This window comes from Malaclemys terrapin, chromosome 4 (genome assembly GCF_027887155.1).
Source record: "Malaclemys terrapin pileata isolate rMalTer1 chromosome 4, rMalTer1.hap1, whole genome shotgun sequence".
Taxonomy (NCBI): Eukaryota; Metazoa; Chordata; order Testudines; family Emydidae; genus Malaclemys; species Malaclemys terrapin.
The window spans coordinates 35,519,413-35,650,774 of NC_071508.1; the positions used below are offsets into that span (position 1 = coordinate 35,519,413).

Consider the following 131,362-nt stretch of genomic DNA (forward strand, 5'->3'; position numbering starts at 1 on the left):
CTGAAGCCTCATTCCCATCCTCTGGCTATTCGCCGGCCTGGCAGCAAGGCGACTGGTGGGGAATGAGAGTGAGAGCAGCTGCTCCTGGGAAGGGAGGTGAATTCACCTCCATGAGCAGGAGGGAGCCAGCTTGTCCCCGGAGCAGCTCCAGCCCAGCTCTTTAGCAAGGCTAATGAATGACAAGCATTGCCTCAGCACAGACTTCTGTTCTTGGGAAGGGCAGCAGAGTCCTCTACGTGCCCTCTGCGAGCCTCTCCTGTCACCCGCGCCACCACCCAGAGTTGTTCCCGTCACTGGCAGCCTGGGAGGCCAAGGACTGAGGGGTGATGGCGACTGACCGGGCAGTTCTGAGGCACATGGGCGGGGGAAGCTCGTCCTGCTGCTGGCAGGACTGGACTCGCTCTAGAGAGAACAGGAGGATTCAGTCAGCAGGGGCTGCTGATCTGCCCCATTCACCAGGGCTGCCATCCTGCGGCTTCAGCCTCAGTGGCTGGGATGACTTGGGGAAAGGTCTCAAGCTCCCCACATCCCACTTCACTGCTGCCAGAATCCCTCCGCATCCCGCCCCGCTAGAGCCCCCTCCCTGCCCAACCTGGGTGGGGGTGGAGGAGAGGGGTCAGAGAACTTGAGCTGTGGATTGGAGGTGGAACAGCTGTCAGGGGCACTGGGTGAGAGGTGGCAGGAGCTCCCCCTACAAGGAGGTTGTTGGCACTGGAGGTCCCTTGAAAGGAAAACAAGCCTCCATTCAGGGGCTCAGGAGGGGGACTTCATCCCTCAGAGGTGCGCGGGTGCTGGGTGGAATTGCTGCTGGTCCCTTAATTCCCCCTGATTCCACGGGGGCGTCTGAGTCTCTGACAGGTCCTCGTTCCCTTGCAGGAGGAGGTCATCACAGCCAACATAATGAACCAACTTCACATCATCCGGCACTTGCATCAAGTGCCGGAGGCGCTGCAGGAATTCTGCCTCCAAGGCCACCAGCAACTCCTGCTCCCTCTAAATGGGGAGTGTAGTGAGACTGAGTGGCCTCCCTCCGAGCAGGAGAGCGAGGGCCCCTCTACACGCCCCTTGGAGGGCAGAGCCTATATCGCCCCAACCCCCTTGCCTGTTGGCTGGCCATCGGGGCCTCTGGTAGACTCTGTTGCAACTGAGCGGCCACCCTCCGAGCAGGAGAGCAAGGGCCCCCCTACACGCCCCTTGGAGGGCGGAGCCTATATCGCCCCGCCCCCCTCGCCATAAGGACCTGGGCATGGGGTCGGAAATATAAAAGGCCGGACCTTCACCACAGTTGGGGGACAGCCTGCAACAGAGGAGGACACTTGACCTGTTCTCGAGAGGCCCCTAATCCTAACCCCAGACATGGACGAGGACTGGCCCGGAGTACCCGCTGCGGTTTACCCCAAGGAGCCGCAAGAGGCCTAGAGGCCGCAGGTACCAAACCCCGGGGAGGCAGGAAGTAGCCCAGGGGCAGCCTGGAAACTGCTGGCTGCAGAGCCCAGCGCAGCTCAGTCGGCGTGTTGCGGCTGGATCCCCGCCGACGCAGGGGCAACCAATCCTGCCCCTGCCAGCGCCTTGGGCTGGGACGCGGGGGAGGAGGGTGGGACCGCGTCCCCCTGCCACCCCACCCCGGGTGGCTGACCCCCTACACAGTGCAAGGAGGCTCTAGCCCAGGACAGGAACTGTTTGTTGGCTGGCCACCGGGGCCCCGCCCAGGCTAGAGCCAACCCTGTCAAGTCTGTCTGTTTGCTGGCTGCCAGGGTTCCACCCAGGCCAAGGCCCACCCTTGAAGTCTGGTTGTTTGTGGGGTGCTTGGGCCCCGCCCAGGCCTGAGCCACCCTCGATACAGTGTGTTGAGGGGCTGACCACTTGAGCGACCTCAGCCCAGCAGCGCCGGCTCTACCATTTTTGCTGCCCCAAGCAAAAAAAAAAAAATACAACGCTCGGACTGCCAAAGTGAGCAAAAAGAAAACCAAAAAAACCCCCAACCACTTGGTCTGCTGCCACCCGAACTGCCGAAGCAGAAAAAAACCCAACAACAATGCTCGGACTGCCGCCGCCTGAACTGCTGAAGTGCAAAAAACAAAAAAGTCGCCCGGCCTGTGCTGCCCCAAGAATGGACGGAATGCCGTCCCAGGCATGTGCTTCCTCCGCTGGTGCCTGGAGCCAGCCCCGCAGCCCAGGCCACAGCCTGGTTGCGACAGCTGATCGCTGAGGTGGGGCGGCTGCTCCACCCCCATGCAAGAGGGCGCTAGAGTAGGCCAGAGCGGTTGCAGAGGCTGGTAGCCAATCAGAGAAGGGCCAACTGAGAGCCAATCAGGGCCGAGATTAGAGCCAGCCAATCAGGGCTAAACTAGGCCCTATATAAAGGCTGCCCAGGCAAGCAGCAGGCAGTATTCCCCAGACCTTGATGGGAGAAGGTCTGTCTTCAGAGCAGACCAGCATCTCCGAAAGAGCAGTGCTGGGCAGGCTCAAGGGAGCATACTACAGCTTTGGCCAAAGACCTGCCAGACTGCGGGCCCTGATAGAAAGGGCCTAGAGGGCCCAGAGGAGAAGTGGCCCAGGGACAGTTGGACAAGGGGAGAGCAGGGAGACTGCCACTAGAGGATCCCTGGGTTTGGTGGGCCTGGGTCCCCCCGTTCCCTCTTGTACTGCACCTGGCCACGTGGTGGCTGAGTCAAACTGCAACCGGGCCTTGAGACAAGGGGTTAGACTTTAGGGGTTTTGGTTGACCACTGAGGCATGTGCAAGGACTGTTGCTAACCTGCTTCCCCCCCTCCCTGCCGGAAGGAGATGAGGATGGATTAGGGGGCACTGCTAGAGGAAAGTGGCCTGAAGAAGGACACCATCAAGTGGACTAGGCAGATTGTGCCCCATGGAGAGATCAAAAGGGTTGAGAAAAGAGACTTCTATTGGAGGGCCTGGGTGGCTTGGCTTGCCGAGCAGTAGAGGGAGTTGTTCTGGCTGCTGTGGAGGTCGGCACCCAGACCAAACAAGAGATCCGGCACCGAGGGCGAGAGGCCAGGAAAACTGAACTGCTTCGCTTGTAGGTGACAGGGACACTAAAGGAGGGAGTGTCCCTCCTGGGAGGGGGCAGAGAGGCCCCACCCAGAAAAGGCACCCCCTGTGAGAGTAACAGGGGGGCCCCCAGCTTGTTGGGTCTGTGGGGAACCAGGGCACCTGAAGACAGAGTGCCCCTACAGGACTCCCAAGGCCCAGGCCAGCCCAGAAGGAAGGGCTAGGGCCCAAACAAGCAGGAGTAGGGATGTGGCAGGGGGAAGACCCAGAAAGTGCTTCCACTGCCACCAACAGGGACATTTAAAGAGGCACTGCCCCCCTGAGGCAGAAAGGGGGAGTGTCTGAGACAAAGGCTCAGTCAGAGACCAGCCACAGAGAAGAGGTGGTGAAGATGGAGGCCCCTAGAGAGAAAGGGGCTGGGGCAGAGTGGCCCCACTGAAATGAGGGAACCCACATAGGAGCCAGGAGGGCCCATGTGGGAACCCAAACAGAAGTAGGAACCCACGTAGGACCAGGGCATTCAACAGTGGGAACCCAGACCCTACAGCTGGGAAGCAGCTGGCTCCAGACTTTGGAAGGCCTGCGAGAGGAAAGGGATGCCCTGCAGGCCCCACTACGAAGGAAGCTGGGGTGATAGGGACCCTTTCCTCCCCTCCCCTGTGAGCATTTTTTAAGGGGGAGGGTTTGTGGTGGGACGGCTGCCCCACCCCCATGTGAGAGGGAACTAGAGTAGGCCAGAATGGCTGTGCAAGCCATCAGCCAATCAGGGAAGGGCCTACTGAGAGCCAATCAGGGCCGAGATTAGAGCCAGCCAATCAGGGCTAGGCTAGGCCCTATATAATGGCTGCCCAGGAGAGCAGCAGGTAGTCTGTCCCAGAATTTCATGGGGGAAGGTCTGTCTCCAGAGCAGGAGACCAGCATCTCGGGCTGGGTAGTACTGCATCTGGCGATCCGGTGGCCGAGACAAATTGTAACCGGCCCTTGAGACAAGGGGCTAGACTTTGGGGGTTGCAGTTGGCCACCGAGCAGGTGCAAGGACTGTTGCTAACCCCCGCCCCTGGAATGGGGTGAGGATGGACTAGTGGGCACTGCTGGAGGGGCAGTGGCCTGCAGGGCAGTGTCAAGCGGTGAGCAATGCGGCTCCAGATGCCAATGGAGGACAAGAGACGGATGGGACGCTGCCAGCAGAGGGCGTTCCCCATGGACTGAGCTAATTCCCAGAGCGACCAGCGGGAGGAGCCATGCTGGTGAGTCCCAACCCCGTCAAAACCGCCCAGCCCTATTGTGGGCCCACTGCTACCCTGCAGACTCTGGTCAGGACCAGACTGGGCCAGCTGGAGTGGTCTCCCTCTTATTGGGAGAGCGAGAAGGGGAAATGGAGCTCCCTGGCACTCACAGAAACTCTCTCCCCTCTCTGTGGAGCAGGGTTCTTCCCTCTGCCCCCCAAATTCCTTCATATGGGGCAGGACCTCTTTCCCTTGCACCCACTCCCCTCCGCCCTTTCCTTGGTCTACCCCCCCCTCATTCCCCCTGCGCCCAGGCAGAGCTCTCCCTGCCCCATATGGTGCAGAAAAGCTCTTGTGTCAGGGCCACAGCCCCACTGGAGCTCGGAAAGCTCCACTTTTGAGGAAGTGGGGGTCGGACAGAGGCTCAGGGCTAGCTTCACCTCCTGCCCTTTATTCTCCCCTTAGCCCTTCTATGGGGTCTCTGGGTGTGACAGGAATAGGAGCCTCCTTCCAGCTGTCTTTCAGGCCCTGGGATCTGGCACAGCCTCCCAGACGGGCGCTTCCTGTAGCTGACCCATGTCAGGGACCAGTGGGGACAGGTCACCTCATCCCAGCAATGCCGGCTCTCAAAGAGGCTTAGATGGAAGACCCCAGTCCCTCATGGAGGTAAGAGCCATTTACTTCTTGGGGCGTGTGTGTCTCTTGAGGGAGAAATGGCATCCCCGATGCATAGCCTGTCTGGGAGCTTTCCCTGTCCCTGGATCCCAGCCCTGGTACAGAGCCCTATTTCTCATCATGATATCCTCATTTTATTCTCAGAGGCTGTGTCCAGGATCCTGGAGACTGTTTTCTGCTGCAGGAGGTTTGAGCGGGGAGAGATCACTCACTGTCACGACCCAGGGATCTCCAACCCGGATCTGCAGGGTTCATGGGAGCAGCCACACTCCAACCCTCCACCTGGAAGCCTGCTGAAAATTGCTTACCTCGGACCCATGAAGTTCAGCCCCAGTTTGAGGCTCCACTCCTGAGGTCCTATTGGAGGAGTCCCAGGAAAGCTCACTGGCCCCTAGGCCCTGCGTAAGACAGCAGCAGGAACACGAAGCTGACTGAACACCAGGCCTGCTCCCGGTTCTGGACCGTGTGCTGCCTGGTTCTGCTGCCGCTCCCCTGGCTTGATTTCCTGGCATCTGAGTTGTGGTGGTGATCGCAAGTTTGTCTTTTGCTGCTGATCTTCCAGTATCCTGACCTGGCTGACTCTCCACTCCTGTCATGTGAGCATGGACTCTGGCTCTGACCAGTAGGTCTGGCTGTATCGCCCTACCCCAGCTGCTTTTCCTTGGGGAATCTCCCTAGAGCAGAGGAGAAATCTGTTCTTTTCTTAGGATCAGTCCCACCCTGGCCGCAGCTCGGCTAACTTGTTTACCTGGGGTCAGGCACCACTTTTGAAGCCCTTAGCGTGGGGGTGGAGGTGGGAGCAGAGGCTGAAGCTCCAGCAGTTTCCACCAAAACACCCCCCTGTCTTTCTATGGTCTGGCTAGGGCTCCCCATCCATCCTGGAGCTGAACACCAGATGGGAGCTGATGGATTGTCCTTGGTGGGCCATGTTCTTGTGTGTGATGAGAGGGCCAGGAGCAGATGCACCACGCCTGGCCAGGACTGGGCTAAGCAACCTGTAATGCTAAGTGAGTCAAACCATGGCCACAATACAGACCCCCCCCCCGGGCATCCATGGGGACTGAATCTGGGCCCTTCACTACGAAGAGCACAACTTGTTCCAACTTGAGTCACGACGCTGGTGACCCCTGCCAGCCCCTCTGAGGGGGGTCAGTATTATCACTGTTCGCTGGGGCATAGAGATAGAAAGCAACTGGCTGAAAGGTCACACACGACATCCCTGACAGAGGCAGGAAGGAAGCGTGGGACTGATACCAGTCCAGCTCCAACCACTAGACTCCACCCATTTCCAAAGTCAGAGAACCCAGGAGCTCTGACTCTGGTACTATGCCTTAAATAACAAGACCAACCTCCCTCCCACTCAGGAAGCCATAGAAGGGACCATCTGCTGAGCTCCCCTTGGCAATGCCGCTGTCAGAGACCATTGCTAATGGGTGCCAAGTGCCTGAGCAGGGAACTGCTTGAGAGCCTCCTAGAGACTCTCAGGTGTTTGACTGTGACCCTCAGGGAGCCGTGGCAAGAGACTCTCCGACTCTAACAAAGGGTTTCTGTTCTCCTAGACAGTCAGCCCGTGAGGCCAGTTTGCAGAATGTGGAAGAGCCCTTTGATGAGGCGTTGGAGGATTCACCATGAAGGTGGCAGCAGCGGCAGTGCCTGGGGTCCCCATGGGCCAAGCCTCAACTCCTGCCAATCCAGGCTAATCTCCTGCTGCTCTCAGTGGGTCTTGGCTTTAGCTGCTGGGCCTGTGAGCCTAGACCAGGGGTCTCAAACTCAAATGACCACGAGGGCTGCATGAGGACTAGTTCATTGGCCCGAGGGCCGCATCACTGACACCCCTCCCCTCGCTGGCCCTGGCCCCACAGGGGGCAGGGGCTCAGGGCAGGAGTTGAGGTACAGGGGGCTCAGGGCAGGGAGTTGGAGGGGTGAGGCAGGGACTGCTGGGTGCAGTAGGGGGCTCTGGGCAGGGCGTTGGGGTGTGGGGTGCAATAGGGGTGAGGGGTGCAGCAGGGGGCTCAAGGTAGGGAGTTAGGGTGCAGGAGGGAGTGTGGGGTGTGGTAGAGGGTTGGGGTTCAGACAGGGGGCTCAGGGCAGGAGGTTGGGGTGCAGAAAGGGTGTGGGATGTGGCAGGAGGCTGAGGGCAGGGAGTTGGGGTGCAGAAGGGGTGGGGGATGCAGAAGGGGGCTCAGGATAGGACATTAGGGTGCAGGAGGGGGTGTGGGGTGTGGTAGAGGGTTGGGGTTCAGACAGGGGGCTCAGAGCAGGAGGTTGGGGTGCAGAAAGGGTGTAGGATATGGCTGGAGGCTGAGGGCAGGGAGTTGGGGTGCAGCAAGGGGTTGAGGTGCAGGCAGGGGGCTCAGGGCAGGGAGTTGGAGGGGTGAGGTGCAGGCAGAGGGTTGGGGTTCAGGCAGGGGGCTGATGGCAGGGGTTTGGGGTGCAGGATGGCATTGGGCTGTGGCCTGGAGAAATAGCCCCACAGGCCGTGTGTTGGAGACCCCTGGCCTAGACAGAGCACTCAGGTATTTCCATCAGCCTGCTCAATGGCAAATGCAGCCACCCAAAGAAGTGAAGAAGAATGGAAGGGAAAGAGTAAAGCTGGACCATCCGCTGAGCTGCTGCACTCAAGTGAGCAGAGCCGGGGAGAGAAGAGGGAGAACTCGAAGGTGGCTGGCGGCAGTAGCGAGGAGAAGCAGTTTGGGAGCCAGCAGAGGAGAAATAAATAGTTAATAAGAAATGCTGCCGGCTTTCTCTTGTGTGGTGAAGGGTTGAAAAGGGGTCTCTTTACTATCAGGTTAAACTTTAAAATAGCTGTGTGTGATTGGGGGGGGGGGGGGGTCCTATAAAGGTAAGAGGTCACTCTAGGGGCTTGAAGTCCCAGATTGTGGGGCTATTGCCTCCTTCTACCAGCTGATCTCAACCCAGCAACTCCCTCAGGTGGTAGCAGTAGTGAGCGCTTGTCCTCCTTTTCTGGACTAGCCACCAGATAAAGGACACGATACATGCAGCCAAGGAAAGAGAGAGGCAGTGTTGCCTGTTAACATGGCTCTTGTGGGGGAGCACGGCAGGTTACTTTGGACTAGGTAGGAGCCACATGTCTCCAAACCTGCACCTCCCGAGGCTCCAGAGACTTCGCTCCCGATCCCAGAGCGTCCTCAGAGTCCTAAAGCGCCAGATGGAATCTGGCTTCTCCCCCCACCTCAGCAGTCCAGAAAAAGTTATTTGTAGACATGTTCTGTGTCCTCTCCTGCCACACTCCCCTGTTGGCGACTAATGCAGTCACAGAGTCCAGGCTCGGATATTAGGGAACACTATTTCACTAGGAGGGTGGTGAAGCACTGGAATGGGTTCCTTAGGGAGGTGGTGGAATCTCCATCCTTGGAGGTTTTTAAGGTCAGGCCTGAAAAAGCCCTGGCTGGGATGAGTTAGTTGGTGTTGGTCCTCCTGAGGTCTCTTCTAACCCTGATATTCTATGATGTCTCTGTCCCTCTTTTATACTCTCTTTCAGTTGCTAGAAAGATCGTTGCTGTGTCATGGGGGTCAGGCAAGCCCATTGGTCAGGCAGTACCCCACTGACTAAGTGCCCTCTCCAAGGAGTCTCCCAGAGAGTGGATTCTTCCTGATGGGCCATCAACACCTTTCTGACCCTCCTTTGTTTCTACTGTAAAGCTGGCTGTGGGCGTCTCCCAACCTCACAACATATTTCAGAAACTCACATAGAGCATAACTTCCCATACCATGACAGCACATCCAATCCAACAGGTTATTAATGTTCAACAGATCCAGACATTTTACATACCACCTCACAAGGCATGCATAATACAAAATATCTCATAATCATATCACAGTGGTGAATACTGTGTGCTACTGAGGGATACAGGGTTCCAGAGTGTCAGTGTATCATGGCCAATGGCAGTAAAAGCCCAAAGGAGATGCTCCCCTGGAACAGCCTTTGGTGACAGCAAGGTCCCCACTGAGAACTTCAGTGCAACTCTGTTACCCAGCTGTCCCACCCTAGCATCAGCTGCAACTCAGTGCTTTTTGAGTGGCTTCATGCTGGCTGCATGCCTAGAGCTAAATCTTTTCTTTCCCAGAAAGAGCCATTCCCATGTTTCTTTCGATTTCCACCCACGTCAGCCAGGAAACAAATCCAATGCAGAGTGGAGGGTGTCATGGCCGTGATGCACTCTGAGAAAACCCAACAGCATTCACAGCTGGCTGTGTAACTTTTCATTGTCTGATCATTGCCTCCCAGCCTGAGATCCAAAGTGAAGATGTGGGGTGTTGAGAAGTGGCTTGCCATTAGTAGGGTTCAGAGTTAGCACCACATTGAGGTGGACTGAGGCCAGCTTGCCCCTCTCTGATAGCTGTTGTGTGAGGCCCACTACAGACTCAGGCAGAAGTTAGTTTGTTCTGGAACAGCCTTCTAAGAGGAGCAGTGAGGGCAAAAAACCTAAGTGGCTTCTGACTGAGCTTGATAAGTTTATGGAGGGGATGGGATGACGAGACTGCCTACCATGGCATGTAGCCGATCTATAACTGCTAGCAGCAAAAATCTCCAACAGGCGGTGATGGTACACTAGATGGGGAGGGCTCTGAGTTACTATAGAGCAAAGAGCTCCAGGATACATAGCAGGGCTCATGTGGCAGTGAGTTCCAAAGAGAAAGGACCCATTCATAAGATCACATTATCTGAAGAAGCCACCCCAGAGACAGCTGCATCTCAGCGCTGGACGAGCCATCCCCATGTAGTGTTGCTGTGCTGCTGTTCCTCAGCTGTTCCACCCCAGAAGTGACTGCATCTCAGCCCCAGGTGAGCATTACCAGCAGTGGAAAGAGTTGAACATTTGCTAAGGGTTTTTGTTTTCAGTTCTAAGAAATACCTCATTTCTGAGAAGAGGCAGTTGGGATGTCATTTCTGGACGGAGAGACAATGGTAACATCCAGAAATTCACAAGGGGGTGTATCTCTGGCCAAACTGTCCCCCTCCTTTCCCCCCCCCCCACAAGGTTGGTCACAGTTCCTGGCACTTTCAGTGCTCTTTAAAGCACGTGCACTTCCAGACCCTGCTGCTCCGAAGAGCCCGTGGGGGGATCTGGGGAATGAAGATTCTCTGCACCCTCCAGTCTCTGTCACTTGCTTTTCCAGCCTGGCCCCACTGCTCCGGGCCCCTCTGTGCTCCCCTCCCACACACACACTGCCTCCCACCTCCTCGCACTACAATGTGAGAGCAGGGCCACCCCACCCACCTTCAAACCCCCGCCAGCTGGGCTGCTGGAAGGATAAGACACAGGGAGTTACGCTTTTGTTTCTCAGACAAAATTTTGCCTGCACGGAGAGAAGTGGAGATTTGGCCGGCTAAGAGCAGGGGGCGGAGGGGGGAGGGCATGTGGAGGGTTTTTGCCCCAATCTAGTCCATCCCCCCCAAGGAGCAGGATTGTCCCCCCTACTCTATCCCCCCCGCCAAGGGGCAGGATTGTCCCCTCTGCTCTATTCCCCCAGGTTGCAGGATTGTCCCCCGCAGTCTATCCCCCACCTATGGGGCAGGATCATCCCTGTTTGTTCCCCATGTTTCACCCTCCCTAACTGTGTTAGGGCATTGCCAAGTCACATGAGAAGTCTTGGCTCTCTGTGGGTGGAAATTCCCAGCAGCTAGGGGTGGGGGTGCGGGACAGGGGCAGTTCGGCCCTTGCCCTCTGTCCAGCAGAAAGATAGGCTCAGACAGCGGCTAATCTACCCCCAATGCTGGGTCTGGCTCATGGCGTGATTTGAAACACTGTCAAACTCTCACCAGTTCAACCAGCTAAAACCCGGGCAAACCCCTGGGCCTGTGGAATCCCCTAGAACAGTGGCTTGTCTTGCGTTAGCCGCGATCGGGACATTTACAGGCACAAGCTAATCTATGGAAGGAAAGCTGGCCCCTCAGATGTTCCTCCCCCCCCCCCACAAAAACGAGGGGTTCTATATATTTGCTTGCTGGTCTTTGGAGCCGCTTTTCCAGCCCTTGCCACTGAAGGGAGAAGCTGGAAAAGGGGCTCCAAAGACCAGCAAGCAAATATATCGAACCCTTCTTTTTTATTGGGGGGGTGAACATCTAGGGGGCTAGCTCTTTCTGTGGGTTAGTTTGTGCCTGTGATGCGCACTGCTTTGCTTATCACAGCGCAGCAATCCCATGCCTCTAGCAGCTGGGGATTGCAGGAAAACCCCAACTGCCCTGTGAATCTGGCAACTTTTCAGTGGATGAAATCCTGATAGATTATGTCCAAAGAGGGCTGTAGGGAGCGGGAAGGGACTCAGCGGGGGGAAAGGGGCTGAGCTGTCCCTGATCCCAGTTCCCCCAGGCGTTATTCCCTGCAGGGCGTCTCCCGATATTGGAAGACCCAACGCTACGACTTCTCCTCACCCATGAAGGTACCAGGTCACCCCTCCCTCCGCCTCTCTCTTTCCAGCCTGGATTTGGGGGGGTGGGGGGCTGGTTCTATTGACCCCAACCCCAGGTCCTCCTGACATTGGCCAATCACACTAGCCCAGAAGGGGGCACCACAACAGCTCCACCAAATGTCCTGATCGAAGACTCCTAGCAGCCAAGAGATAAGGGGACCTGCAGGAAGCCCTGCCAGAGAACCAGCCCCTCCACTGGGGTGGCAGCAACGTGGTCATGGCTGTGGGGTCGAGGTGCTGCCCTCTGGCTCTATTGAAATGTGGGGGGTTGGGGACCAGTACGGAGGTGATAGCGAGGAGCAGGTCCTGTACGAATGTGGGGAAGGTGGTGACTGTGGGGGGGCTCCAGTTCAGAGATGGGCCCATCCCATCCGCACCCCCAACCCCGTTCCCTCTCCCCACACAGATGGCTGAGGCGTTTGCAGTGATGAGACAGGAGTTAAACAGGAGAGCAGTAGAAGCCACCAGGAGGGAATATGACCAATTTGTGCAGGAGCTGGTGAGTGCAGAGGGGCTGTGGATTGGGAGTGAGGGGCACCAGCATCCCTGGGGGGAGTCAAGGCTGAGGTAGCAGGGGTCTGTGGATCGGGAGTGAGAGGGCTGCGGGTGTGTGAGGAGGCGGCGCCTCCTGTGGCTGGGTAACACTAGTGCTCGTCCCTAATGGCCGATCACTCCCCCATCCCAGCAGGACCGTGACCACCAGAGCATGAGCAGATGCCTGAGGGTGAAGCCTGCGGAAATGCAACGATGCCTGGAGGGGAAACGCCAGGAGTTGCTGGAGCGCTGCCGGGGGGAGCTGCGGGGCGAGGACCCCCAGAAACAGGTGGCCCTGGAGGAGCTGGACCAGGAGCTGGATAAGCAGATGGACGAGTTCCTGACAGCCTATGGGCAGCACTTTAAAGTGAAGAAGGCTGAGTGGTTGGGCCTGGCCATGGGTCGGGGGGGGTGGTTCCTGGCAGTGGTGGGTGCGGGTATTGGAGTAGGCATCAGGGTGAGTGTAGTTGTAGTGGGGCTGGAGGAAGCAGTGGCCATTGGGGTTCTGGCTGGGGGCTTTGGCCTGATGGGGGGGAGGGTTGGGCAGCTGGGTGGGCCCCAGTTTGTATGGTAGGTGGCCTCAAGCAAGACAGGCACCATCACCCTAGGTCAGGGGGATGAGCGGGAGAGCAGGGCAGGGTGTTCAGATCAGGAGCCCCTTCTGTGGAGGGACACACAGCAGGAAGGAACTATCACACCTCACTCGGGTAAAGGGTCTGTCCCAGCCCTCAGCACTGGGAACCTCTGTATGCAAGGGGATAGATAGGTAGATAGATATATAGATAGATGGGGCGTGTGGGGATAGATAGATAGATAGATAGATGGGGTGGATGGGGATAGATAGATAGATAGTGTTGGAGAATAACAGAGTTCTCACTTTTTGTTTGGGTACAGCAAGTCAGATACTTTATTTTCTCTAACAATTGCGAATAGGGAGAGAGCTAAACAGGTCTCTCTAGTGGTAAACAGTTACAGCAAATCTTTATACCTTTCATTACAGACAGTAATAAGCAACAGCTGCATTTTGTTTATACATAGGCCATCTTGATATCTTATTTTTCTCACTTGTTTTGACGCTAGTCTACATACAATATTTTCTACACATTATCTACACAAGGTCGCAACAACTTCTCACACAGTTCTTTCCCACTCGCCTCACACAATCCTCGCGTCTACAAATCTCACGTTATTAGGGTTACAGTTAGCCTGACTCTTGCAAACAAACTGTCATGCATTGCAATCCCCTTCCTGTCAGTTCTTTCTCTGCTTCCACAACCCCCCCTTTTGTACTAGTACAACAAATATTTTTAAATTTTTATTTGCATTAAGTTTTGGAATTTAGATTTTACATTGGATGCTTTAATCTTAGGGGTTCTGATTGGATGTAATGATAATGCATGATGAGCATGGACATGAAAGGTATTATTATTATTACGTTTTTTACAGTAATAATAACATACTTTTACACTAGCTAACAACAATACAAGCAATAACATTTTTATAGTGATAATATGATGGGGTTGTTGTACATTTTTAGTTATAAAACAATATATTATATTTAGTACATAAGGTGGACATTTTATAAGCTGTATGAAAGACATACTTTTTAACTTGATATATATTTTGAAGCATGTGAATTTGCTTTTGTACTTTAGAGATTTTTTGAACCTTTGGTAATAGTGAAAGCAAATTTTGAAATTGATTTGGCATTAAACTAGTTTAATTAAAGGGTATTTGGAACTTAAGGGCTATTTGCAAAACTTTATTTGCAGGCCAGTAGATAATATGATTGCTGCAGTGGTAATGAGATTAAAATGTATGTCGTGCAATGTGGTGGCATTAATATACAGACAGTTATTATTAGCTTGGAAAAGTAAATGTTTTGTTAGGGTAGTTTTTTGTTTTTTATTTTTTTAGCAAACGTAATTATGAACAGTGACAACTTTTTTTGGCTTTAGTTTACGTATACACTGAAGCTGTGGGGGTTTTAACGACCAAAATGTCCATTGACTTTCTAACTTTATTTAAACGTCAGGTGTAATTTTAGGAGCACTGACTAGAAATTGATTGGGCATACCAGGTAATTTAATTTTTTAGATGTTTTGGTGAATTACCCAATTCCACATGCATTTTTTTCATGGACCCGGCAGGATTCGGTATGTGGGAGCCCACACCCCCCTAACCGGTTCATATGCTTGGAAGGAGCACTGAGAACGTCCGCACTTTCACCCAGAAAGTCTCCAAGTATGTTTTTATGGCCACAGATCAGATGGTACTTCTGATGTGTCTGTAAGGGCAGTGGGCCAAGCCTGATGCTCAAGATCATTTTGAATGGCCATTAGCTGGTTATTTAGGAAATTCTGAATTTTTGAACTTGCTAGATTTTACTGCAATGCCTTTTTAGCCTTAGTGATATTTAATACATCACTTTTAGACTCCACACCCGAGACTCGTGGAGTCTCTTTGTTGCTTTCTTTTACCAATAGACAAATTGCTCCCACTGCGTATTAGAGGCTTTTGGCGAAGCCAGGGTTTTTCTGAGTCAGCCCATCGTGGGTCAGATCTCCTAAAAGATCCTCTAGTTACCGGGCTTGCATTAGAATAGTTCTGGTCACGAGCCAAAAGACTTCGCAGAGTACTCTGGGCGTCTTCTGGTAACTCTCAATTCGCACTGGTGTGTGTACACACACACACACACACACACACACACACCCCTCTATTTCCAAATACCACGATGCATCTGTACCTTATGTCCGGACTCAATACACTATGAGGCGGTAACAACCCCTCTTGAGGCGGTACCCCTCAGCACCGGTGCATACCTATGCATTTTTTATATGCATATGGGGGCAGCCAAACTAACAGGTCCCCAGAACCACATACAACTACCTTATTGGGGGCGGCAAAACAATTCCCCAGAACCGCTCTGCATCTGATCTTGCTGCACAGTCAATAAGTTCGGATGGCGTGAGCCCAACAGGGACAGACGGCTCCACAGACAGTCCTTCCTTGACACCCCAATAGAGATTTTAAAAGGTCTCTTACCTCTATTGTGGCGCCATGGGGTTAGAAGGGGAACGATCCGTAGCAGCTGCCGGTACCTCTGCGGGCGTTGCCATCCCGGACGAGCCCCCAAATTGTCGGAGAATAACAGAGTTCTCACTTTTTGTTTGGGTACAGCAAGTCAGATACTTTATTTTCTCTAACAATTGCATTGAGGGAAAGAGCTAAACAGGTCTCTCTACAGGTAAACAATTACAGCAAACCTTTATACCTTTCATTACAGACAATAACAAGCAACAGCTGCATTTTGTTTATACATAGGCCATTTTAATATCTTATTTTTCTCACTTGTTTTAACTCTAGTCTACATACAATATTTTCTATACATTTGTGACGTTATTGACATAAACTGGGACCTTATAGATCATTGTTGCAACCAAGGTCCTGTATTGGCACCCAAATCTTGTATAAAGGGGGTCAAATGGGGTGTCTAAGACAAGGTTATGGTTTACTGGTTATGATTATGCTGTCTATATGTGTGTACCAGTTTTGTAGTTGAAGTTATGAATATTGGCTCTATACTGTCTGTATGGCAAATTTATGCTATGCTTCTGGGTGACATCCCAGACAAGCTGAGATTAGCTCTGCCTAGCCTGCTTGATGGCCCATTAAGGACCATCAGCTATACAATGGGCTCATTGAGACAAGGTAAGTATGCCTTCAGACTCAGCAAAGTATCCAGGAACTTGCCCATGTGACTCCAGACTCCATTTTGCTGTAATTTTCCACAGTAAGCACAAAGAGGGGTTCTTACACCTGGAAAAGACTATATAAGGCGGATGCCTCATCTCCATCTTGTCTTCAATCCTGCTTCATACCTCTGGAGGAACTTTGCTACACTGAAGCTCTGAACAAAGGACTGAGGACCCATCCCAGTGGGGGGATGTATTCCAGAGACTTGATTTGAACCTGCAGTTTATTCCATCGCCGCTGCAAGCCTGAACCAAGAACTTTGCCATTACTATATGTAATTGATTTCATTTAACCAATTCTATCTCTCATCTCTATCTTTTCCCTTTTATGAATAAACCTTTAGATTTTAGATTCTAAAGGATTGGCAACAGCGTGATTTGTGGGCAAGATCTGATGTGTATATTGACCTGGGTCTGGGGCTTGGTCCTTTGGGATCAGGAGAACCTTTTTTCTTTTATTTGGGTATTGGTTTTCATAACCATTTGTCCCCATAACGAGTGGTACTGGTGGTGATACTGGGAAACTGGAGTGTCTAAGGAGATTGCTTGTGAGACTTGCGGTTAGCCAGGGGGTGAGACCAAAGTCCTCTTAGTCTGGCTGGTTTGGTTTGCCTTAGAGGTGGAAAAACCCCAGCCTTGGGCTGTAACTGCCCTGTTTGAGCAATTTGTCCTGAGTTGGCACTCTCAGTTGGGTTCCGCCACAACTGCATTGTCACAAGGGTGTATGGGGATAGATAGATAGAGAAGGGTGTGTGGGGATAGATAGATAGATAGATAGATAGATTAGATAGAGGTGGTGTATTGGGAAGAATGGGGAGAAGGTGAGTGTCCAAAAGGACACATAGGTTGATTGATTTACAGCGGGGTCACCGAGATCAGAATCCAGCCCTGACCCCTTCGACGTCAGTCAATAAATAACCCGGTCCTGGCTCCTGCGCCCCGAGCTACCCGCTGCATTTCTCAGTGACAAATTTAATTGGTTTTCATTTTCAACAAGTAGAAAAATTGATTTTCATATTTTGTGTTTGTTTTAAAGATTTTCTTCTCCCCTGATACAGTCTGTATGTGTAGAGGGGACAATTTTGGGTGATTCCCCTCATTTCCCCATGGATTTGAAAACAATACAAAGGGGTTAGGGAGGTCTGAAAGCACAAATCCCAGTCCGACAGTTTTCAGTTCATTCTCACCCCAGGTCCACCCGCCATTGGCCAATTACACTAGGGGGCCAGAAGGGGGCACCACAAAGGGGGCACCAGTGGGGCACCAGTGGGGGGGGTGACAGCAGCAAGCAGGGTCCTGGAGGAATTAGGAGAAGGTGGTGAGTGGGGGAAGGGGAGCTCCCAGTTCAGAGGGGATCCCATCCCCACCCCTACCCTTTTCCCTCTCCCACCACAGATGGCAGAGATGGCAGAGATGAGAGAGAAGGCAAACAGAGGAGCAGTAGAAGCTGCCAGGAGAGAATATGGACTATTTGTGAAGCAGCTGGTGAGTGCAGAGGGGCTGCGGGTCGGGAGTGAGGGGCACCCACAGGACTGACGGGGGGCAGGGCTGGGCTAGCAGGGGGCTGTAGGTTGGAGTTGAGGGGGCTACAGGTGTGTGAGGCAGAAGTTCCCCCTGTGGCTGGGTAATGCTAGTTCCCGTCCATCATGGACGATCTCGCCCCCCTCCCGGCAGGACCGTGGCCACCAGAGCGTGAGCATCTGTCTGAGGGTGAAGCCCCTGGAGATGAAGCGACGCCAGGAGGGGAAACACCAGGAGCTGCTGAAACGCTGTCAGGGGGAGCTGCAGGGCGAGGACCCCCAGAAACAGGCGGCCCTGGAGGAGCTGAAGCAGGAGCTGGACAAGCAGATGGACGAGTTCCTCTCGGCCTATGGGCAGCGCTTTAAAGTGAAAAAGGCCGAGTGGTTGGGCCTGTCCATTGGGCCATCGCCAGCTGCCACCGTGCGCCGGGCACAGGCTCGCCCCCACTGGCCCGTGCACCTGCCAATCAGCAAACGTCTCCGGCCCATTGGCTGCCCCTTCAGGAGGTGGGACGGGGGAAGCAAGGGATTCTGGGACTTGTAGTTTTATGTACCCAGTGGAGGTGAAGGGGGAGCTATGGCGCTTATGGGGAGGAGTCTAGTGGTTGGACCAGAGCCCTGGGGTAGCAGGGGGCTCCGTGGGCTATTTAAAGTGCCGGGGCTCCAGCTACCTCTGCTGCCTCGGTCCTCTAAATAGCCACGAGAGCCCCACAGCTTCCCCAGAGCTCCGGCAGCTATTTAAAGGGCCAGGGTGGTAGAAGCAGGGGGGCCCTGCCCATCTCCAGCCAGCCCCTGCCTGCAGCCAGCCCCGCACCCCCTGCCTGCAGCCAGCCCCTGCTGCAACCCCTGCCCGCACCAGCCCCGCACCCCCTGCCCTGCCTGCAGCCAGCCCCTGTCTCCAGCCAGGCCCGCACCCCCTGCCTGCAGCCAGCCCCTGCCCGCACCAGCCCTGCACCCCCTGCCTGCAGCCAGCCCCTGCCCGCACCAGCCCCGCACCCCCTGCCTGCAGCCAGCCCCTGCTGCACCCCCTGCCCGCACCAGCCCTGCACTCCCTGCCTGCAGCCAGCCCCTGTCTCCAGCCAGCCCCGCACCCCCTGCCTGCAGCCAGCCTCTGCTGCACCCCCTGCCCGCACCAGCCCTGCACCCCCTGCCTGCAGCCAGCCCCTGCTGCATTCCCTGCCCGCACCAGCCCCGCACCCCCTGCCTGCAGCCAACCCCTGCTGCACCCCCTGCCCGCACCAGCCCTGCACTCCCTGCCTGCAGCCAGCCCCTGTCTCCAGCCAGCCCCGCACCCCCTGCCTGCAGCCAGACTCTGCTGAACCCCCTGCCCGCACCAGCCCTGCACTCCCTGCCTGCAGCCAGCCCCTGTCTCCAGCCAGCCCCGCACCCCCTGCCTGCAGCCAGCCTCTGCTGCACCCCCTGCCCGCACCAGCCCCGCACCCCCCTACCCCCACCAGCCCGTCTCCAGCCAGCCCCTGCCTGCAGCCACCCCTGCTGCACCTCCTGCCCGCACCAGGCCCGCACCCCCTCCCTGCCTGCAGCCAGCCCCTGTCTCCAGCCAGCCCCGCACCCCCTGCCTGCAGCCAGCCTCTGCTGCACCCCCTGCCCGCACCAGCCCCGCACCCCCCTACCCCCACCAGCCCGTCTCCAGCCAGCCCCTGCCTGCAGCCACCCCTGCTGCACCTCCTGCCCGCACCAGGCCCGCACCCCCTACCCTGCCTGCAGCCAGCCCCTGTCTCCAGCCAGCCCCGCACCCCCTGCCTGCAGCCAGTCCCTGCTGCACCCCTTGCCCGCACCAGCCCTGCATCCCCTGTCTGCAGCCAGCCCCTGCTGCACCCCCTGCCCTGCCTCCAGCCCCGCACCCCCTGCCCCCACCAGCCCGTCTCCAGCCAGCCCCTGCTGCATCGCCTGCCCGCACCAGCCCAGCACCTGCTGCCCTGCCTGCAGCCAGCCCCTGTCTTCAGCCAGCCCCGCACTCCCTGCCTACAGCCAGCCCCTGCTGCACCCCCTGCCCTGCCTCCAGTCCCACACCCTCTGCCCCCACCAGCCTGTCTCCAGCCAGCCCCTGCCTGCAGCCAGCCCCTGCATACATTAATGGCAAAGTTCTTGGTTCAGGCTTGTAGCAGTGATAGAATAAACTGCAGGTTCAAATCAAGTCTCTGGAGTACATCCACAGCTGGGATGGGTTATTCAGTTCTTTGTATAGAGCTTCCTTTTATAGCAAAGTCCCTCCAGAAGTATGAAGCAGGATTGAAGACAAGATGGAGACGAGGCATCAGCCTTTTATAGTCTCTTGCCGTGTGGTCTTTGCTTTCTTTGTCCCAAGGACACTCTATCCAGCATGTGGCATAGAAAAACCTTAGAGTTCTGTCCATAGGCAGGTCCCTGCATGCCTTGCTGAGTCACAAGGTGTATCTACCTTCTCTCAATGGATCAATTGTATAGGTCATGGTCCTCAGTGGGCCATCAAGCAGGCTAGGCAGAACTAACACAAACTTGTCTGGGGTGTTCCCCGGAAGCATAGCACAAGTTCAAAATACAGACAGTATAGAGCCAATATTCATAACGTCAACTACAAAACTGATACACATATACGGATAGCATAATTATAATCAGCCAATCAGAACCTCTCCATAGACCCCTTCCACGACAACCTTTATACAATATTGGCTGCAAATATATAACAGTGGTCACAATGGTGATCTATACAGTTACAGATTATGTCAATAGCGTCACAGGAGGTGACACGGCATCAGTGAGACTGATATTGGAATACTGCATCCAGTTTTGGTGTCCTCCTTTGAAAAAGATGTTGTGAAATTGGAGCTGGGGCAGCAAAGAGTAGACTCATAGACTCATAGACTTTAAGGTCAGAAGGGACCATTATGATTATCTGGTCAGACCTCCCGCATAATGCAGGCCACAAAGCCGTCCCTACCCTTTCCCTTGACTCTGCTGTTGAAGTCTCCAAATCCTGTGGTTTAGAGACTTCAATTAGCAGAGAATCCTCCAGCTAGCGATCCCTGCCCCATGCTGCGGAGGAAGGCGAAAAACCTCCAGGGCCTCTGCCAATCTACCCTGGAGGAAAATTCTTTCCCGACCCCAAATATGGCGATCAGTAAAACCCCGAGCATGTAGGCAAGATTCTCCAAGAGCCACCAAATGTTCTGAGGGCTGGAGAAAAATGCCTTCTAGTGAGCGATTGAAAGAGCTCAACCTGTTTAGCTTATCAAAAGAAGATTGAAAGGTGACTTCATTGAAGTGTAGAAGTGCCTTAATGGAGAGAAAAGGGGGCGGCACGGCCGGAGGAGCCAAGAAGCGGGGGGCGCAGGGGCGGAACGGCACGGCCAGAGGAGCCATCCTTTGGGCTCTCTGGTGAGAACCCTCAGCCTCCCGTCCTCAGCCTCTACCCTGTCTGGCTGAGCAGAGGATTATTGACAGGGAGGAGACTCAGGTCCTTGTTCTCTTTTAAGACCAAGTAAATAAGTCATAAGAAGTCCTATGTTTGATGAATTTTGCTGCTTCTCTGCATTAATTGTCTCTGAGCAGCTCATGAGTCTCTCTAACATTGCAGTTCTTCTAAAATACTTGCTGAATAATTACTATGCACTGTTGTTGGTCTGGAACTCATCGGAGAGCACTTTATTCAGGAAATTCAAGATCCGATAGTTAGTTTGAAAATCAGAGCTCTTGGGTCCTATTCCCAACTCTGCCACTGACTGGCTGTGTGACCTAAGACAAGTCAATTCTCCTTTCTGAACCTTAGCTTCTCCGTCTTTCAAGTAGGGATAATAATGATCCGCTCCTACTTACCTCATGGTGGGTGCAGGATGGAGATCCATTGGAGAGTGTCACTAGGAGGAGTGCATAATATGAAGTGTCCTATCACATTTACTCAGATCAGATTGTGACATAATAGAATAGCTGACATAGTTTATTTTATTTGTATTTTTTTATTTTGAAATTGATAAGAGCAGCAACTACTTAGCTCAGACTGAAGCATCTTATCTAATTTTCGAGATCTAAGGGTCTCCTCTTGGTGTGCGAGGAGACAATTTAACACACTGTGACAAACAGGAGATGCTTTTGTTTTGCAACAAAATATTTTTGCAAAGAACTTTCATCCCACTTGTTATGAGTTCAAGGAACAAACTGGTTTAGTCTGAATGGGATTTTCTGACAGAAACGGTTTCAATGAAATTTCCCCATCATCTTGATTCCTGGGCTCTATCCCTGCCCAGGGGTGAAAGGAACTTAAAGGATTTACCATTACGCCGGAGTCCTGAGAGGGGGTGTGGCCTCAACTGGAAGAGGCAGGGCCTTTCAAGATTTAAAGGCCTGGGGCTCCAGCTATGGCTGGGAGCCCCAGGGCCTTTAAATCACCCCGGAGCTACCAGCTGCAGAGGCAGCTGGGAGCCCCGGGGCTCAGGGGCGAATTAAAGGGCCCAGGACTCCAGCCACCGTGGAGCTCTGGGCCCTTTAAATCACTGCGGGAGACTGGCTGCCAGAACTCCGGCAGCGCTTTAAAGGGCCCGGGGCTCCCCGCAGCAGCTGGAGCCCTGGGCCCTTTAAATCACCGCCGCGGAAGCCAGTCCAATCCAGCACGGCGTACTGGCTCTTGCCGCTATGCCGTACCGTACCATACTGGCTTACTTTCCCCTCTGCCGTGCTTCTGGGGGGTTTGTTGTCCATTAGAACAGGAGTCAGGACTGGTGGCTTCTCTTTCTGGCTCTGCCACCGCCTTGCTGTCTAGGCGCGGTGCTCGGTAGGGGCTGGGGCCGGGGGCGCGGGGCCGGGGGCTGGCGCGGTGCTGGGCTTGTGGTGCGGGCACTTGGCCAGGGGCCAGCGCGGTGCTCAGCCGGGGGGCCGGGGCCGGCGCGGTGCTGGGCCCGGGGCCGGGGCTGGTGCGGTGCTCTGCCGGGGGCCGGCGTGGTGCTGTGCCGGGGGTTGGACCGGGGGCCGGCGTGGTGCTGGGCTGGGGGCCGTGCCGGGGGCGTGGGGCCGGGGGCCGGTGCGGTGCTGGGCCGGCGGTGCGGGCACTTGGCCGGGGGCCGGCGCAGTGCTCAGCCGGGGGCCAGGCCGGGGCCGCGGGCACTTGGCCGGGGGCCAGCGCAGTGCTGGGCCAGGGGCTGGGCCAGGGGCCGGTGTGGTGCTCGGCCGGGGCCGGTGTGGTGCTCAGCCGGGGGCCGGGGCCAGCGCGGTGCTGGGCGGGGGCCAGCGCGGTGCTGGGCCGGGGGCCGGCGCGGTGCTCGGCTGGGGGCCGGCGCGGTGCTGGGCCAGGGGCCGGGCCGGGGGCCGGGGCCGGTGCCGGCGCGGTGCTGGGCGGGGGCCGGCGTGGTGCTGGGCCAGGGGCTGGGGACCAGGCCAGAGGCTGGTGCAGTGCTGGGCCGGGGGCCGGGCCAGGGGCCGGCACAGGCAGTTGGCCGGGGGCCGGCAGGGGCACTTGGCCGGGGGCCGGCGCGGTGCTCGGCCGGGGGCCGGGCCGCGGGCCTGCGTGGGCACTTGGCCGGGGGCTGGCACAGTGCTCGGCCGGGGGCGCGGGCACTTTGCCAGGGGCCGGCACCCCAGGGCCCGAGCCGGGCGGGAGACGCCGGGGCCAGAGCCTCTTGGCCTGGGTTGGCCAGCCACCGGAGTTAGCCGCTCGGCCAGGGGGGCCGGACTGAGCCGCGCTGCACCCCACCCCAGGCTACCTGCTGCCTCCCTGTTTCAGGCTTCCCGCAAACATTTGATTCACGGGAAGCAGGGGAGGGGGAGGAGCAGGGGGCAGAGCGTTCAGGGGAGGGGGCAGGGGGGCTGGACTGAGCCACGCTGCACCTCGCCCCAGCCTAACTGCTGCCTCCCTGTTTCTCCCAAACAAACTGGGAAGAAATAAGAAAATTAAATATGGGTCACCAGAGCCAGCTGTAAAAATAAATAAATCAAATCAAATAAATATTAATAAGGGGGATTTGACCTCCTCACTTGCTGTCAGGACAAACCTGCAGCTGAGACAGTCAGCCCTTCAAGGAGTCTGTTGTTGAGAGGCTTCTGGGGAGGCAGCATAGGAAGCCTGTGGGTAAGAACATTGATCTTAGCATTGAGAGATCTAATACTGCCGTGGAGATATTCTTCACATAAAGGCAGGAAATGTCTAATCAATAACTTGGGTTCAAACTGGTGAATGGAGAGGCTAGGAAAGAGCCTATCCTCCTACTTCCATCCTCCACCCTTTAATACATCCAAATAGAAAACATTTTCTCCAAGCATGATCAGCAGAGTGAAAATGAAAAAGATAGCGGGTGCTGGCAGAAACATAAACAAGATATTGCAATAGTTCAACTAGGGAAAACCCCAGGGCCTGTGTGGCTCCACTGTCTGCCATCAGAGTCCCTCACACTCAGGATTCCTTTGACTAATCTAGACTCCTCTAAACTTATTTCTACCTTGTCTGCAATTGTGTAAGGGAGTCTGAGCTGATCTCTTAAAGCCAAGGCGCTAGGAGAAGGTGTAAGTATGCATAAGGTCAGGTAAGGGAGGGCTACTGCACCTTTCTACACCCATCTGTTGCTTTTCTTGCTCAACTTCTTTTGTCTGGGCCCTTGGTTATACCCCATTAGATTCAGCTGGAGTCTCTCTGTCTCAGTGGGATTCACTGAGCCACATTCCGAAGTGAATTGGAGGGGATGTGGATTACATCTTGGTTAGTGGGTGTGAGGTGTAAGCTGGTTGGAACGACATGCTGAGGGGAAAGGAGGATGGGGGAAGCCTTGACTCTTTCAGTCTCACTTTGACTCCTCTGTGTGGTGTTGGTTGAGTCAGATTCTGTCATCAGCAATAGAAGTAGCCAGGTGTGTGACTGTGAGAACAATGGGGTAGTATATTTCTGCAGGGTGAGAGCCCCAACTCTCTCACAGTGGGGTTCAGAATCAAAGGCATGGAGTTACTTTCTGAGAAAGCCAGAGCAGTTTGCCAGCAGCAATGGTCTTCACTTACTTAAACTCGAGGGAACCAGAATGATAGCAAGGAACGAGCTTGTGAACTATTTCCCAGGCGTTTCCTTCTGTGTATTGAGGAATTCCCCCATCCCACTAGAAATGCACCTACAACCTACTCAGCCTGTTCTGTTCTTGGATGTCCACCCTTTGTGGAATACAGGGTAACCGCTATAACAGGGGCACATGGAAAGGAATCCAAAGGCTTTCAGTGCCTACAGTTCCACCACTCACTGCCAAAGTATTATGGGTAGCTGTACCCCTTAAACCATTTGGAGCGTGAAGCTTGTGCACACGCAACGGTTCACTTACTGAGTGGGGCATCTCCCTGGGAGCACATAACCCCAGTGCTCTGGGATCTGCACTGCTGCCCATTGGTCTCCAGGTGAAGTTTAAGGTGTTGCTTACAAGGGCTAAAGCTCTAAATGGGCTGGGACCAGACTACCTAGGGATCACCTCTCTCCCCCGTACCAGACTGCCACAGCTGCAGTCAGCAGGGGCGCCCAAGCTGGATCCCTCTTGTTATTAAAGAGAATAGATGGCTGGCAGAGCAGTCTCTAGAAGGGCACTGGGACTATGGAACTTGTTTTCCTCTTTGTCCAAAATAGCCTGAATTTGGTGACCTTCTGGGCATGTTGCTAAAGACACCTGTTTGACTGGGGTTTTGGAGAGGGCTGAGGGATGCTTCCTAGGTCGATGAAAGGGTGGGAAGGAGCTTTTGTAGATGGACGAGTTCCTTTTTTGAATTATTGTTGTTGCTGGGACTTTGTAGCATCAGTTTTAGGTTAGGGGCCTAGAACTTTGTAGAGGTGTGTCACAGATTCCTAGGATCGGTGCTATGCCCTGGATTTTACACAGGCTCCTGGGAGTAACCCTTAGGCTACACCTACGCTCAGGGCCGGCCCGACCGTATAGGCAAAGTAGGCGGTTGCCTAGGGCGCCAAATTAGACAGAAGTGATTTTTTTTTTACACAGTATAATTGTGTTAGGATTAATGAAAAGTAAAAAAAAAATCAATAAAAATAACTATTTTTATTTTTACATTGTTCATTTCAAATGCCAAGTAAATAACGGTAAAAGCTCATTCTAGACTTCTCATTTTTCTCTATATTGAATGTGGGGGGAGGCACCAAAGTCCTAGTTTGCCTGGCGCTGGTCCTGCCTGTGCTATGCACCAGTGTGGGCAGCATGTAGTGTATGTGTAGCTACATGATGCAGTGAAAAGCAATGGAGAGCTGCCAGAACCTTTCACTAACGTGTATATATAAACAGCAGTGTAGACTGGGCAGGCAGTAGTGTGAGTAGGGAGCAGTGTAGGGTAAGTACTCAGGCACATACCCCCACCCTTTAGGTGCATCTTTACTTACCTAAGCCATGCCTCTGATGAAACTGCTATTATACACGAACTAGAGGGGCTACATGAATATGTACATTACATGCTGCTTAAAGAAGCATGCAATGTAAATGCACCCTTAATGTGTCAGATACCCAAGTGCTCACACTTTTTACACAAGGGTAGGCCATCTGAGCTCCATCTTTGCTGTCTCCATACCTTGTCTATGCCTAAGTTTGAAGTGAGAGCCTCAGTGTGTCTGAGCCCAGATTTTGATATAGGCCCTGCCTGACCCCTCTTGTCTATGTTTTCCAGACTCAACCATGTTGTCTTCACGTGTTCAGCTGCCTCTCTTGCTAGGTGTTAATTTTTTGGTCTTTGGCATTTTCGTTGTCTCTGTAGGGTCTTCCATTCAGATGCATTGATTCCATTCCAGCTTCTAATGGCACATTGATACCAACCCAGACAGCTATATGTCCTGACTCAAACCCCTCATGCCTTCCTTCTGTTCCAGGAGGAGCATTTAACCCCTCTGTGTCCAATGGGTGATAAAAATACCCAGTCAGATGGGTCAATTGAAATGCATACTGTTCTTACAAGTATTACAGAAAATCCTACTTTCATCACAAGGTGTCTTTTTATTATTCAAATTGAAATAAATAAAATTATTTCTATTGTCTCTGAATTAAGAATCTCTTTAGAGATGCACACTGGTCTCAGTGAATGGAAATGCAGAGAATGGGGTATAAACAGATAGTCATTTTGCTGTCTGTTTTTGTCTCCTGTAGATTGGCAAATTGTGATCTCACAGCTGCTTGTTGTGGGGATCTCTCCTCTGTTCTTAGCACCAGACAGACCCTGACAGAGTTGGACCTGAGGAACAACAAACTGGAAGATTCAGGAATGAGGCTGCTGTGTGAGGGACTGAAACATCCAAACTGCAAACTGCAGAATCTAAGGTAAGTAATAGCTGATTCTTTAGTCTGTGCCTGTTAATGTTGTAGTGTTGAGTTAAGTTCTTTTAAACCAGAACACCGTATCCTACAGTGCGTGGATCCCAGCCCTGGACCCTCCCAACTTTGCTCCCAAGGCAAAGAACAGAGAGCCACTGATGTGTTCATTGGTTGCATTTTACTAGTTAAACAATTGAACAACGTTGTGAGCTCCACCTTTGGCTCCTGTTCAGGGTAAAGCAGCTGTGCAGCTGCCCTAAAGGTGCAGCCAACGAGCCTGCTGACACAGGGAAATCCTGGGTATGCAAAATAGGTATAGCCAGTTCTGTGCCACCTATGTCCCCATCCCAACTGGGGTGTGTGCAGAGGCATGGAGGGTGTATGTCAGGGGCAGGATAGGGTGGGGCAGAGTGCATTGAGCTCCACCAGAAGCTAGGCTGGCAAAGCAGCTGGGGTAACTTAGAGCACCTTGAGGTTCTTCCAAGTTATGCCAGAGACTGTTTGGGCCACTGCTTGGCCCTGAAACAGGAGGATAGAATGGGGGTTCAGAGCCAATTGCTTCACTTCCAGGTCTCCTTGTTGTCCTCATTGGTACCAAGTGTGAACTTGATACAGCTGAGGACAGAGTCTAGTGCACAGCATATTTTCCTGCTAGAAACATAATTACTTTATTCAGCCAAGCAATAATAATGACAGACACCTCACTTCTGAATGGGAGCTATCACTCCTGCTCTCTTAAAAGGTCTGGAGACTAAAGAAAATTAAACACTTTGTTCTTCCCAACTGGCTGTAAACAATGAATGTGAATAAATAACATCAGCATTAATGTGTTTTCCTCAAAGGGGCTGGGAAACAGGTTATTTCTGGCCAAAGTGTCACTGTAATGCTTCCCGGGGTACCCAAAGCTGGGAGGCACTTCGCTACAATCTGTTGGTAGCGTGAGATTCCCAAACTCCGCCAGTCACTAGCAACATAAACCCTCCCCTCTAGGCCTCACAGTCCTTCTGCAGATTAGTGATAGACACGCTCCAATCCCCAACCCCTCCAAGTATCCCCCGGGAGTGTTCAGCCCCTCACCTACTGGATACTCATGTATTTACAGGTATGCTATTCCCAAAAGAACAGTATACCTCAGATTACCAGTTTCACCTCAGGATCACCACTCTGCTCAAATCACACTTAGATTTGCTTATACTGAAAAGAATCATAGGACTGGAAGGAACCTCGAGAGGTCATCAACTCCAGTCCCTGCACTCATGGCAGGACCAAGCACTATCTAGACCATTCCTGACAGGTGTTTGTCTAACCTACCTTTAGAAATCTCCAGTGATGAGATTCCACAACCTCCGTAGGCAATTTATTCCAGTGCTTAACCACCCCGACAGTTAGGAAATTTTTCCTAATGTCCAACCTAAACCTCCATTGCTGCAATTTAAGCCCATTGCTTCTTGTCCTATCATCAAAGGTTAAGGAGAATAATTTTTCTTCCTCCTCCTTGTAACAATCTTTTAGATACTTGAAAACTGTTATCATGTCTCCTCTCAGTTTTCTCTTTTCCAGACTAAACAAACCCAATTCTTTCAATCTTCCCTCATAGGTCATATTTTCCAGACCCCTAATCATCCTTGTTGCTGTTCTCTGGACTTTCTCCAATTTGTTCACATCTTTCCTGAAATGTGGCACCCAGAACTGGACACAATACTCGATTTGAGGCCTAATCAGCGTGGAGTAGAGCAGAAGAATTACTTCTCGTGTCTTGCTTAAAACACTCCTATTAATACATCCCAGAATGATGTTTGCTTTTTTTGCAACAGCGTTACACTGTTGACTCATATTTAGCTTGTGGTCCACTATGATCCCTAAATCCCTTTCCGCAAGTACTCCTTCCTAGGCAGTCATTTCCCATTTTGTATGTGTGTAACAGATTGTTCCTTCCTAAGTGGAGTACATTGCATTTGTCCTTATTGAATTTCATACTATTTACCTCAGATCATTTCTCTAGTTTGTCCAGATCATTTTGAATTTTCATCCTATCCTCTAAGGCACTTGCTTGGTATCATCTGCAAACTTAATAAGTGTACTCACTATGGCATGACCTAAATCCTTGATGGAGACATTGAAAAGAACTGGACCCAGAATTGATCCCTGCAGAACCCCTCTCATTATGCCCTTCCAGCCTGACTGTGAACCATTGATAACTATTATTTGGGAGCAGTTTTCCAACCAGTTATGCATCCACCTTATAGTAACTCCATCTAGGTTGTATTTCCCTACTTTCTTAATGAGAAGGTCATGCAAGACTGTATCAAAAGCCTTACCAAAGTCTAAATATACCACATCTACCGCATCCCCTCTCCTATCCACAAGACTTGTTGCCCTGTCAAAGAAAGCTATCAGGTTGGTTTGACATGATTTGTTCATGACAAATCCACACTGATTATCACTTATCACCTTATTATCTTCTAGATATTTGCAAATTGATTCCTTAATTATTTGCTCCATTATCTTACCTGGTACAGAAGTTAAGCTGACTGGTCTGTAATTGCCTGGGTTTGCCTTGTTTCCCTTTTTATAGATAGGCACTATATGTGCTCTTTTCCAGTCTTCTAGAATCTCCCTTGTCTTCTATGACTTTTCAAAGATAATAGCTAATGGCTCAGATATTTCCTTAGTCAATTCCTTGAGTATTCTAGGATGCATTTCACCAGGTCCTGGTGACTTGAAGACATCTAACTTGTCCAAGTAACTTTTAACTTGTTCTTTCCCTATTTTAACATCTGAACCTACCCCATTTTCACTGGCATTCTCTATGGCAACCTTCTTGGTGAAAACCGAAACAAAGAAGTCATTAAGCACTTCTGCCATTTCCACATTTTCTGTTATTGTTTTTCCCTCTTCATGAGTAATGGGCCTACCCTCTCCTTGGTCTTCCTCTTGCTTCTAATCTATTTGTAGAATGTTTTCTTGTTACCCTTTATGTCTCTAACTACTTTGATCTCATTTTGTGCCTTGGCCGTGTTATTTGTTTATATTCCTTCTTTGTAATTTGACCTTGTTTCCACTTTTTGTAGGACTCTTTTTTGATTTTTAGATCATTTGAGATCTCCTGGTTAAACCAGGGTGGTCTCTTGCCATACTTCCTGTCCTTTTTATACAGTGGGAGAATTTGCTCTTGTGCCCTTAATAATGTCTTTCTGAAAAACTGCCAGCTGTCTTCTATTTTTTCCCCTTAGACTTGCTTCCCATGAGATCTTACCTACCAACTCCCTGAGTTTGCTAAAGTCTGCCTTCCTGAAATCCATTGTCTTTATTTTGCTGTTTTCCCTCCTACCATTCCTTAGAATCATGAACTCATTATTTCATGATCGCTTTCACCCAAGCTACCTTCCACTTCCAAATTCTCAACCAGTTCCTCCTTATTTGTCAAAATTAAGTCTAGAACAGCCTCTCTCCTAGTAGTTTTCTCCATCTTCTGGAACAAAAAATTGTCTCCAATACATTCCAAGGATTTACTGGATAATCTGTGCCCTGCGGTGTTATTTTCCCAAAAGATGTCTGGGTAGTTGAAATCCCCCATTACCACCAAGTCCTGTGCTTTGGATGTTTTTGTTAGTTGTTTGAAAAACTCCTCATCCACTTCTTCTTCCTGGTTAGGTGGTCTGTAGAAAACCCCCTACTGTGACATCACCTTTATTTTTTTACCCCTTTTATCCTTATCCAGAGTGTTTCAACAAATCTGTCTTCTATTTCCATCTCAACCTCAGTCCAAGTGTATACATGCTTAATATATAAGGCAACACCTCCCTTTCCCCCCTTCCTATCCTTCCTCAGCAAGCTGTACCCTTCTATACCAATATTCCAATCATGCGTATTGTCCCACCAGGTCTCTGTGATACCAGCTATGTCATAGTTGTGGTCATTGATCAGCACTATGAGTTCTTCCTGCTTATTCCCCATGCTTCTGACATTAGTATACAGACTTTAAGATATTAATTTGATTCCCCCCCATCCAGTTCTGTCTTGTTTCTTGTTGATCCTTGCTATTACAGCCCATGCTCTCCCCAATTTCTGACCCTTCTCCCAAGTCTGCGTGTGTTTGACTTACCTGTAGGCTTTGGTCTCCTGCCCCCTTCAAACCTAATTTAAAGCCCTCCTCACTAGGTTAGCTGGTCTTCCCCTTCCTCAATAGGTGGACCCCATCTCTGCTTAGCAGTCCTTCTTCCTGGAACATCATCCCGTGGTCAAGGAAGCCAAAACTCTCCTGATGACACCATCTTAGCAGCCATGCATTCACCTTCAGGATGCATCTGTCTGCCCAGACCCCTACCCTTGACTGGAAGGATCAAAGAGAACACCACCTGCGCCCCGACCTCCTTCATCCAGAGCCCTGTAGTCACTTTTGATCTGCTGAGGGTCATACCTCGCAGTATCATTAGTGCCCACATGGATGAGTAGCATGGGGTTGTAGACAGAGGGCCGGATGATCCTTGACAATTCCTCCGTAACGTCTCAGATATGGGCCCCTGGAAGGAAGGGTCAGGGTAACAGATGGGTGCCTCCGTCCCCCTCAGAAGAGAGTCTCCAACCACCACTACTCTAAGTTTCCTCCTGGGAGTGGTGGCTGAAGACCTTCCAGCCTTGGGGGTACACGGCTTCTCCTCCTTCACCTTAGCAGGCGCTTCCTCATCTCTAATTGCCAGAGCAGCATAACGGTTCTCCATCAACATAGGGGGTGGGGTGGGTGTCATGGTGGAGCACTGCCTTCTACCAGAAGTAACCAGCTTCCAGTGTCGTCCCTCTGACAGAGTCATATCCTCCTCCCCCAGCGGTGTGCCAGGAGTCCTCTGTAGCTGGATAACTTCCCCTGCCTTTGACATCTCCACATCAATACTCTCGAGGAATTCCTAATGTGTATGGATGCTCCTCAACCTAGCCACCTCCTCCTGTAGCTCTCCCACCTGCTTCCTGAGAGATTCCTCCAGCAGGCACCTTTTGCACCAGATGGTCCCCTCAGCCTGGTTTTGTGTGAGTGGGAAATGCAGGCCACAGTCTCTGCAAAACCACACCAGGATCTGGGTAGAGGCATCCATAGTCAGGTTCTCTGTCTGGCTACAGGTGCAAGTGGAGGAGATAGGAGCAGTATTGGCACAGGTGATACGGCCCTTCCTAACCATAGTCACTGCCTCAAGACTTCCTCCTACAAATCCCCTTTCAAACTCCCCTGTTTGCGGTCCCCTGGTCATTTTTAGCCTCTGGCTTTTAAGGCCTTCTCTGCTAGGTCAGTCCTATCCTCTTGTTAATCACACAGGGGGAAGGTGATCACTAGCCTGATTGAGGCTGATCAAGGGTGATCAAGGCAACAAGGCTCAAACAGTCCCCAGACACACAATCCCAACTGACCCAATAACTGAAATAAACCTGAAAGAGAAAAAAAGACACAAACAAACAGTCAAGCCAACTCAAACTCACTCACCCCAAGGTTTGTACTCACACCTTGTTTGATTAGGCAGAGGGATTGCCTTCTCATTCTCCCCCTCTCAAACTCTCCTGTTTGCAGTCTCCTGTTCGCTAGCTCCCCCTGATAATAAGATACTTTATCAAACAGGAGAGTATCTCATGCAAAGTTTTCCCCCCAGTCATTAACAATCAGGCTGGTTATAACCCTCCGTTCATAAAACAGGCAGCTGGCAGCTAGGTAAAAGATACTGGGTGTCTCTCTGCATTCCCCTGATAAAGCAGACTAATTAAGTTGACCTAGGTTATGTCAATGTACAGCCACTGCAGTGATTGAATCTGTTTTACATGTCCAAAACAGGCTCCTTGTGTCGGTGGTGTGCGTGCTCACTAGGAGCACTTGCACCAATTTAACTGCCATTGGGGGATGGTTTCTGAAAGGCAGCAACAGCTGATGTAGGCAACAGTGTCTACACTGACACTGCATTGACCTAACTACATCACCTTAAGTGCTACACCTCTTGTGGAGGTGAAGTTAAGTCGGTGTAGTGGGCGAGTTGCACTGGTGGGAGCTACATTTTAGTGTAGATGATTACAGAGTTTGGTTGACATAAAATGCATGACGTTGACCTAACTGTGTAGTGTAGACCAGCCCTAATTCTTTGATCTTCATCACAAAGAGGACACCCTCCAGCTGTATGCTCCTTCTTGGAGATTTTGTGATCTCTTGTCAATTTCACAATCTTGATTAGCTGGTGGCTCTATATGCAGATAGACTTACATTGTAAGACACACAATACACAATGGACAGCCAGGCAGAGATAAGCATCTCCTACCCACTGCTGGATAAAACCTGTTCATCACCTTCAGGTGACCTGTCATAATTTACATAGCTTTAGAACATAGTTCTCACTATAGATACATAACTCCTTAAACATCATTTGTACATGCATCTCACCATGATTAGGACAACCAATGTGTTACTGGCTGTTGGTAGAGTCCTTACATACTGCCCTTTTGGTGCACAATTATGTAGACATCAGATCCAAGGGATCCCTTGCAAACCACTGTGCACCTCTTATGCCCTCAGCCAGTTGGCACCAAGAGATGTCTGGGTCACAGTCATACTGATAACACAGCTCAGCCAGCAAGTGTCACTGAGAGCGGGTTGTGGGCTGGCCCCCACCTACTTTCCCTGGCTCTCAGGATCCTGCTACCCAGCCTTCTCTCCCTACTGCCTGCAGCCTGCTGCTCACCCTCACACACATTGGCCATCTCTATGTCAGCCATATTCACTGTCCTCAGGATGTCACTTTGCTCTCCTTATTGCTCTGGTTAACACAGCACCCACTACTGGCTAGGTGCTTATCTGAGTCCCTGCCAGTCCCAGAATATCCCGGAGCCCAGTCCTGTCTCTCCAACTCATTATAGATAAGGGGTACCCACTTGTGGACCAGCAGCTCATTACAGAATGTTGTTAGGACTCTCCAGCCCATTAGAAATGGTCTCTCAATCTCCCTTTCCTTTGGACTCAAATGAACATTCCCTTGTGGAATACACAGGAACTGACAGAACAGGTGCACATGGATATGAATTCCCTCAGGAGGCTGTCATGCCAGTAGGAGTATTGCGATTTATCTGTGCATGTCTAGAGCAGAAAATCTCCTAGACACCACCGACAACAGTGAATGGGGCAAAAATAAACAATTTCCTCTTTATATCTTTGGCTCCTGCAGACTGTGTCGTTGTGATTTCACAGTTGCTTGTTGTGGGGAGCTCTTCTCTGCTCTTGGTTCAAACCGGGCCATGAGAGAACTGGACATATGTAAGAACAAACTGGAAGATTCAGGGGTGAAGCAGTTGTGTGAAGGACTGAAACATCGAAACTGCAAACTGCAGAAATTATGGTAAGTTACAGCTGGGATTTGAACCTATGACCCTGGTTATCTGTGGTTATTAACACAGTGTCAGGATTAAGGTCTTTTTACTAGAATCATATGGTTACTGTCCATGCCCGTAACCCAAGAACTGGCTCTCATTTTTCTCTCACTGCTATGCAGATAGGCTGCAATTTACTAGTGAAAAACTTGAATGATCTAGTGCAGAGGTCTCAAACACGTGGCCCGCGGGGCTCTTGCGTGTGGCCTGCCAAGCTCCCCGCCCCTCTGCCTACCGCGGGATTGCCCCCTGTGGCGTTGCGAGCCCCATGCCGCACTCTGAAGCATCTGGCAGCATGCCCCTTCGGGCTGGGGGGAGGAGGTAGAGGGATCCTGCATTGCCTCCTTCCAGGCACCACCCCCCGCAGCTCCCATTGGCCAGGAACAGGGAACCGCGGCCAATGGGAACTTAGTGGGAGGTACCCAGAGGAGCGGCAAGACCAGCCCACGCACGGAACCCTGAGTCCCCAACCCTCCCCCAGGGGCCGCAGGGACACTGTTCCAGTTGCTTCCTGGAACGGAGCGGCGTGGGGCAGGGCAGGCAGGCAGGGAGCCTGCCCTGGCCCCGGTGAACGCCGCTGCCACCACGGAGCCACTGTAGGTAAGCGGCGTTGGGCTGGAGTTTGCACGCTGCACTCCAACTCCCTGCCCTGAGCCCCCTGCCACATCCCACACCACTCCTGCACCCTAACCCCCTGCCCTGAGCCCCCTGCCACATCCCACACCCCTCCCACACCCCAACCCCCTGCCCTGAGCCCCCTAAGAGACACTAGATCAGGGGTCTCAAACTCAAATGACCACGAGGGCCACATGAGGACTAGTGCATTGAACCAAAGGCCGCATCACTGACACCCCCCCTCACTGCCTCTGGCCCTGCCCCCATTCCACCCCTTCCATTAGGCCCCTTCCCTGAAGTCCCCACCCCAACGCTGCCCCCAGGGGGTGCAGAAAGGGTGCAGGGTGTGGCGGGGGCTCAGGGCAGGGAGTTGAGGTGTAGGTGGTGTGCAGGGTGCAGCAGGTGGCTCAGGGCAGGGAGTACAGGAGGGGTGCGAGATGTGGCAGGGGGCTCAGGACAGGGGGTTGGGGTGCGGGAGGGTTGTGGGATGTGGCAGGGGGCTCAGGGCAGGGGGTTGGGGTGCAGGGTGCAAGCTCCAGCCCGGCGCCACTTACCTAGAGGGGCTCCTGCCCTGGCCCCCGGCCCCACGCCGCTCCGTTCCAGGAAGCAGCTGGAACCATTTCCCTGCAGCCCCTGGGGGAAGGTGGGGGACTCAGGGTTCTGTGTGTGCGCTGCTCTTGCTGCTCCTCTAGGTACCTACCACCAAGCTCCCATTGGCCGCGGTTCCCTGTTCCTGGCCAATGGGAGCTGCGGGGGGCGGTGCCTGGAAGGAGGCAATGCAGGAGCCCTCTGCCTCCTCCTCCCCCCAGCCCGAAGGGGCATACTGCCAGCCGCTTCAGAGTGCGGCGCGGGGATCACAATGCCACAGGGGGCAATCCCGCGGGTAGGCAGAGGGGCGTGGGGGGGGAGTGGGGAGCTTGGCGGGCTACACGCAAGAGCCTCAAGGGCCGCGTGTTTGAGACCCCCGTTTCTAAACAGTCCCTTTCAGAGACTTAATGCAGGGAAGTCCTTTGGCCTATGGTATACAGGAGATCAGACTAGATGATCATAGTGGTCCCATCTGGCCTTAGAATCTATGAATATTTCCTCTGCAGATTTATTCAGCCTTTGCCTGAGGTATTGCTTGGGCCAATATTGACCTGTAGCCAGCAGATTCCTCTCACCCTTGTGCTACTTTTCACATTCCCCACATAGAATTAGCAGGGCCATTGGTTCAGGGATCACAATATCCTTTCCCACTGCTGCTGACGCTGCTGCAGAGGCAAGCAATGAACAGAGGGCATTATGGGGAGTGGTTATCAGGCCTGCATTTTTGGCTCCTCCTATTATCGAAAGGAGCTTTTGTCTTCACATGTGCATTTCTGGTGTAAATCTACTGGAGATTCAGGATAGTGAGAGTGAGGGGGTTGTTTCCACAATAAAGTTGTTGTACACACTTAATTTTCTTTTAGAGAGGAAGGCTGGTCTAGAGATTAAGGCAGTAGCTTGGGACTCCTGGGTTCCATTCCCTCCTCTGCCAGACGCCCTGTGTGACCTTGGGCAAGTCACTTAGTCTCTCTGTGCCTCAGGTGTGTAAATGGGGATAGTAGCTCTGCCCTACCTCACAGGAGTATCAGGAAGAGAAATACACTGAAAAAGATTGAGTTGTTTAGGTACTACGCAGACCTGCCACCATTTATATTTAAATTAATTCACAGACATAATGCCTGTTTGTCCTACTCAGACCCACTGTGTGAATTCATTCCATCCATCTAAACTAGCATTCATTGCACACCATCGGGGTAAATTTGGATACAATTTGGGTTTTATCCAACTGTTCTTCATGGTTTTCCCCTTGCCTCCCTCCCAAAATGCCCTCGACTGGTTCCTCTTGCTGCATCTGTCTCTCTCCTTCTTCTTGGCCTTGTGTTATGGGAATCTAGCTCTTGATTCATCTTAGTTTAAAGCAGAAAGCAGCTGTTGATGGGGGGCAAGGATGTGGCCTGATGAGCCGCTACTTACACACAACTTAACAGGAGTGAAACATGAGCAGTAGCATTTCATACAGAGTGTGTATTGTTGTACGGACTGGGAGCCCCACCATAAGGAGATGCTTCCTTTTCAGGCTGTCCCTTTTTCTTGGAGCCCCCTTCTAAAATCTGTCAAGTCCCCTCCTTCGCCTCATTTGAATCTCTCATGAAAACTCACTTTTCAGCATCTGCTACAAAACAGTGTCTCTGCACTGTAATCTCTAACGCAATTAATAAAAAATGAAACCCCCAAATCAAACCACAGCATTTAAATCCCCCCAAGCCATGTCTGTGCATGTACCTACACTGAGTAATGTACCTACACTTGCTTTGTAACCCAAGTCCTCCTCGCCTCCCTAGTGTAATATCCTCACTTGTCTGTCATGTCCATCATTTAGACTCCAACAGGTAAGCAGATTCTTACATCTGTGTGGAGTCCTAGTGAAGTCAGTGGAGCTCTGTTCCGGTAAAGGGTCCAGCTGTGCAAATTCTACTGCAAGATCGGGGCCTTAGATTATAAACTGTTCAGGGGAGGGACCTGTGTTCTATGTCACTTGTGTGCTATAAAGTATCAGTCAGATGTCTGTGCCACAGGCTCTCATTAACCTCTTCTCTCCCCATATGGGGTTGGTACATCCCATCACAAGGGGAAATCTCCCTCTGTATGTTTACTACAATGCAGATTAGCACATGCTGTTTACAGTCGTGGTAACCTCTATTTTGTGATGGGAGCTGGTTGTGCATTTTTTTTGGAAGAGAATGGCAGAGAGATTCAGGTGGGCTGGCAAAGCATAAAATGCCTGTAGGTTTGTTAAAAAGAAATTGTGAACTCCAGCCCAAATCAAAACTTAGTGAACTTCTGGTCAAGGCAGCTGATGTCTTTCAGGATGGTATCAGGACCTTAAAACTACCAAAGCAACAGGTGTCCTTGCAAAGGGAGAAATTCCTACATTTTTGTAACGCTCATCCTGTACATTTTGTGATAGAGCCAAAGGTAGAAGCTGAATTTCAGTACTGATAGGACTCTGGAATTATTTCAAGGTTAACTGGTGTGAATGGAGCACCCCATAGTGATGAAAAGTTATGGATGAAAGGCTGGTTGGATCTGTGGTGATATCAAGGTTACCATTAATCCATTATTGCACATGGATAAGTATCAGTTACCTAGAATAGATTATATATTTGCAGGTGGTAAGCATTTCTCCTCAATCGACCTCTCCCAAGCCTACCCAGAAATAGTGACAAGTACCACCTCACAATTAACATATTTCAATATAACAGACTAGTGTTTGGAATACCATTCACACCTGCTATTTAGCAGTGAGCCATGGACCATGTAACAGAGTATTCCTGGCACTTGGAGTTACTAGGATGATAGACTGTTCATGAGGCCTAATGATGAAGAGCATTTTGAAAACCTCTGAAAGGTGCTCTCTGTGGGCTTGTCTACATGCATAGCTAAAACCCTGTGTGGACACTCCCATTTCAGAAAAAGAAGAATGCCCTTTTCTGATCTAGCTTCTCTCACTTTGAAAGGGATAAATTGATGCATGGTTGCAAAGTATGATGAGATCCTTAGAAGGAAATGCAAAGCAGTGGTGTGACACTTCCTATGCACCAAATGCCTCCAAGTTCCCTCCCTCTCCCCAGTAAATGTCCCTCATGTCAGGCCCTGAATTACTGACAACCATTTTGACCATTCACCCTTATGTTTCAGCTCCCTACTGTAGTGAATATCTCAGACTTTGTCACCCCTTGTTACTCAGTTATGTACATGCAGCTGTGTGAAATCAAATGTGTTGGAGAAGTCTGCAGATAAAACACCAAAGTCACATGGGGTTTGAGATGTGCATGGCTGAGCTGCTAAGTTATCTGCGTTTGATCAAGACATTTAGGTACACTCTGACAGTTATGGCAATTTTCTGCAATATCCTGGACAAACCTTATTAAATTAAGTTTAAGTATTTTAGTAGTTAGTTGTATTAAATGCAAATGTTTATGTATTGTGGGATTGTATGGAACTTCTTCAAGAGGAAGATAGGATTAATGTAATCTCTAGGAAGTATTGTGAGCGTCAAAAGACTATGTTGACAAAGGTAACGGACACAAATGATCTTTTGGGACAATATATGTGAAGTTGAACTCCTAGGAAGTACATGGGAGGAGGGGATTGTGTAGCTCCACATATGGACTAAGTCTTTGACGCATGATCCTAAGTGGGGGACTTTTTGTCTGCTGATCACCTATTGCATGAGATCAAGTCAAAGACAAACTCTGTAAAGGAGTAACTAACGTATTCACCAGTGTACTTGTTCTGAGTTGAAGCTATGATGAACTTGTGACCACATGTCAAGGCTTATTCTCCACTCTGGCACTTCGAATGCAGAAGGTGGGGGCCCACAAGGATTCTAAAAATTAATACTTGCCACTCCAGGCTTGTATTAAACTCCCAGGGTTACAGATCCCCCTGGCCTTGGTTGGTAAATGCTGCCACCACCCAAGTGCAATACCTCTCTGAGAGCTCAGGAAGGCGCACTTGGGAATTCCTTCCTGTGGGGTACCCCGAACTCTTTCACCCTTTCTGGGGAAGAGCTGAGAAAACGGAAGAAAAATAAATCAGCTGTTTCCACCAGCTATCTGAAAAACATATGCCCAGACCTCTTACCTCCTAAGAGACAGGACTCCAGTCATGTTCTTAAAAAAGGTAAATTTATTAAAAAAAAACAGGGAAAGAAAATACATCTGGAAAATCAGGTTGTTGCTAGATATTAAAAGAGTAACTGAAAGCATTGAACACCAAGAATGGCTTTCTTGGGGTCCAGCTTAAAAGTTACAAAAACAAAACAAAAGCACCTGTGTTAGCACAGAGGAATCCACAAGCCCAAAATAAAGAAATAAACCTGATCACATCTAACTAAACTTTTCCTGATCTACTTCTAAATGAGTAGTTTCTAGGTATGAGGCTGATGATTTTTCATACCTGGTTCAAACCTTACAGCATATCCTGCTGCCCTGTCTCTCCAGCTGAGAGAAAGGCAACAACACAGACAAAGGGGAAGTTTTTTCTCAATTTTAAAAATGTCTAGCCTTTCCATTGGCTCTTTTGGCCAGGTGCTCACTCACTTCCTCTTACCTAACCATTTCAGTGAGACTTTTTAACCCTTTACAGGTAAGACAAGTAGAGAACAGCTACTGAGGGCTAGTCTACAGTGGCAGCGCTTTAATGTGCCTTGTGTGGTCGTGGCGCTCTAAAAAACCCACATCCATGAGCAGCTCCCAGCGCTGGGGCACTGTTTATATTGGCACTTTACAGCACTGCAACTTGCTGTGCTCAGGGGGGTGTTTTTTCACACTCCTGAGAGAGAAAGTTGCAGCACTGTTAATTGCCAGTGTAGACAAGTCCTGAGAAGGATTTTTATAGCTAACTGACTGGCTGGGTGTCCATAAAAGGGAGCTACCCCCTCCCCCCCATTTACCAAACCACAGGAAAAACCACTGCATGGTGTTTGAAGAACTAATCACCAACAAAGTCCCTGATGAAGTAAGGGAGTGATATCTGCTAAGCTTAATAGCATGTGTGTAGGTTTTCTTGCTGTTTTTAATGTTTTCTCTGTAATACTTTTACCTAAAAAATAATGTGCTTGCTTAGGAAGAGCTGAATGGTAATTTAACTGTGGCAATTTTATACCATTTACCATCTCTGAGGAAAAAGCAAAACAGGTTTGCTTAGGCAGCCTGACTTTGCTGGGGATATCACAGTATAGGCAGGGAGCTGTGCAGTCTGGAAACATCCCCGTCAGGAGGGAGAGACATATGTCCCCGCTAAGGTTGCCAACCCTCCCATTTTTGCCAGGAGTCTCCCTGAATCGGGCTCTATCTCCCAGAAGCTACTGAAGCCAAACTGGGAGATTTTAGGCTGCCAAAAGTTGGTGGCGCAGCGGGGCTAAGGCAGGCTCCCTCCTGCCCTGTCCCATGCTACCCCTGGAAGCAGCTGGCATGTCCCTACAGCCCCAGGGGGCAGCCATGGGGTCTCCATGTGCTGCTCCTGCCACCTCCCAGTGCCGACTCCACAGCTCTCATTGGCTGGGAATTGTGGCCAATGGGAGCTGCGGGGGCAGTGCTTGCAGGTGAGGGAAGCATGCAGAGACTCCCTGGTGCCCCCCCAGGGACTGCAGGGATGTGCTGGCCACTTCGGGGAGCAGTGTGGGTGCCAGGTCAGGCAGGGAGCCTGCCTTAGCCTCACTGCACTCATCACTAGGAGCCACCTGAGGTAAGCACTACTTGGCCAGTGCCTGCATCCCTCACCCCCTGCCCCAGCCCTGAGCCTCCTTCTGGAACCAGGACCCCACAAGTCCTCCCACACCCTCTCCTGAACTCCAATTCCCTGCCTTAGCCCTGAGCCCCCTCCCAGAGCCCGCACCCCACACCCCCTCCTATACGCCAACCCCCTGCCCCAGCCCAGTGAAAATGAGTGAGGTTTGGGAGAGTGAGTGACAGAGGGAGAGGGAATTGAGTGAGGTGAGGCGGGGCCTTGTGGAAGGGGCAGAGCCTCAGGGAAGGGCTGGAGCAGGGCAAGGGTGTTTGGGTTTGTCTGATTAGCAAGTTGGCAACCCTAGTCTCGGCCCATGGGAGGTGATGTCTGGGGAGCTGGAAGCCTGAGAGTGGGTGCCCTTGCTGGATCACGGAGGCAGAATACAGGTGCAGTCGTGCTGATCTGTGACACTCTGTGATGCTTGCTGTAGACACACATTAGCCTGACGTGGAGGATGCATAGGATGGCAAGGATCAGGAGGGCAAAATTAAGGTTATTGTGGGGCCTCAGTTCTGCATTTCTACACTTTCCAAAGTTGTCTTTTCTTCCAGTAACTTTAACACTGATTTTCTGGCATTTGTGGTTTTAAAATTGCAGTGCTCTATTAAGATTTGTTGTTATTAAGTTACTGGAAAATATTTACAAACTTGACTCTAGCTTGATAAAGACTTTTGGCAATTGTATTTTTTTTTAAGTGTACAGTTAGAATATATTGCTCTGCAGCAATGCATTTATGTGTTTCAGGTTGCTGTCCTAGAGCATTTCTTACTGAATATAGGTGTGCTGTGTCTTTTGTTTCAGAAAGTTTGTAATCGCAGGCATTTGAACAACTCTATAAATGAAACTGATGGTTCATTTTTCTTTTCACAGCTTGTCTGTCAATCACATAAATGAAAATACAACAAAGGAGTTGAAAGTTTTGCAGAAGAAAAAACATGATCTGTTGATTGTGCATGATCGAGAAACCAACCATTGGTCCCTAAAAACACAGACAAGCAGGCCTGTGTTTCCTCTACGTCCTCACCATACATTCATTTGTAAATTGTCTTGTTGTGCAGCAATGATGTGGAATATTTTTGAGAGTCACTGGCTGGTTTCTGGACTTGTTCTGCTGTTAAGCATTGTTGTATATTGTCTTCTCTGGTTGATGAATATATAAGTATCTGAAATACAAGGTCTTGTGCAAGGTTCATTTATCCTCCTGTTCCTCCCTGAAAGGAACCTTTATCATGCAAGATGTTTGAAGTGGGAATTGAAATATATCTGACTTCCCTTTAAAGCCAGAATGTTAAAACACCTTGCTTGGGTAATGTGAGCATATTGCTGCAGGATGTACATCCAGAGAGGTCCCACCACCACGGGAGGTTTGAATGTACTGGTACTAACTGGGTTTTCCAGAGACCAACAAGGAAAGGGCTTTTGGCATCACAAGGCTGAGCCTGAATTAAGGTGGGGCCTTCTTTTGATCTAGCAAACAGACAGAGCCTTCTGCCTAAGCGGGCCCCAATCCTTGGGCTTACTAGGACCCCATAAGACTGAGGGTGACCTCTGGTAAGCTTTTAGCATGTGTGTAGGAACTGGTATTGTTTTGTATATGTTTCCTCTGTAATGTTTTGGATATGTTGTTGTAGCTCCTTGAGAAAGATTAACCACAAGTGCTGGATTCCAGGCAGACCTGCTGGGGAAATCACAGTGAAGTGCAGCCTTAACAGCAAGCCTTAACCTCCATTTGGTGGGAGAGAGAGACAGGTCTCTGCCCGAGGGAGGTGATGTCTGGGAGCCTGCACCTTAAGGGGAAGCTCTCAAGGAAGACGAGCAGGGGAATCAAAACTGCAGTTATCGCTGAACCTGGGACATACCTTATTCACAGAAATTAAGTTTACCTAATTCCTCTTCAGTTCCTGAGTCTGTTTGTTGCACAAGTGCCAATATCATGGGGCCATGCACACTCTTGATGCTGCTCCATACTGGCATTGGGAGTGTAACCAGCACAGTACAATGCTGTTCATGCAGGTTTTGCAATATTAGCAAGTTGTTGTTGACAATTGTGACACATTTCTCTTTTCAGGTCTCTGCTCCTTTTGAAAGACAGGAATGAATCCTTCAGGCACCTGGGCAGGCTGCAGATCTGCACATTTCTGAATCTCAAAACTTGTACCTAACTGTACAAGTTCATTGTATTATGGCAGGAATCTGTGTGCAGATGTGGTTGCCCCATCTTAAAAAAGATATATTGGAATTGGAAAGGGTTCAGAAAAGGGCAACAAAAATTATTAGTGGTATGGAACGGCTTCTGTATGAAGAGAGATTATTAAGACTAGGACTTTTCAGCTTGGAAAAGAGATGGTGAAGGGGAGATATGAATGAGGTCTATAAAATCATGACTGATGTAGAGAAAGTAGATAAGGAAGTGTTGTTTACTACTTCTCATAACACAAGAACTACGGGTCACCAAATGAAATTAATAGGCAGCAGGGTTAAAACAAATAAAAGGAAGTATTTCTTCACACAACGCACAGTTAACCTGTTTACAAAACATATTATTCAATTTTTTTTCCAATTTTCATCCTACTTTTGTATCATTCAAATTATAAAAACTCATTTTTTATTAGGAAAATACAATACATTGAATGAGATACGTATTATGATAATACATTAGTCAAGTAAGGCTATGTATTAGTCTAGAAGTTACATAGAATAAACCAACAAACAGGCACACACGCAAGCGCTGAAGAGAATGTGCATCTGAACTTACTGATGAATCTCATGCTCACCATGTACATATTTCAAGCTGTTACCAGACAATGATTTAAAGATTTGACTCATTAAAATGGGAAGAAAATGAAAATCTGTATCCCAATACGTTTCAAAACACGAGGAAGTATTTGAAAGTTTTTAAAAAAACAAACAGGAGAAAAGGCTGAAGTTGACTGCATGCACTGCAAAGGGTGTGACATCGAAGCTGACCCTCAGGTTGACCGGATTAAAGAACATTTGGAGAGCAAACAACACAATTCTAAAACAAGAAGGCGAAAATAGAAACAAGCAAACATTGGAATCAGCATTCATCTAGTCACAGCAGAAAGAGCGAGATCAACATGATGTACTAAGTGAATTTGGACGTGCCCTCTGCTTTTCAGGGCAGCCGTTAGGCCTTGCTGTTGCTCCTTTCTTGAACTTTATATGAAATATATGTGCATCTGTAAAATCCTTGTCAAATTCAATCTGACCAAGAAATATTGGAGGAGAATGATGTTGCTCTGACCAACAAAATTAAAGAGAAGAAGGCAGGAAATATAGTTCTTTGATTGTTGACAAATCACCATTATTCTTGACCGCCCTGTCCTGGAGATTTTTGTTTTAATTTTTTTATTTTGTTGTGGTGAAGCCTGCACTTGTTTTGGCAGATTTGGAGTTTGTGAAGTTAGCAAACAGTCAAACAGTTGCAGCTTGTGACAGTAAAACTTTAAAATGAATATGCACTTAGCTGGAAGGATGTGGCAACACTGAATTCCACCTCTGCTTCTTACTACACAAAGTTCTCACAAGATGTAAAGCTGAATGAAAAACCTGAATTGCTTCATTTGTCTTGCCCAGCTCACCTGCTGCACATTGCTGTCAATCATGCAACAGGTGTTCCCAAAATGGCTTAATTAAAAAAAAGTTCATAATAGATGCTGGTGCAGTTTTCAAGCATTCAAGTAAAACACAAAACCCTCTTCTATGATGGCAAAGAGATTGCATTCAAATGCAGCATTCCAGTTCCAGTTGTACAGGCAAGATTGTTTAGTCTGTATTTGGCTGCAGAGAATGTTCAGAAGGCATGGGCTATCTCAATGTGACTTTTAGATCACAAAGAGTTCAACAGTGGAAAAGCTGCAATCTCAAGCAGCTACACAAGGAATTAGGCAAAGCCTTCATCAAAAACTCAAATTCCTGATTGAAACACTTCAACCACGACATGACACACAGAAGAAATTGGAATTCAATTCTTTACCAGATGGCACATTTTCTAATACAGAGGTGTATGGCATTCTGGTTAACTATATCTCTGCAGAACTTTCTCGCAAAAGGACATCTGGGGAGATTCCAGAAAAAAAAAATCTTTTCACGTCTGTGTTGCCAGTCACTGCGAAGGACAACCGTGCAAAAGGTTTCAAAAGTTTTTACGAAGAGCTGTCAAAGACGTGGGAAGCTGTCACTCACAATATATCCTCTGAAGCTTTTCTCAGCGAATCATCGTTCTGGAAAGTCATTGTGCTGTTTGACTCTCATCATAAAAGTGTGGCCTCAGCTGATTCATTTAAAGAGTGTGTTCATGTAATCTCCCCCTTTGTGGCTTGTAACAAAGAAAGTGCAAAACTGAAAAGTGAATCCCCTGCCTACATGCCAATCCCTTCTCTGGACAACCGCTCCATCACTCCTCTTGAATTCTGGAAAATTCCAGAATTTTTACAGCACTGCCTTTCCAACTTTGAGCCATGCTGCCTCTCACATTCTTGGTGTCTCACCTGGCTTAGCTGCCGTGGAGAGAGTATTTTCAAAATTTGGCTATATCCAAGACTGTAGGAGAATGGGCCTTGGAAAAGACTCCTTAAAAAGATTGTAAGCCTACATTATGGAAGACTTTTGGAAATTACACTGAAGGACTTCACATAAGACGGTGAATGTTTGTAAATAGGTGCGGAATGAATTTTGTTATGTGCATCAATATGGTGGTCATGTGTGGTGGGGGTGGGGTCGAGGGGGTCGGAGTGTGGGAGGGCTGGGGCAGAGGTTGGGGAGGGGCATGGAGTGAGGGCTCCACCTGGGGATGTGGGCTCTGGCGTGGGGCCGAGAATGAAGGGTTTGGGATGCAGGCTATCCCAGGGCTGTGGCGGGGAGAGAGGACTCCCCTTGCCCTCTCTCGCTGCAGCAACACCTGGACAGGGGGTGGGTGGGAGGAGAGCATTTCTCCCCAGCTGCAGCAGCTCTGGAGCTGGGGAATAGCATCTCTTCCTCACCTCTCCCTGCTGCGGCAGCTCTGGGGCTGGAAGAGAATGAATGTCTCTTCCCGCCTCTCCCCGGCTGCAGCAGGTGTGGGGCTGGGGCTGCGGGAGAGGCTCCTTCATGTGTCCCCACCACAGCCCTGAGCACCTGCATGGCCCTTGATAGGCTGCTGCATGGCCGCGCAGCTTAGCGGGAACTTACATTTTCACTTTTTAGGTGATAAGTTAACATAAAGTTCAAACATTGGATCTCTTTATGATGTCATATGCACTGTCAGTGATTCCATTAACTGCTATTGTGAAAGCATCTGTGCAACTCTGCTATGGAGACAGTTACTTCATTCAGGATAGTTACACTATGGCGGCAGCTCACTGTGATGGGTTCCCTTCCCCCCACTCCGGGGTGCAACTGGAACTTACTAGGGTACCGCTGAGCTGGGTTCCCTCTCACACAGTGATGTAATAAATTGCAAAGCCCTCCAAGCTTGCCCTTCCACAAACATTCACAGGCAGGGGCCACACCCAGCCATGTTCATGAATGCTCTGGCCAGCCCTGGCATGAACCAATGATAGAGAGATTCCAGCTAAAATACCCCCAGCTCCCCACCCTAAGAGCCCAACCATCCTGCCCTGGTCAAAAGCCTGACCAGTATGCATTTATTACCCAGTCTGCCCCTCCCTCGATGTGGAAAGGACAATGTACCTGCTCCCTGTTCCTCAGCAGATTTCCCTTTGCACTTCAAACAACAGATTGTTTTAGGTAAAAAGTATAAAATAGATTTTAAATGATTATAAATAATAGCAAACAGATCAAAGATGGTTACCTAAGAAATAAACAAAATCACAATCTAAGTCTTATACACTAGATAGGATTAGAATCAAGCAGTGTCTCACCCTGTTACCTACCACAAACAGTCCATTAAGCACATACAGAGGCACAATTCCTTCTTCCCTGCTTGGGACCAGCCTTCCACATGTCAATCTTTGTTCCTAAAGTGTTCCCAGGTGTTGTGTGGGGAGTGAGGCCCCTTGGTGATGTCACTTCCCCCTTTTGTAGTTTCTTCCATAGGGCGGGAACTCCTTTGTTCCAAGCCAAGTTCCCAGCCCCGTTTTTGGGAAAAGTACAGGTACCAAAATGGAGTTCAGTATCATGTGGTCTAGTCACATACCCCTGCATGCTGGATAAGTCATTATCCATAGGTTGTCTGAAGCATCCCCCAGATGAGGACAAGCTCTTTTCATGGCCCATTGTTTTCGCTGATGGGCCATTAACATTGTCTAGCTTCTTTAAAGTTGTGGGTGTTACCCAGGAGCAAGCACATTTGAAATACAGATGCATAGTCAATATTCATAACTTCAGATATCAAAATGATACATTCATACAAACAGGACAATCATATTCAGCAAATCGCAACTTTTCCATTGACACCTCACATGACACATTTTGTACAAGGTGCATCATAATTGTCATAATCATACCACTATGGTGAACAGAGGTGCCAACTTCCCTAGTTCCCAGGGGGTGCGCAACCCACTCTCCACCTCTTCCCACCCCTGCTTCAGCCCCGGAGCACCTACAGTATCAGCACCTATGATAGTGAATATGGGGTGAAGAATATCACACACACTACAGTTATTTCAGCTAAGTTCATCATATAATAAATGAACAGAATATACATTTATGGGTAGATCCACAAAGAGGACTTAGGCTTAGCATTGCAAAACCTAATGCTTCTTTAGGTCTTGTCTACATTAGAAAATTAGGTCAGTTTAACATAAAAGTCAGAATTGGTTTAAAAGAAAATAAAAGATAAAATGTAAACTAATACCTAACTTAGCTAGCTAAATGGATTCAAAGCCAAGGTTTCTCTCACCACATGCTCTTTGAAACTGGCTGGAAGCCTCCAAACCAGACCCTGCCCTCAGTTCAGTGTTTCTTCATTCTTTTATTATACTCCCCACTTTGAGGATTATTTCCAGCTGGGGTCCAGGCGACATGAGGTGTGGGGGATGGGATACCCCAACTGTTTGTTTGCCAATACAGTATGTAAATTTCTCGATTACATCCTTCTTCCTGCCAAAAATTGACTGACTAGGTGACAGTCCACTTGACTTTGTTGACACCTGGCTTAGATGTCGGTTTTTCTTTTGTTTCTGAGGAACTGATTTGTGCCTGCTTTTCAAAGCTTGGCACATGTTACAGCAACATTGTACAGTAGAATCTTACAACTTTACATACAATGTTGATACACATATTTTATCAGGACAATGATGTTCAGCAGATTGAATTTTCAAATGATACCTCACAAGGCCTACTTTGTACAAAATATATCATAACCTTATAAAATGATGAACATGGAGTACAAGGTGTCACAGTTACTTACCTTGAATAGTAACTGGAGTTCCTCGAGATACATGTTCCTATGGGTGCTTCATTATCCATCCTCCTTCCCCTCCTTGCTTTGGAATCCCCTATCCAGGTGGGGATTCCTTGGTACAGAAAGAACTGAAGTGGTGGTTCATTTGGCTCTGCCCTACATGTCCTCAGTACAGGGCATGAGGATAGCTAGGGCACATGTGCAGACCGCCTGGACATTGCTGGAAAGAACTCTTTGATGGAAGGCACATGGGGCACATGTACATCTGAAGTGCAGCATCCGCAGAGATACATCTCAAAGAATTCAAGTTACTGTATCTATACTGTAAGTAATCGCTCCTTCTGATAAAGGCTACCTTTTGAGGACGAGGTGGGTTATTGTTTGGGACTCTGCTCATTGTCAGGAATCAGGGCTTGTTGCAGAACAAATCTCCAAGCCACCTAATGAGCACAGTTGACCTGTAGTAAGCTGCCTTATTGGCTACAGAGCCTGATTTGTTGGTAGAGTCATCAGAATTGGCTCTTCAGCCCAGTAGCAGCAGCTGTTCAGCAGCTGCTCAAAGCATTCACCTGAACCTGCTTGTTCCCTGCCTTGGCCCTGGCCTTGCCCCTGTCTTGCCTCACTCCAGGTAAACTGGTTTTATCCCTGCCTTCAGGTTTTGGCATGTCATCTCTGGCTCTGGTTCTGATCCTGGGTGCTGATTCCTGACTACCGACTCCTGCTCTAACAAGTAGGCCTCATTCCTGCTCTGACCACTGGGCATGACCACTCACATCACCATCACTTCATGCATCTGATGAAGTGGGTTCCAGCCCATGAAAGTTTATGCCCAAATAAATTTGTTAGTCTTTAAGGTGCTAGATCCTCGTTGTTTTTGCTGGACTTACAGACTTACATGGTTACCCCTCTGAAACTTATCACCATCACGGACGCTCATGGATTGATTAGTTTCTGTTTGGGATGGGGAGCAGCTCTTGGTTTTGTTTCATTGTGCAATTGTATTTTTAATGTATGGCAAATGTGCCTAGAACTTGGCATAGGCATTTTTTTATATAAATTATAAATGTGGAGTCGTAATCTTAGAGGTAATTATTACATTTTGTACAGATAGCTTATATTATTATTAATTATGATTACATTTTGTCACACCAGTGTTGGGGCACAGGCCAGAAACCAATCTCTGTCATCCCTCTGTGTCATTTGCTCCTACTTCCATTTGCTCCATGGTATTGAAATCCAGTGTTCTGCTCTCTCTGCTAAGTGGTGTTCTTAAGGTTTCTCTTGATCTCCCTCTTTTCCTCACACCAGTTGGTTTCCACTTGACAGCTTCCTGCGATAGTCTGTGTATTTGCATCTGGTGTACATGCCCCAAATACGTCCAAGGCTTCCTTTTCATTTTAGTGGAGTTGAGCTGGTGGTTCTCTTCATTGATGATAAAGTCTCTCCATCCAGTGCCCACAATCTTTCTTAGGCATTTATTTTCAAAGCCATCTAGTTTTCTATCTAATGTCTCAGTAGGTCTCCAACTCTTGTGGCCATTTGTTAACACTGAAATCACATTTTAATTGTAAATCCTCGGTTTTGTTCTAGTGCTTTGATTCCCATACATTGTTGAGTTTAGTGGATGCCTTTCCTATCCTTGATGTCATTTCTTCTTTCTTGAGGTCTCTGTTGGCCAGTATGGTGCTGCCGAGGCAGATGAACTGTTCTTCTTTCTTGAAGTTTTTGCTTTCTAATATGGTATAACTGCTTGATGTCTGGGTTTCAAGGATGTTTGTTTTGCCATAACTGATTTCTCAGCCCTTCTTCACCTGCTGTTATTGCCAGAATGTCTGACTTTGTTTGTAGCTTTTCAGGTATGTCATGGAGTAGCACAATGTCATTAGCAAAGTTTAGGTCATCTTGGCATTTGCCATCAACCCATGCTATACCAATGTTGGTATTGCTATTACACTTCTTCATTATCCAGTTCATGGCAATGCCAAACAGCAGCTGAGATAGAACGAAGTTCTATTTCACACTAGAGTGTACATTGAACCATTCTGTTGTTCACCTTTATCACAGACTTTGCATCTTTGTACATAGCCTTGATGACGATGAAGACTTTAGCCAGGATTCCATAGGACTGAAGAATATTCTGCAATGGATGTCTATACAAGTTGTCCAATACTTTCTGAAAATCAATTAACTTGATAATATGGGGAGCCTGCTGTTCTATACATGCTTCTGTGATGGCCCTTAGTATAAACAACTTATCTACACAGACTCATAAAATATCAGGGTTGGAAGGGACCTCAGGAGGTCATCTAGTCCAACCCCCTGCTCAAAGCAGGACCAGTTCCCAACTAAATCATCCCAGCCAGGGCTTTGTCAAGCCTGTCCTTAAAAACCTCTAAGGAAGGAGATTCCACCACCTCCCTAGGTAACCCATTCCAGTGCTTCACCAGCCTCCTAGTGAAAAAGTTTTTTCTAATATCCAACCTAAACCTCCCCAACTGCAACTTGAGATCATTACTCCTTATTCTGTCATCTGGTACCACTGAGAACAGTCTAGATCCATCCTGTCTGGAACCCCCTTTCAGGTAGCTGAAAGCAGCTATCAAATCCCCCCTCATTCTTCTCTTCTGCAGACTAAATAATCCCAGTTCCCTCAGCTTCTCCTCATAACTCATGTGCTCCAGCCCCTTAATCATTTTTGTTGCCCTCCGTTGGACTCTTTCCAATTTTTCCACATCCTTCTTGTAGTGTGGGGCACAAAACTGGACACAGTGCTCCAGATGAGGCCTCACCAATGTCGAATAGAGGGGAATGATCATGTCCCTCGATTTGCTGGCAAGGCCCCTACTTATACAGCCCAAAATGCCGTTAGCCTTCTTGGCATCAAGGGCACACTGTTGACTCATATCCAGCTTCTCGTCCACCGTAACCCCTAGGTCCTTTTCTGCAGAACTGCTGCCTAGCCATTCGGTCCCTAGTCTGTAACAGTGAATGGGATTCTTCCGTCCTAAGTGCAGGACTCTGCACTTGTCCTTGTTGAACCTCATCAGGTTTCTTTTGGCCCAATCCTCTAACTTGTCTAGGTCCCTCTGTATCCAATCCCTCCAGCATATCTACCACTCCTCCCAGTTTAGTGTCATCTGCAAACTTGCTGAGAGTGCAGTCCATGCCATCCTCCAGATCTTTTGATCTTGAATCCAGCCTGTTCTTCCTTAAGTTTGGCATCCACTGCCTCTTTCATCCTGTCTAGTATCACACTACAGAAAACTCTCTCTACAACAGAAAGTAGTGTAACTCCTCTCCAGTTGTTGTAGTCTGTTCACGCTTTTTAGGTATTCTGACAATATTTTCACTAGTCAGGAGAGGTCTCTTTTCCCCAGGGTTCATTGAATAACCATGTTAATTTCATTAGAAGGGTGGCACTTTTAGCATTTCTGCTGTGGTTTGATCATCTCCCACCACTTTGTTATTTTTCAACTTCTTGATTGAAGCTTGTGCTTCTGACATCTCTATTGGACCCATGCTAATATCAAGGTGATCAGATTTTCACATTCCATTGAACTTTGGGGTTAAAGTAGGGCTGTGTCTGTTGAGGACTTCTAGTTATCTCAGCCATCCGCTGCTTGATATTCCCTTGTGTCTTGGACAGATGACCTGTATCTCAAGTTGATGTAGATGTGACCACTCTGTTTTTTTTGTTTTTGTTTTGCTATCTGGCGAATTCCATGTTTCTTTGTGTATGTCTTTATGGAAGACCAGGCTGCTTGCAACAACTAGCTCAGACACCAAGCACAATGTAATGACTCTTTTCCATTTTGGTTGATGATTCTCAACCTACACTTCCCCACTGCTCTTTCCCTTCCTTGGTTGTCACATCCTAATTTAACATTAACAATAACTCCATCACATGGATTAAGTCATGTTTTGGTACTCTCTCAATCATAGAGTCAGAGAAATGTAGGGTCAGAAGGGATCTCAAGAGGTCATCAAGTCCAGCCCCCTACACAGAGGCAGAACCAAGTAAACCTGGACCATCCACACGTGTTGGCCAACTTGTTCTTAAAAACCTCCAATTATGGGGATTCGGCAATCTCCCTTGAAAACCTATTCCAGTGTTTAACTACCATTATAGTTAAAACGTTTTTCTTAATATCTAACCTAAATCTCCCTTGCTGCAGATTAAGCCCATTGCTTCTTGTCATACCTTCAGTGGACATGGACAACAATTGATCACAGTCCTCTTTATAACAGCCCTTAACATATTTGAAGACTGGTATCAGGTCCCCCTTTAGTCTTCTTTTCTTAAGATTAAAGATGCCAATTTTTTAAAATTTCCTCATAGCTCAGGTCAGTTTTGTTGCTCTCCTCTGGACTCTCTTCAATTTGTTCACATCTTTCCTAAAGCGTGGCACCCAGAATTGGACACAACTGAGGCCTCACCAGTGCTGAGTGGGACAATTCCCTCCTGTATTTTACATATGACATTCCTGTTAATACATCCCAGAATGATATTAACCTTTTTTGCAACTTCATCCCATTGTTGACTCATATTCAATTTGTGATTCTCTAGAACCACCAGATCCTTTTCTGCAGTACTGCCACCTAGCCAGTTATTCCCCATTTTGTAGTTGTGCATTTTGATTTTTTTTCCTTCCTAAGTGAAGTACTTTGGACTTAACTTTATTGAATTTTATCTTGATGAATTCAGATGAATTCTCTAATTTGTCAAGATGGTTTTGAATTCTCATCCTGTCCTCCAGTGTGCTGGCAGCCCCACCCAGTTTGGCGTCATCTGCACATTTTGTAAGCATACTCTCCACTCCATTATCCAAGTCATAATGAATATATTCTCTTACAACACAATACAATATTTATTATATTATACGACATACATATATGGTGACTTATTTTATATGGCACATTTGACATTTTGAAAAACACCTAGAGCTGTGGAGTGACATTTCCATTAGAATAAAAAATAATTTTAAATACAATTATCTGGTGGAAGCTGAAAACAGAGCTCTCTTCAGCTTAGTACTGTGCAAACTTACAAATGTGCTTTAATTTTTTGCATTGTAAGTAGCTGTGGGAATATAGGCCCACATTAGTTTTGGGTGAACTATGGTTTTAAACTGAACTGAGCTATTAGCATGAGAAATAGGCCCAAAGGATGCGACCAAAAAGAATGGGATCATGAGGAAGAAGAGTTGTTGTATTAAACTTGTACTGACCTTTGAAAATACCAGTTTTATCTTATTTTTGGTTTGGTGAAGTAACATAAATAAAACACGGTTAACTGGGAACCACGTGTAATAAATAATTGGCTGCATAAGAAACTTCTTCATCTAGCCTTAGCTAAGGTCTGATAATTAGCAATGATATCACTGGTTAAAGGGTATAAAAAAGTAATCTCTGAAAGGGTTCATTGCTAATACCTGCCTAACCCAGTTGGAGGCGACCAATATGGGTTAAGCACTCCATTCTTGATCAAATGCTTATAAATATTTTTCTGAGTGGTAGCTGTGTTAGTCTGTATCAGCAAAAAGAACAAGGAGTACTTGTGGCATCTTAGAGACTAAAACATTTATTTGAGCATAAGCTTTCCTGGGCTAAAGCCCACTTCATCAGATGCATGCAGTGGAAAATACAGTAGGAAGATATATATATACAGAGAACATGAAAAAATGGGGGTTAAAGTGCATGAAGTTGAGCGTGTACATAGAAACCTTTGCAGGATTGGGGTCTAAATGAGTTCTGTTCTCAGTTTCCATCTGATGCTTATATTTAAAATATAAATAAGACTTTGCAGAATAAGGGCTGTAGTGTGCCTCCATCTGGAACACTGGCTCTCTAGTGCTGCTTGTTACTGCTGGGGGGGGGGGGGGTGTCTATGACAAATGACGACAAGCTGCTGCCCCCGTTCCTCACACAAACATTGTGTGCGTATCGCACTGATGGCTTTGTAACATTCATCCCAGCCTCAGGTCACCTGCAGGTTTAACCTACTGTAAATGGTGGATTCAATGTAACTTGAAGTTGTTAAATCATGATTTGAGGACTTCGGTAACTCAGCCAGAGGCTAGGGGTCTATTACTTGAGCAGATGGGTGAGGTTCTGTGGCCTGCAATGTGCAGGAGGTCAGACTAAATGATCATGATGGTCCCTTCTGCCCTCTAAGTCTAGGAGGCTGAGAGATGATGCAGGCAGGTGCTTGGCCCATTTCCTGTTTGTGGTTGAAGGTATTTGGCTCATTTAAGACCATAGCCTGGCCAAGTCAGGGTCAACCATGGCAGTTTTGCTCCTCTCATTTTTCAACCTCTCGGGTACTTTTTCACTTGCACAGCCACTGACATAGTCTGACTGCACCTTGTCCCTGAACTGAAAGCACAAAAGCTTACATTCGTGACCAAACATGTACAGCTGGCCCAAAAGAAACACTCTTTTTGGGCATGTCTGCACAGGAGCTGGGAGCTATAATTCCCAATGCAGGTATTCAGACACCAACTCTGCTTGAGCTAGCACCCGAGAACAATCCTGCCCAAGAACCCGGGTACATATTCAGGCAGCTATCTCTACCTGTTGCCCATGCCACCATGGCCACACTCCTATTTTTAGCACACTAGCTTGAGCAGAGCTTGCACGTCTGTCTACCTGCACTGGGAAACATGTTCCCAGCTGCAGTGTAGACATGTCCCTGTGTCACAAGCTAATTACTCCTGTCCTCCCGTATTTTTCCTACACGTACACAGTCCAAAAGGGTCTTGGTGGTGAAATTCATCCTATTGCACTGCAGAAGGAGCACCACGAAGAAAACACAGAAGAGGAACAGAACTTTCCCAGCTTATCGATAAAATCAAGGTGAAATTATTTCAAGCTGAGTGAATAGACAGGAAACAGGGGCTGCTTGTAAATGTGAACATGTTTTCTGTTGCGACAGTTGTGAGCCACAAGCTTCCTTCTGGGGTGAATTTTAAAAGTCGAATTCACCCCAAATTAGCTCTCTTCAGCAATGCACGGTAAGCACAGACTGAGTTATATTTCATTTGAACTAAATCATATTACATACAGCTTTATGAAGAAATTCTAAATCTCTTATTAGGACAGAAGAGGAGGTCTGAGCTGTTTGTTTTCTTCTAGAACTAGAGTGACTGTAATCTCATAATTGTGTCTTTATTTAATCTCCAGGTACATGTTTTGTATTTAAACCTTAAGGAAGAAAAGTGTTGTGAACATTGCTCTAGTTTGCAAACATCTTTGCAGATCTATGTATGGGAAAAGTAAAACTGTAGTCCTAATGTAAATGTGTGAAGGAAGTTGGGATTCAGAAAAACACTTAAAACAGCATTTCAGTCCTTTTGCCGTGCACTTTATTGTCTGAAATCCATCTTCAAAACTCAGGGCCGCTCCCTAAGCAATTGGAATTTTTTATAATTTCCCCCCCTAAACTATTTAGCAATGTGTTCAGGGGAAACATTTTAAAAAGCTCCTTTTGGAAGTTTTGACCCAACGGCCTCACTTTTGTTTTACCTCTCTGGCTAAAGAATCGCAGATGCCACAAATTCTCAACTTTTTCACACACATTGACAGGAATCTCTCAGACATGGGCCACTTTCAAATTTTTAAAAATGGAATTTTAAAGTTATTTCCCATTTTTGATCATAACTGAAAATTTATGTTCCAACAAAAGCTGCAGCAGCCCTTCTGGGACACAAGGGTTTGTTCCAACTCAACCAAGGAACTCTGCTGCACCAGCGCTCATATTGGTGACTGTGAGCACATTCCTGGGGTGCCTCAGAAGCAGTAATGACAGAGCTTCCCTGGTTTTTGACAGGGCTACCTGCCAGTGACCAAACTTCTCTCATTCACACACTCCTCCAAAAATAACATTTTTTTTCAAGTTAGCCCCTGGGTCAGAACCGTTATTTGGAACCCGACTGCTTCGTGTTATCACTGCTGGGTTAAGTGCAAAGGACACAGCCTCCACATTCCTCTAAAAGCTTTGAGTGTCAACTAAGAAAGCCAGGGCATCAGTTAACACTTTCTCCCCCGGCGTGTAAAGATTTACACAGCACTAAGATGATTTTCACCACCTCTGGGGTTTCCTTAGCTCTGCTGTCTTCCAGCTCTGCTCTCAGGACTCAGCCAGTCCCTTTCCACTGTTTTAAGCCCTAAGCAGGCACCATCCCCTCCTCATTTTCCCTGTGCCCCTATCCCTTGTCTATTGCTCCACCTCCGCTGACTGGTCCACTTTCCCCTGTAAACTATAAGCACTCTGTTTGTTTGTTTTCTCTCCTTTTTTGTGGGGGTGAGAGTCTGAGCAGCATGTTGGGGTTGCCAGAGGGGTCTGAATCTCTCCACAACGCACATGAGAGATGGAGAGAGAGAGAGCGTGAGTGGGGCAGACATGTCCAGAGGTGACAAGAAGCAATGTGTTTAAACTGCAGCAAGGGAGGTTTAGGTTGGACATTAGGAAAAAGTTCCTAACTGTCAGGGTAGTTAAGCACTGGAATAAATTGCCTAGGGAGGTTGTGGAATCTCCATCTCTGGAGATATTTAAGAGTAGGTTAGATAAATGTCTATCAGGAATGGTATAGATAGTATTTGGTCCTGCCATGAGGGCAGGGAACTGGACTCGATGACCTCTTGAGGTCCCTTCCAGTCCTAGAATTTATGAATCTATGAGACTTGGCATTGCCTTAAAATCACCTAAAATGCAGGCTCTTGCACTTGGTATTTCAGATTTTTCTAGGAGAGGGCCCCTGAAAACCTCACCTCCAGTCATAGGTTTGTAGCCTCCCCACAGCTCCTTCCTCTTTGCTGCCTACAGTCCTGAGGTCATGAAACCACTTGAACAAAACCCATTTAACTGGTTACATGAAAATATTTTTTGTTTTTATAATTGCATCTTTCTAGCTGCTCCTGCAACTTTATGATGCCAATAGCTGCATGACTCTGTGTATTGCTTTCTGTGCCCTACAGGGCTATGCATGCCATTAATTTTTCAACAAAGAAAAAATAAAATAAATGATGCACATCTTAGTTTAAATCCTCTAATTTGCCATTTGAGATCCTTCCTAATATCCCATGATGAGTGGAGGGAAGTCGCTAACTGACGTCCTTGTGCAGCGACTGGGCAATATGCCATCATATGAGGCCTGTTATAAAAATCAAGGAAGCATTGAAGATCAGTTTTAATTGGAGATGTTTTAGTTTCTTTATTGAGAATATAGCCATTTGCTCAAAGCTTTTCTGTTCTTCCTCCTAGATTTTTTGTGTGTGCTTCTGTGTTTGAGCCCCGAGAAAACTGAGAGAAACAAATCAAACAAATCTAACTGGTAGCTTTCTAGCTAATGGTAAATTCATCACTCCCTGCATTTTGACTTGGAATGGGGTAAATTTAATCTGAAGTAGTTATAGTTTATCCATTCAATTCCAAGCCAGCAGTGGTTCTCAGGACACAGGGGCTGATACTCCAGAATCTGATGCACAGATTCCAGACTGTGCTAGGTTATTTTCTAACTTAGGTATCCTCACCCCAAGGTTTGGAAATACATTCAGATGCTAAATACTATTCTAGCACCTTTCATCCTAAAACTGTAACTGGCTTTACAAACAGTAACTTAGCTGCATAACACTCCTGTGATTTAGATGAGCACAATTGTCCCCATTTTACAGATAGGGAAACTGAAGCACAGGAAGACAAAACTAGCTATCCAGTGAATAACTTGTGAGGAAAAGCACTGAGGAATTATAAGCCCCAGTGACCTGCTCTCACCACTAGGCTACACTTATTTCCTCTACATGGGAATTACAGTTGTTATTCCATATTAACTATTAATAATGGGACTTTACATTGTATTTTAGGTGTCCCCCCCCCGATACTGGTGATGGAAAACCAAAGCAGCATCAGTGACCTGCTTGTAAGTGCCTTTGACAACCTTCTTCAAGATGACTTCAAAAGATTTAGAGACAAACTATCACACTCTGACTTTAAGGGGAAGGGTACCATCCCCCGAGGTCAGCTGGAGAATGCCGACAAAATAGACACTAAGAACCTCTTGATGAAATTCTATGGTGCAGAGACTGCAGTAGATGTAACCGTAGATGTTTTCATTCAGCTCAATCTCAGAGATGCTGCTGAAAAACTCAGAGAAGAAAGAGAGAAAGGTAAGAAACCTAAAGTTCTTAAAACCCAGGGGAGTCTCCCCCAGGGCAGCAGGCACAGAAAGAGAAACTGGCTGATGGCCAGTGACAAATTCTGAATCCCAGCTGGAAATGAGGGGGACTCAGATCAGAGACGCCCACACCAGATTCTCTGACCTGCTCCACTCCCTTTTTACCACTCAGCCAGCACAAGGGGAGCACAGGAAGCCTGTAACTCTCCATCTGAGGAAATCCCTAGTGTGGGGTGTCCCCAGTGGGTGTAGAGCCAACAAAACAGTGCAGAGAGTGTCCTGGACAGAGAGGTGGGGAGGAGGAGTAGCTAGAATGCATCCCCAGCCGGGGGACTCTTCCTTGGGGACCTTGGTAGCTGGTGCAAGTTAGAACAGCTCCCAGACTGCTGTAACCTGTGCTGCAGCTGAGACGTAGAATTGAGGATCTGTAACTGGAAACTGATCACAGCAGAGATTCTGGCCCAGTAGATTCTCACCAAACAGCTGACTGGCCCTGTGACAGTGGTCCCAGTAGGAGCCAGTTGAGGTCATTCAATTAGGATGAACAGCAAACAGAATGGGGCGGACAAACCCCAAAAGCTGGCAGATATTCCAATATTCCAATTTACCAAGCTAGCCTGAAACAGCTTCTGTATTACCTCACCAGTTACTCAGAAGTCCAAACAACACAGTTTCCTTAAAGTACCCAGCCTCAGCCCTCCATCCAGGTACCCACATCAAAATATGATGAAGATTTCTGAAAATCTTGTTCCATCATATAAAAGAAAAGGTTCTCCTGATCCCAAAGGACCAGCCACACCCCCAGGTCAAATTATAACTTAGATCTTATCCAAAATACATGCTTATCACCAATTCTTATTAACTAAACTAAAAAAATTTAAAAAGAAAAGAGAAAGAGAGTGTTGGTTAAAAGATCAATATACATACAGACATGAGTTCAATTCTTGAAGTCCAGATACATAGCAGAGATGATGAGCTTGTAGTTGCAAAGAGTTTTTAGAAATAGTCCACAGGTTATAGTCATAGACTCATAGACTTTAAGGTCAGAAGGGACCATTATGATCATCTAGTCTGACCTCCTGCACAATGCAGGCCACAGAATCTCACCCACCCACTCCTGTAACAAATCCCTAACCTATGTCTGAGCCATTGAAGTCCTCAAATCATGGTTTAAAGACATCAAGGTGCAGAGAATACTCCAGCAAGTGACCCATGCCCCACGCTGTAGAGGAAGGCGAAAAACCTCCAGGGCCTCTGCCAATCTGCCCTGGAGGAAAATTCCTTCCTGACCCCAAATATGGCAATCAGTTAAACCTTGATCATTTGGGCAAGACTCACCAGCCAGCACCCAGGAAAGAATTCTCTGAAGTAACTCAGATCCCACCCCATCTAACATCCCATCACAGACCATTGGGCATATTTACCTGCTAATAATCAAAGACCAATTAATTGCCAAAATTAGGCTATCCCATCATACCATCCCCTCCATAAACTTATCAAGCTTAGTCTTGAAGCCAGATATGTCTTTTGCCCCCACTACTCCCCTTGGAAGACTGTTCCAGAACTTCACGCCTCTAATGGTTAGAAACCTTCGTCTAATTTCAAGTCTAAACTTCCTAATGTCCAGTTTATATCCATTTGTTCTTGTGTCCACATTGGTACTAAGCTTGAATAATTCCTCTACCTCCCTGATATTTATCCCTCTGATATATTTATAAAGAGCAATCATATCTCCCCTCAGCCTTCTTTTGGTTAGGCTAAACAAGCCAAGCTCTTTGAGTCTCCTTTCATAAGACAGGTTTTCCATTCTTCGGATCAGCCTAGTAGCCCTTCTCTGTACCTGTTCCAGTTTGAATTCATCCTTCTTAAACATGGGAGACCAGAACTGCACACAATATTCCAGATGAGGTCTCACCAGTGCCTTGTATAACGGTACTAACACCTCCTTATCTTTACTGGAAATACCTCGCCTGATGCATCCCAAGACTGCATTAGCTTTTTTAATGGCCATATCACATTGGTGGCTCATAGTCATCCTGTGATCAACCAATACTCCGAGGTCCTTCTCCTCCTCTGTTACTTCCAACTGCTGTGGCCCCAATTTATAACCAAAATTCTTGTTATTAATCCCTAAATGCATGACCTTGCACTTTTCACTATTACATTTCATCCTATTACTATTACTCCAGTTTACAAGGTCATCCAGATCTTCCTGTATGCTATCCTGGTCCTTCTCTGTATTAGCAATACCTCCCAGCTTTGTGTCATCCGCAAACTTTATTAGCACATTCCCACTTTTTGTGCCAAGGTCAGTAATAAAAAGATTAAATAAGATTGGTCCCAAAACTGATCCCTGAGGAACTCCACTAGTAACCTCCTTCCAGCCTGACAGTTCACCTTTCAGTATGACCCATTGTAGTCTCCCCTTTAACCAGTTCCTTATCCACCTTTCAATTTTCATATTGATCCCCATCTTTTCCAATTTAGCTAATAATTCCCCATGTGGAACCATATCAAATGCCTTATTGAAATCGAGGTAAATTAGATCCACTGCATTTCCTTTGTCTAAAAAATCTGTTACCTTCTCAAAGAAGGAGATCAGGTTGGGTTGGCACGATATACCTTTTGTAAAACCATGTTGTATTTTGTCCCAATTACCATTGACCTCAATGTCCTTAACTACTTTCTCCTTCAAATTTTTTCCAAGACCTTGCATACTACAGATGTCAAACTAACAGGCGTATAGTTACTTGGATCACTTTTTTCCCCTTTCTTAAAAATAGGAACTATGTTAGCAATTCTCCAGTCATATGGTACAACCCCTGAGTTCACTGATTCATTAAAAATTCTTGCTAATGGGCTTGCAATTTCATGTACTAGTTCCTTTAATATTCTTGGATGAAGATTATCTGGGCCCCCTGATTTAGTCCCATTAAGCTGGTTGAGTTTGGCTTCTACCTCAGATGCGGTAATATCTACCTCCATATCCTCATTCGTCATCCTATCATTATCCCTAAGCTCCTCATTAGCCTCATTAAAGACTGAGGCAAAGTATTTGTTTAGATATTGGGCCATGCCTAGATTATCCTTAAACTCCACTCCATCCTCAGTGTTTAGTAGTCCCGCTTCTTCTTTCTTTGTTTTCTTCTTATTTATATGGCTATAGAACCTTTTACTATTGGTTTTAATTCCCCTTGCAAGGTCCAACTTTACATGGCTTTTGACCTTTCTTACTTTATCCCTACATGTTCTGATCTCAATAAGGTAGCTTTCCTTGCTATTCCCATCCATTTTCCACTCCTTGTAGGCCTTCTGCTTTTTCTTAATCACCTCTCTGAGATGCTTGCTCATCCAGCTTGGTCTACAACTCCTGCCTCTGAATTTTTTCCCCTTTTTTGGGATGCAGGCTTCTGATAGTTTCTGCAACTTTGACTTGAAGTAATTCCAGGCCTCCTCCACCTTTAGATCCACAAGTTCTTCAGTCCAATCCACTTCCCTAACTAATTTCCTTAATTATTTAAAGTTAGCCCTTTTAAAATCAAAAACCCTAGTCCCAGATCTATTTTTGTTTATCCTTCCATCTAGTTTGAACTGAATTAGTTCATGATCACTCAAACCAAGGTTGTCCCCTACAACCATTTCTTCTATGAGGTCCTCACTACTCACCAAAACCAAATCTAAAACGGCATCCCCTCTTGTTGGTTCTTCAACTACTTGGTGAAGGAATCTATCAGCTATCGCATCCAGGAAAATCTGAGCCCTATTACTAGTAGTAGCACTTGTCCTCCAGTCTATATCTGGGAAGTTAAAGTCTCCCATGATCACACAATTCCCATTAGTGTTTACTTCATTAAAAAGATTAAAGAGGTCTCCATCCATATCCAAATCGGATCCCGGCGGTCTGTAGCACACCCCAAGCACTATCTCAGAGGAAGCTCTAGTAGCTTTCTTTCCCAGTGTGATTTTGCCCAGACAGACTCTGTCTTCTCCATTCCATCACTTCTTATTTCCTTACAGTCTACCTCATCATTGATATACAATGCTACTCCACCACCTTTGCCTTTATTTCTGTCTTTCCTAAACAGCACATAGCCTTCAATACCTGTACTCCAGTCATAACTACTATTCCACCATGTTTCTGTTATCCCTATAATATCTGGTTTCACTTCCTGCACCAGTAGCTCTAGTTCCTCCATTTTGTTACCTAGGCTCCTCACATTAGTCTAAAAACATCTTAATTTTTGCTGTTTGGCTTCACTGACATTCTTTACCCAATTAGGCACAGACATTCTACTGCCAGTATCAATTATTAGACTGGTATCTACACAGCCCTTCCTCCTTACGTCCATTATCTTACCCATGGCTGTATCCTTTCTTACTTTGTTTTCTTCCTTCTCAATGTTAAATTCCAGCGTGGAGATTACCTGGACATCTCCCAACCATCTCCCCCAAATTCTTAGTTTAAAGCTCTCTTAATCAGTTGTGCCAGCCTCCATCCTAGAAGTCTATTTTCCTCCTTACTCAGGTGAAGTCCATCCCAAGAGAACAGTACTCTGTCCATGAATGCTTCCCAGTGGCCATACATCCCAAAGCCCTCCTTATAGCACTGCTGCCTGAGCCATCTGTTGATCGCCATAATCTTGTCACACCTTTGTCGCCCTTCTCTAGGAACAGGCAGAATCCCATGAATGCTTCCCAATGTCCATGTTCAGTGTGATTCCAGTCAATGACTGGGATCCAAATCCATGTGGCTTAGGTTTCTCCAGCATGAAACCAGAAGCAGATCTGAGATAAAAAAGGATCAGGTCCCAAGGCTTTTATATATTTCCAGAAGCCTCTTGACCATTCAGTCCCGGGTGAACAATATGCTTTTGATGTGACTCCTTGTTTCCCAAACAGCACTGGCAATTAACTATGCAGATTAACACAAGGTAATTTTAGTTTGTCCATTAACAGTTCATATACAGTTTACCACAAAATTTAAGAGACATATAAACAATGCCAGGTCTAATGGCACAAGGAATGTAGCAGAAAGCGGAAGGGGAATCCCCAGCTAGCAGAGAACTGGCCTAGGCTTCTCCCGTGCCACCATCTCGTGCAGTCCCTAGCACAGCAGGTGTGGAACGAGCACTATTGTGCTCCAACAATTTCTGCAGCTCTACTGGCCACTTGGGATCACAGCCGGCTGGTGTAATTTAGAACAACCCTCAAGCTCAGACCATTTGAGAACTAGCCCCAGCCTCAGGATCAGGGAGCTGCAATTGGGGGAGGGCAGGAGGGGGGGAAGAACAACCAGACACTACTGTGGCCGCAGCTATAGCGCACAGCAGAGCATCTCCCCCCTAAGGGAGATCTTGGGTCTTTTTATTCTTGTTAGTTGTAGTTTCTAAACCTTTTTCCTGTGAGGACAGCCTTTAAACATCAAACCAATCATGAGGGGTGAAAGGATGAAGCAGCGTCTGCATTTCTGTAGCTGGAAGCTGAAGGGACCTAAATACACCAAGTGGACTTAACAACAGAATTACATAGATCTGTTTGAGATGTACCTAAGGGCTAACCCTTCCTAGAGCCTGGAGGTCAGCTCTGTGCAAGCTGGTACATTTGTGGTGGGCATGGGATCCATAGAGAGAGGGAGGTGAGCTAGGGCAGAAAGCTGAGGAGAAGGAGTAAGGCCAGAGCAAGGCCAGGGAGGGGGAAACACATTATCTCCCAAGTCCCATTGGACATGTCACTAACTGGCCTGGGGCTGTATGGGCTGTTTATCAGAGCTCCATCCATGCAGGCGGATCCCTGGGACAATGTGGCTCCATTGGAGTTGTGCTGCCAGGAAATGGGGGGAGCAGGGGAGGGGTGGAGGGCACAGGGCACGTCTGCACATATCAGAGAGATTTTTGCATCATCATCATCATTGAGCCTCCTTGGGCCAGTGTGGTGCCTCTTGTGGTGACAGCAGCAGTAGGGAACTCTGATTTTGCTGGAAAAGGGAAAGTGCTAAGGGACAAATATTAACTATTGTTTAAATTTGTGAAACTTTGACATTTTACATCATTTTAACAAACAAAAATATTGAAAAACATAATAGATAAATTAGGTGACACTCATGTTTCAATAACCAATGTTTTGTGAATTCTTGGATCAGAGAAATGCTTTGGAAAGACGGGTGCAAATGCTTTTAGGCTTAGGAAACTTTTGTAAGCCTTGCTCCTGGCCAGCAATGATCAAAGAGACATTCAGTCCCTTATTCCCAGCAACCACAATCTTCTTGAGCTGCCTGGCATGAATGGGAAGTGTGACTAACAGGGTACAGCACAATGTCAACAGAAAATTGGGTTTTTGTCAAAACAATTCTTTTGTGTGAAAATTGTCAGCATTCCATGGGAAAAACAAACTTTTCTTATGAAAACAGAAAAAGTTTGCTTCTGAAATGCTGCTGAAGTGCTGTATGGGAGTCATAGTTCAGGTGTCTCATGACCCCTTTCTTCTCTATGGACCAGGCTCCCTCTCTGGACTACATGTCCCATAATACTCCATGGTGGCTCAGCAAGAGAGAAAACCATGGTGCATCATGGAAGATGTAGTCAGGCTAGGGAACTTGGCCCATAGAGGAGAATGGGAGCATGAGACAAACAAACTAAAATTTCCATAACACATTGCAGCAGCATTTTTTTTAATTGAAATTTTGGTTTTCAGCCAAAACTTTTTGGTTTTCAAGGTTTTCTGTTTGTTTTGTTTTTTTTCCTACCAAAACCTCAAAATTTTCCATGGTGGGGAAAAACAATAAAAAAATAAAAATATTCTCCCATGTGTGCTGCTCCTGCTCAGCAGTCAGATGTGAAGGGGAACAGGCTCAGAGCTCTACCTCCTCTCTGATTTTCATTGACCTTTTGGTTCTCCCATGGTTACAGTCCTTCTGCTCCCCTGAGAGCAGGTACTGCAATTATCTCTGGTTCTTGTGTGGGAATTACAAGGATGTGCGATTAGGACCCTGCCTTCTCCCTCTGCACCTGTGTAAATGCCAGGTCCAATCTAGCTCTATTATAACAATAGCATCAGTGACACTGGTTATGGTGAGGTGGCAATGCCATGATAAAACCCTGGGTAGGATTTTCTAACTTGTGCATGTAAAACAGCAGGGCAGATTGGCCGTGGCTTTAGGTTTTTTCTCCTTTCCTCTGTAGCAGGGCCATCCATAGGGGGGTGCAGGGCCTGGGACAACACCTCCCTCCACCCCAGGCCCCGCCCCCATGCCAGCCCTTCCCCCAAACCCCCACACCGGCTTCATCCCCTCCCCATCCTCACTCCACCCCTTCTGCCAAGCCCCCACCCCCTCCCCCAAGTGATGCTGGGAGCTGGCAGGGTGGGACAGAGCATAGCAGAGTGGGGTGGGCTGGAGCCGGATTGCTATGTCCGCTTCCCACTGGTGGGTGTGGGGATAGGCCTGATGCCTGCTGCTGGTGCCAGGCCACCTGCTAATCCCTTGGGCCTCCCTGGACCCCGCATCCCCCTGAAGTGTGGGGCACCCCAAAACATGGGTCTCGGGGCAGTTGGCCTGGTCCATCTTATGGATGGGATGGCTCTGCTCTGCAGTGTGTGTGTCCCGGATGCTAGGCAGGATTATCGGGGTAATCATTTCCCTGCCATTGAGGGTGCCTCAAACACTGGTGCACCTCGGTCCCTCTTATCCTGTGCCTGTGGCACATAATAGTCTAGTCTCCTGTGGACTGTAATACTCTGGTTTCATTTTGGTTGTTGGGTTTCATGTGCTGGGGATGGGTGTTGTTGGTTGCCTGTGATGTACGGGACATCAGACTACATGATCGAGTGGTCCCTTCTGGGCTTAAAAGCTATGGTATTATTGCAATTAGATTTTTCAAAGGAAAAGGAGAAAACAGCAAAAGTTGAAGAAGAAGGAAGAGGGAACAACAGACAAGGGGATCTGGGACCACGTGCAGAGATACACCACGCCAAGGAGCAGGGAGAAGAGTATCCCTCTCTGAAAGACTCTGGTAAGACTTAGAATACTGAATCCACCTCTTAGTCCAGTTATGCCGGGTGGATGCATCCCAAACAGAGGGAACTCAGAGAACAACAATAAATGTAATTAAAGGACTGCACAATTGATCTACGAAAAAAGAACAAATAAACTAAACTGTTATGTTCAAAATGTTATAGAGGGATGAATCCCACACTGACACATGCAGGGGTGTTTCCTAGGAAGAAGCCATTTCCTGTGCACTTAGTGGCTCAATTTACACTGTATTAGGAATTGTGTAATGACCATTTCTAGAAATGGTTCACATGTGAATGCTGCTAAATCAATTAATGCATTGTGGTTGGTCTGTGTGCTCCTACTCAGGCTAGAACATGTTTTTATTTTCTTAAAGTGTACTCATATGGTTTAGCCCTACGCACACAGCCTGTAGACTGGTTTAATGGTGCCCGTGGCCTAAAACATTTTAAAGCATGTCTTTCTAACACAACTGAGCTGCTGCTGGTGTGCTGTACGGGAGTCCTAGTTCATGTGCATTCTTTCTTCTTTCCTGGCCAGGCTCCCTCTCTGGACTACATCTCCCATGATGCATCATGTGGCTCAGCAAGGGAGAAAACAATGACGCATCATGGAAGATGTAGTGAAGCTAGGGATCTTGGCCCATAGTGAAGACCAGGGCCTTCATAAGCAAGTCAGCTGTCCACTGAAACAGTGGCACTCCATGTCCCACCCTGCACTACTTAGGATTAAAGATGGGCCCAGTCCAATCCTGTCCTCCAGTATTTGGAGTGGCAGTATCAAGGAGTGGGGGTGCAGGGTGAGGCAGAGAAGAGTATGTAGAGGTGAGAAAAACAGAAAGGGATTAAAAGAGCTAGCAAACAGGAGAGAAGAGAAAACACAACCAAGGGGCAAGAAGAGAAGTAGTTTAAAATGACAAAAGAAGACAAAAGTGGGAGGAGAATAAAGAATTAAGATAGAAATTAGAAGAAAAAATCAGAATGAACAAAAAACAAATGAGCCAAATTATCCTTATTCAGAAAAACACTTAAGCAAATTCTTAACTTTAAGCACATGCTCAAATCTCATTTATTGTAATGGGACTTAAATCTGTGCTTAATTGCATTGATGAATCAGAACAAAGATGATAGAGGATCAAGGACAAAATAATTAAACTATAAAAGATGAGACTATTTTTAACCTGTGAAATTCTAGCAAAATATCAAGTCACATGATGGTGGGAATGCTGGGTGAAAGGGGAGGGGGAGAATGGAAAGAGTAGAATGCCACCAATATTTTGTCCTGTCCAACTTTTGGATATAACCGATGAATGGCAGTTCACATGACCTTTGTTTGATCAACTGTACTCAGTACGTCTAATGCTTCATGCCGTTGTCATTGAATTAGATTACCAGAAGAAGTATAGAGAACATATACAAGAAGAATACCAAATAATAGAAGACAGGAATGCTCGCCTGGGTGAATATGTAAGTCTAAACAACAGATACACAAAACTGCTTATTGTAAAGGAACATCGGCAGCGGGAGGAGAAAGAACATGAAATAATCACCAGAGGAAGGAGACATGCAGAGTTGATGGCTCAACAAACCAGTCTCACTACGATTAGTGTTTTATTTGACCCTGATAGAAATCAGGAAATCCCAAGAACTGTTGTGCTGCAGGGAGCTGCTGGAATTGGGAAAACAATGACAGCAAGAAAGATCATGTTGGACTGGGCAGCTGGGAAACTCTATCAGAAAAAGTTTGATTATGTTTTCTATATAAATTGCAGAGAAATAAACCATGTTACTGCAGAACAAAGTGTTGCTGATTTGCTTTTAAACAATTTTCCTGATGGAGTAAGACCAATTAAAGAAATCTTTAAGAAGCCAGAAAAACTTCTGTTTGTAATAGATGGTTTTGATGAATTGAGTTCCTTGCTAGATATTGATGAAGTTAGTCTGTGCACTGACCCATTTGAGAAGAAGCCAGTGAAAACCATCCTGTGCAGTTTACTGAGAAAGAAAGTTCTTCAAAAATCCTTCCTACTAATCACTACAAGACCAACTGCTCTGGAGAAACTAAAGCAGAATTTGAGGTTTCCATGTTATGCAGAAATAATGGGATTTTCTGGAGATGACAGGAAAGAATATTTTCATAAATTCTTTTGTGATGAAAAGAAAGCAACACAAGCCTTTAATTTTGTCAAAGAAAATGAAATGCTCTTCACCATGTGCTTTGTCCCCATTGTGTGTTGGATCATCTGCACGGTTATGAAGCAACAGATGGAAAGAGGGGAAGATCTTGCACAAACTTCAAAAACAACCACCTCGGTATATTTGCTCTTTTTGACCAATTTACTAACTGGTCATCTCACTGGCTCAATACAAGAATCTAAAACTAACCTGTGGAAGCTTTGCTCATTGGCTGCAGATGGAATTTTAAAACAGAAAATACTGTTTGAAGAAGGTGACCTGAAGGAACACAATTTATCCTTGTCTAACATTCAGTCTCTCTTTCTGATTAAAAGTATTTTTCAAAAAGATACTGAATGTGAGAGTGTCTACAGCTTCATTCACTTGACCTTTCAAGAGTTTTTTGCAGCTCTGTTCTATGTGCTAGAGGAAGATGAAGAGACAATGAAAAAATCATTGACTTTTAAGAAAGATGTGAACCCCTTGCTAAAAACTTATGGAACATCTAAAAATAATTATTTGATGTTAACAGTACGTTTCTTGTTTGGTCTCTTAAATAAAGAGAGACGAAATGACATAGAGAAAATGTTAAATTTTAAAACAACCCCTAAAATAAAGCGGGATTTATTGAAGTGGTTTGAAGCAGAAGCTAAAAACATCTCCTCTCTGCCCTATAAGACCTATGAGGAACTGTGTGACCAGCTTGAGTTGTTTCACTGTTTGTATGAGAATCAGGAAGAAGAGTTTGCGAAAAGCGCAATGGATAACTTCCAAGAAATTAGACTGGAACACATCAGGCTTACAACAATGGATGAAATTGCTCTTTCATTCAGTGTAAGGAACTGTTGTAGTAAGCAGTCACTTTACCTGTGTAATTGTACGCTTGGGATTGGAGAACAAGAAGAAGGATGGAGAGCAAAGCTACGGAAACGATTATTTCCTCTGTAAGTATCGCAGTTTAATATAAATCTGTAAATCCTTAGAGTGGCATCCGTCATGTCACCATTATAATGCCTCCCTTTCAGAGATTTATAAGATATTTGCAGATTTGTCTTGGTCTTTCCCAGTAAGATGAGGTTATGCTATCCCTCTGGGCCTGGTCGGGTCGAGGTAGCTGGGTCAGAAAACTTCATGATTCCAGAGAAGGCAGGAATTGGGAAGCAAGGGTTAAGCAGAAGGACCCAGAAACAGCTGGACCAGTTAGCTTCCTGAAAAACTAGATTGGATCAGATAGAAGGATGAGGAAGCAAGTTGCTTTGAACTGGCAGCGGTTGCATAGCTACGTACCTGTCTGCATTGAGGAATATCTGTTGAAGAGAGATTTCTAAGACTGTTGTTAGTTCGCTTTGTTAAATTTAAAAAGTCTGTTTGAGAGCTCTGATCTCTCTTCCCTAAAAGGAGAAGTAACCAGAGACTCTTTGCTTGATCCTGAATGCATAGACTCTTGGACACATTTGGTGTATCTCAGCCCAGCAAAGGACCACTTGCCACACAATGGCATAATCATATGTTGTTCAATTAAACAATACTGTTGCTCTAAGTGCACACATCCCAGAATTGAAACTCAGCTAGCACCACCTGAACTCTGAGTTTCGGGTGCTATATTGTTTAACAATTTAGTGACATCATTTGAAAATTCAGCTGCAGTGAATTTCAGTGAAGTGACTGAGACGGTAAGCCTCACACTGAACAGTGGGAATAAAATAAATTAAAAAAATAAAACAGTTGCCTCATTCATTAACATCATGGCAGCAGTTCCCATCTCTATCACAACCCTAGTAATAGATTTTGAGGCCAGAAAAGACAATTGGGGTCATCCTGTTTGACCTCCTGCATAACACAGGCCATAGAATTTCACCCAATGAGTTTGACTTCCCTCCCCGCCCCCCAGGACTCCCCTGCCCCTATTCAACCCCCTGCTCCCTGACCATACCACCCAGAGCACTGGGGCTGGGGGTGCTACAGCCGTGCCACCTGGGGACAGCTGCTCAGGTGGCCCCAGGGACAGCTACACTGCCTCCAAGAGCAGCGGCCCCCCAGCTAAGATTTAGTCAGAGGTATTTATAGTAGAAGTGATGGCTGGGTCAGGAACTGTGAATTTTTGTTTATTGCCCGTGACCTGTACATGACTTTTACTAAAAATACCCGTGACTAAATTATAGCCTTATTTATAAGACAAATGTCATCTGCAAAGTCTAGATCTCCAAGCTCCACATCCACACATTGTCCATTTCCATACTGACTGTTGAAGTCAATAGCAACTCCAAACAAGACAAGGCAGAAGACACAACCTTGTCTGACACTAGCATTAACATTAAACCAGTCTGCTAACACTTGGTTTATCCTTATTGCACACAGAGCATTCTGATACAAATTTATAAATTGAATGATTTTCTCTGCCACCAGGAGTCCCTATCTACACTGTCAAATGCCTTTTGGAAACCCACAAAATTCAAGAGTACAGGCAGCTGCTATTTATTACTTTGTTCTATGGTCTACACAAGTTCTACCTGGCCAAAATACAGCTTGTTGTTGTCTAAGTTTGCTATCCATGGCTTTTAAAGGTTTGTCTACATGGGGACATCCAAGAAAGTTAATCTGAATTAACTAAAGGTATAAATTTGAAGTGGATTAGTTAAACTACATTAAATTCCTGTGTGGATGCTGTTATGCAGAATTAAAGTGGCCTTAATTAGGTTTAATTTAATTCACTTCCAAGGGCCATTTTAATTCTGAATAACAGCATCCACACAGGTATTTAATGTGGTTTAACTAATCCACTTCAAATTCACACTTTTTGTTCATTCTGATTTAGGATAATTGCATAGAAAACTTTCCCTGGGACTGAAACCAGTGTAAGCTTGTGCCAATTGTTACAATCACTCAAATCTTCTTTTTAAGGGAGTTTGATTAAGAACCCTCTTTCCCATTTTTCTGTGATATATTCCTTCTTCCATACCAAACTGAAAAGGTGAAGCAGGATTTTTGCTGAAAGCAGCAGCTCACCCATAACCCTCTTTTACATGGCCCAGCCACTAGAGGGAGACAAATGCTACTCAGGGTTAGTGTGGGTTACACGGCTGTTAGGAACGAATAGCTAACGTGGCATCAGAACAATGGACTGTGGAGTCTTCAGATGCTTCTCTTTGTTTTCTTTTTAAAGAGGGATAATAAATGTCTGCTGTGGAATAAAACCTTCCACACCATCTTCAGGAAAGAAGATGAAATATCTGCCTCTGGGAAATAATGGAAGTTCTTAATATCCTCTCTTCTAGGAACCCACTGATGAAAGATCTGAGAACTTCAACTGCATACGCATTGTGTCAAGGACTGAAGGATCCCAACTGTAAACTAAAGACAATATCGTAAGCAAACTCCTCTCTTACAGCCCTTTTGTTACTGCTGCTATGCCAGGAGTTGGGCAGCAATGCATTTCCACTCAGGTCTGGTATTCATCTCTGAGCTGCAAATCATAGTAAATACCTAAAGAATCAAACACCATTTGACATGAAACCATAAACTAACCGTGTGGCAAACCCTCTTCTCTGCCCAGTAAGTAGGCCAAGTGTTGGGTTGATGCACAAGGTGGCAGAATCCTCCTCACCCAGGGCACAGAGAGGCTGTGGAGTTTCTTCATGGAGACTAATCCAGCCTAATGCTACTGATGAGAGAGACCCACCCTCTGCACAGCATCTCACACACCCAGCCTACACCTGCACCGTGGAATAAAGGGTCACTCTGTGGCCATTGGGAAAGGTGCTGGATTTGCCCCTCAGTGAACAAATGTCCTCTGTTCTCTTCCTTAAATTGTCTCATGAGGACAGTGGGGTGATTATTGAATGTACAGAGACTTGGGACACTAGGGCAAGTGACCATTATCTCCTGCTAGCTGACAGCTTTTATGCTTCTCATGTATGGCTCCTGGTGGCCTGTCTGAACTATGGCTCTATGCAGCTACTGCAGATGCTACAGTTCTTACTTCGGGCTTTTCTGTGCTGAGAGTTAATGTGCAGCGAGCTGGGGAGCCGTGCACCAACTGGCTGTGTGGGTTCTGCTGCCACGCACTAAAATTCCGTAGCGCACTTTGACCCTCCCATTCATGATAGTCATGTCTTTCTAATGTGATATGTGTTTTTTCCTTTATTTAACAAAAGTTAATCACATTCCCTCTGTTTTTGCTTTTCATTTCATCCCCACCTCTGTCTGTTCTGTCCCTCTCTCAGCACCTGCCCAACTGTGCGTCCTTCTCAGCCACCTGACCCCCTCCCACCCCACTCCCCTGAACATGCTAACATGGTTCAAGGGAACAGCGATCTAGGTGAAGACCAGGCACTACAAGTGGGCATAACAAACAGATGGGGGAGGGGGAAGAGGAGAGGGAGGACAAGGATAAATTACAGTCACAATGATCTGAATCAATCATTTCCATGTTTTTCATTTTTCTGAAGGTAAGGTAGAGGTTACATATTTTGTAGGAAGGGTATCTTGTTTTCTAGGCAAAACAACTGTAAAACATCAAGATTATTCATTTATGTGTTTTGTTGTGAGAATGCTACTACAGCCTGATCCTGTAAAACCGTCTCAATGTGATTAATCTCAGGGAAGTCAAAGGGACATTGCTTTACTTAGTAGTTCATTATTTTGTAGTAAGGACTATTTGTGTGAGGCAGGACTGCAGGCCCAGGCCCCTATCAGCAGGCCCATGTTTCCTGAAGTGTCATTAAGCTGTCCTGTCTCCCTAGTGTAGCTGTACTGGGAATTGTATCCATCGTTTTCAGTCCCCCAGAATTAAATTTTAGGCTCCCTAGAAGTGGGAGAAGGCTCCTGCTCTTTGATAGGCTTGGGGTGGGTTCATTGAAAGAAATCTCTGGGGGTCAGGGTGCCTCAGGTATAAACCCCTGGATTGACCAGATGGTCAGAGCTCCTTCAGACCAGACCACATGCCTCACTCATACTGTGCCCACAGAAAGGGAGTTTATAATGTGTTTAAAAAAAAAACACTAACCAATCCAGCATATCCTATGTGCTGTGTCTCTGTTCTTTAGAGATCATGGCTGAAATCCTGGCCCCATTGAAGTTGGTGGCAAAACTCCTGTTGACTTCTGTGGTGCAGAGATTTCCCCTTTTAAAATGTTTCATTGATTCATTCTCAGATCAATTCTTGCGGGACTCAGGCTCATTGTTCTGTTGGTGCTCTTTCCTCACAACTACCCTTTTGCTCAGTACAATCCTTTGCTGTGCTGTCTTATCTGTGAAAAGCCGGGGGTGACCATCCCCTCTGCAGAGGGATGACAGTGGGAGACACAAAGGGAAGAGGGACAGAAGCAGAGAGTTGAGGACCTTGGACTGGAGAGGTGGGGAGACAGTGACACTTTGGGTGTATCTCCACTGGAGCTGGGGGTGTAATGTCCAGGTCAGGCAGACATACCCACACTAGCTTTGACTGAGATAACATGCCAAAGCAAGCAGTGGGACAGGTCAGCTGCCCGAGTCCATACCTAGGGCTTTGGATGGGATTGTACTTGGGGCAGCTAGCCCACCTCACCTCCTGTGCCATGGCTACCCTGCTGTTTTTAGCACACTAGTTCAATGACAGCTGGCCACGGACATCTTCCTGAACTGGACATTACACGTCCACCTTTGGCACAGACAGGCCATTTGTGACTGGGAGTACAGCCGTGCCGGGACAACACAAAATCACATAGCCCGGACATTCCCAAACTGATTGTTGCTGTGCTCCCCTTCAGAGACTCGTATCACATGTGCACCCCTCTCCGACCCCGTCCCTATTGAGCGCAACAAGGCCCTTTCCTGGGGGGAAGGGGCTGGAGATGGAGTCTGACCTGCACTCCCCCTGGGGAACTAGCAGCTTCTATGTCCTGTGGGGCTGGGCTCAGGTCCCTGCTGCTATCCTTGTGATCTGGTGCACGGGGTCATAGCACCATTCATTTCTGTCATGATGATAGGGGCTGGTCGGGCTAAGCTTGAGTGATTGATCCTGTAACCCTGTGTGCCAGGTCACAACGCCACTCACTTAAATTTGAGGGGTACCAGGCCAAATCTGAATGGCACTGCCACCCTGCACATTTTGTTTTTAAACATGGGTCTCTGTCCAGCATCAATACAGTCCTAGCACCCCCCTCCCCGATACCCTTGTCACACCTCCCCAGCGGGGCACGCCCCACAGTTTGAAAACCTCTGATGTAGCAGGGAAGTTTGAAAATCCCAGGGGCTGGGCATCCAGCAGAAGTCTGAGCACTCGGGTAGCTTGGGCATCCAGTAGTGAGAACAGGTTTTCAAAGAACAAGCATTCTGGTTTGAAAACACCCTGTATTCTAATCACCCAAATCTTCAGTAGAGCCCCCATAGAAGGGCCTTTAGGAGTTCCCTCTGCAGACACAGAGATATAGTCACATGGCATGTATGTAACTGGAAATTAGAAACAATCTGGGGGGTTACAATAGAGACTATTTACCAAATCACTTTTCCTGATTTGGTTGTTATATTTTGTGCATCACGTGCTTCACATAAGCCACTGATGGAGGCCCAAGCTGTGCAAAGCAGGGGAAGGACTTGACAGCACTTGGAGCCTTTAAAACCAGATTAGATAGCATTCTAAAAGTCATGCTTTAATCAGGTCCAAAGAAGGAATTCTGTGGCCTGTGTGTGCAGGCGGTCAGGCTGGGTGGTCATTGTGGTCCCTTCTGGCCTTGGATACATGAGTCTGTGGGTGCCACTGTTCATCCCCTTCCTTTGTGGGCCATGGCAATAGGATTACCTAGATTGCCTCAACATATTCATAACACATGCAGCTCAGCATTAAGATAATGACAATAATCAAATCAAATTTCATGCTGCGGGGGTCAGGAAAGAATTTTTTCTCAGTGCACAACTAGGTTGATGCAATCTGGGTTTTTTTTTCTGCCTTCCTCTGTAGCATCAGAGATTAGGCACAGCTGGAGATTGGATGCTGGATGTAGTAGACTGGTGCTCTGAGATGGTACAGCTAACCCATCTTTCTAGATGCCTGGCTGAGGTATCTTGCTCATATGCTCAGTCATACGCCGATTTCCAGATTTGGAGTTGGGAAGGAATTTCCCCAGGTCATATTGGCAGGGACTTTGGTGGGGTTTTACTCTTCTTTGGCAGTGTGTGTGTGTGTTGGGGGGGCAGATTGTCTACTGATATCATCTGGGTGTATCTCCCCAAATCACTTCCCTGCCTTTGCAGGGGCCTCAGCCACTGGTGGCAACTCAGTCTCTCTTATTCTCTGCTGCTGGTGGTACACAACAGTTTAGTTTCCTGAGAACTGAAATTTTTGGGTTAACTAAAGTCTTTGGGCTTAACATAGGGCTACCCTGGTGCTGTGTAGTGGCCTGTGATATACAGGAGGTCAGACTAGATGATCTGGTGGTCCCTTCTGGCCTTACATTCTATGAATCTGTGACATTGTAGTCTATATGATTTTATAAAAATATGCTAATGAGTGAATATAGTGTAACTGGAATATGCTTCATGCAAAAGGTCTCTTGTAAGGTATCATTACAAAGGATGACCACACTCAGTAGTTTATAAGCTATTTGTATAAATGTATCACTCTTGTATCTGAAACTAGAAATATGAGTTATAACTCTGAGGGCCTATTGTAATTATGAAAAATGTGGGCCATTAATGGTGGTTTGGAATCTTGATGACTCCCATTAAGCAGGACAATTGTCTGCAGATGACTATGTTTTACTTGTAAGTCTCCCTGTATTCCTGTGAGTCAGGCTGGGAGGAATAAAGGCTTGGGGTCTTACAGTGACATGTGATCATGTCACCTGAACTGGAATCCATCTTTAACCTGGTGCTTTTCCAGTGAGGAGGGTTGGGAACCCAGAGGGACAAAGGATTCCCGCCTTATGCAAAAGATATGTAAGGGTGGAACAGAAGAAAAGGAGGGCCATCATGAAGAATCCCCTAGCTACTACCTGAGCTGGAACAAGAGCTGTACCAGGGGAAAGAACTGTGCCCAGGCCTGGAAGGTGTCCAGTCTGAGGAAAAAACTTACTGAAGCATCTCCAAGGCTAAGATTATCTGTATTCAGTTTGATTAGACATAGATTTGCGTGTTTTATTTTATTTTGCTTGGTGACTTACTTTGTTCTGTCTGTTACTACTTGGAACCACTTAAATCCTACTTTCTGTATTTAATAAAATCACATTTTACTTATTGATTAACTCAGAGTATGTATTAATACCTTGGGGAGCAAACAACTGTGCATATCTCTCTTTCAGTGTTATAGAGGGCAAACAATTTATGAGTTTACCCGACATAACCACTTTAGGTATGTACATCCCGTGCACGGGTGTCAGAGATTTTTCCCTCAGTGGTACTTGTCAGCTCGGCACATGCACCCTCCACTGCCACGTTCTGGCATGTGATGGTATAAAGAGTGAAGCCACCTCCAAGCTTCCTCAGTTTCTTCTTAATGTCTGTGGCAATTGTTGGAGTCAGTTGTGTTGCCTTCGCAAGTTTTCTTATTTGTATATCTTTGTAGATAGCTTTTCCCCATTTGCATAGTTAGTGTTAATAATTAGAGTGTTAAGTTTTCTATAGTGTATTTTTACTCTGCAGTTCGCCCCTTGTAATGGTTCTGTTCTTGGTACCAGGGCATGCCTTGGTCATCAGGCATCAAGCCCTGTTTTTCATGTTCTAAAATGACACCTTGAGTGACTCAGACTGTAGTTGTCTAAAGTGCCTGGGTGACTCTCACATAAGGGATCTGTGTCAAATTTGTAAAGATGTTAAGCTGAGAACCAGGAAAGAAGAGAGACCAGGCTGAGATTTCTAGTGATGGAGGCTGATCTGTGACTACCTTTAGAGCCTTTCCATTCCAGGCAAGTGCCCAGTGCTTTAGCATTAATGCAAAGTGCTCCTCCTGAGCTGACTGAATCCTGGGACCATTCACCCTCCCTGGTGCCAAGGAAGAAACACAGTGCTTCCAAAGATGATATTGGAAGGGGAAGATCCCCAGCTTCTAAGTCCAGCAAGCTTGCAGACAAGGGTAAGAGCGGAGTGGACTCATGACATAAACACTCTTTGGGACAGCCGTCAATTCAGGTGGCACCAGCACAGGCACCATCAAGCCTGAGCCCAGAAGTGGTACCTTTGATTCCCTTGCTACCAGGGTCCACATATAAACTATATCAGTTTCCACAATGCCCAAGATCTGCATCTCACAGTACCATCCAAAGGAGAGCCAGTGATGATGGGGGTGCTGCTGTCATCTCCAGACTGTCAGCACCAGTCCCTGGCTCTGGTAGGAACAGCACCTTCCTGGTCGGAAGAAGCCAATTCTTCATCAGATTCAGAGATCTGCTCTTATGTTTCTCAAGAGCATGCAACACCTGGATGTTTCCTTCTAGAGCTTACTGACCTGGATATTCACAGGCACCTTCATCCCAGCCAGTTGGCATGGACATGTGGCCTGACAGGAACTGGGTCCAACTTCTTTTCCAGGGCCATTTTGGAATTTCTGGGGACCACCTTTGTCCAGGTCGTCTCTGTGGCCGTCCCATCCCATTTTATCAAATAGGTGCAGGGAATCATCCCACCAGAGGTGGGAAACATTCCCAGTCCTGATCCGGAGGAGGTGGTTCTGGTGAATCACCCCACATACATACCAGAGGAGGCTCCACCTCAACATTTATTGGCTTCGTCCTCTTCTTTGCCAGATGAAGCAGTACCTCAGAAGGGTCCTCATCCCCACCTGATGACTGCAGGATTCATCAAGAAGTTTTAAAAAGGGTGGCCACTGCCTTTGACATTTTAGCTGCAGTTGATCCTTCTTGATGCCAGGTTTGGGTGGACAGTCTTTCCATTTTTATTCTGGCAGAGACTGACCCCACCTTGCATTTGTACCACTTGTGAGTCACCTATTGTGGAATGCACACGTGTGATCACTCAAAGAAGATGAAGCAGTTATTAACATGTTCTGTAACTGTTGTTCTTTGAGATGTGTTGCACGTATCCATTCCACATCCCACCCTCCTACCCCCCCCCCCCCGATATTGAGTCTTTTTGGTAAGAAGGAACTGAGGAGGGTCAGGGGCAGCTCCACCCTTTATACCATCACATGGCAGCGTGTGCCAGTGGAGGACACATCCCTGCTGATGGAAAAATCTTCACCAGTTCACTGAGCATGCACGTGCTCCTAAAGTGGAAAGGACATCTTGAAGAACAATAGTTACAGAATAGTTAGTAACCGTTTGATACAATTCAGGAGTAACTTTGATCTGTCCATTTCTTCCCTTCAGGTTGTCCAGTTGCAAACTCTCATCTGCTTTCCCTGAGGACCTCTCCCCTAAGATTCTTTTTACAAACCAGTACCTGGAAAAGCTGGATCTGAGTGCTAACAAACTGGAAGATTTAGGACTGAAACATCTGTGTGAGGGATTGAAACATCCAAACTGTAAGATACAGAAACTGCTGTAAGTAATCCAGTGCTATATTTTGTTAGTTCTTGACTTTTTTTTTTTACTAATCTGTGCATGTTGTTTCACCACCTGCCATGTCCTATCTTTCAGTCTGTTAGTTCTTTGAGGCAGAGACTATCATATTTTTGTACAGCACCTGGGACACTGGGGCTTAGACCTGGTTGTTGCCTCTACATGTTACTGCAGCGCAAATATTTATTAATCAATAATAAATACCATCATGTGCTGAGATCCATCCAGTCTTGCAAAGTAAGCAAGAGTAGGATGTGTCAGTAGTAGGAAACTACTCGATAGCACTTGTCACCATGTAATTTTTATAGGTTTTCACGTTCCTTTTATGGTTTATATCCCACACTCTGGTCCCATTTCTGGTCACGTACACATTTGGTGCCATTGACTATTCTGATTTTTTTTTTTAATTTTTAAATTTTGTTTTGGGGAATGCTAGGGGTGCTTGTGTGCATATGTTTTTACATGTGAAGACTGTGTTTTGAGAGAAAAATTAAAGAAAAGAGAAAATAAGTTATTTTGAAATAAAGACTAGAGTTGAGAAAACCAAGAAAGCCTGTGTCACAGAGCACATGGCAGAGAGAGTAACAAAAAGTTTTTAAAAGTGCTTTAGAGAAAAAAGTTTTTTTTAGAAAAAAATAAGGGTTATTTTGAAAAAAGAATAGAGAGAAAGCAGCAAGAGAGCCTGTGTCACAGAGCACATGGTAGAGAGAGAGGAGAGGAGAGTGAAGCAGCTTACCCTGCAGCTACCTCTAGGAAAAGCCACCAATTCCGGGAGCAGGGAGGCTTAGGGGCAAACCATGCCTCTTGGCTGGACCAATCAGAAGCTATTCTATGGCTACATCATACAGGGCTGGCTCTAGTTTTTTTGCCGCCTCAAGCGCGCAAAAAAACAAAAAACAAAACCCTCCGAGAGCGAACTGCCAAAGAAAAATAAAAAGAAAAAAACTCCGGAATGCCACCCCCAGAATTGTGCCGCCCCAAGCACGTGCTTGGTTTGCTGATGCATCCAGCCGGCCCTGACATCATAGAATGCATTCTTCCTGAACCAATAATCAATCGTTCAAAAAAAATTCCACATTTTTTTGTTGTGACTGGATTATTTGAAAAACTCTAGCCAACTCTAGCCAGTCTAGTTTGACTGTATAAAACTGTGCATTTTTGATAACTGCAATTTTAAACTGGGAACATATACGCTGCGGCCATGTCCTTTTACAAAACACTTACAGACACCAAGAAGCTCAAAATGCTTTTGGGTGCACCTGCTTCTGTTCAGAAGAGACAACCCATTTATATTTATTTCGCTAAAGAGGCAGATCCAATACAAAACCCTACATTCCAGCCTGAAATTGAACTGAAGAACTAGGAAGACTTTACGGGATCATTGCTGGTTGTAAATGAGGAAAAACCTGTAAAAGATAGGGTGCAGAAAATTTTGGAAGAAGCACTCAAGGATGGAGGTAATATAGCCTGTGTTATTTTATAACAAATTGTTGAAAAATTATAAACATTTTATAAATATTTATTGTTAAATATATTTGTTTTTTTATAGATGCAGGTGGAAGAAAAACCTATAAATGTTGACATGGCCCCTGTGGGATTGTCTGACGATAACAAGGCCGAGAGCCAGCCGATAAACCGTGATTCATGGTAAAATGGTAATGTTATTATGGTAAAAGCAGCTGAAAGTTTTTACAGTCATAAAAAATTATTACAATTATGGACTTAAATTATTTTTTTGACAGATAATCAAGCCAGGACTGTACAGGATCACACCCTGGGTGTGTAGCAAATGGCCATCAGATGCAGAGCTATCTGAACCAGAAGTGCATGATGAGGTAAAAACAGCTTGGAGTATTCTGAAGGAAAAAAGCTGTACAATTATAAGAAGATTAAACACCACTACATGATTGTTTTTAATAACAGGGCATTGATTTGGAGAGGCAGATGGTTCCCAATGGTGTGACTGCCAGGGAGATGATGATGGTGATGATGATGATTCAAAAACAGATGAGGGTATGATCGAGTAAATTTTTTTGCCTTTTTTATTTTTAAATTACTGCATCAAAGAATTTAAAACCTACTCTTTTTCTTTGCTTTTGACAAACATCTTCAGAGGATGAAGATGATAAAGAGAGCTGACCTTCAAGAAGAATAAGCCTGATATTCACGTGCTGCTTTTGCATGAAGCAAGATTTAAAAAAAAAAAGGCTGTAAAAAGTAAGGAGGCTGACCAGCAGAGTTCTGAAGATGATGTTCTGACCACCGTTATTAGGGCTGTTGTAGTAAAAACCATTTACCACTGTTTGAAAGGACAGCTTTCTGATAACTGGTTTCAGAGTAGCAGCCGTGTTAGTCTGTATCCGCAATAGTATCTGTCTAGTTTGCATATCAATTCCAGCTCAGCAGTCTCTCGTTGGAGTCTGTTTTTGAAGTTTTTCTGTTGTAATATAGCCACCCGCAGGTCTGTCACTGAATGACCAGACAGGTTAAAGTGTTCTCCCACTGGTTTTTGAGTATTATGATTCCTGATGTCAGATTTGTGTCCATTAATTCTTTTGCGTAGAGACTGTCCGGTTTGGCCAATGTACATGGCAGAGGGGCATTGCTGGCACATGATGGCATATACCACATTGGTAGATGTGCAGGTGAACGAGCCCCTGATGGTATGGCTGATGTGATTAGGTCCTATGATGATGTCACTTGAATAAATATGTGGACAGAGTTGGCATCGAGGTTTGTTACAAGGATAGGTTCCTGGGTTAGTGGTTTTGTTCAGTGATGTGTGGTTGCAACCAAAAAACAGACTCCAACGAGAGACTGCTGAGCTGGAATTGATATGCAAACTAGACACAATCAACTCAGGATTGAATAAGGACTGGGAATGGCTGAGCCATTACAAACATTGAATCTATCTCCCCTTGTAAGTATTCTCACACTTCTTATCAAACTGTCTGTACTGGGCTATCTTGATTATCACTTCAAAAGTTTTTTTTCTCTTACTTAATTGGCCTCTCAGAGTTGGTAAGACAACTCCCACCTGTTTATGCTCTCTGTATGTGTGTATATATATCTCCTCAATATATGTTCCATTCTATATGCATCCGAAGAAGTGGGCTGTAGTCCACGAAAGCTTATGCTCTAATAAATTTGTTAATCTCTAAGGTGCCACAAGTACTCCTGTTCTTTTTTCTGATAACTGTGCAGACTGCACAATAGATGCTTCCAGTCAGCGCTGCCATGATTGTGTGTTTTGGGATCAGTCAGAAATATTTCACCAGATTAGACAGAATTCTTCTAAACTGAATGTGGCATGGATCCTAAATATGATTATGTTTGAAGACTACAATCTGAAACAGCTTAACATGGCCACTGAAACTGTAACTGAAGTTGTCAAAATGACCCAGGAGGTAGTAGAGTCACCAGGCCTGATGGCATTGCTGATAGACTGTGCAAATAATGTGTGAGCAAAAATTGGCTGATTGGTGTGTAGGAGGGTTCGTAGAATACATTACAAAACTTTTTACATAACAAAACCTCTTCCTAAAGGGTAAAAAAAACCACAAACCTGAATATTGATTCTATAAAATGCAATGTAAATTTCAAAAGACTTGTATAACTGCTTCACAAATGTGACCACAATGAGATTGCTCAGTTAGGGCAAACTGCAAAGAATGGGGCAGACGACCCCCAAAATTGGTGGTTATTTCTAACATTTAGATTCACCAAGCCAGAAACAAAGCATTACCCAGAAGCCAAAACTACAGTTCGCTTAAAGCAACACAGCCTTGGGCTTCCATCCGGACACCCAAGTAAAATATGATGAGAATTACTGAAAATCTTGTTCATCATTTAAAAAGTTCTACTAGTCCCAAAGGATTGGACATATTACACACCAGGTTAATGAATATTTCAGATCTTACCAAAATACATGCTTACAGCCAATTCTTATTAACTAAACTAAAATTTATTAAAAAAGAAAAGAGAGTATTGGTTAAAAGTAATTATACATACAGATATCAATAGAGTTCTTAGGTCAGTTTCATAGTAGAGATGGCAGGTTTCAGAGTAGCAGCCGTGTTAGTCTGTATCTGCAAAAAGAACAGGAGTACTTGTGGCACCTTAGAGACTAACACATTTATTAGAGCATAAGCTTTCGTGGGCTACTGCCCACTTCTTCGGATGCATATAGTAGAGATGGTGAGCTTTAGAGTTGCAAATTAGGTTGTAGTTCAATGTCTGATATCAGGGTGACCCAGACTGGAGCCGGGGACCTCAGTCTCAAACCTCAGACTCAAACTTCCCCTAACGAAGCTTAAGCAGATCTGAGATAACACGATCAAGGCACAAGAGTTCTTTTTATAGTTCTTTGGCATCCCTTTGACAGCGGGCATTCTTTGGGTACAGCATTGTGGCTTTGAAGTAGAATCACCTATTTCCTATGTATACACAGGTAATTAGTTGCATTCATCAGCATGAAGCAATTATTCATTAAGCAGTTCGTACAGCGTTTAGTACAAACTTCAAAGAGAAATATATATATTGAAATTATTACACCCAAGTTCCATCTAAATGTTAACACCCCCTTTTTCTCTCTAAATCAATGGAATATAGTAACAGACAGGAACCATCTGTATACATGGTTAACATCTTACAAGATATAAGTACATACATATAATTAGTATTACCTTTGTAGCCTTTTTTTTAATTTAAATTAAGTTTTGTAGTGTGGTGTTACACCACTGTAGATTCAGCTTTGACAGCTACAGTTTCAAGCTTAACAGAGTGAAAGTCACCTCTGTCACTTACTTCAAAGTCAGTGTCTCTAGGAACACATAAAGACCAAGGGTAGTGACCACATATACATTCACAAGTACAAGGTCTAGTCTGTTTTACAAATTTTATTAAAGTTACAGGGTTATGATTATCCAAGCATATAAAAATTCTATACAGACTTATGCACAAGTTACGAATATGGTTCTACTCACATCTTTAACAATAGCATTAGGGCCTGATGGGTCCCTCATGGCTTCGTCATCAGTAGAGGGATAGTTTCTGCTGGAGTCTCCCAGAGGGAGCTCAGTTTTCCTGTTCTGGACATCCCCTTTTTATAATTTGATTTTGTCTATATCTACATTCTGCTCATATCCATAAAAGTGTCAACCCGTCTTTTTCTCTTATTGGTCTGTGTCCCCTGGAAACTTAAGAGACCCCAATTTTCTATAGGCTGTGTAAGTTCCCTTTATTCTCATTAGCATTGACACACAACCTGTATCCCATGATTAAGACACACGTCTGAGATAGATTCACCTTTATGATCTAATATTCATCTGGGTAATTTTGTGCAATATCACCACTTGGTACCCCTTAATTATTCTTGGGGTATTTCTCAGTTATTTATGTAACCATTTCTTGTCTCCAAGGCTGAAAATAGCTAGTCTATCTAACATGGCTGTTAGCTATTTATAAGGAATAACCCTAATTACCATTGATATACTTCTTTAATATGTCTTTAAAGGTTGAATTTGGGTCATTTAGCCTGCTAGTTGCTTAACCCTTTATGGCCCAACATATTCTGCTTTTAAGAATTAATGTAATATATAGTGCTTTGCTTCTGTATTAAGTAAAACAAAACCAAAAAGCCAAGCTTGTGTTTTCCTATATATACTTGTGTTTTAAAGTAAGACGTGTCAGAAATGGCGGGATTGCTAAAGAAAATTTATTACTCTCCTAGGGAAGTTGGGAGTTTGGGGGCTGTAACGACCTTATTTCAGAGCACTAAAAACATGGTAAAACTTTTACCAGAAAACATGTTGCAGCTTGGCTTGCAGATCAAGATGGTTACATGTTACACAAGCTGGCAAGTATTAAATTGAAAAGAAATAAAACAGTTGTGTCTGATGTGGATGTGCAATGGTAGGCTGATTTGGTCGACGTACTCTAAATACAATTATGGTAATAAATAATATTTTAATGTGATAGACATTTTGTCTAAATGCGTCTGGGGAAGAGGTGGCAAAGGCATTTAGACAAGACTGTGTGCCTCAAAACTTTTCCTCCATCTGTCTGTAATTTTTAAACAAAGCTTTAAAGTCTTTGTTTAAATAGCAAGGTGTACACCATTTTGTTACCAATAACGAAGTCAAGGTGGGGATCGTGGAGAAGTTTAACAGAACTTTGAAATAAAAGTTAATTGTCATTAATGGTCTGGAGGATGGCATGGACTGCACTCTCAGCAAGTTTGCAGATGACACTAAACTGGGGGGAGTGGTAGATACGCTGGAGGGTAGGGATAGGATACAGAGGGACCTACACAAATTAGAGGATTGGGCCAAAAGAAACCTGATGAGGTTCAACAAGGACAAGTGCAGAGTCCTTCACTTAGGACGGAAGAATCCCACTCACTGTTACAGACTAGGGACCGAATGGCTAGGCGGCAGTTCTGCAGAAAAGGACCTAGGGATTACAGTGGACGAGAAGCTGGATATGAGTCAACAGTGTGCCCTTGTTGCCAAGAAGACTAACAGCATTTTCGGCTGTATAAGTAGGGACATTGCGAGCAGATCGAAGGACGTGATCGTTCCCCTCTATTCGACATTGGTGAGGCCTCACCTGGAGTACTGTGTCCAGTTTTGGGCCCCACACTACAAGAAGGATGTGGAAAAATTGGAAAGAGTCCAGCGAAGGGCAACAAAAATGATTAAGGGGCTGGAGCACATGAGTTATGAGGAGAAGCTGAGGGAACTGGGATTGTTTAGTCTCCAGAAGAGAAGAATGAGGGGGGATTTGATAGCTGCTTTCAACTACCTGAAGCGGGGTTCCAAAGAGAATGGATCTGGACTGTTCTCAGTGGTAGCAGATGACAGAACAAGGAGTAATGGTCTCAAGTTGTAGTGGGGGAGGTTTAGGTTGGCTATTAGGAAAAACTTTTTCACTAGGAGGGTGGTGAAGCACTGGAATGGGTTACCTAGGGAGGTGGTGGAATCTCCTTCCTTAGAGGTTTTTAAGGTCAGGCTTGACAAAGCCCTGGCTTGGATGATTAAATTGGGATTAGGTCCTGCTTTGAGCAGGGGGTTGGACTAGATGACCTCCTGAGGTCTCTTCTAACACTGATATTCTATGATTCTATGAAAAGATATGGAGGTGTTTTACCACCAGTAGCCCCTTTCAATACATTGATGTACTGCAGGCCTTCATAGACAGTTACAACAGAAGTTATCACAGAACTATTAGAGGACAACTGATTGATGTGACCCTCACTAACTCGCTGAGCATGTGGAAAATCATCTACAGGGATACTTTAAAATAAAGGTGCCACAAGTGTTTCTTAAGAAAGGTGATCACGTAAGGGTGTCTAAATTGAAAGGATGTTCTGTAAAGGGATATCAGCAAACTTTTACTGATGAAATATTTATCATGTCTTGTGTTTTATCCTTTAATTCTAAATAATAGTGTTAGGGCCTGAAGGGTCTCTCATGGCTTCATTATCTGTAGAGGGATGGTTCCTGCTGGAGTCTCACAGAGGGAGCTCAATTTTCTCATTCTGGGCATCCCCTTTTTATAATGTGATTCTGTCTACACCTACATTCTGTGCATGTTCATAAAAGTTCCTTCCTCTTTTCTCTTATTGGTCTGTGTCCCCTGGAAACTTCAGGGACCCCAATTTTCTACAGGTTGTGTAAATTCCCTTTATTTTCATTAGCATTAACACACAACCTGAATCCCATGATTAAGACACATCTGAGACAGATGCGCCTTTACGGTATTTTTATGATCTAATATTAATCTGGGTAATTTGGGAAAATATTACCACTTGGTACCCCTTTTTCCATAATTTTAGGGCATTGGGTTATTTCTTGGTATTTTATGTTATCATTTTTTGTCTCCAAGGCCAAAAATAGCAAAGCTAAAGTTTTGCAGGCTTTAACCTACAGGTTTTTGCATTTTAGCTTGTTTTATTTATGTTTAATACTTAGTTCCTCTAAATACTGATTAATTTTACACTTTTATCCTCCTACAAATAAACTTTAATTAACATACAAAGAATATATGTAATATAACATATTTATTAAATATAACATCACACAATAAATGGATAATAAACTAAAGTTATTGGCTACATTTTCCCCCTTGACAGGGTGAGTGTTATCTCATTATCAAGTGATAATTAGATAATAAGAGCCTTGTCACATACATATTACTTGATAGTATACAGCAATGATTACTACAGTAGTACACATAGTGAGAATTCTATAGACAATAATTCATTCCTTTCATTCAATTTTTATCCTCCCTGGTGCGGATTTAGCTTATGTGAGCTACTACTGTCCAAAATTGTAGAGAGTGCTTCATTTGTTTTATTTGTTATTCCTAATTTTAATAAATCTTGAACTTTTTTATACAATTGTTTTAGCGGTATGGTTAATGGTGGTATATATGAAACAGTGGAGTACAGTAAAAGCTCTGTTATCCGGCATGTTGGGGGAATGGGGAGTTGAATTATTAGTTGAATATTCTGGTTATCCGAGAGTTACACTTTACCGATGGAATACCAATTTTCAAAGAATTAGAATACAATAAAATGAATCAAGTATAAATTAGTATTCAGGTACTCACCAATCCAGTAGTAGTACTGCACTGCAGAGTGGTTGGTTTCTTGAAGCACTTAGGTGTATACCAGTAAAGTTTTCTATACAGTACGTTATCTTATGACACTACATATCACTATGGGCAGTGCATGGCGTACACTCAGATCACTAAAAATGCATTTAACACTAAAAGTATACTGAACATAATGTAATCTTTCTTTGATGATTTAGAAGGCACTTCAGAATCTTGCAGTGCCTCAGGGTCATCATTATCAACATCAATTGTCATTGTAGATGTGGAAGGTGTAGGAGATTGGGCCGAATCTATAATGACCCTATGACACACCCTGGAAGCTGCTTTTTTGAATAAATCCCTGATATTAGCTTGTTTACTCATCTTCTGCCTCTTTTGCATAAAAGTAGAGTGCAGAATTTGCAATTGCATAACCTCTTGGGCGGTGTACTAGTCCTGGTTACTAGATTGAAGATTTGTATTGGGAAATATAAGAAATGCCGGTTAATTGAACTTCCTGGTTAATTAAGTGCCGGATAACAGAGCTTGTTAAGAAATGCGGTTTTTTCTTCCCCTTTTTCTGCTACTGGGCTGACTTCTTTGATTCTTTATTTTCTCTTTGTGGTTAATGTCTTTGGTTACTTTGACTGTGTAGAAATATTTTCTTTCCAGTAACTTCATTTCTATCATGTTAATAGAATTAATCTACCTTTTTAAATTTTGTTTCTGATTTTGTATACAGAGGAACTCAATTTATTTATAACATAGTGTGGCCCAGTTCATTGGTTACATAAATTGTGTTTTGATACAAACATATGATAGGAGCATAACTTGATTTCAAATTTTCCCCAAGCATTTTGTTTTTGGCCTTTATTAAAAAGGCTTTTGTCTTTTGTTTGAATTTTCCCAATTTGATAGCTACCTGCAAGAGAATTTGATTTAAATGTTTGCAGACAGGTTTTTAGTTTTACTTCCTCTAGCGGTGTGCCACTGGTATGCCACAAAAGATGCTTTGGCATTCACATAATTCGCCCAGTCATCACCTCAAAGGGTGTATGATCTATGGCAGCAGTGGGAGTTGCCTGAGTGTTATTAAAATGAGTGAACTCAGACTATTTCAATTGCATCCATTGGCATTTACCAGTTTCTGCTGCAGCATTAGTTTGATGGTGCAATTTTTTTTTTAGCTTTCCTGATGATTGAGATTTATATGGAATGTGCAATCTTATTGCACTCCCAACAACTGCAAACATTTTTGGAACATTTGTCCAGTAAAATGTGTTCCTCCATTTGACTCTACCTTAGCGGGGAGTTTTCAATGAGCGAAGACTTGTTTTACCAGGATTTTTGTTGTGGCTAAAGCAGCATTTGCCTTAAAAGGAAATGCTTCCACCCATTTGGAAAATGGATCAATAACAAGAAGATATTGGTTTCTTCTGATCATAGTAAAAGCAATATTCTTTTATGATTCTTATTTTGGGAGAGATTAATGTGAAAAACTGGGTTAAGGTTTTTCTTTAATCAACATAACATAACATAAGAACATAAAACTGGCCATACTGGGTCAGAACAAAGGTCCGTCTAGCCCGGTATCCTGTCTTCCGACACTGGCCAGTTCCAGGGGTCCCAGAGGGAATGAACAGAACAGGTAATCATCCAGTGATACATCCCCTGTCGCTCATTCCCAGCTTCTGGCAAACAGAGGCTAGGGACACCATCCCTGCTCATCCTGGGCTAATAGCCATTGATGGACCCTATCCTCCATGAATGTATCTAGTTCTTTTTTGAACCCTGTTATAGTCTTGGCCTTCACAACATCCTCTGGCAAGGAGTTCGACAGGTTGACTGTGTGTTGTGTAAAGAAATACTTCCTTTTATTTATTTTAACCCTGCTTCCTATTAATTTCATTTGGTGACCCCTAGTTCTTGTGTTATGAGAAGTAGTAACCAACACTTCCTCATCTACTTTCTCTACACCAGTCATGATTTTATAGACCTCAATCATATCTCCTCTTAGCTGTCTCTTTTCCAAGCTGAAAAGTCCCAGTCTTATTAATCTCTCCTCATACTGAAGCCATTCCATACCCCTAATAATTTTTGTTGCCCTTTTCTGAACCTTTTCCAATTCCAATACATCTTTTTTGAGATGGGGCACCACCACCTCTGCACACAGTATTCAAGATGTGGGCGTACCATGGATTTATATAGTGGCAATATGATATTTTCTGTCCTATTATCTATCCCTTTCTTAATTATTCCCAACATTCAGTTTGCTTTTTTGACTGCCGCTGCACATTGAGTGGATGTTATCAGACAACTATCCACAATGACTCCAAGATCTCTTTCTTGAGTGTTAACAGCTAATTTAGATCCCATCATTTTATATGTATAGTTGGGACTATGCTTTCTGGGCACACATGAGGGTTTCTAGACTACAACAGGGCATCCAGCAATGGAGATAGGATCCATAGTGGGGATATTGTTATATCTTTGTTATGTAATGACAAAGTCCAATGTGCTAGTTGAGCATTAGACCTCTGTCCATTCTTGATTCAGTTAGAAAGCAAGAACTGGAGAGGGGTGTGTATGTGGAATGTAGAGCTTGGTAGTCCAGCTGGTGACCAATAAATCTTTTTATAAGTGGAATATTTAATTTCCATTAGGCTTATTATTTTAGATCATAGGCTATTGGCCTAAATTTTTTTATGCCTTTCTTTAGAAGCTACTGTTGCAAGTGCAATTGCACTCAGAGACTTTCTAGATGATATGGTTTGCTGGGATCTGGAATGATTATCACAGATGCTTGAATTACTGCTTGCTTCAATTTTTACAAATGCATTTTACATGCTGGTCTGTTCTGGCCCAAGCAATCCCTTTTTTCTCAGAAATTTATACAGTGGACCTGCAATGGAAGCAAATTTAGGAATGAAGTTTTGATGGTGTCCTGCCAATCCTAGAAAAGATCATAAAAAAGTTATCAGTGGACATGAACAATTCTCAAATTGCATCCGCCTTCTGTTGGGCTGGTGGTTAACCTCCTTAAGACAAGGTAATACCTAAAAAAGCAACTTCTGTTGGAGGAAAATTTTATTCTATGATTACAATGGCTACTGTCATTCTTTTACACTTATGCTTGTGTTTAGTAAAAGCATCTACATATTTAGTTACCAATGGCTGCACATTTACACCTTTGTGGCAATATTTTTCTTTCCAGGCATTTTATTAGATTTCCTGCACACAGTCTATTATGAAACACATATGGGAATTTTTCTTTCCTCTGTCTCATGCTAGCTATCAGGGTGACCACTGACTGTTCTGGGTGCATATTCCATTCTAACTGACATACAGTGTCCTCAAATAATCTTTCTCCTCAAAATTCTGGTGACAATGTATTTCACATAGCTCTGTCTGTAGTTAATTGTAAAAGCATAACCAAATCCTTTTTATCTAATTGAAATAATTTTACTATTTTTTCTAACTGTGCTGCAACTGGATTTTTGTTTTGTTTTGCATTGGCCCTACCATTTTTGCAATGGATTCTAAGGTTTTTACATTTGTTATTGCTACTATTGAAGAGACATGACTACTAAATCACAAAGGTTCCAATTTAGAAATTGATATTTTTCTCCTTTACAGCTATAATGGGGATTTTCTTTCCCTCTTTTTTTCAAAGGAACCGGTGTCTTCCATATTTGGGCAGCTTCTACAGTGGACAATTTAGGTGGGGAGTTGTGTTCTAACCTTTATGCCTTTTTTGGTTGGGGTAGGTGTCTGCATCTTGTGAAGGTTTGTCATGAGCAGGTTTTTCTGTGGGGATTCTGGTATTGGCTTTAAAGTGGCTTGGGGTACAGTAGGCGTATCGGATTTAAAATGAATTATGCCAGTTGTTCTTTTCATTATTCCTTCTGGTTTAATGGCTTAAAAGTATTAGACTCATTTGTTACAGTCACAAATTGGAGAGACTTTTGTCTTTCATGGAAGGCATCAGTACTTAAGACTGCCTCCTTGCATGTACTTACAAGTTCTATAGTTCCCTGAGTTTCTTGTAATAAGCGGCATAATTGTGGATGAGTTTGTGACATGTCTGACTCTTCTTGTTGCTCTCATGACAGCTACTAATTTCTGTTTGTTCCCTTATCAAAACTTACACCAAATCCATCTATGACTTGCTTCTCCCTTTCTTCAATGCTGACTGCTTCTTCAGATTCCCTGTTTTCTCCCCCCAAATCTTTTGTGTCTGTGTCTGATACTTCCTTTAGTCTTAACTTTTCAGATTGTTCAAGTTCCTTTTGCTCTTTCTGTTTGATTTTAGCTCTCAATCTGGTAAGTGAGGGTGAGATTCTACCTCCACTTGTTGTGGGTTGTTTTTCCCTAGAACCCCCAGGACCCACCAAGAAGTGGGCTGTAGTCCACGAAAGCTTATGCTCTAATAAATTTGTTAGTCTCTAAGGTGCCACAAGTACTCCTGTTCTTCTTTTTGCGGATACAGACTAACACGGCTGTTACTCTGAAACTTGTCATAGCTACTGGAATATCTGGAATTATATTTACAACATATACAGGTGGCAACTGAATTTTTGTACATACAACTTTCTGATTTACTTGGGGTATCTCCCCATTCTCACCTTCAATGTTTATTACCTGATGATACATATTTTTCAGAATGTCACAAGTTTGTTTTTAATGCCTGCATTCAGTGAGCTTGCTCCGCTATTCTTACTTCTTGCCCAAATGAATGTTTTTGATTCATTGTTGCTTGATCAACAACAAAAATGAGGGCAATGAAAATGATTAGGGGGCTGGGGCACATGACTTATGAGGAGAGGCTGAGGGAACTGGGGTTATTTAGTCTGCAGAAGAGAAAAGTGAGGGGGGATTTGATAGCAGCCTTCAACTACCTGAAGGGGGATTCCAAAGAGGATGGATCTAGGCTGTTCTCAGTGGTGGCAGATGACAGAACAAGGAGCAATTGTCTCAAGTTGCAGTGGGAGAGGTCTAGGTTGGATATTAGGAAACACTATTTCACTAGGAGGGTGGTGAAGCACTGGAATGGGTTACCTAGGAAGGTGATGGAATCTCCTTCCTTAGAGGTTTTTAAGGCCCGGCTTGACAAAGACCTGGTTGGGATGATTTAGTTGGTGTTGGTCCTGCTTTGAGCAGGGCGTTGGACTAGATGACCTCCTGAGGTCTCTTCCAACCCTAATATTCTATGATTCTATGATCTCTCCACATTGTAATCTTATAACTAGCTCTTTGTAACTGCTGCTTGCAGCAAATCAATTCTTTTACAAGACCATCTCTCTGATAAATAAGCACTGCATTTATTTCTAGTGTCTGAATAAGCTGCTCTCATAATTTTTTACTATTTTTTCCCCTGAATATGGCTTGTTGTGCTTGATCCAACTGCTTTATTTTCCTTCTGAAGTGTTACTTATTATATATACATAATCCATTTCCTTCATCTCCTGAGATTTTCTCTTTAATTTTCTTTCTCAAAAAATGGAACACCTTAAAGTCTATGGATCTGGGTGATTTATAGGGGTTTGATAATTCTGCATTTTTGCTGACCCTTCATCATAGGTTTCAATATAGTCTCGCACAAAGGTCTCACGGGGTATCTATGGGGCTAGTAAGGCAACTGCCTGAATTGGCATCTGACCCTGTTTAATGACTCTTTTAAGGGTTCTCTATTACAAGTTAGGAAGGTGTCCCTCCGTTAATTGCTTCTTAATTTAAATAAATATTCTATAGGGTATTACCCCTGCCAAGAAGTGCTTGTGGTGCTTCCTTCTCCTTCAGCCGAGAGGAGGGATGGTGGCCAAGGTAACTCCACAAAGTTTTATTTGATCCTCCATCGGTGGTGCAGTCCAGAGAAGTCCAAAGTTTGGGGAGTTTATTGATGATGACGAACCATTTGACTCACTCTGCCTCACCTGATAGGCTTTCTACCTGTCCATGAATGCTGGGTCCCTTACACACAACTGCTGTTTATTTGGTACCACTGTATGATAATCTTCCCCTTAAATATTAGCCTTAATTAGTTTCAACACCTGCAGTATGAATAAGAGGATATTTCCCCTTTAAATATTTCCTGAGCTCAGTTGTTACAACATCATGTAGACAAACAAGCAAAACCACACAATGCAATCGCAAGCATAAGCAAAAGAAGGAAGTTCCCTCTGTTAGTTACTGTGAGCATGACATGATTCTCCTACTTGCATGATTTTCAAAAGTAGGGGTACATAAACCTTGTTATCTAAGATGGCCTTTTTTCCATCGTCCTTTCTTTGTTCTCTAGAACCACGTCTTGGGTGCCAATCTGTAGCCTTTTATTTTATTTAAAGTAAATTTTGTAATGTGGTGTTACACCACTGTGGGTTCGGCTTTGGCAGCTATAGTTTCAAGCTTAACAGAGTGAAAGTCACCTCTGCTACTTATTTCAAAGTCAGAGTCTCTAGAAACACATAAAGACCAAGGGTAGTGACCACATATACATTCACAAGTACAAGGTTACAATTAAAGTTAGGATTACCCAACCATATAGAAATTCTATACAGATCTATGCACAAGTTACAAATATAGTTCTATTCACATCCTTAACAATAGCATTAGGGCCTGATGGGTCTCTCATGGCTTCATCATCAGTAGAGGGATGGTTCCTGCTGGAGTCTCCCAGAGGGAGCTCAATTTTCCTGTTTTGGACATCCCCTTTTTATTATTTGATTTTGTCTATACCTACATTCTGCACATGTCCATAAAAGTTCATCCTTCTTTTCTCTTATTGGTCTGTGTCTCCTGGAAACTTAAGAGACCCCGATTTTCTATATTTCCCTTTATTCTCATTAGCATTGACATACAACCTGTATCCCATGATTAAGACACATGTCTGAGACAGATGCGCCTTTATGATCTAATATTCATTTGGGTTATTAAATTTAGTTATAAATTGTTCTTATGCTGATCGATAATTTCATTTAAAGAAAAATTCAGTTGAAAAGCGTTGATCTTTTAGTCCTTGATTTGGTTTTATTCATTTTTGCACCTAGATTACTTTTATTTTTGCATCCTGAGGCTTAATAGGCAAGTTTGAGTTTAGTTCCAACATAAAATTTTGATTTGCCTTGACTATTCTTGGTTTTTGTTGTATTGAAACAGTTTGTTTGGTTTGAAGTGCAGTGTTAAGGCAATAATCTAGTATCGATGTTGTTAAGATGTGTTTTTTTCCTTTTTCTACTACTGACCTGACTTCTTTGATTCTTTACTTTCTCTTTGTGGTTAATGTCTTTGGTTACTTTGCCTGTGGAGAAACAAGTATTTTCTGGTGAAATGGAGAGGGTGGCCTGAAAAAATTGAGTCGGATTAAAGCGTCTTGAGTTCAAGACCTCTAATCAGGGGGAAATGACTGAAGATTGCTTTTACGTTACCTTACTTAGCAATGCATCTGCAGGGGCTTTTTCTCAAAATACTAGTACCAGCTTTACAGTACATCTGGCCAAGCCTTTAAATTTGATCAGTAATTGGGATGTTACTTTATCAGAAATTCATTATTGTCATGCGTGAAAAACGCTCTTGCAGGATATATCATTCATGATAGTGTCAAAAAAATAAATCCTGTACTACTACGTAGAAGCCAATTATTATTCAAGCATTCAGCATTTAGTAGAGAGCATCACCGAGAACATTGACAAAGATTCTGAGAAACCGGAGGTCAACGACCTGGTGACTAGAAGCCTTCAGCTAAAAGCAAACAATGAAAAGGACTTTTTTTCCACAACAGGCAAATTGGCAGCAATATTGGGAATGATCCTAAATTAGCTGTGTAAGATAGCCCCACACCCTGCAGACATTACCGGGGTGGAGGGTGGGGGGAGGGGAGCGGAATTAAACTCTTTATACATGTATATGGACATAATGGAATATCAGTTAGTGGGGGACCACTACATGCTGCTGTTGCGCTGCGTTCCCATCCATGGCAGCAACAACGAATATATTACTATCACGTATGACAAACCATATTATGTCTCTGTGAGTAAGCAGCACATTGATACCATCACTACCAGGGCTGGCTCCAGGCACCAGCACAGCAAGCAAGTGCTTGGGGCGGCCAACGGAGAGGGGTGGCATGGCCGGCTCTTCGGTAGCAATTTGGCGGCAGGTCCCTCAGTCCCTCTCGAAGGGAAGGACCTGTCGCTGAATTGCTCTGAAGAATGAAGCGGCGGCGGTAGAGCTGCCGCCGAAGTGTCACCGATCGCGGCTTTTTTTTTTTTTTTCCACCGCTTGGGGCGGCAAAAATGCTGGAGCCGGCCCTGATCACTACTGAAATAAAGACTGACCAGGATAAACATGGTTTATTTAGTTTCAGGAAGGTGATTGTTAAACTGCATTTGCACCCCAGAAAAATTGAAGAATGGTGACTATAAAAAACTACGGGGATCCATTTTTGTATAGGAACTACTACAAGACCCATGCTGGTTGTGCCCTGCCAGGATATCAAGGATTACCCATCATGTACAGGGCTGGTTTAGGAGTGATATTCCGCAGTCTTTTTAGAAAAGCAGTGCCGCTTTTGAGAAGGGGTTTAGAAATTATTAAGCCTTATGTGAAAACAGCAACAAAAAGTATAACCAGAGACATAGTGAACCACTTGTCTAGCACTGTTATGCACAAAGTAGGAGTGCACATGCAACCGGAACATTCCTGTCTAGCAGTGATGAAGAGAAAAAGAGCAGTGTCACACTGGCCGTTTACAGGCCCTGCCCCAGACCCTTTTAAAATAAAAAGGTATTGGAGCATGCCTCAGCCATAAACCTAAAAGGCGCCCTAAGAAGAGGAGGTGGAGTGTCACCCGTGGTAAAAGGAATATATTTTAATGGCTCTCATTCACTGTAGTTCTGAAGAATGAGCCAAATCAGAATTTGATCTATTTCAAATAGCCCCCACACAAACCAGCACTAAGGATAGCTTTTATGTAGAGGTGCCTTCTTTTGCTGCTTTAGCAGTGAATGCCCCTCTACAATTTTTTATTTCAGGACATGGAGATCATTACTTAGACCTCAGGTACACACTGCTGTACGTGTGCTGCAAGGTTGTGAAAGAGGATGGATCAGACATTGATGACAATGCCAGGGTTGCCCTAACAAACTACCCCATTGCCACCTTTTTTAATCAGCTGGATGTTATTCAATGTGACCATCTTATCAGCCAGAGAAACAAATGTTACCCTTACAGAGCTTCTATGGAACTGATTCTGAACCACGGCCATGACACCCTCACTATGCAGTTTTCTGCAGGGGGGTTTCAAAAATACAGAACAGGGGCCTGTGAGAGCGTGGTTTTGGATGGTGCGGTTAATGGGGGATTTATGTGCAGGGCTGAACTAATGGCTGGCATCAGGAAATTGGATTTGCTGGGACCTCTACATAGTGATTTGTTTGTTCAAGAAAAACTGCTGCTGAACAGCATGGACTTGAAACTTAAAGTCACGCTTTTGCCTCATGACCAGGAATGAAAACCAGAATCATGAAAGTTACTTGGGGGAGGGGGAGGAAGAGAGGAGGGTCCATTTGCGGCATTCAGAAGCTCTAATGACCATCAATGCCAAGTACCCTGTAGACAGGGTGGACATAACTGTATTTAGCATTCCAGCCGGCAGTCGTATCAGTAACCAGGAAGACCTCTTTTTGGAACAGTTACTTAAACAGATCATTATTGGTTTTATAGATAATGGCAACTATGTTAAAAACCCTTTCAACTTTAAACATTGTACTGTTAATTTTGTAGCCTTATATGTGGATGGTGAACAGGTGCTGGCTAAACCTCTACAACTGGATTTTGAGAATGGGAACTGCATGAGGGAGTACATGCAGCTCATGCAAGTGACAGGGAAATATGTAAAAGACTGAGTGCTCTTGACTGACCATGGTGAATTTGGCCAAGGTTACATGCTGTATGCCTTTGAGCTGACTCCAGACCAGGAGTGCGCTGATCATTATTCTCTGATTAACATTGGAAAACTGAAAGTGGAGATTCAGTTTGCACTGGCGTTGTCCTCTATAGTCAACATGATAGGTATGCAGTTTTTAATAACATACTCAAAGTGAGCTGTAGAAGTGTCCTGTTTGATTATATGTGATTATGAACACCATGCAGTTAAAACATATTTTATCAAAGGACACTTCTTTTTTAGGGCGTTGTGTCCAGAAGACCTCTGGGGCTTATTGTTAACACACACACCCATAACTTACTCTTTACCTAGGGAACACTGGCTGACCCTCTACTTACCAAAACAGGGGCCAGGTGAGTTCTTTGATTCCTACAGATTTCCCCCAGACAGTAATTTCTTTCCTAAATCTGTCATGAATTTTTTAAACCATAACTCTTATAACATTGTGTTTCACCAGTGACATTTACAGGACCCTCTAGCTGTAATCTGTGGCTATCAAATATTTTTTTTAAAGAAACGTAGTAAGGATTTATCTTTTGATCAGATTTTAAAATTGTATGCAAATGCTTTATGTTTCAACATATCCAGACATGTCTGTCTTGTTGTGAGTTTAAAGATGTGCATCAGTAAAGAAGGTGGGTTTAAAAACCAATAAAGCACATGTTTTTTGTTCAAGTGTTTATTTTACACTGTTAACCACTTGGGCCTTTTAAACAGCCTTTGTTTTTTAGGAGGTATATTTCTAAAAGGAGTGATGTTACTTTCGGCCTTGCAGGCTCCAGATCTGTTTTCAGACATTCTAAAAACTCTTTATTGGCGATATCCTATAATGGATGTAGGCACATTCAGCTCTGCGAAGGCTTTTATAAAACATCCTACCCTTTAGGAAGCCTCCTGTTAGTGAAAGAATAAGAACTAGTAACCCTCCTGACTAAATTGAGCATGTTACTGCTACTCCTCGATACACAAAGCTTACTTTATCATCCAAAGATGAAACATCTTTACGCTATCTGAGTTTAGTTAACAACATTTCAGCATTTTTCTTATAGCGCATTTATCCCCTCCAACACCTCCCAGGTGACAAAGTCCCATGAACCTCCCTTGACTTCAGGAGGTCGAATTTGCTGTTGTTCTTACTCAGGGAGAAATAGACTTATTTTAGTCTTTTCTGCTTCACCCTGCTTGGCAAACACAGGACCCTCTTGTAAAATTTAGCTTTTTCATAGTCAGATAAACTGTATCTTTGAAAAATATCTTTCAGCTCTGAATTCAATTGGTGAGTTGTTGTGGTTCTGATATTTTCTTTGACACTGGAAGTGTGTTTCATTTGTTCTAGCTAATGGCTAGGAATGAGGTACAATTTTTCAGCATGTTCCATTATCAGTTATTTAAAAGGCCTGACTGTAGATGGAGTGCAAAGCTCAACAAAGGACCAATAACCCACCTGGCCTGTTTTACAATCAGCTTCTTTCTTTTGGGGGACAGCTTTTATCAGCCACTTTTTAAATAATCCCCCATTTCCTTTGTAGTATGCTTACTTGTTGAGGTTTCAGGGGAATGTTTCCTTTTAAAGTGTTGAGTGCTACTTCTGAGAAGGCCGCTATCAGGTTGTCAGAGGTCGAGCAAAGAATAGCCTTCCTTCCCTGTGGTCTGGCTTTGATGAGGAGTCTTAGAAGAGGCAGGTTTCTCTGCACACAGCTAGACATGCTTGTCAGGAGGATGCTTTTTAAAAAAAAACAAAAAACTACTTTTTATGTTGTTTTTTTTCAAGGTGTATACACACTACCACAGGACCAAGGCGGGAGGGGGAGAGAGGGTCTGTTCTTAACCTATAGGCTTTGGGCATTGATGCATTTAAATCCACTATGAGGTACCCAAAGGGTTTTTTGTAGTGTCCTCAAAAGCCTCCCCAAAATGTGTTTTACTAGGGTACATTTGACGCACCGGGGTGGTAATTTGCAGTTTATCTCAGAGGTTTTTAAACAGAACCACAGACTTAGTATTTAAATTAAGTGTTCTGCTTGCCCCCCCCCCCCCCCGACAAAACATCTTTTGCAGAATGTGCATAATACTCGGGTTCCTGTACCATACGTAGTTTGTAAAGGCTTTCTCGGTTTCATTGCTTTCAGAAGAAGACTCCATCAGATCATCTATAATTACCATATTCACTTTATTACTGGGAAATAAATGCTCATGATAAAAGTATCCGGTTAAACCTTTCAAAAATGTAATACATGGACATTTATGTAATAACTACTTATACAACGGTTGCCAACAGCTATAACACCACACAATACTTTCAGGTATACATGATAACAGCCTAGTACTGTTTTCTAACAATTGCTTTATTACAAAAACAAACAAAAAAGATTTTTCCAGAATTTGAAGGGCCACAAAGCAAACAGAAAAAGGGGTGAACAAACTGAATGTGGTGGTAAAACAGGGAAATAGAGGCCTCTCAGAGGATACACTTTAACTTTGACGATGGCAAGGTAGTGTCTGATATCCCCTAAATCCTCATACTTGATAACACGGTGCCCGACCAGGTATTGTTTAGTCTTGTTAACAAAAGGATAGAGGCTAGTGAAATAGTAATAATGAATCTGCATAGCCTTTCATTCATATTCCTATATGGTTTTTACCTCCAACCCCTGTCTTTTCAGAAATTCAGCCTTAATCACTGTTCAGTTGTACAGATGTCCATAGGTCACATTAAGCAAAGGAAATTTGTAATCATTCTCACAATGGTAGATGGGACAGCCGTGAAAAAAGCAGCAGTTAAATTCAAAGGCCATAGGCTTATCGGCTATGACAGCATAACCACCCAAAAAATAGGGCCCTGCTTTAAACTCCCCACCCTGCAAAGTGTGTTGGATGTGAATGTTCTCTGTGTGGGCGATGTACAACAGCTATTGAATGGCTGGCATGGACTATCTCTTCTGCTGCTTATGGTACCTGGCTAATGAAAAAAGGGCTATGGTTTGTGGTTTTAAAATATTAAACCAGTACATGGCCATGCAAGTTGGCACTAATGTAATGTACTGAAAGGGGGCTATACACTTTGCTACCACCTCCTCACTATCCTGGCGTAGGTTTTTAATAATCTACTTCTTAGTCATTTTCATGACTTCTTTTCTGAACTGGTCACAAGTCTCTCACAAAATTTCAACATCTTTCTGGCAGTAACAGCGCAGTTCTTTCTGGAGACCAAATTCATTATGGTGATTGTGTTGGTACCAATTCAGAAATTACCTTTTTTCTTCTGACATCATGTATTCTACTCCAGAGTACTCTACCCTGGGCACAGGACTCATGTATTTCTCATTTTCAGCTGTGCTAAAAAAAAAAAAATGTGAAAAATACCCCTTGACACTATCAAATCCCAGAGTTATGGATCCCAGCAATAATTTGATGACATAATTTTTAAAAATCTACAGTGTTTACATCTTCCCAAGGCCTCGTTAGAGAAAAGAGTGGGTGATTTAGCCCCAGAGCATCTAAGTATAGCTATACAAAAACTTTGGGACCCAATTGGTTATTAAAATCATCTAGCAAATTTTGAATAGTGATGTCAATGGCCGCCATTGCCAGAGTGAAGTCCGTCACTCTGTCCAAATTAGCAAAATGAAATTCCTGAAAATACTCATGAGCCTTACATTTTCTTAGGCGCCTTATCCCATGTCTCAAACATTCCAAATACACCTGAAGAGGTGCATTCGGAGCAGGAGATTCTACACCTTCAGAAGTGGGGGTCGGGAAGGTCTACGTCCATTTCCCTTTCTTGGCTTTTAGATCTCTCCCAGTTTTTTTTCCTACCCCTCTTTACATTTTTAAATTTCATGTTTAGTCACAGCTGTCCTTCACCCTTCTCCTCTTTCTCCAATTTTACAGTTGTTGCCTGTGAACTTTCTGTTATCTTTTGGTTTAAGGCCTCCCTCTCTTCTGAAGAATTTTGCTTTTGAAACATATTAAAATCTAGATTCTTAAGCTTTTTCTCTGTTGAATGCCTAAGAGATGTAGAAGCCCTGAACAGCTCTTTACAACCAGCAATTGTTGCATCAAAACCAGCAGATGGCCTGGTATTTGTAGCAAAGGCTCTGGGTTTTTCAGAATCAGAGTTTTTGGCCCCTGGAAACTGCAGCTGCTACAAGGTTGTTTGCCTTTGCCCTTTTTAAAGCTGGTTCCTTATGTGTTGTGAAGTCTCTGGATGTGCAGGGTTATTCAGAATCGGAGGGGGTTGGCCCCTATGTGTCACTTGTTCCTATCCCTGGAAACTGAAGCTGCTTCAGAGGAGTCTTTGCCCTTTTTAAAGGTGGCTCCTTTGATCTTTCTTCTTGTAAGATAACACTTGATAAGTCTGCCAATACACATAAATAAGATGTTTTTAAAACATAAACCTGTCTGATATTCCCATATGGCCCCACCCCCACCATACATCACCTCCAGATTGGTGCACATAACAGCATTCATTCCGCACATGGATGTAAAAATTTAGATGGAACATTGAATCCATCTTCTTTTTACTAACAATCATTTCAAGTAAGGCAACACCAAAGTGTAAAAAAAGAGATGGGAAGGAGAAACTTTCTCTTGCCACTACAGAAAGCAGCACAGCCTTTATAGCATAGTCATAGCAAGTGTTTTTTACCCCCCCCCCCGCATATATATTTCAAAAACCGTTACACATGTAAACGCATAACCCATTAGTATTATAGGGAGGAAAATGTGTTGTTTTAAAAGCAGCTGTTAAATACATTTTATTTTTACTGTAAATGGTAATATTGCTATCGCCTTTCAATTTACATACTAGGCTTGTCCTTTAGACTAAACTTTTTGTGTCACAAAGATGATCATTATTTAGTTATGGAAATTGAGTAAACTTAGCATCTCTTTAGGCTTACATTATTTCATGTTCAGACTACGCTTTTGCTTCAAAAATTAACAGCTTTTAAAAAAGCATGGAGCTTCAAATAGGCGTCATTGCCTACAAAACATCCCTAAAGGAGGCCTTGTTATGTTCATCTCATTCAAAAATGACCAATGCTGTTTTTTCATGTTAAACTTTTAAACTATTTTTAAAGAACTTTATTTGATATGATTAAACAATACATGTTTAGCAGAAGAACATGATAGTGTTAAATGCGGGGGTGGGGGAGAGTGACGACAGGGGCGTGGGGAGCTGTTTCTTCAGGTAACAGTGTCAGAGGCTATCTCTGAACTTCATGCAATCACAAAGCCATGGCTTTTGTCTTTTAATATTTTTATAAAAGCATGCTAATATAGGTTTTTTTCCTATTAAAAATGATTTTGTTGCAGTAGTTAACAGCTTCAAATAATAAGGTGGGAGATATTTATCTTACTCCTTCATGCCGTTACTCATTCTACAGGGCTTTTGTCTTTTTAAACTTTGATTATAAATGATGAGGATATGATGTTCACCCTTTACAACGCTTAAATTAAAAGGACTCCTTACAGATAAAGTCAATTTCCAATAAATTTTTAAGAAAACGGAATAAAGAAGTTTGATATAACTCCTGGTACAAAACTAAATCTGTTTTTTAAAACTTTCCTTGGTTTAAATTTTAAAAAATAGCCTCTTTTACATAAGCTGCTTTTCATTTTAAGTTAGCCAGAGTGTGTTTTGCATAATTTCTTTACAGAAGTTTTCCTTTAGGCAAACATTTTAAAAAGCAAGCCTGTGTTTTTTGTTTTGTTTTGTTTTGTTTTGTTTTTTTGCAAGATAGAGTTTTCATATTATACTTTGGGCAAAACTGGTGTATTCTTTTTTGAGATTTTCGTATTATACTCTTGCAATCTTTATAGTAGAACTTCTTTTTTAAAAAGGTGCATCTTTATTTCCCTACAAAACTCAGTCACAGTGCTGTCTTTTATGTTAGGAAAAGAATCAAGAAAAGGGTTTGTTTCTTCAGATAACATTCGATCAATGTTCATCTTACATCTTCACTCAGTTGGGTGGGGGAGGGTGCTCTTGTAAAATCTTAGTATGATATGATTGGTTCAGGAAAATGCATTCTATAATGTAGCTATAGAACAGTTTCTGATTGATCCAACCAAGAGGCATGGTTTGCTTCCAAGGCTCACCACCCAGAATAGTTGTTATTTCACTACAGGCACCAGCTGGGGTAAGGTGCTTTGCTCTCCTCCTCTCTCTCTGCCATGTGCCCTGTGACACAGGCTTTAAACTCTTTCTCTTTGCCATATGCTCACTAACACTGTATTTTCTCCGCTTCTCTCTCCTTTAAAATCTCTTTGTCATGTATGCACTAACAAAAAGGAAATCTCTCTACCATGTGCTCACTAAACTTTCTCTCAGCCTAACAAAGAAATCTTTATTTTCTTTAAAACTCTTTATTTTTCCCTCTTTTCTTTCATACAATCTTTGAAATGATCTCATCTGTATTCTTTAATTTCTTTAAAACCCATTTCTTTAATTTTCCTCTTTTTTTAACAATCTACCTTTATTTTTTTACTCTTTTCTTTCATTTCTCTCTGTCGCTCTATTCTTTATTTTCTTTAAAACTTTTAAAAACTTTTCCCTCCTTTCTTTAATTTCTCTCTCTCAGCCTAACAAAAGATTCTTTCATTTTCCTCATTTTTCATGAAAATTTGAAGCAACCCCATCTTCATTTTCTTTAAAATCCTCTTTTCTTTAATTTCTCTCTTTTTCTAACTCTTTATTTTCCACTCTTTCCTTCTTTCTTTCTCTCATCTCTATTCTTTATTTTAAAATAACCCTTATTTTTTCTAAAAAAAAATCTTTTTTCTCTAAAGCACTTTTTAAACCCCTCTTTACTCCTCTCTCTGCCATGTGCTCAATGACAGAGGCTCTCTTGCTTTTCTCATCTGTATTCATTTCAAAATAACCCCTTTCTTTTTTTTCTTTAATTTTTCTCTCAAAACCCAGCCAAACATAGCATGCACACAATCACCCCCAACGTTCCCCAATACAAAAATAAAAAATGAAAAAAAAATCCAAAATGTCAGATAGTTCCAAACATGTACATGGCCAGAAACAGGACCAAAGGGTGGGAAATAAACCATAAAATGGTGTGGAAACCTGTCAGAATTACATGGTGATGAGTGCTATCAAGTGGTTTACTACTGTCAATATGTGCAGGGCAGGAAATCCTAAACTTCTGCTGGAATTGGTGTTGATGGATCCTTCACTGAGCATCCGTGGTGGGAGTCTCGCCACTGTGCTGACTTCCTTCAGTTCTGCCACCGTCTTAGCCAAGCGTCTCGACTTCTCCATTCTCATTGAATTCCATAACCACAAACTCACATGTTAGGGCTTCCCCTCACCCTCCCGTCATGCAGACAAAAAGCAAAAGACCAGAGTCTGAAGTGCAGGCAATGCGATATTTATTGGGGTTACCAAGCAAGCATAATCCATAGCTCTGTATACCAGTAGAGCTTTTCCCTGTTCCCCCTTCCTCTTTCTGAGCAGGCATAATTAAACCTGTAGTGCATGCCCCTGGGACCACCCTGTACAACTTATGGTCATGTTCCATTTTGAAGGGTCATGAATCTGGGGGCTTTGGTACCACCTCTTTTGTATCCCATGGGAGGGGTAGGGAGTGAGGTTCTGTTATGGCCAAGGCCAGGCTTTTCTTTGGCTTTTAAGGTTTCTTATGCCTCCCCTACCCCCTGTATCCCCCATTCCTCTTGCCCTTCCAACTGGTTGCTTGACCTTGTCTTGAGATAGGATTCAAGGCAGTCGTCAAGTGTACACCCACTTCCCTCTTTGACCCAGACTGTGAGTGCAGGGTGGGCAGTGGAACTGGTTGAAAAACCTAAAAGAAACATTGTGAAAATTTCAGAATCATTTAAACTTTATTAGTTTCCAAAATGCCAATGGCTTTGTGTTTGTCAATTTTAAAAACAATTATAGAAAATGTTTTCATTTAAAAATAAGATGAATCAGAGATTATAGTGTAGGCAAGAAATCTGCAGGGGAACTGGTAGTGCACTCCACTAGTCTAATGAGATGACCAAAGCTCTCATCTTCCATGAGAGCTTAGCTTGTTAACCATGGCCACTGTACAGTGCAATATGAATCTTCCTTATCCATGGCCTCTGCTGCTTTGTGCACCGTGTAACATCATAGACAGATGTTTAGAATTAGATTACAAGTTGAAATACCTGATGCTCCCAGTTAATTCTTTGCAGGGTATCATGCTAAGCATCATGGTGTCTTCTTTTCTTGTGGCAGAGGTTGAATATCCTGAAACTGCCTTTCCACAGGAGATTTTGTGTGTCAACTCTTCTGTCCTGCACAAGGTCAAAAGGGAGACTTCGCCACAAGATGCCTAATTGTACATTCAGTGTCCAAAGCAGCCAATCGTGCAGAGAATGTGAATGTCACATTATTGGATGATCATCCAATTTCGGTATTTTTGTGGGACATTATGTGAAATATTCTGAAAATCTTCTTGGACTGTGTACAAATACAATTTGAGTCGGGAATATATCACACACTTTATTTTAATAATTAAAATGCATTGGGTGACATATAGACAGAACATATAGAAACATAAACTACCAAGTTACCAGAAAGAAGGAAGTGTCACTGCACTAAGTGAAGTGAATACTGACCTCTTTATGGAAGGAGATGGTTATTGTTCTCTCTGTTCACTTTGCAGGTTGTGGCAGTGCAGCCTCACAGCTGCTTGCTGTGGGGATCTCTCTGCTGCCCTCAGTACAAACCAGTCCCTGACTGAGCTGGAGCTGAGTGGGAATAAACTGGGAGATTCAGGAATTAAACTTCTGTGTGAAGGACTGAAACATCCCAGCTGTAAACTGCAGAAATTAGTGTAAGTCATTGCTGGGTTCCTTGATACTTTCCTTGTTAGACCAGCCTTTGCAAAAGCCCTGTCTAATTTTTCACTGATAATATTTTGAGGTCCTGTTTTCACTTATGAAAATTTGCAGGAGCAACTGGATTTGCATTTGCAGGAGCAACTGGCTATACAATTACTAAATTGTGTGCACAAACATTTGGGCAGGTAAATTTGGGGTTTGTACATTCAATCTTATGGTTATATACAAACGTTCATAACAGCCACGAGAAAATCCATTTTCTGCAGGGCACTCTACAGCACTTTCCCAGCCTAGGGCTATTTCTCCCACAAGTGTTCACTTTACATCTACATGCACTTTTGTGCTCTCATATGAAAATGGTCAAGAGTCACAGAAAGAGTTGATTTCTTCTGACAATGAACAAGGAACCTTATTAGACTAAGGAAAAGACTGATATGCCTAAAGTTATTCTCTCCCCTTCACTCTTGAGCTTCTTCCTGGAGCCTTCCCTCACTCCTCATACCTAGCTTGATTCTACAAATTTAAAGAAACAATGCACTCACACAAGCACTGGAGAGGGAGTTTTGGGCTTCCTTTTAAGTTTTGAATTTTGTTTTTATAATGAAGGAAAGTTTATTCCCACTCCCACCCCCACATCCCTCCTGCCCCTGACTTGCCTTGTTCTCAAAAATAGCTGGACTGTTTGTTTTATCTCAAACTTCCAGAAGACATTCACACTTGGGCAATAGTGAGCAGAACTGGAATATTTCAGCCAAAGGTAAGTTTGAAAAAGTCCTGAGTGACTGAAAATCATGAGGGGAAATCCTGAAGCATCCTGAACTGTAGATGTCACTAGTGCTTCAGTACACTGGTGAATGACTTAAATGGAGTGGGTGGTCAGTTCCTCTCTGTTCACTGTGCCCATCTCCATCTCTGCAGGGTTTGGGATTGCCATCTGACTGATGCTTGCTGTGGAGATCTCTCCTCTCTGCTCAGCACAAACCAGTCCCTGAGAGTGCTGAACCTGAGCAGTAATAACCTGAGTTATTCAGGAGTGAAACTTCTGTGTGAAGGACTGAAACATCCAAACTGCAAGTTAGAGAAGCTCGAGTAAGTGACTTCTGGTTTCTGTATCAAAAGCATCCGTTGCAGTGTGTGCTGGGCTTCCAGTCACCTAGCTGTGTATGGACTGCATGGACCAATGAGGTGAATTGGGCTGATCCGTCAGGGCTGAGGGCAGGAGTGTGTTCTGTGTCTCCAGGAGGTGCTGCAAACACAAGTGCAACCCAGGGAAGGGGCCAAAGTGGCTTTAAGCCACTTTTGTGTCATTTTGACTCCAGGTTGGTCAAGGCCTTAAACATCCAACAGTGTAACTTAGGCAACCTGCCTCCTCCCAACTCCTACACTGGTTCTTGCACAAAGCAGCCTGTGACTGTCCAGCACAAAGCTAGCAGTGGAAGAATTCCTCCCTCCCCGCTAGCTAAGGAGATGTAACTGGCCTCCCCGTAGGCTGCTGCAGCAGTGTGTAGGGACTGTAGAAGGAGGGTGAATTCTTCCCGGTGTGTTTAATTCTCACGAGATGCAAGATTTTCAGGGCAGGGACAGCGTCTCCCCCAGTGTTTGTACAGCAGTTAGTACAGCTGGTCTGGAATTTCCCACTGATTTATTTTTTCAATAGAAAAGGTGGTTTCCTCCTAACTGAAATTTTGTATGGAAAAATGTTGATTTTTGTGAAGCTCTTTCAACTTTTTTTGTTACAAAAATCAATTTAAAACATTTCATTTCAGGTCGGGTGTCTGTCTGAACTGCCGCAGTGCCCCATGGGAATTGTAGTTTGGGTCCCTCATTCCTCCCCCCACCCCCCACATTCTCACTTATGAGCTGCATTCTCCTTCCAGCAAACGTCCCCCACGATGGGCCTGCACTACAGAGCTCAGGCACAGGAAGAGACTGTGGTGCATCATGGGAGACAGTGTGGCTAGGGAGTGAGGCGAATGGAGGCAGCAGGGATCCCGAGAGACACAGCAGCAGCTCTGGCAGGCTGCCATTCAGTAATGGCAGCCTGATCTGATACAGAATGTTTTGATGCAGTAATATTGATATATTTCATATAGATGGAAAATGTAGGACCAAAACTTCTAAATGTTCCCAACTCAATTTTTTTCTGAATATTTTGTTTGTGAAAAGTTTCAATATTTCAACCTCTCCAATTTAGGATCTAAAAATATGTCAAAATACTGGAATTTCCAAAAAGATGGAAATGCCATGTTTGATAACCTGCAGTGGCTGGTATTCCTTGATCACAGAGTAAGAGTTTTTGTTTTGTTTTTGTTTTTAATTTTAGTCAAGCAGCCGTGGAAAGCTCAGTGGGCAAGTTCACAGCTTGACAAGTAGACAGCAGCAGAGCTGGTTGAAAATTTTTTGTCAAAAATTCATTTGACAGAAAATTGAGGTTAGAATTAAATGAAAATTTTCATGTGAACTATCTGCTTTCCTCTCAAATGCCCAGTCCTTCTTTTCAGAAACCGGAACGCTCAAATTTCAAAAACTTTCAGCTGAAAACTAAAACATTTTTGTTTTTTCAGGGTTCTCCGCCCAACTAAAAGGTGAACATTTTAGGGGTGAGGGGGATGGAGGGAGGGAAACATTTTCTAAGCAGCTCTAGTTGAAATGTTCTCAGCCAATTTGTAGAATTTTGGTCAATTTTTGGCCAGTGAACCCTTTACAAAACAATTACCACCCCTCCCCCCACTTTATCTGGATTTCTAAAATATTCATCAAATAATACGAGGCCCAATTGGATTATCCTCCCATAGTGTACTGCACACACAAGTAGGCTGAGCAGATAGCAAATGTGAAAAATCGGGACAAGGGATAGAGGGGTAATAGGAGCCTATATAAGAACATAAGAACGGCCGTACCGGGTCAGACCAAAGGTCCATCTAGCCCAGTATCCTGTCTACCGGCAGTGGCCAATGCCAGGTGCCCCAGAGGGAGTGGACCAACAGGCAATGATCAAGTGATCTCTCTCCTGCCATCCATCTCCACCCTCTGACAGACAGGCTAGGGATACCATTCCTTACCCATCCTGGCTAATAGCCATTAATGGACTTAACCACCATGAATGTATCCAGTTCTCTTTAAACACTGTTACAGTCCTAGCCTTCACAACCTACTCAGATAAGGAGTTCCACAAGTTGACTGTGCGCTGTGTGAAGAAGAACTTCCTTGTATTTGTTTTAAACCTGCTGCCTATTAATTTCATTTGGTGACCCCTAGTTCTTGTATTATGGGAATAAGTAAATAACTTTTCCTTATCCACTTTCTCCACATCACTCATGATTTTATATACCTCTATCATATCCCCCCTTAGTCTCCTCTTTTCCAAGCTGAAGAGTCCCAGCCTCTTTAATCTCTCCTCATATGGGACTTGTTCCAAACCCCTAAACATTTTAGTTGCCCTTTTCTGAACCTTTTCTAGTGCCAGTATATCTTTTTTGAGATGAGGAGACCACATCTGTACGCAGTATTCGAGATGAGGGCGTACCATCGATTTATATAAGGACAATAATATATTCTCAGTTTTATTCTCTATCCCCTTTTTAATGATCCCTAACATCCTGTTTGCTTTTTTGACCGCCTCTGCACACTGCACGGATACCTTCAGAGAACTATCCACGATGACTCCAAAATCTTTTTCCTGACTTGTTGTAGCTAAATTAGCCCCCATCATATTGTATGTATAGTTGGGGTTATTTTTTCCAATGTGCATTACTTTACATTTATCCACATTAAATTTCATTTTTCATATAAGAAAAAGGCCCAAATATTGGGACTGTCCCTATAAAATCAGGACATCTGGTCACCCTACATAAAAGCAATGTTATCTCCTTCCTAACACCAAACCAGTCAATCATTGCTAAATCTATTAGGAACTCATGTATGGCTGTCTGTCATATCTGATAATGTTGTCACAGCATTACACATGTTCTCATGTGGCTGTATAGCCTGATCCATGAGGCGCAAGACTGCAAACATGTCACCCAGGAAAGTGCAGGCTCCCATGGAAGACTTTGCATGATGCTTGGCCCTTTTTTCAATCAGTTTTTCTTGTCTGTCTTCCTCAAACTGTTCACAACCATTATTGACAGTAGCTCTCCCTTCATGTCTGTCCTTGGCTATGTCTTAAAAGTTATCTCTGTTTATGCCACATAAGGTCAGATTCTGCTTAAGGGTGATTTGAAACATTTTCTTTGACTCTCCCTCCTGAGCTTTCTGATTTTCAGCTCACCATAGGAAACTTTCTTTGGTAGTCCGTTGTTGCCCATTCTTATAACATGACCTGTCCATCTAAGCTGAGTTTGGATGATCATTGCCTCAGCGCTGGTTTTTGCTTTTTCAGGAATGTTAGTGTTTGAGACTTTGTTTTGCCAGTTGACTTTCTGAATGGAGTGGAGAAAGCACATGTGGAATTTTTTAAGTTGCTTAATGTATCTGTTGTAAGCTGCCCAGGTTTCACTCCCATATGAATCAATTCCATTGACTGATGGTGTGCTGGTTGAGTATCCAGTAGCAACGTCTAAAGGCCTGACTTGCCTTCCATATTCTATCTCATATTTCTTGATCCAGGGAACCATCATTTGAGATGGTGCTACCAAAGCATTTACAGTGATTGATGTTTATTAGTTCTGTACCATCAATTGTGATGTTTGGCTCTGGAGTAGTAGTAGTTGATGGAGCTGGTTGAAAGAGGACTTCAGTTTTTTCCAGGATGACAGTGGGTCCAAACGGTTTAGCTGCTGAAGGGTGAAATGTTGTTGCTGAGATGCTGTCAAGGCTACTAAGCTGTTACAGCTGCTCAGTGCTTCTGTTCTTTGAGCTCCAATGTTATCAGCGCTAGCAGAGAGTGCTGCCTGCTAATTCAGCAGACCTCAGTGTTACTCAGAGAGAAGAACCACTGGCATGGTTGGGTGATAAAGGCACTTTGCCAGGTTTATTGCCCTCAAGACACAATCCTAACAACTTGCACAACTTGCACAAGTACATTAACACATGAGTGCCCCGTGACAAGGAGCGGCTCAGTCAGCAGTGGGAGTCTGCTGTCCCCTAGGCCACACAAAGGGTTAAGGTGAGGTACCCCGACATTTATAGACTGGGATAGAAAACTTATGTACCACCTTACTTGTTTCATGACATGTGTTTGTTGCCCCCTCTTGTGCCTTATTCCTGATATCCCTATTCATTATTCTGTTAAACAATCTGATCTTGTGCTAGATTAGGGTGTATTTGTACTAGCCTTCTGGAATATATTTACATAAATATCTAGTGCCTAATGCTTCTTAGAAGTATCTATGTTTTAGCAATGCTACTGGACAGTGAACTCATAAGCATCTGCTTTATTACACGGCCCAATGTTAGTTCACAGCCTCTGTTTCAGACATCGGATCTTACACCCAGGCTCTCTTTCTCTCTCTGCTACAGTTCACTCTGAGAACTTATCAAGGATAAGCGGTAGGTCACATTTAACTATGACTAAATAGAGCACAATCATCTGCAAAAAGGGCTTCATGTTTGAGTTTCTCAAGAACTTTCTCTTTGCAGTAAGCATTTGGAGATTGAAGAGTTTTCCATCAATTCTGTATTTTGTGTACATGCCCTTTTGGAGGTTGTCAGTTTCATAATTCAGAATGGCTGGAAAGAAGAGACCAAAAGGGAATGGTGCCAGTTTGCAGTCTTTTTTCATCCCATTAGATATGGGAAATGGTTTAGAGAAGCCACCATCTGAGAACACTTGACCAGTCATGTCTTCGTGGAATTGACGTATGGTGATAATGAATTTGGTGGGGCAGCCAACATTTTCTAGAATTTTCCAAAGGCCATTTCTGATCAGTTTCAAACTTTTCAAAAAGATCAATAACAACAACATACAGTTCCATGTTTTGTTGAATGCATTTTTCTGGAATCTGTCTCACAAAAGTAAATCATGTCTGTGGTGCTCCAACCTGATCTAAATTCATACTGGGTCTCTGGTAGAAACTTCTCTGATACTATCTTGAGAAGCCAATTGAGCAAAATATGGACTAGGATTTTACCACCTACAGATAGCAGGGAGATACCCTGATAATTACCACAGTCGGATTTGTTCCCTTCGTTTTTGCATAGTGTAACTATGACATATTTGAAGCCCTGAGGAATTTCCTTGGCTTCCCAGATATCCTTAATGATTTTGTGTAGAAACACAGGAGTGTGTGGTATTTCCTAGATACGATTTGAACACTTTGGCTTGTGCCCATGGCTGTCTGTGTAGTACATAAAATTACATTTCTACATTTAATACTGATTATGGGGAATGGTCCTGAAATTGGTGCTGGCCCTGAGCCCATTGCTGGAAGCCCTTGGTCAGCACCTCCCAATCTGCCTCTACTTGCCGATTGGCTTCCAGGACTTCCTGATGGACACGCACCAGATCATATTTTTGCTGTTGGAGAGAAATCCCTCAAGAGCCACGTTGTGAGCTTGCCCCAGCCACTGATAACATGTGGCACCACTTTGTTGCTGCTACTGTGGGCAAACTTTGACTTGTGTTTGCCACTGCACCTCTCCCCTGCACCTCTCCATCTCTGATACTATTGCTGCTGGATCCCCCGGTCCTGCTCCTGTCACTTCTGGCAGCATGGTGGCTGCTTCAGGGGCTTCCTCTGCTTCCCTGTCTGCTCCCCTGTGTCTGCAACCCTCCAGGGCCCACGTCTGGGCACAGGACCAGAGACAGCACCCCATGGTGCTCCCAGCTGCCTCTTGTGGTCCTGGACTTGGAACCACTGTTTGATCTGCCCAGGTCCTGTGTTCTACTTCCCCTTCCCTCTCTCAGTCTCCATGGCCTCGTTAAAGCCATGGGGGCTGCTCTATGAGTTACTTCACCGCAGTGTTGCTTGTCCCTCCAGCAGCCCCTGGGGAAGAGACTTTCCTCACAGGCCCCTCCTCGCTCTCTCTCCCTCTCCCCTTGCATCCCTTCAACCCCAGGGATGTGTGCCGCTCATCTCTGGCCCCTCTCCCCCTTATTCTCCCCAGTTCTCCCCCATGAATCCACAGTTGCTCTATCTGTGTCGTTCTCCATAGTGCCCTGACTCCTTGTGCAGCTGTGATTGTCCAGTGTGTTTTGGGGCCTGGGTCATCCATGTGCAGTGGGGGTCTCTGGGTATGGCGAGTCTTGTCTGAACTAATGCCTGGCCGGGAGCTGAGGGTGTGAATTTGCACCTTCTGAGTTAGTTCCATGTCTCTTGTGATGAGACCAGCGCCTGTCTGGGACCATGGCTTTGAAAATTCAGAATGAGCCGCTGTGCCCTTAACCACACCCTGTTCTCTCCTTTTGTTCCATACTCCCACTAGACCCCTGATGTATGTCCCCCATTTCCCCCCCCTCCACTTCATTTAAATATCTCTCTGAGCTTCCAGAGGAACAAAAAGGAAACCCTTGTAGCTGCCCCCCGCCAGGTTCGGTTGCACAGGCTTTTGAAAATTTAATCTCTTTTTGCTTCAGTTACCTCATCTGTCAAATGCGGTTACCTTTGAGCTGCCTCACAGGTGTGTTCTTAAGCTAAATTCATTCATGTTTGTACAGTAAATCCAGAGCCTTAAATGGAAAATCAAAGTAGTGGTTTGATTCTTCCCAGATACACCAAAGGTCTCTCCAAGTCCTCCCCATTCCAGGATACACATTCCTCCTGTCAGCCCCTGGATATTTGACAACTGTTTTGACCATTCACTCTCCACAGTGATCCAGCTCCCTGCGTCAGTGAACATCTTACATCTCCTCTTCCTTCACAATTTGGTTAAGTATAATCAGCTGCATGATGTGTGTTGGAAGGGATTTAAGATATCTTCAGACAAAAGTCCACAGTAATGTGGGGTTTGAGATATTCCTGGCTGAACTGCCACATACTCTCTGATGCTGTTAGACACATCTACCTGAGATGGAGGGTGAATAGGATGGCGGGGTTTAGGAGGGCAGAGTTAGGCCTGGTCTACACTACGGGTTTAGGTCGACTTTAGCAGCGTTAAACCGAATTAAGCCTGGACACGTCCACACAACGAAGCCCTTTCTTTCGACTTAAAGGGTCCTTTAAACCGGTTTCTTTACACCACCTCCGACAAGGGGATTAGTGATAAAACCAGCCTTTGCGGGTCGGAATTGGGGTAGTGTGGACGGAATTCAATGTTATTGGCCTCCGGGAGCTATCCCACAGTGCTTCATTGTGACCGCTCTGGACAGCACTCTCAACTCAGATGCACTGACCAGGTAGACAGGAAAAGACCCGCGAATGTTTGAATTTCATTTCCTGTTTGCTCAGCGTGGAGAGCACAGGTGACCACGCAGAGCTCATCAGCACAGGTAACCGTGATGGAGTCCCAGGATCGCAAAAGAGCTCCAGCATGGACCGAACGGGAGGTACGAGATCTGCTCGCCATATGGGGAGATGAAGCAGTGATAGCTGAACTCCGTAGCAGTAAAAGAAATGGAAAAGTATTAGAAAAGATCTCCAAGGCCATGAAGGACCGAGGCCATAACAGGGACACACAGCAGTGCCGCGTGAAAATTAAGGAGCTACGGCAAGCTTACCACAAAGCCAGAGAAGCAAACGGAAGGTCTGGGGCAGAGCCGCAAACTTGCCGCTACTACGCGGAGCTGCATGCGATCCTAGGGGGTGCAGCCACCACTACCCCAACCGTGTGCTATGACTCTCTCACTGGAGAAACACACAGGGAAGACGGTTCGGGGAATGAGGAAGATGAGGATGGAGGTACTGTAGGTAGCTCACAGCAGCAAGGAAGCGGAGAAACCGGTTTCCCCAACAGCCAGGATATGTTTGTGACCCTGGACCTGGAACCAGTAACCCCCGAACTCACCCAAGACCCTCAGGGCACACAGGAGACCTCTGGTGAGTGTAACTTTGTAAATATTTGTAAACATTACACAAAAAAAGCAAGCATGTTTAATGATTAATTTGCCCTGGCAATCGCGGGCAGTACATCTACTGGAAAAGTCTGTTAACGTGTATGGGGATGGAGCGGAAATCCTCCAGGGACATCTCCAGAAAGCTCTCCTTTATGTACTCCCAAAGCGTTTGCAAAAGGTTTCTGGGGAGGGCTGCCTTATCCCGTCCGCCATGGTAGGACACTTTACCACGCCAGGCCAGTAGCACGTAGTCTGGAATCATTGCATAACAAAGCATGGCAGCGTATGGTCCCGGTGTTTGCTGGCATGCAGACAACATCCATTCCTTATCTCTCTTTGTTATCCTCAGGAGAGTGATATCATTCACGGTCACCTGGTTGAAATGGGGTGATTTTATTAAGGGGGCATTCAGAGGTGCCCGTTGCTGCTCGGCTGAACAGAAATGTTCCCCGCTGTTAGCCACGCGGTGGGGGGGAGGGGTGAAGTGATCATCCCCGATAATTGGGTGTGGGGGAGTGAGGGGGGTTAGTTAGGTTTGTGCTGCATGTTAACCTGGGAACCGCAGCCCCTCCTTTTACATTGCAAACCCATTTTAAATGGACAACCCAATTCATCCTTGATATGGGAAATGCGCTGCTGTTAGCAACCTTTCCCGCATGTTAAGAAGGTTAAAAAAGCCAAAACACTGTGGCCTACCATGGCTGCCTGCAAGCCGAAATATGCGACCTTGTAATGAAAGAGTGTACCCATTGTTCTCTAAAATGTGTCTTTTTTAACCACCTCTCCCTTCTCCTCCACCAGCTGCAAATGTTTCTCCTTCGCAGAGGCTTGTGAACATTAGAAAGAGAAAACGTAGGACGAGGGACGATATGTTCACGGAGCTGCAGATGTCCTCCCACGCTGATAGAGCACAGCAGAATGCGTGAAGGCAGTCAATGTTGGAGATGAGAAAAGCCCAATATGAACGAGAGGAGAGGTGACGGGCTGAATGGCGGGATGAAAAGAGCAAGTGGCGGGCTGAAGACGATAGGTGGCGTCAGCTTGCAGACAGACGGCAAGAGTCAATGCTCCGTCTGCTGGAGCATCAAACTGATATGCTCGAGCGTATGGTTGAGCTGCAGGAAAGGCAGCAGGAGCAGAGACCGCCGCTACAGCCCCTGTGTAACCAACAGCCCTCCTCCCCAAGTTCCATAGCCTCCTCACCAAGACGCCCAAGAACACGGTGGGGGGGCCTCCATCCACCCAGTCACTCCACCCCAGATGATCGCCCAAGCATCAGAAGGCTGGCCTTCAATAAGAGTTAAAGTTTTAAAATGCAGTGTGTCCTTTTCCATCCCTCCTCCCCCACCCATCCCAGGCTACCTTGGCAATTATCCCCCTACTTCTGTGAGGAACTAATAAAGAATGCATGAATGTGAAAAAACAATGACTTTATTGCCTCTGCAAGCGGTGCTCGAATTGGGGAGGGGAGGGTGGGGTGGGGTGGTTGGTTTACAGGGAAGTAGAGTGAACCGGGTCGGGGGGGGGGGTTGGAGGGTTCATCAAGGAGAAACAAACAGAAGTTTCACACAGTAGCCTGGCCAGTCACAAAACTCGTTTTCAAAGCTTCTCTGATGCGCACCGCGCCCTGCTGTGCTCCTCTAACCGCCCTGGTGTCTGGCTGCGTGTAATCAGCGGCCAGGCGAGTTGCCTCAACCTCCCACCCCGCCATAAAGGTCTCCCCCTTACTCTCACAGATATTGTGGAGCGCACAGCAAGCAGCAATAACAATGGGGATATTCTTTTCGCTGAGGTCTGAGCGAGTCAGTAAGCTGCGCCAGCGCGCTTTTAAACGTCCAAATGCACATTCCACCACCATTCGGCACTTGCTCAGCCTGTAGTTGAACAGGTCCTGACTACTGTCCAGGCTGCCTGTGTACGGCTTCATGAGCCATGGCATTAAGGGGTAGGCTGGGTCCCCAAGGATCACGATAGGCATTTCAACATCCCCAACGGTCACTTTCTGGTCCGGGAAGAAAGTCCCTTCCTCCAGCTTTCGAAACAGAGCAGAGTTCCTGAAGACGCGAGCATCATGTACCTTTCCCGGCCATTCCACGTTGATGTTGGTGAAACGTCTCTTGTGATCCACCAGGGCTTGCAGCAGCATTGAAAAGTACCCCTTGAGGTTTACGTAGTCGGTGGCTTGGTGCTCCGGTGACAAGATAGGGATATGGGTTCCGTCTATGGCCCCGCCACAGTTTGGGAATCCCATTTCAGCAAAACCATCCACTATTGACTGCACGTTGCCCAGAGTCACTACCCTTGCTATCACCAGGTCTTTCATTGCCCTGGCAAATTGGATCACAGCAGCCCCCACCGTAGATTTGCCCACTCCAAATTGATTCCCGACTGACCGATAGCTGTCTGGCGTTGCAAGCTTCCACAGGGCTATCGCCACTCGCTTCTCAACTGTGAGGGCTGCTCTCATCTTGGTTTCCTGGCGTTTCAGGGCAGGGGAAAGCAAGTCACAAAGTTCCATGAAAGTGCCCTTACGCATGTGAAAGTTTCGCAGCCACTGGGAATCGTCCCATACCTGCAGCACGATGCGGTCCCACCAGTCTGTGCTTGTTTCCCGGGCCCAGAATCGGCGTTCCACGGCATGAACCTGCCCCAGTGACACCATGATTTCCACATTGCTGGGGCCTGTGCCTTGTGAGAGGTCTATGTCCATGTCAATTTCCTCATCACTCTCGTCGCCGCGCTGCAATCACCTCCTCGGCTGGTCCGGGTTTTGCCTTGGCATGTCCTGGCTCTGCATATACTCCAGGACAATGCGCGTGGTGTTCATAGTGCTCATAATTGCCGCGGTGATCTGAGCGGGCTCCATGATCCCAGTGCTAGCTATGGCGCCTGGCTGGTCAGAAAAAAGGCGCGAAACTAGTATCTGATGGACCAGGAGAAGGAGGGAGGGCAGGAGGGAGGGAGGGCCGAGTGACGACATGGCGTACAGGTACATGAACAGGGAATTAAAATCAAGAAAGGTGGCTGTGCATCAGGGAGAAACACAAACAACTGTCACACAGAATGGTCCCCCCAAAGATTAAACTGAAAACCCTGGGCTTAGCAGGCCGTTCATTTCACGGAGGAAGGGGAAGCAAATGAATACAGAACAAATCTATTTTTTACATCTTAAGCTGGCAGCCGATGGTGCAGCATGAGTGATAGCCTCTCCAGTATGATGACGACGGTTACCAGTCATAATATACCATCGTCTGCCAAAAGGCAAGGGGCTGCTGCTGTGTAGCAATGCAGCCCCACGTCTGCCAGCCCCACGTCCGCCAGCACCCAGCATCGCCCTCGGCCTCTTCTGGGTGCTTAGCAGACAATACTGGGCAATTGGCAGAAAATAGTATATTATGACTGGTAGCCATCATCATCGAAACAGTAGCATGTCTGCCCAGGTGGCCATGATTGACAGCCACTCCAGTACGACGATGATGGATACCAGTCATAATATACCATCTCCTGGCAAGGGGCTGGTGCAATGCAGCCCTACGGCTGCCAGCCCCACGGCTATTACTCATGCTACACCGTCTACCGCCAAAAGGCAGTTAGCAGCTGCTGCTGTGTAGCAATGCAGTCCCACGTCTGCCGGCACCCAGAGGACATATGGTGACGGTGAGCTCAGCTGAGCTGAGCGGGCTCCATGCTTGCCATGGTATGTTGTCTGCACAGGTAACCCAGGTAAAAAGGCGTGAATCTATTGTCTGCCGTTGCTGTGACTTGGGGGGAGGGGCCTGACGACATGTACCCAGAACCGCCCGCGACACTGTTTTGTATCATCCGGGCATTGGGATCTCAACCCAGAATTCAAAGAAAAGGCGCGAAAGTAGTATCTGACGGACTAGGGGAAGGAGGGAGGGCGGGCCGAGTGACGACATGGCGTACAGGTACAGGGAATTAAAATCAAGAACGGTGGCTGTGCATCAGGGAGAAACACAAACAACTGTCACACAGAATGGTCCCCCCAAAGATTAAACTGAAAACCCTGGGTTTAGCAGGCCGTTGATTTGACGGAGGGAGGGGGAAGCAAATGAATACAGAGCAAATCTATTTTTTACATCTTAAGACACTGTTTTTGCATCATCCGGGCATTGGGATCTCAACCCAGAATTCCAAGGGGCGGCGGAGACTGCGGGAACTGTGGGATAGCTGTGGGATAGCTACCCATAGTGCAATGCTCCGGAAGTCGACGCTAGCCTCGTACTGTGGACGCGGTCCGCCGACTTGAGCACCTAGAGCATTTTATGTGGGGACACACACAATCGGCTGTATACAACCGGTTTCAATAAAACCGGCTTCTATAAATTCGAACTAATTTCGTAGTGTAGACATACCCTTAGTGTTGTCAATGGACTTTAATTTTGCATTTCTGTACTTTCCAAAGCTGTCTTTTCTTATTGTAACTTTAACACTGACTTTCCTGAAATCTGTGCTTTTAAAATCGCAATGCTCCATTAAGATTGGTTTCTATTAAGTTCTTGATAAATATTTACTAATTTGACTTTAGGTTGATAGTTTTTTGCCATTGTTCATTTTTGTTTTCACAGCTTGTCTGAAAGTCACATAGATGAAAAGACAAGTGAAGAGTTGCAAGTTTTGCAGAAGATAAAACCTGGTGTTATACTTGTGGATTATGCAGCATTCGGCCATCAGAAAAGTCCAGGTACAAGGACAAGCAGGATGGCTTTTCTTCTATCTCAACGCCGTATATTCGTCTCAGACTAAAGACTCGGAGCAAAGAAATGGTGTGGAATATTTTTGTGATTCACTGGCTGCAGATTGGACTTGTTCTGCTGTTAAGCATTGCTACATATTGTCTTCTCTGGCTGATAAATGTTTAAGTATCTGAAACGCAAGGCCACATAGAGAATTAACAAGTCTTTTGACAGTTTTTGACTCTTGTGATACTGAGCCAGAAAGGGTTGAGCAACTGGCAGGGTAAATGACCCAAATTCTACCTTTGAAGACGTATTAGGAAAGTATGTAAGTGGTAATTAGGGCTATTCCTTACAAGTAGCTAGCAAAGCAAGGTTAGATAGATCAGGGCTTTGAAATGCAAACTTGTATTGTTAAAGAACTGGAAGAAGATAGTGATTGTAGTAGTTTATGTTTACCTATATCTTGTTAGAGGTTAACAATGTAACATTTAGATAAAACTTGAGTGAAATAATGTCATTGTCTTTATGTCTCTTTAAAGTTTGTGATAAACTGCTTGATGTATAATTACCTTATGTTAGGTTTCAGTGGTAGCCCTTTTAGTCTGTATCAGTAAAATACCTGAGGAGTCCTTGTGGCACGTTAGAGACTAACAAATTTATTTGGGCATAAACTTTCGTGGGCTAGAACCCACTTCATCAGATGTATGAAGTAAAAAAATACAGGAGCAGGTATAAATACATGAAAGGATGGGGGTTGCTTTACCAAGTGTTAGGTCAGTCTAACGAGATAAATCAATTATCAGCAGGATACCAAGGGAGGAAAAATAACTTTTGAAGTGGTAAGAGAGGGGCCTGACAGTTGACAAGAAGGTGTGAGTAACAGTAGGGAGAAATTAGTATTGGGGAACATAAGTTTAGGTTTTGTAATGACTCAACCACTCCCCGTCTTTATTCAGGCCTAATCTGATGGTATCTAGTTTGCAAATTAATTCCAGTTCTGCAGCTTCACGTTGGAGTCTGTTTTTGAAGTTTTTTTGTTGGAGAAAAGGTCTGTTATTGCGTAACCAGAGAGATTGAAGTGTTCTTGAATGTTATGATTCCTGATGTGAGATTTGTGTCCATTTATTCTTTTGCATAAAGACTGTCCGGTATTTGGTCCTGCCATGAGGGCAGGGGACTGGACTCGATGACCTCTCGAGGTCCCTTCCAGTCCTAGAATCTATGAATCTATGTACATGGCAGGGGGGCATTGCTGGCACATGATGGCATATATCACATTGGTAGATATGCAGGTGAATGAGCCCCTGATGGTGTGGCTGATGTGGTTAGGTCCTATGATGGTGTCCCTTGAATAGGTATGTGGACAGAGTTGACACTGGGGTTTGTAGCAGGGTTTGGTTCTAGGTTGGTGTTTTTGTTGTGTGGTGTCTAGTTGCTGGTGAGTATTTGCTTCAGGTTGGGGGGCTGTCTGTAAGCGAGGACTGGCCTGTCTCCCAAGGTCTGTGAGAGTGAGGGATCATCCTTCAGGATAGGTTGTAGATCTTTAATGATGTGCTGGAGAGGTTTTAGTTAGGGGCTGTAGGTGATAGCTAGTGGCGTTCTGTTACTTTCTTTGTTGGGCCTGTCTTGTTGTAGGTGACTTCTCGGTATCCTTCTGGCTCTGTCAATCTATTTCTTCACATCACCAGCTGGGTATTGCAGTTTTAAGAACGCTTGATAGAGATTCTGTAGGTGTTTGTCTCTGTCTGAGGGATCGAAGCAAATGCAGGTGTATCTGAGAGCTTGGCTGTAGACAATGGATCGTGTGATGTGGTCTGGATGAAAGCTGGAGGCAGTATAGCGGTCAGTGGGTTTCCGGTATAGGGTAGTGTTTATGTGACCATCGCTTATTAGCACTGTAGTGTCAAGGAAGTGGACCTCTTGTGTGGACTGGTCCAGGCTGAGGTTGATGGTAGGGTGGAAATTGTTGAAATCTTGGTGGAATTCCTCAAGGGCCTCCTTCCCATGGGTCCAGATGATGAAGATGTCATCAATGTAGCAGAAGTAGAGTAGGGGATGAGAGCTGAGGAAGCGTTGTTCTAAGTCAGCCATAAAAATGTTGGCATATTGAGGGGCCATGTGGGTACCCATAGCAGTCCCGCTGACTTAAAGGTATAAATTGTCCGCAAATCTGAAATAGTTGTAGGTGAGGACAAAGTCACAAAGTTCAGCCACCAGGTTTGCCATGATGGTATCGGGGATGCTATTCCTGATGGCTTGTAGTCCATCTTTGTGTGGAATATTGGTGTACAGGGCTTCTACATCCATAGTAGCCAGGCAATACCGGATTTATAATGGCGCCAGTTGCGCCATGGCGCCGGGCCCACAGTCGAAAGGGGCCCTGGCGCACTCTCCTCTGCCCCCCCTCCTGTGGGGTCAGAGCTTGATGCTGCGGGCTGCTGCAGCTCCATGCCAGCCTCTGCCGGCAGCCCTGCTCCTGCCCCGCCCCTTTCCCCAGCGTGCTACCTACGTTTTGCCAGGGGGAGGAGGGAGGAGGGAGCCGCAGCACGCTGCTCCGAGTCCGGGAGGGAGGAGGAGAAGAAGAGGCGGGGATGAGGCCTCTCCCCTGCCTCTTTCCTCAGCATGCTACGTTCCTCCCCTCCCCCCCCCCCACTGGTCAGTTGGACCAGGCTTGCAGGCAGGAGGGGGGCAAGGAGGAGCGAGCCGCAGCACACCACTCTTGGGAGGAGGAGAAGACAAGCTGGGGTGAGGCATAGGGGAAGGGGCTGGAATTGGGGCATACCCCCTCCAGCCCCCTGCGTGATCACCCCCCTGACTCCAGCCCACCCTGCAGCCCCCTGCCCACGCTAACCCCTGCAACCGCCTGCCCACCCTAACCGCTGAAACCCCCAGCCCCCTGAGCCCCTGGCCCTGCCCTGACCCTGCACTCCCCTCACACCTCCTCAGCACCCCCACACATGGATTGTCTGTGGTGCCTGGGAGCAGGAGGGGCAATGACAGTGGGACTTGTCAGTGCTGGCTGCCACACCCCCTGCCAGTGGGAATGCCCAGAAACTACCTCCCTGCACTCCGGGGAGTGGGTGCAGACCAGTTTTGGGGGAAAGGGGCAGTTGTGGGGCAAGTCCGGGTGCGATGGGGGAGCTGGTGGTGACTCTGTGTGGGGGGAGAAGCAGGGTGTTAAGGTGGGGGTTGGTGTGGCAGGGGGCAGAGGGAGGGAGGGGAGAGTCTGGGTTGAAGGTGGGTGTGTGTGTGTGTGTGTGTAGAAGGGGGGTAGTAGAAGAGATGGAGGTGACAACCCTGGGGTGAAAGTGTGTAGGGAGTGGGCAGTAGCAGGGAGATTGAGGAGAGCCTTTGTTAGGGGGTTAGTTGTATGGGATGGGGACAGTAGGAGGGATGGGAGGAGAGCCCAGGTGTGAAGATTGGGTTAGGAACTTGAGGCTGGATTGTGGTAGCCTTTGTGGTAAAGTGTGTGTGTTTCAGTGGCCCTTTCTCCCTGCAAAAGATGGGCACCAGCAATTTTCCTCCACACACCCCGCCCCAAAGTTTTGTAAACATTATTGTACCAAAGTAGAAAATGCAGCTTTCAAAAAATGTATTTAGGAAACATAACTTTGGGTGGAGGAGGTGGTGGTGGGGAGATGCAAGTGCGACATCACTGACTGGTGCAGCCGGGCTTAATATGGCTCATAAGTGTCCTAATTAAGCACTTGTGTTCAGGGCTTAATTCAGTGTTCTGAGTACATTGATGTTAGCCCAGTTTGTTCTCTATGGGCTGAGTGGAGGTCACAGTTTGGCTTCAAATATCTTATTTTGTTTTTGAATAAATGTTTTCATCCCCATCCCGGCAATACCACATTTACTATGGCATCAATCGTGCTGTCACGCTAGGACCATATCTGGAAGGGGTTCATCACAACCACGTGGGGGCCCACCAATATGTTTGGCACCGGGCCCAATCTGTTGTTTTGACTTTCAGGAGGAGTCCACACACAGAATCCTTCTTTTTGTAGTGTTGGTAGGAAGCTTCCTATGTGTTAATGTGCTGTTCAGTGGTGTGTTGGAAATATGTCTTGAGTCGGAGATGTTGAAAGTAGGATTCTAGGTCACCGCAGAACTATATCATGTTTATGGGGATGGTGGGTCATACAAACCCTAAACTTAATTTCCCCAGTACTAATTTCTCCCTACTGTTACTCACACCTTCTTGTCAACTGTCTGTAATGGGCCCCTCTCTTACCACTTCAAAAGTTATTTTTCCTCCCTTGGTATCTTGCTGTTAATTGATTTATCTCATTAGACTGACCTAACGCTTGGTAAAGCAACCCTCATCCTTTCATGTATTTATACCTGCTCCTGTATTTTTTACTTCATACATCTGATGACATGGGTTCTAGCCCATGAAAGCTTATGCCCAAATAAATTTGTTAGTCTCTAAGGTGCCACAAGGACTCCTCGTTTTTTTTTTTTTTACCTTATGTTAATCCATGTAATTAGGAGATTCCTCAGTGCTGATATTGCAAGTGATCACAACCTTGTGATGATAAACTTCTGGCTGCATCTAAGGAAAATTGTCAAGCCAAAGTTCACCAGAATCAAGTTGGACTTAGATAGACTCAGAGACTGAAGCATTGCAGAGTCATTATCGGTGCAAAATTTACCCCACTGCTTGTTCTAGAGGAAGATGTAGAAACAATGACCAACAATTTTAACACGGTAATGAATGAGGCAGTAATGGATATCCTTGGGAAACACCGTAAGAAGACAAAAACTTGGGTCACAAATGAAATACTGCAAATGTGTGATATTAGAAGAGAACTCAAAGAGAGACAAGAACAGCAATGAGGGATCTGATAAATACAGAGTGATAGGCAGAAAGATCAAGAAAGGAATGAAGGTGGCCAGGGACATATGGATCAAAAAACAATGCTCTAAAATTGAAGAGTGTATCAAGATAAAAATAGGAAACAAGCCTTCCAGGTTGTAAAAGATCTGGTAAAAGAAAGATGGACCAAAGCTAACGCAATTCAAGACAGAGAAGGGAACAGTCTTCCAGAAGAAATATGTGGACAAACTACTGCTCTTATCTATACAACCACCAGACAAATGGAGATCCTAGTATCCTAGAGAGCCCAGATTCAACAGAGGAGGATGTATTTCCAATAATGCATGAAGAAGTGGAGACAGCTGTGAAATCAGTGAAGAACGGAAAGGCTATGGGTATTGACAACATCCCAGTTAAACTGATAAAATTCAGAAGAGAAATAGTAATAGATGTACTCACCAAGATCTGCAACAAGATCTGGCAGAGCAGTGAGTGGCCCTCCACATGGACACTGTCACAAATCATCACTCTGCCAAAGAAAGGCAACCTGCAATTGTGTCAAAAGCTGGACCATAAGCTTAATTAGCCATCCCAGTAAAGTGGTGTTGAAAGTCATATTGAGCAGATTGAAGCCACAAGCAGAGAATATCATCACTGAAAAATACACTGGCTTTCATGCTGGAAGAAGTACCACAGAACAGATTTTCAGCCTTCACGTTTTATGTGAGAAGTACTTACAACACCAGCAGGACATCTACCATGTCTTTGTTGACTTCAAGAGGGTGTTTGAAAGAGTATGGCATGAAGCTCTCTGGGCAACCATGAAGAAGTACGAAGTTGGTCGAAAACGTATTACCATTAATCAACTTTACACCAGGGCCAGCAGTGCAGTTCTCGTCAAAGGCACAATAGGAGAGTGGTTTCACACCACTGTTTCACCCACACTGTTCAACATCTACTTGGAAAGCATAATGACTGATGCACTAAAAGATCACATATGCACAGTCAGTACTTTGGGGCGAACAATCTCAAATCTTTGGTTTGCTGATGACATTGATGGCCTGGCAGGTAGCAAAGATGAACTTGCCAGCCTTGTGAAATGATTGGATGAAACCTCCACAAAATATGGCATGGAAATCAGTGCAGAGAAAACCAAGATGATGACAAACAAATGTGATGGGATCAGCTCACATATCACTGTCATGGACAAGAGCTGGAGACAGTGAAGTAATTCAAGTATTTGGGGGCAATCATCACTGATGAAGGATCAAAGGCAGAAATTCTGGGAAGAACTGCACAAACAACAGCAGCAGTGGCAAAGCTAAAGCCAATTTGGAGGACCAAGAACATCTCCCTGAAATCCAAATTGAAACTGCTGCACGCACTGGTCATCTCCATTTTTTTGTATGCGTGCGAGACGTGGACCCTTATGGCAGAACTTGAATGGAAAATACAGGCAGTAGAGATGAGAAACTTCCATAAAATCTGGGGCATCTCCTACTTCAACCTACTCACTACTCACATCTTCTACTTCACTAATGAATAAGTTCGCAACATCATCACCCAATGCGCTGGGTCACATGAAGATCTCCTGATGACTGGGAAGAAGTGCAAGCTGAAGTGGTATGGCAATGTAACAAGATCATTTTGCCTATCCAAGGGACATTACAGGGGAAGAAAAGAAGAAGTAGACAAAAGAAGAGATGGATTGACAACATAAAAGAGTGGACAGGAACGGACTTCACAGAGACTCAAGCACTGACACAATTGTCAGGGGTGGAGACAATTGGTTGATTGCTCATCAGTGATGGTGACCCAACGACCAATGTGGTTATGGGAGTGATGATGAATCCATATAGTTAATTACTGGTGATATTTAGGAAAGAGAAGATTATTTCAAAAACCTATTATTTGCCTGAAGACTCCATGCTGTCAAGTGAAGGTCTAAAACTGTATAAAGGACTCTTGGGTCCTGATTATCTCAGATCTGCTTGAGCTTTATTCAGGGGAAGCTTGAGTTGTAAGACTGAGATCTCCAGTCCCACCTGGATCACCCTGGATATGAACATTGGATTATAACCTATGGACTAATTCTGAAATAACTATATGCAACTCCAAAGGTCACCATCTCTACTATTAAACTGATCTGCAAACTGTACTCATATCTGTATATATAATGATCTTTTAACCAATACTCTCTCTCTTTTCTTTTTAAATAAATTTTAGTTTAATTAATAAAAATTGGTTGTAAGCATGTATTTGAGTAAGATCTGAAATATTCATTAACCTGGGAGGTAATGTGTCTGATCCTTTGGGATTGGTAGAACTTTCATATTTGACTTGGCCGTCTGGGAGGAAGCCCAAAGGGTGGGTTGCTTTTAAGGGAACTGTGTTTTGGCTTCTCTGTAAACCAGTAAGGTATTGTGGAAGCTGTTTTGTGGCTAGCTTGGTGGATCAAAGTATTGGAATAACCACCAGCTTTGGGGATTGTCTGCCCCATTCTTTGCCATTTCCCCTAATTGAGTAACCAGTGTGGCCCCCCTGGGACCCCGGTCACAACTCCCTGAATCTGCAGATGGTCTGAAGACTCTGGGCGGTATGACCTCTAATGTTAAACCCTGACCCTCAGTAATCTCCTTGGGGTATTAGTTCTAAATTCCAGTGGTAACACTTCAGAGTCAACATGAACTATTTCATTGCTGACTGTTTTAGGGGATGGAATGTGGAAGATGGTAGGAAGCAGGTCCATATGGGTGGAAAGATGGGAGTTAACAGGGAATGAAATATAGATGGAAAACCAGAAGAGAGACACAGACAGTGAAGGGGGGAGATAAACAAAGGGCAAAAATTAGAATTAGTCTTAAAGGGGAGAAGATTTACCCAGTAAGTGATACTGAGTGTGGCAGTAAGATACTGAACAAGTAATAAACAACAGAACTTTTCATTTCTTGGTATCATTGCTACTTTAAGGCCATGTTCTACCCTTGATCTCTGTGCCAACCTCCCATTGCCATCAGTGGGAGCTCTCCTGTGGATTGAGAAGATTGTGGAATCTGACATTTATTTCTTGATCCAAGGACCATAATTTAATAATAGAATTCAGCCCCTTCTAAAGAGTGAGTTTGATACACTCCATAGGTGTCAATGAGAGACAGAGTATGAAAGGTTAATTCCCGAGAGCCATTGGGGGGTCTATGCTGATGTAAATCTATTAATACTGAAACTGAATCTCTGCTCTGTGCAATGAGGACTCCATTTATCAGGCAAAGCATCCCTTGCTGAAAGCTTCTCTGCCTAACAAAATTTAAGATGGCCAGAGAGATACAAAGCTTATTATTACATGTCATTGCCTAAAGAGTCCCAAACAGAATGATGAGACTTCAACCTGGTTGAGGCCTCTAGGTGCTATTGTAATGTAATATAATAATAAAAAACATAAAAAGGGACTGAACATTTCTATAACTTAAATGCCTGTGTCATAAATATAAAGGGAAGGGTAACCACCTTTCTGTATACAGTACTATAAAGTCCCTCCTGGCCTGAGGCACCAAATCCTCTTACCTGTAAAGGGTTAAGAATCTCAAGTACCTGGCTGGCACCTGAGCCAAAGGACCAATAAGGGGACATGATACTTTCAAATCTGAGTGGGGGAGGGGAAGGCTTTTATCTGTCTGTTCTGGGTGCTTGCCGAAGACAGATCAAGAAAGCAAGCAGTCCAACTCCATTAGAATTAGTAAGTACTAGCAAGGGAATATGTTAGCTTACTTTTATTTTGGCTTGTGATTTTCTCTGTGCTGAGAGGGAGGTGTATTCCTGGTTTTCTTTTTGTAACTTTAAAGTTTTGCCCAGAGGGAAATACTCTATGTTTTGAATCTGATTGCCCCGTGAGATTATCTTCCATTCTAATTTTACAGAGGTGCTTTCTTTTACCTTTTTTCTTGTTTATTCACAAGCTTCCCCAGGAAAGGAGGTGTAGGGCTTGCGGAGATATTAGGGGGGGAGTAGGAACTCCAAGTGGTCCTTTCCCTGAGTTTTGTCTAATCACTTGGTGGTGGCAGCATTTACCTAATCCAAGGTACAAGGGAGAATTTGTGCCTTGCAGAGTTTTTAACCTAAGCTGGTAGAAATAAGCTTAGGGGGTCTTTCATGCAGGTCCCCAGATCTGTTCCCTAGAGTTCAGAGTGGGAAGAGAACCCTGACAGCCTGTTCTAGGAGACACAAGTGGAGAGGTTGTTCTCAGCTTAGTCCTAAGTGACACAGAGGAGTTGGTTCAACTAATATTAGTGACCACAATATTAAGTGCAACATCTTCATGGGAGAGATTCTAGCAAAAATTATCACAATGTCACTAAAATTCAGAGATGGGGATTTTTTAAAAAAATGGAGAAGCTCACTGTTATGACCCTGAAGTCAAATGTATGATATTAAAATCCTTAGGTTCATCATAGAAGCTACTTAACCATATATAAGCAGGGTCTGCACGAGCTTTCCCCTGACATCTAGTGATGAGCTGGGGAAGAAGATTTCATGAACCAATCTTGTTTGCATAGACACGCCCACTCTGCCTAGGCGCACAGCACAATGGGAATGCTTTGCCCAAATGATTACTTTTGCCTGGTGTTGGATCGCAAGTCACTTTGTTATTGGAGCAGGAGTAATAAAGGGTTTTGTATCCCTGATGTGGGAATCAAGGGCAACAGAACTGTGCTTGGCATACATTGATTGAGGGACTTACCCTCAACGAAACTGCACTTGCTAAGCAGGAGATATGGGTGCCAAAGCCCAGTGGAATTGAGAGAGGGTGGGGACAGGAACTTGAACTTGGTGGTGTGGGCTGTGCCTAAGGTTTCCCAGACACCATTTGACCCTTCTTCTCTCCACTGTGTAATTATAGAGGTGATTAAGATTCAACCGAGAGTCTTGTTGCAGACCAACACAGATGAAATCACTGATTACTGGGTCTTAGCATTAGATCTACTTTGGCACAGTGCCTCTGATGCAAGAGACTGCCCAGTCTGTGCTAGCAGTGAAACTCCTCCACTAACAGCTGAGATCACTGAGAGCTTTAAGTGGTAGGATGTCAAGACATTGCTGAGTGGCTGGCAGAGTAGAGGGGAGTATCAAGCGGCTGGCAGGGTGGCCAGTGGAGTGGCTGACAGACTGCAGCAGCGAGCAGTCGGTGAAGCGCAGCAGTGAGCTTCCAGCATGGCAGCCAGTGGAGCAGCAGATACTAGAGCAAGCACCCGGGCAGCAGAGCCAGCAAGGTGCCTTCCTCCTCCTTTTATCAGGGTGGGAGGTGAACACTGCAGATGTACCTCTGAAATCTGGGTCTTCACTGACCAAGGACAACAACTGAGTGGGGTGTGGTGAAGGGAGGGGCATGTTAAAGGAACTTTTGGTTGCTGGACTTAAGAACCTGAGGCAAAAGGACACTACTCAACATACTCGGGGGTGAGTTGGTTGCTCATGGGTTTATGTTATGATTCAATAACCTGCATGAACTTTGAACCAAGAGGGGTGACCCTGCTGAAGGGGTTGAAGGACTGGAACCTGCGAGGGTCTCCCCAGGAAAGATGAGGGACCTGGTAAACTTCAGGATGCAGTTAGACCTTTTATTTTTCTTTATATGTTTCCTCTGTAAATAAAGGGCTCTGTGCTCTCTGAAAGCTGGTTGGTCACTAAGATTCAATGTCATGACCCTTGAGAGAGAAAGAGAACTGCCGGGGGTGGTCTCAGGTCAGATCTGCTGGGATAGTCTCCGTGAAATGTGGGTGGACTGTCTCCTAAACCTGCCAGTCAGGAGGGAGAGGGATGCAGGTCCCTGCCCAGAGAGAGGTGATGGCTAGAGGCCTGAGACCTAAGGGTGCATCCTTTGAGCAGACCCCAGAGGGAATCAGAGGTGCAGTTTTCCTGAAATTGTGAAAAGTCTTACTTCACTTCCAGGTGAATTGGTTCGAACTATCATCATGTTCTTTTAATGAAATACCAAGGTGAAAACGATATGATGGGGAAACCAACACAACTTGTGTAAAGGTAAGTCAAGCCTTTCAATCTGTTAGAATCGCTTGTGCACCTCAGACCAGTAGACAAATTGATTGGTAGCTATGATTTATATGGACTTTCTCAAAGGCTTTCTCAAAATCTCTCCCAGGAGGTTGTTTAGGAAGGTAAGTAGCTCTGGCATGAGAAATACATTTGTGCCAAGGATTTGAAATTGGTTGAGACAGAAAATAAAATTATAGGGATAAATGATGAATTTTCAACATGGCAAACAGTTAAAAGTGGGGTGTCTCAGGGTCTGTACTCAGATCAGCTGTCATCAGTGACTGGCCCCTTTAAGATCAGTCCAGCCCCACATATGACTGTTTAGCTACATCCCAGCTGAGGTTGTAGGTCCTGATGAAGAGCACCTGGTTCCTATAAAGGCCAGCAAGGGCTCAGCTGAGAGGTGCATTAGAGGGCAGATTGGTTCATGTAGTAGGCCCTGGACTACTGGAAAATGAATTGAGATATTAGGCAACTCCTAGGCAGGCAGGCTGAAGAGGGAGAATTGCAGAAGGACCAAGGGAAAACC

The 131,362-nt window shown here is 45.5% G+C and overlaps 1 protein-coding gene and 1 long non-coding RNA gene across 2 annotated transcripts; both read left to right on the forward strand.

The window, feature by feature from the left end:
* Positions 1-11,257: 11,257 nt before the first annotated feature.
* Positions 11,258-12,062, forward strand: LOC128835996 (uncharacterized). The gene is made up of 3 exons (XR_008444726.1): positions 11,258-11,318; positions 11,755-11,847; positions 12,037-12,062. It is a non-coding gene; the product is annotated as an uncharacterized LOC128835996 (long non-coding RNA).
* A 45,930-nt stretch (positions 12,063-57,992) lies between these two features.
* LOC128835989 (NACHT, LRR and PYD domains-containing protein 3-like) lies at positions 57,993-120,033 on the forward strand. Its single transcript, XM_054025965.1, has 8 exons — positions 57,993-58,272; positions 66,146-66,286; positions 67,675-69,406; positions 71,738-71,827; positions 78,761-78,934; positions 106,157-106,327; positions 107,253-107,423; positions 119,856-120,033. The coding sequence occupies exons 1-8, from the start codon at positions 57,993-57,995 to the stop codon at positions 120,031-120,033; spliced, it is 2,937 nt and encodes a 978-aa protein (XP_053881940.1).
* Positions 120,034-131,362: the final 11,329 nt, after the last annotated feature.

Bases quoted from the DNA above. Each gene is read 5' to 3' on its own strand.
- LOC128835989 (XM_054025965.1), top strand. From the start codon at position 57,993: ATGGAAAACCAAAGCAGCATCAGTGACCTGCTTGTAAGTGCCTTTGAC. The intron at 58,273-66,145 runs GTAAGAAACCTA...TATTGCAATTAG, and splicing joins CAGAGAAGAAAGAGAGAAAG to ATTTTTCAAAGGAAAAGGAG. The intron at 78,935-106,156 runs GTAAGTAATCCA...TTCACTTTGCAG, and splicing joins TGTAAGATACAGAAACTGCT to GTTGTGGCAGTGCAGCCTCA.